Source organism: Oncorhynchus kisutch, linkage group LG2 (genome assembly GCF_002021735.2).
Source record: "Oncorhynchus kisutch isolate 150728-3 linkage group LG2, Okis_V2, whole genome shotgun sequence".
NCBI lineage: Eukaryota > Metazoa > Chordata > Actinopteri > Salmoniformes > Salmonidae > Oncorhynchus > Oncorhynchus kisutch.
In genome coordinates, this window is record NC_034175.2 from 43463582 (window position 1) to 43603421 (window position 139840).

At 42.1% G+C, this 139840-nt stretch overlaps 7 protein-coding genes across 12 annotated transcripts; 5 read left to right on the forward strand and 2 right to left on the reverse strand.

Annotated features, from left to right (window-relative positions):
* Positions 1-1248: 1248 nt before the first annotated feature.
* Positions 1249-7620, forward strand: dcaf17 (ddb1 and cul4 associated factor 17). Its single transcript, XM_020455397.2, has 14 exons — positions 1249-1980; positions 2068-2171; positions 2279-2369; positions 2743-2879; positions 3040-3118; positions 3258-3347; positions 5022-5129; positions 5265-5367; positions 5500-5642; positions 6047-6156; positions 6307-6391; positions 6546-6629; positions 6770-6925; positions 7117-7620. Exons 1-14 carry the CDS (start codon positions 1861-1863, stop codon positions 7231-7233), a joined length of 1527 nt encoding a protein of 508 aa, XP_020310986.1. The 5' UTR covers positions 1249-1860; the 3' UTR covers positions 7234-7620.
* Positions 7621-8332: 712 nt separating this feature from the next.
* Positions 8333-11448, forward strand: cybrd1 (cytochrome b reductase 1). Its single transcript, XM_020455409.2, has 4 exons — positions 8333-8997; positions 9633-9841; positions 10309-10463; positions 10574-11448. The coding sequence occupies exons 1-4, from the start codon at positions 8805-8807 to the stop codon at positions 10857-10859; spliced, it is 843 nt and encodes a 280-aa protein (XP_020310998.1). The 5' UTR covers positions 8333-8804; the 3' UTR covers positions 10860-11448.
* Positions 11449-11696: 248 nt separating this feature from the next.
* Positions 11697-33222, forward strand: LOC109866651 (cytoplasmic dynein 1 intermediate chain 2). Of its 4 annotated transcripts, none has more exons than XM_031795069.1 (17): positions 11737-11865; positions 13917-14034; positions 14352-14466; positions 15179-15269; positions 16557-16616; positions 16960-17075; positions 22131-22220; positions 22432-22594; positions 22728-22827; positions 23859-23984; positions 25056-25202; positions 25376-25489; positions 25916-26049; positions 29389-29533; positions 29829-29969; positions 30189-30314; positions 32141-33222. In XM_031795069.1, the coding sequence occupies exons 2-17, from the start codon at positions 13927-13929 to the stop codon at positions 32252-32254; spliced, it is 1890 nt and encodes a 629-aa protein (XP_031650929.1). In that variant the 5' UTR covers positions 11737-11865; positions 13917-13926; the 3' UTR covers positions 32255-33222. The 4 variants fall into 4 exon arrangements, with proteins under 4 accessions (XP_020311022.1, XP_031650929.1, XP_031650949.1 ...); XM_031795078.1 differs by lacking the exon at positions 11737-11865 and adding an exon at positions 11957-12064; XM_020455433.2 differs by lacking the exon at positions 16557-16616 and having other exon boundaries at positions 11697-11865.
* Positions 33118-53888, reverse strand: LOC109866641 (calcium-binding mitochondrial carrier protein Aralar1-like). Of its 2 annotated transcripts, XM_020455421.2 has the most exons (18): positions 53787-53888; positions 53195-53248; positions 50898-51040; positions 50117-50232; positions 48606-48745; positions 45780-45926; positions 45555-45693; positions 45048-45141; positions 44421-44505; positions 43087-43171; positions 41969-42127; positions 41029-41081; positions 40735-40815; positions 37815-37955; positions 36421-36559; positions 35980-36138; positions 35743-35833; positions 33118-33771 (listed from the first exon to the last, which is right to left on the reverse strand). In XM_020455421.2, exons 1-18 carry the CDS (start codon positions 53796-53798, stop codon positions 33558-33560), a joined length of 2052 nt encoding a protein of 683 aa, XP_020311010.1. In that variant the 5' UTR covers positions 53799-53888; the 3' UTR covers positions 33118-33557. The 2 variants fall into 2 exon arrangements, with proteins under 2 accessions (XP_020311010.1, XP_031650925.1); XM_031795065.1 differs by lacking the exons at positions 50117-50232; positions 53787-53888.
* A 738-nt stretch (positions 53889-54626) lies between these two features.
* Positions 54627-71719, forward strand: hat1 (histone acetyltransferase 1). Of its 2 annotated transcripts, none has more exons than XM_031795119.1 (11): positions 54627-54805; positions 58304-58375; positions 58581-58656; positions 58802-58922; positions 65711-65890; positions 66076-66197; positions 66730-66834; positions 67284-67390; positions 68744-68895; positions 69383-69499; positions 71165-71719. In XM_031795119.1, the coding sequence occupies exons 2-11, from the start codon at positions 58306-58308 to the stop codon at positions 71330-71332; spliced, it is 1218 nt and encodes a 405-aa protein (XP_031650979.1). In that variant the 5' UTR covers positions 54627-54805; positions 58304-58305; the 3' UTR covers positions 71333-71719. The 2 variants fall into 2 exon arrangements, with proteins under 2 accessions (XP_031650979.1, XP_020311034.1); XM_020455445.2 differs by lacking the exon at positions 54627-54805 and adding an exon at positions 57583-57697.
* A 41212-nt stretch (positions 71720-112931) lies between these two features.
* Positions 112932-115997, forward strand: dlx1a (distal-less homeobox 1a). Its single transcript, XM_031795123.1, has 3 exons — positions 112932-113572; positions 113855-114054; positions 114424-115997. The coding sequence occupies exons 1-3, from the start codon at positions 113260-113262 to the stop codon at positions 114676-114678; spliced, it is 768 nt and encodes a 255-aa protein (XP_031650983.1). The 5' UTR covers positions 112932-113259; the 3' UTR covers positions 114679-115997.
* Positions 115998-121330: 5333 nt separating this feature from the next.
* dlx2a (distal-less homeobox 2a) lies at positions 121331-123415 on the reverse strand. Its single transcript, XM_020498950.2, has 3 exons — positions 122913-123415; positions 122617-122801; positions 121331-122378 (listed from the first exon to the last, which is right to left on the reverse strand). Exons 1-3 carry the CDS (start codon positions 123226-123228, stop codon positions 122052-122054), a joined length of 828 nt encoding a protein of 275 aa, XP_020354539.1. The 5' UTR covers positions 123229-123415; the 3' UTR covers positions 121331-122051.
* Positions 123416-139840: the final 16425 nt, after the last annotated feature.

Below are 139840 nucleotides of genomic sequence, written 5' to 3' on the forward strand. Positions count from 1 at the left end.
CGTACAAGAATGCCTGCACTCCATACACTCATACACAGTCCCAGGCCAAAGGAATTGAGACATGAGCCAACTGAGGGTGAGGCTTCTACCCCACCAAGCTCTCCAGCCGTGGCCCTAATCCTACCCCTGGCAGAGCCAATACTTACTCACGGGTGGGTCGGCTGTGTAAGCCACCAGACAGGCTTACTTTGTAAGCAAGGGACCGTGTTAACCTGTCCTCTGTTAAATACAACAACAATAAAAAGAGGCAGATGACAATTGAAGTAAAAAGAAAATGTAATGTATTTTCATTTGTTATGAATTGCCTGTTAAGAACTTAATATTGTGCTGTTACGTTAGCACTTTCTATTGAAAAGGATCATGCTACGGAGTTTAGTTGATAGGTAATCAACTAGCTGGGCTGTTCCCCTGGGACTTGTACAATACTTGAACATGGCTATTGAACTTGACATGTGTGTCTGTCTTTATTCTTTAATCTAACATATCATACAGAAACAGTAACCAGGAGCGGTATGGTGTTGATATCTTGTATATATCAAAAGAGCAAAAGGAGCATGCATTGTGGCTCGCAAAGTTATCAACGCAGGAAGTGGACAGCTTTGATTGTCGGAGCAGTGCACCAGTTAAAGGTGTTATCTCTGGCGTCCCGTTGGACATTGACAATCAGGAGTAGTTGAATGTAAAATGTTGCAACTGTGACGGGGATCACATTTCCGAATTCCCTGAGTGCCCTGTTAGAGTGAAAGAGGTTGAGGTGTCAAGGATCAGGGCTGTACAGCAAATCTCCTATGTGGAGGCGGTGAAGAGAGTTCTGAATAAGATATTGTATATCTCAATCAAGTGGTCTGGATACATTTATTGTGAAGAAGGTGGATTTTGTACCATTTATAGCCACAGTTATTAATTGTACTGGCCAAATGTCCAAGAAGTCCAAGAAAGCGGACATCATTATATCTGCAGCTGAGAAGTTTTTGGGCCTCCAAGACTTGCAGAAGCACTGCAAGGACTATTGTCGCCAGGAAATGTCCAGCCATCACAGGATCCTTCTGGGCCTGTGTAGGGACCTGATTAAAACAGAAAAGCAGGCTGATTTAGTTTTTAAAAAATGGCGTTATTGATAGTTTGTATGGAATACATATATATTTTATTTAATAATTACCCCGCATTTTTTCCCTTTCGGATCTTTATTTTCCACTTGTACAGTAGGTGGCGGAATGCACACGTAATTGTCGCAAAAACTCTTACACCAAAGAAGAAGGAGGGTGGGGCGGAACGCCTACTATGTGAAGTTTCGTAATTCAAATCTCCCATGCCCTCCTAAACGATTTACATTTTTTTTTTTACTTTGGCGAAAGGTAACGTCTACAAAACGCAGTCCACTCTGTTTGTTACATATTCTAGTTTTGGAAACTGAAAACGGTATGGAGATCAAATGTTTCATCGTTGAGATAATCTGAAGAATGCCGGTCAAAATCCACCTCGCTCTATCGTCTCCCACTGCCGAATGCTGGTCTTCCTCTCATCCCCATATTTGGTAGTGAGCGGAAACGCCAACCGGATGCTTCACATTTATACATCCGGTGAAATATATGTCTCGTTCTATCTGCGATCACTGTGTATCTGATGCTAAGGACACGTCGTTTTAGCAGTCGTGATAGTTAGTTATGACTATTTAATTATCGTGTTCTAAAGGACGAGGTTTGTGTATACGTAGTATTTGGTTGTAAATTAATAATTGACATGGTTGGAAGTATCGAATACCGACGTGGATAACAGTTGAACTGCGCTTGCTTTGTTTTGGACACACTGGTGTTATTGTGTGGAGTGTTCCAGCCCCTGTGCATTGAGCGCCTCCTAGTGATGCCTCAGCTGAGAGGGAAAAATGTTGCAACCTACCTAGACCTGAGATCGAGAGGCATTTTTGATGCTGGCACTTTGTCAAAACTCAACTTGAAGATTCTTAGGGGTATTGTCCTCCAGGTATGTGAAGTGCAATGTATTAAGTAATTAAATATATTAATTCCACAAAAATAATTCTGAGTAATGACTTTTATTAATTTACTCTAGGACAGCAAAGACTTCACCAAAGTCTGGACCAAGTCCTCAAAATCCACTATATTTTATGAGAGTGGGAGGATATATTTTGAAAATTATCAGTGTTGCTTCAGTAGGTAATGTGTATATTTTATTTTTTAAACTACATTATGTGGCATTGTTATGTTTCATCACATGAGTACCCTTACTTATTTTTTTTTCATTGAAAAAATATCATTTCCAGCCTTCCATCTGAGCCACAACTTCTGTATGAATTACCCAAGCGGTCCAAAGCGGAGAAGATTGAAGATGCATTGCTATGCCAGTGCCCTCTTGTAAGTGAATTAATATTTTCCATTTTAGCCAGTTCACTGTTGCTGTATAGAAATGTAACAGGTGTCAACAGCTTAGAATTCCTAAGAGGTCAATAGATATCACTTCCAGTTTTTAGTTCTGTACATCTACATCGTCAGCATCACTGTGGACTTATGGACTATTGGACTATAGAATAGTGAATGGACTGCACTGTATTGCATTTTGTATTTATAAAAGGCATGTTTTATTGTCTATTATACCAATTTCTGAATTATTGCCCCCTTGGGGATGAATAAAGTATACTAAATGTAATTGTAAATGAGTAGAAATGCTATAAACAGAGGGCTGTATTAGTGTTATCCTAATTAACCATCATTATGTTTACCCTCATAGGACAAAGGGTTGCCAACACCGTCAGATCAAAAACCTAGCCTCTTGGCCCTGACTAGCAATAATTGGCTGTATCGCTTCTCAGCTGTGACAGGACAACAATTGGAGAAAGTTTACTTGTCCCCACATCACAAGTTCAGGTAATTGGCAGTTGTATGTGATTTAATTACAATTAAAATGTCCTCCACAAATCATGAACCCAACAGATCTCTTTTTATTATTATTATTGTGGAGCTGGGGTTCCTCTTGTTGTAGGTAACCGCTGATTTGACTTAACATGACACATTTTTTCTATATCAGATACCTTGGCTGGGATGTATCGCAGGAGACATTTTATGTCAAGTCCATTCAGAATAAAGTGACATCTTCAGCAAGACAGGTGTGGTTTCCACGAGTCTGATATGCCCATTCATCTTATAATTTGCCTTTGTAAAGTAGAACCATTCCATGTAGTTTTTCTCTTTGTGACTGGTGAAATCTGAGAAGTATTCACTTATTTCCTATCCTAACTCTCACAGGCAGGTTTCAACCAAAACACCTTGCTGTACCTCGCCGTGTTCCGCGTTTTCCCCCTGCAACTTGTGGGCGTTCTGGAGATCAACAAAAGTGTATGCAACATTTTGTTTCTTAAGGTTTCTTTAAGTAATGTATTTTTGTAATGACATTTATGTTGTACAGTGTATTCGGGAAAGTATTCAGACCCCTTCCCTTTTTAACATTTTTGTTACATTACAGCCTTATTCTAAAATTGATTAAATAAATAAAAAATATCATCAATCTACACCCAATAACCCTTAATGACAAAGCAAAAACAGGTTTGTAAAATATTTAGCAAATGTATTAAAAACAGAAATACCTTATTTACATAAGTATTCAGACCCTTTGCTATGAGACTTGAAATTGAGCTCCAGTGCATCCTGTTTACATTGATCATCATTGAGATGTTTCTACAACTTGATTGAAGTCCACCTATGGTAAATTCAATTGATTAGACATGATTTGGAAAGGCACATAGCTGTCTATATATTTGTATTTTATTTAACGAGGCAAGTCAGTTAAGAACAAATTCTTACAAGGTCCCACAGTTGGTTTTTGCTCTGACATGCACTGTCAAGCCATGAGGTCGAAGGAATTGGCCATAGAGCTCAGAAACAAGATTGTGTCGAGGCACAGATCTGGGGAAGGTTACAAAACCATTTCTACAGCATTGAAGGTCCCCAGGAACACAGTGGTCTCCATCATCATTCTTAGATGGAAGAAGTTAGGAACCACCAAGACTCTTTCTAGAGCTGGCCGCTCGGCCAAACTTAACAAGTGGGGGAGAAGGGCCTTGGTCAGGGAGGTAACCAAGAACCTGATGGTCACTCTGACAGAGCTCCAGAGTTCCTCTGTGGGGATGGGAGAACCTTCCAGAAGGACAATCCTCTCTGCAGCACTCCACCAATCAGTGAAGAGTGGCCAGACGTAGAAGTAAAAGGCACATGACAGCCAGCTTGGAGTTTTCCAAAAGGCACCTAGAGGATTCTCAGACCATGATAAATACGATTTTCCGATCTAATGAAACCAAGATTGAACTCTTTGGCCAGAATGCCAAGTGTCACGTCTGCAGGGAATCTTGCACCATCCCTATGGTGAAGCATGGTAGTGGCAGCATCATGCTGTGGGGATGTTTTTCAGTGGCAGGGACTGGGAGACTAGTCATTATCGAGGGAAAGATAAATGGAGGAAAGTACAGAGAGGTCCTTGATGAAAACCTGCTTCAGAGCGCTCAGGACTTCAGACTGGGGTGAAGGTTCACCTTCCAACAGGACAATGACCCTAAGCACACAGCTAAGACAATGCAGGAGTGGCTTCGGGACAAGTCTCTGAATATCCTTGAGTGGCCCAGCCAGAGCCCGGAATTGAACTCGACGCTCCCCATTCAACCTGACAGAGCTTTAGAGGATCTGCAGAGAAGAAGGGGAGAAACTCCCCAAATACAGGTGTGCCAAGCTTGTCGCGTCATACCCAAGTAGACTCGAGGCTGTAATCGCTGCCAAAGGTTCTTCAACAAAGTACTGAGTAAAGGGTCTGAATACTTGTGTAAACGTGATATTTCAGTTTTTATTTATACATGTCACAAAACCTGTTTTTGCGTTGTCATTATGGGGCATTGTGTGTAGATTGATGGGGGGTGACTATTTAAAACATTTTAGAGTAAGGTTGTAACGTAACAAAATGTGGAAAAAGGGAAGGGGTCTGAATACTTTCCGAATGCACTGTGTATGTCTCTGTCATTTCAGATATTTGGAAGCACCGTCATTGATGTAGTTCTGTCCCAAGGGGTCCTTGCAGTTTCTCACAGTACCAAGACTGTGAAGCTCTACAGCTTTGAAGACATTCTGAATAAGGTGTGAATTTATGATTAACAATAACATTTCAGTTGTTTTAATGCATGCTTCTTAAAATGTTCAGATTGTCTACATACTGTATGTTCCATTATTTCTAAAAACATTTATTGATTGTTCTTTCTTCTTCTTTGCCAGTACATAAGAACGGAATTGGTTCTTGGGGAGCAGTGTCATTCAGAAGGCGGTAAAACTGTGGGAGAAGCTCCATTTGGCATTCCAGTGAATATCCACATCAAAGGTAGGTGATTGTTTATCTGTCTATCCATCTTTCTGTCCCTCAGATTTTCCAACCATTCATTTGTCTATCCATCTGCAGAATTGCCTCAGGGGACTCATAGTGATTTTTTTTTTCTCTCATTTTTTTTCGCAGAATGCCCCCCAGTGCTGTTTGAGGTGTCATGCTTCGATAATGGAGTACAGATCGGAGGCCATCCATGGCACTATATCTTCACCCTACCCCATAAGAAGCACCAGGGGTCATACCGCATCTGCTCTCTCAAGGATAACACCCTGGTAATATACTAGTACATATCTATCTTTATGCACTACACATTGAATGAGTCGCAAATAAGTCTCTCCTGAATTGTGAGATTATTTAAGCATATTAAGTATCCTGCTGCTAGTGTGCCAGAGCCATTTGAGCATGTCAGTTTCGGAGCACTACAGATGTCTTTGACAGGCATTGTCTTTAACTGACACAACAAACGTATTACTCAAACACAAATTATCCTCAACCAGGACGTTTAGGTGGCTCAGCTGGTTGGAGCATGGTGCTGGCAGCACCAATGTTGTTGAGTCAATTTATGTGTGGCTCACAAATACTTTTGGGTACTAAGTTGCTTTAAATGTAAGCTTCTGCTAAGTAATTATCCAGTGTCAATATCTGTAATATTCCCACTGTACGCATTTGTAAATAGGCAAAGCATGGAATACAAGACATGAAGTGCTGTTCTCTGGAGTCTGACTGGATCTACTTCCACCCTGATGACTCAGGAAGAATCATCCATGTTGGACCTAGCACCATAAAGTGAGTTTAAAACCCCCCAACAAAGTTGTCTACGTGACCATGTTTTACACTGCAGCTTTATGGTATTTAGGTCAGTGCTATTCATCAGTCAGATTTCACACAACAATGTTTCTCTTCTGCCTTTACTGAATATTGAATACTTTCCCCCAGTGTGCTGAAGATTCTGAGTGAACTGGAGAGTGATTCACAGTTCGATATAGTGAAGGAGTTTTCCATCACAGCTCATCGAGACAATGTGAGTTAACATAGTGTTTTGGCACCTTTTTTAACCATGGGTCATAATACATTTTAAATTAGATATATCTTCTCCATCATTATGATAGAAGGCTGGAAATTGCTGCTTTTCCTGTGATGGATTCATAAAACCTCTCGTCTTCTATCCACCATAGGCTGCCTCCCAGATCAATGTCACTTCCTCAGGCCGCACAGTGAAGAGAAGATTTTATCAGCTGGATGATGACCCAGACCGAGAGGTAGATTCTAAAGGATTAGGCTTAGACTGTATCCTGACTAAATTACTTTTACTGACATTTCAGTGGCATTCTATATAGGCATATTGGTTATTGCTGGTGAGTGTTTTTGTTGATGCCTCCTGCAACATGCTACTTCAAAGACATTCCGGATGGTGGAGTATGAGGATGAGCTTGACCTTCTGGCTGTTGTGGAGGTGACCCACAGAGAGGATGAGGGGAAGGCCCACGTCAGACTCCATGACAACAACACTGGAGCGTTACTGAAGAGGGTTCCACTTGTGGAGTCATGGGATGTGGTTAGTGCTTTTAGAATATTTTGTAAATGTAGCCTGATCCGCCATCCTGACCGCTGCACTCTCATTTTGTTTAAACAGAATGTAAGCTTGCAAGATCACAATGGTCGAACGAGGCCACTGTAGAGGAAGAGAATGTGGGAAATCTCTCCTTTTCATGTTATTTATTAATGTATTGTCTTTTCTTGTTTCAGACTTACAGCCACGAGCTGTTCTTTGACAGAGATACAATTGTTCATATTGAACAGACGAAGAATAATAACTTCTGCTGCCATGTCTACAAAATCAGTCGTGGACAAGCAGATGAGTGAAGTTGAGACAATCCTTCCAATTGCTAATGATGTTAGTCAAAAAGATTCCTCAAGTAAATAGCCCTGTTGAATGTGTTTTCCTAGTTATTTTTTTATACTTTCTTTCCCAATAAGGACTACATGTTGTCATTCTGTTATTTTGAAGATGTTGTTGGTAATAAAGTGTCTGAAATAGTTTTTCCAATACAACTGTTGGCTAACTGGGATACCTCTGCATCTTATATTTTAGGACATATGAATTAAGCCACAACATTTCTAAATTAACTGATAAAACTGGTTGTACATGTTTGATCATCTAAGAAGAGCTGTGAATTTAGGTTCTCTGATCTTTTTTAACCGCATGTAAGCACATTCTCGCCACCCAAAAATAAAAAAAATTATTGTCAAGATGCATGGAAGTCAAACATTTTGTATCCTCAAAATTGAGGACATGTTTCTCCTTTGCAGAGATCCGCAGAGCAATGCTGCTGGCAAATGTGTGGCAACCTGGAATTTTTCCCCAGCACTTTTGATTCAGCTTCATAAAAAATATCTGATCAAAGTATCTGATCAAATATCTGATCAACTGTAGCCTAACCACAGCTGCAGGTAGCCTAGAGAAGCCTATGCGCTCTGATCCACTCTGGCCAAGGGAAACGAAGTGGTAACGTCATGTATTTATAGCCCAAGCTATGTATTTATAGTCTAAAATAGGCCCATTTATTTGTTTAACTTCGGGTGGCTAGGCTAGACCCATTCTATCCAAAATGATTGACTGGAATTAATCAACACAATAGCAAAGACATACTGTGTGAGTAACTCTAATTACAGATGCAAGCTCAGCCCTGTTTGTTATATTGTCTAATTGCAGTTTCTGTGTAAATAAGTACTCCTTAACAGCCCATATCAAACCATTTTAAGAGCTGATTTGACTTTTTACTATTTTTATTTTTAACACCTTGCACTGCCACCCTTTTTGTATTCTTGTGGGCATGGATTAAATTAAGTATATTATTTTTTTGCATCTTGGCCTCCATGGGTTATTCCTTTTCATGGTTTGTGTGCGAGTACCTTTTGAACTATGGGTTATTCCTTTTCATGGTTTGTGTGCGAGTACCTTTTGAACTCTGTCATACACTGGACTACAACTAGGGGCAAGAGTTTTACCTGGTTAGGTAAACCATCCCACCACCACCACTGGCTTTGGGACCTGTGGTGCCACCTCTGAAATCACCATACAATGCTACAAATGAGGAAACATATCCTTTGACCATAATCAATCTCAACATTTCGACTTAGTATCTAGAAATGTTTACTTGCATATCTCGTCATTTCGAATACATATCTCAAAATGTTTACTTGCATACCATGAAATTTCGAGTTAATATTGACATAAAAAATATTTAAAGAAATGGTGGCGGGAATGGGCTTCCACATTAACTTGTGTCTGGCGCTTTTGTAACAACCTGCGGTTACAAAACTGGTAGTTAAAAACATTCAGACCGTCTGTTATGAAGAAGAGTCATGACCCATCCCCCCTGAGTAACCTCTTGAAATTCCTCTAGTCCAGTGTTGAAGTGCGTTTGTCGGAGATGGCGATGGAGAATTTCAAGCAGTTCCTGTTCGCGCTGTCGGCCGCTGTATCCGTTGGTTTTGTGTCGATAATTTTTGTTTTGAGATGGGTCTTCTACTTCAAGGAAGGTTTAGCATGGGATGGAGGATTTGCGGAATTCAATTGGCACCCTGTTTTAATCGTTACCGGGTTCATTTTTATGCAGGGAATTGGTGAGAAGTTTGTTTTTCTCTCTTCTGTACATACATCATTCAGGAAAATCTGAAGCGATGGAGGTCTGTCAATACATACCAAAGTGAAGTTATTTCAACAAGCAGTGAAGTTTGGGAATGAATCAATCTTGGAACAGATTGCTATGCAAGGCTGTAACGGGGCTACTGTTATTGAACGAAATATACATGGTTATGAAACGTGTCAATGTTTAGTAGAAATAGCCTGTTATCGACTTTTTTTTGCAGACAAATGTTAGGTGCTCTATGGTAATTTGTTACCCTGATGCATTTCGGAGTAAAGTTACTGACTGAGGAGCCTAAATCAATAGCACCCTTTGATAATTTACAAAAGTACATTCCAGAATCATTTGCAATATTTCACGTGAAGTACCTTCTTTAGTGTAGCCTAATTAACTTGAATGACACAGCAACTTTGATTGGTATGCACTTACATGAGTTAAAAAGAAGTATAGACGTATACCTCAGCGATTCTGTCAAAACAGGATGTTGCAACATTTGGTATTCATAGCAGGAATTGCACATCCCAGAAGGTGTATTATTCCCATTAAATTACTGTGAAGTGAATGCATTTTCATGATTAATAAGTTGAATAAGTGTTTTTTTTTCTGTTTCAGCCATTGTGGTGTATAGGTTGCCATGGACCTGGAAGTGCAGCAAGTTAATGATGAAGTTTATTCATGCTGGCTTAAACATATTGGCCTTCATTTTCGCTGTCATATCTCTGGTAGCAGTATTTGACTTCCACAATGCACAAATCATCCCCAACATGTATAGCCTGCACAGCTGGGTGGGGCTAGCAGCAGTGATACTATATTCACTACAGGTAAGCACACCTCAAATATATAATGTAGCCAGTGCTTGACTTGGACTGAAATAGGTCATTGTACTCATTTTGGGTGCCGGTACTGTTTATATTTAGGGGCAGGAGATATACAATACTTTTGAGCTAATATTTTAGAAGAGGAACAGGAGCTCAAACAGTAGAATATTTGAGGTGCTGGTACTCTGCTCCGGTGAGCTCCTTCCCAAGTCAAGCACTGAATGTGAGCTAGTATTACACTATAGGACTGTCCATAATGATTGCTTCATAATATCTATTACATTGTTATAAAGCTTGGTTATAAAGCATTATTAATCTTTTTCCCTCTACTATATAACTAGAGTTCTATGCATGGATGCTTGTGAAGACTGTTTATGAAGTGCATTTTATTGCACAGTAGGTATACCACATGCCATTCTTTATTACAATGCTTGACAGAGTTTCCTGATCTTTCCTCTTTTACTGAGCAGCTTGTTCTGGGAGTGTGTATATACTTGATACCCATCACCCCGATATACCTGAGAGCAGCATTTATGCCCCTGCACGTCTACAGTGGCCTGTTCATCTTTGCCAGTGTCATAGCCACAGCACTCATGGGCATCACAGAGAAGCTCATTTTTGGCCTGTAAGTATTACAAGGCAGGAAATATGAGAGATATACAAAACTTGGGTACTTAGAGACCCCATTTCGTAAAATAACATTACAGCTATAGGTAACTCTTCTTTCTCTCTCAGGAAATATCCTAAGTACAAGGACTCTCCCCCAGAGGCCAACTTTGTGAATGTGCTGGGAGTATTGATAGTCGTTTTTGGCGCAATAATTCTCTGGATCGCTACTCGCCCCTCTTGGAAACGCCCCAGTGAGCAGGTCCTGCGCTCCCTGCCAACTTACAGAGATGGATCAGCTGGCACCAAAATGGGCACTGCCCTGTCACAACAAACTGACCCGATTGACCCCGAAGGCAATGGAGATGCCAGGAGAAGGAGTGGTAAATTGGAGGACTCAGGACAGGTCAACTGAGTAACATGAAAATCAGCTGCTGGTTCTGTCTGTTTGTTGATGCTTTAAAAAGTTGCATGGATCCACTGTTCTGGCAGTCCCAAAGCAAATGTAAACCTTTGTATTAACTATTGTTCCAAATAGCACCTTGAGGAATTGTTCCCAACCATTCCAGAGTGTTGACCTTTAATTAAGCAGTTTTTTATTTTGTAATTTTTTACAAGTAAATTACACAGCTCAATTTGATATCATTGAATAATGATTTGATAAAGGATTAAACTAGCCTATTGAAGCATAGAAAAATAATAATCAAATACATATTCTTTACATTTGTATAGCTTTTATAACGATTACATACTGTATTCTTCAGAGTTTTTATTTTCATTTAAGGGAGGAATTACAGAATCAACACATCTTTAGGGAAGGGATGTGAGAGGTGAATCCATTATAATCCAAATATATAATGTAATATTACATATAGGCCTACCTAAAGGCAATAATAGGCAAACAAAGTTCCTCATTACTTTGTTAAGTGGACTGTGTACCTGGGGTTTCATACAGTGATTAATTCTTAATTGCGGCATAAAATTAAAGCATATTTTACAAATTATTAAGTTGTAACATTACCTGAATGTTTGTAGACATGTCTCTATACATTTTTGTTGAATTATGATTAGTAGGTCTTTGTTTTTTCAAATATATTTGCTGTAGGGTAAATGGAATTGTACACCCTCTTGGATCCAAATCATAGTATTGCGCGCAGATATATTATCAGGACTTGGACATGCATCTCTCAAATGATCTCTCCACCTACACTTATCTTTATCGGCAGCCACTGGGATCTTACTACCTTGCGCAGACAGTGCTCCCCACTGGAGCAGTAAACTCATTGCAAGCAAATCGGCTGCGGATATCAATCTAGATGTCCCTCTTCGGCATTCGTAATTCCGCATTGGTTGCGTTGGCAAATTTAGGAAAGGATCCTGGGTTCCTGATTCAAGCGATTGGAAAGCTTAGGAGAAACCAGGTTTGTTACCAAACTACAAGTGAAACGTGGAGCGTACTTTTTTTACTTATTGTTTGCTAATAAAAACGTGTTGCGATTTAGTCGCCATGCCAGCCCTCCCGTTGTCTTTGAGTTGGCTGGCTAGCAGGCCGAGCTGACTCACTTGCACTTCATTGTGATATAGCTAGCTAACGTTAGTTGAGAATCTTAACTTTACAAGGTAAGCTGAAATAAAACGTTATGTTAAATGACGGTAGTTATAAAGTGTTTGCGACATATTCAGCTACCTAATCAATGCGTTCAACTTGAAGAGATCAGGATGCCAAGTCAGTCATCAATTATTTAGCTCGCTAGTTTAAAAAATGTTGTCTGTCACTACACACAGTGAGGGGATTCGATTAAGGCCCGGGTTGCCCCGGTGGTGGGAGATTGTTCGGGAAAGCCTCCTGGGCTTTCGTCAGCTTTGTCGGCGAAGTATGCTAAAAACAAACAAAAGTGACGTAGTTAGGTTAAGCACGTGGAGTAATGAGTTGGATTCTGTGTTCTCGCATGCAAAAGTGGTTACTTTTGATAAAACCGTATTGTATTCGTCACATGCTTCGTAAACAACAGGTGTAGCCATATATATTCCCAATGAAAACTAGTTTGTAAATTCGAACATATATTTTATGGAAAAGAGATGTTTATGGACGGTGCACCATGCTGCCTTGTTGACAACATGGCCGGAGTGGCGCAGATGACTGTTCGATTTGAGGATTGCGTTTCTTCCTCACAGTATTTGTCCGTTCACTTCTCACGGGCTTTAGTCCGGTGCACAGCGGCTCATGTTAATATAACTCCCTCACTGGGTCAGTGGCTGGGTGGGGCCGCAGCTAGTTTACCAACGCGATAAATTGTGTCAGTCAAAAATAACTCGTTTGTTTCGCATGTGTTGAATTTTTAGATGGTACGAGATATGTACACAATGTTGTCGCTCTAGTAGAAGTAAATGTGATGCAAGAATATGCTGCTCAATACTCATCATGGCTTGACCAGTGTCTGTGGTGGCTCGACTAGTTACTTCTCGGCTCGACTCTTGCCAGCATCGCTTATGTTGGAGCTCTAGATCACCTCTTCTGTTTTTATAAATTATTATAATAATAAATAAAAAATTAAACGAAAGACAATTTTTTTATAAGAGTTAGCTAACTGAAGTCAAATACATTTTACTTTTGCAGAAGTCTGCATTCACAATTAACACCTCCTTGAAAAAGCATATTTTATTGTCTGTTTTTGTCAGCAGAATGCAAATGTATGAGTTAAATAAACACAGCTGCATCAACCACATTGTTATCTCAAGGTTGATAACATTTCATGTGCAAAGTAGTTTCACACTGTGCAGACCATCTTAAAAGCAACGCTTTTACACATCTATTTCAATATGATAGCTCAGACCTCCATTCATTGTTTTAAATTGTGCAATTAGGACAAATGTCTTGAAGTGGTCTCTGTGTTGGATGTGGAAAGGGTCAGGTGCTGTGGAGGATGTGAGGGTTGATTAATGCTGTATGCAGAATGATAAAGCCTCTTGAAATGATCAACTTAATCTCTAAGAGTGCATTGTGAAGTTCAGTAGACAAAAGAGCCTTGAATGGGGCTTTGGACCAGGAGAGGGTTTTACAGCCCAGATGGTCAGGACCCTGTTAATGGAAGAGCATCCATCCTTTCTCTGCCTGGACAGTAGTGTGCTCTTGAACCAAATTATCTGGGCCCTGCTGAAACTTAATTCATGATAAAAACCTAGCAGTGGTCCCCCTAGTTAAATGGTTTGACCTGGTAGATCAAAGGAGCAGGTGCTATTCTCGTTGATTTGAAACGTTGAAACAAAGGAGTGATCTTATTACACTTTCAGAACAGCTCATGAAATGTGCTTCTGACCATACTATAGTCTATATTCCAATGTATAGCCTAACTTGTGGTTATTTGTGAGAGACAAAAAAAATAACACCTGTACAAATAATGGCAAATCAGACTTCTGTAAAATGTTGTAGGTCACCGATCTTGTTGTTCTGAAGCGTGTTTGTGTCCTACAGTGTTGGCATCATGTCAGACAAAAGCGAGCTAAAAGCGGAACTTGAAAGGAAGAAGCAACGCCTGGCTCAGATCAGGGAGGAGAAAAAAAGGAAGGAAGATGAGCGCAAAAAGAAAGAGGTTAGTACATGCTTATAGGGACTTTACTTACCCCCTGAACTAGACCTACCAAAATGGCAGTGCGCATTCTGCTCAGTCTCTGAGTAGGTGTAAAGAGGAACAATAGCTTTGATTCCATGGAAAATGTACAGATTCTACGGCTAGACTAATTGTTTTTATTGAACTTGCCAAAAAAATGTTGGTACATTTTTATTTCACTAGGCAAGTTAACCAGGCAACTAATTCGGACTATCAGACTCGAACGCTCCATCAAACCCTCCATTCCTCATGCTTACAGCCAGGATACTAACCGTGTATCTGCTCTGCTTCTCTCCCAGGCTGACTCGAAGAAAGATGCAGTCCCAATAGATGACTCAGACTTAGAGAAAAAGAGACGTGAGACAGATGCCCTTCTGCAGAGCATGGGCATCACGTCAGCTGATGTTCCTGTTGGTAAGAAACCATGTACCAGCAGATTTTTAACAGATCTCTGCACATTTGCTATTTACAAGGAAGTGTATTGTGCCTCTAGTGTAGACCATCTGACTCTTGACATGTGTTTTTCTAAACCGAGATTTATGTGAGAGAACATTGTCACCAAGCTAACAGAAGGGGGCAGAAGTGATCCATAGTAGATTAATTAATGTTGCCTAATGACTGGCCAATTTAATAAATCTAAGGTTTGCCAAGGTTCCTTAGAAATGTAAATACTATTTTTTTTATGACAGTGACATGATTAAATACTTGTTTGTATTTTAAAATTTGACAACTCTATTTTTGCCTCAACTTCTCTACCATGTCTCATCCATTCACTTTTGGTATGCTGATGTGTGATTAGTTTGTAATACTATTGGTATTTGTCTTACTGTTGAATTTTCACTTGCATTTTCACAGCATATGGCATGAAATATAACCATTTTTCTTTGTCTTTTCTCTTTTGTGCTGCTCATACCCACTCATTATTTGCCTTTTTGCATGCCAGATTAACGTGTGTGTGTGTGTGTGTGTGTATATATATATAATATATAATATATATATATATATATATATATATATATATTTATTACCACTGCTGGTACCCCAACACTATGTACTTTTACGCCATTGTGAACAGACCAGCCTCTGCGCATAGTAACAGGGGATACCTGTCTGTTTCACTATCTAGTCCCTCCTCCCATGTCTCCAACCTGCAAATCCGTGGGCACACCAAGCGAGGCAGGGAGCCAAGACTCGGGCGACGGCGCCGTGGGACCCAGGTACAAACACCCCCCAGTCTAATGTTTAATGACAAAATGCTTTAATTTCTCTCTGCAAAGAGCCTTCATCCTCTAAGCACAGTGCAGCGTTGCTGTAATTTAGGTTGTGATGCGTGCAGGTGCTTTTAATCGCAGGAATGAATGAGGGACTGTCTCTCCTAATGTCTGTGTCATTTTGAAAGGATTTGTGTATCACAGGTTTGAGCAGGTCTCTTCTCTATACATCCATGTCACAGCTGGAACAGTAACCTCGCATCTAGGTTTTTAGTAAGATAATGCAAATTTTCTTACAATAAAATGTAAACTATCGTTGAGTTAGTTTGACTAAATTGACACATGTGCATTTTGCCTTATAAGCTATGCCCATAAACATGTACAGTTTTTGAGATCACAGTAAGGGTGTTCTTCTCAAAGTAACACACAAATGCCCAGCAACAACGCTTTGCCATGGTTTTTCATGCAGTCTAAAACCTAGCATGACGCACTTGTAAAAGGAAACTAGTTTTTGCAGAGCACGAGGTTCCACATTGTTCTAGATTCGTATAGCACTACACAGGGTAAGCTGATGCATTGAAGAGTGTACATTAACAATATCCCATCTGAAGCATGGTGTTGCATGGTATATGCAGTACCATTAAAGATGATTACTAGCTTATGCTGAGGGTGTGCATGTTCATTTTGTTTGTGTTGCATTAGGATGGTCCTAAATGGACAATAAAACAGCAGGACTGTGCAATGCCTGGGGGACATCTTAACCCCTAATTAGAGCCCCGGCCCCCCTGCTGAAACTCTAGATCCCCCAGTGTCCCATCAGGGCCAGGGAGCTCTTCCTCCACCCCAAGGCTCTACGTGTTGACTCGTTTCCCTCAGCAGCGTGGTCATTTCCTACACACATGGAGGTCATGTTTTCCCCGCAGGGCGCTCCCTCACGTGGGAGTTCAAGCCGTTGGCGTGACACAGTTCAGGCCTCGCCAGTCCCTCAGGCTGCCTAATTACACCGTGTCATCACACTCTCAGGACCTGTGTCCACGCATTTTAAACAGATACTGTCCTTGTTTTTTTTATGTGGAAGTGCCTACTAGAGGGTTGTTGTGGTAACCTCGTTTTCCCAACCTCTATGTAAAATGATTCACGCAGTGTTTCTGAAATAAAGTCCTATGCAGTCAATTGGTTCGTAACCGGTGTTTTTCAGTGTGGGCATGTTGCGTGTATATGTTCTAACATGTATCCTCTGGGTTATGCCTACTTTCTCTCACTAATGCTGCCTTCTGCTGTGACACTAACCAGGACTCTCCACTGGGACTCTGACCCATCCACTCTTCAGCTTCACTCTGACTCTGAGCTGCGGTATTGGACACTACCTTCTTTTCGACCTCTAGTGTTGTTGCTCTTCTTGATCCGCTCAAAGCTGCCATTTTATATCAGAAGAAAAGTGTGTAGCTTGGTGGCATCTTTCTTTGACCTACATACACGCTGTTATCCTTCCTTTCCTTCTCCACGAATAAGTGATTATCAGAAGACAAAATCCCCCATCGGTCTTTAAAGGCAACTTCAGCTTTGAGGTGCTAATGAAAAGGTGGCAATATGATAGTACCGTTGTGTGCTTTGTCTGGGCTGGCCCTAGGTTTATGTTATTGTTTCAGCTCTCCTTGGCCCTTCCATGTGTCCTGAAGTTGTGCTCTGCTTTTAGGCGGGGACCTCTGAAGATGGGCATGGCCAAGATCACCCATGTTGACTTCCCTCCAAAAGAGACTGTGTCGTACACCAAGGAGACCCAGACACCTGTGATGACCCAGCAGAAAGAAGGTGAAAGCCTGACTCAACTACTCTAGACTCTTTTAGGAGTTGATATTTTCAGGACACAACTAAAGGTGTGTGTGTGTGTGTGTGTGTGTGTGTGTGTGTGTGTGTGATGTGGCCGGCTGGCCTGTGGGAGCAGGAAGTGAACACGGAGTGGAAATGATCTGGCCTTACCGAGCACAGAGATGAAAGCTGGGGGAAATTGCAGGGGCCCCCTGAGAAACATAAGAAACCAAAGGAAAGATTAAATACACACACGTATGCCCACTCCTCTCTCAACTCCCATCCTCAAAGCAATAGGGCCTTGCTACAATAAATGTGCAGGTTGAGTGGGCCAGAGCGAATGGGGAAGAAAGGCAGTAGATTGGCTAGATAGGAAGTGCTTTGTGCATGCTCGGCTAATGTATTGGAAGCATGTCAATATGTATGTTATTGTTGCACAGCAGCTTTCATGTGGTTGTCTAGGCGTATCTTCAAAAAAAAAAGCATATTTACTCAAAGTCCACATGTGCAATATTGTGATTACGCCCCTCGTTTGTCTTTGCTAAGATGCAGTTCAAACACTCTCTCGGACTGAAATCCATCTTAGTTGTTTACACTGCTTTATCAGCAAGACATGTCAGACTACCCTACTGCACTACCCTACTGCTATAAAGAGGGGCAATGTAACCTAGCTGTTTAAAAAGTGTATATATATATATATATATATATATATATATATATATATATATTTTTTTACACAGTGAGTGATTTTAAAAATGTTTTGATTGCGGATTTGTGTCCATAGAAGTTTTGGTTGATGAACAAAAGGTTTATTCCCTGCATGAGCTAGTTGTCTTTGTGCTTGTGAAGCAACTCCTGTAAGTTCCCCCTTCACACTTCAAACTGCATAGAACCAAGTTTGTTCCCTATCATTTCAATCTCCCGTGGGAAACGATGCCAGATGACTTGTGGTGATTTGTCATTGAGGATTGTGAATTGCCTGCAGTCTGGCTGTGAACAAGTTGTGTGACTCCTGGTGGGAAAAACAACCAGACCCAGTGAAGAATGAAGAGTGGAGCTCTCTCTGTCTGTTCTGTGGAGGCATAGGGACTCTCTCTCTAGGGCATTGTAACACTGTGTTAAACAAGGATGGTTTCTGCTGGCTGTTCAACACTAGACCCCCCCCCCCCCACTCTCTCTGTCACTCTGTAATCATTTCATCAACTCTCTTGCTTCCCTGTCTTTTCCCTTCACCCAATAGGCACATAACAAAACACACTCAGTGACATTGTGCGTTTTCGCGGCATCACTCCTGGCACTTGGTGAGGCGGCGTTCCCTCGCCTGTTCGCACCCTTCTGTGCATATTCCATGTTGGGGGTGGAGTCGGGTGTGTGCACTGATTTGAGCGATTCATCATGTTGTCAAGAGGAGGCGACGGCACGGCACACAAGGTCAGCGGGCGGTGGCATTGGAGGGAGGTGCTGCCGTGCCATGCTCGACAGAGAGCGCGGGGGTGGAGAGGGAGATCCCAAATGGTCCCCATAGTAGAACAACCCCTCTCCCAAAAAAGGCAAAAAAAGCTAATTTGTCATCTTTAATTTACATAGGGGGCAGTGGTCCTTCCAGCTCCCATCCTCTAGACCAGGGGTTTTAAAACCTCTCCTCAGGGGACCCCCAGGCGTTCCCTGTATTTGAACAAGTCCACAGCTATCACACCTGATTTTTAGCTTGTCAACTAATCAGCAAGGGCTTGAATAGGCGAATCAGGTGAAATAGTTCACGGCTACAACTAAATTGTGAAACTTCTGAGGGGGTCTGATGGGAGAGGTTTGAAAGGCACTGCTCGAGACTCTCTAATATAGGCTACTAGGAGTCCAGTGTAGATGCAAATGTTGTGACCTGGTGGGAAAGTATCTATTAGTTTGAGACGTTTCCCCATAAATCTTAGGCCCAACAATATTTATAAAAGTAATACTCATTGTTTATTTGGGATGGTTGTAATTCCCATCCCAGGTCATGCAAGGAAAAGCAGTGAATCAGGCCCCCCCCCCCCCCCCCCCCCCCATGTGTAGAAATCAAATGTTGTGGTAGCCTATATCAAGAACGTTAACGAGTTCAGGCTACAGCAGTAGACTTTATGCAATGTCAATAAGTGCTGCTTAACAAGAGGTTGTAATTATGGGAAGAAGATATGGGGAAATTCATTGAGTGGTCTGCCTGGAACTCTGTTTGAAAAAGGCTTCAGGCAATACAAGAGTATTTGAGTACATTTGAAATATGATTCATTTCAATTGTTTTAATCACTTGGAATTCAGGGGAAGGCCATAACTTTTAATCACTAAAGGAACTCAACAGCCTCTTGTTCGAAGTGGCACTCTTTGAACATTGTCTCATTTCATGCGCTTGGCACTTGATGATTAGTACCCCTTAACTGACTGTATTGTTGAATTAAGTTTAGGCCCAGGCTACCATTTTTAACTAGAATTTCAGCATGCTCATATCAATTCTAGTAGAGTTTATTCCAAGGTATGAATGTGAAAAAATAACCATGAAGAAAGATTTATAGGGTATATAATATTAGTTTTTTGCTGAATCACATCTTCTCAAAGGTGCTTTTTGTCTCAATCCTTTGTTTGTTGCGAGAGAAAGAGAGCCTATATAAAGGGATAGAGATGCAGAGCCAGTAACCAAGTGTGTAAACTCAACAAAAGCCTCCCATTTTAAAGCAGACTGAACCCTGATTAACCTGCTCATCAGAATAGCAGTAGGGTGACTGCTGAAATCTCCCGGTTTGTGTTGTCCCTCTAGTAAATCCGTATGTGACACTTGTAGAAAATGTGATGTAGGCATATGCTATGCACGTAAACCTATTTTGGAGCTTGACCTGCTTCTGATGGCAGCAAAATACATTTGGGGCATTATGGTGTTTTTTCTGAGATGTCAAATTATTTTGCCGTTCATTTTAGCTGGCAAATGCAAGAAATAGGAGAACAGAATTAAAAGGAACCTTGTCGTATGTGGTTTGTGAACAGTTGTTATGAGTAATTCTGTTTACTTTAGACTTGAAGGGGAAGGACATTTTTCATTTACGGATTGAAAACTAGCGGTGAATTGAATGACGCCATGGCGCGTTCTGTATTTAGCACTAAGTGGGCTCTCTCTCTCTACTGACAGACTGTGCTGTCTCCTCAGCTCATCTAGAAAGACCAGCAGATGGAAGCTGAGGTTTGTGGAACAGCCTTTAGTAAACTGACATGTGGAAGTCAGATTTGTGTTGTCCATCCTGTGGCTGTGGAGGCGACGGACACACCTGCAGTGGGGAGTAGAGGTCATTAGTTTTGTACGTGAACAACACACTGGGGCCACGTCTAGTTTGCATTAATATAGTGTCTATTGACAAAGAACTGTGATTACACCTCCCTCTCCCAGCCCCCCCCCCCCCAAAAAGCTTTTATTTCTCTGGTACAAAAGCCATAATTGGGCCTGCTTTGAGGGGAGGTGTCAGTGTGCAGGACATGGTTGATCCGTGTTGAATTCTGTTAAATGTTTCCCCCCCCCCCACCCCCGATTCTGTCCTCTTACCCCAGCAGGGTCACCAGGATCACTAGCTTTTCTCCAAATGGCCATTTTGGCTGGCAGGTGCATTATACCCTTTATTTTCAGATTGTCTTTCCGCTCCTAATGCCTGGCAGGTTGATTGCTCTGCCTGCCTCGCCGGGGGAAACGGCTGACGAGCGCGGCCGGGCCCAGCTGAAAGACAGTGATTACTGTTTTCCTTTAAGCCTGATTGAGGCCCTTGAAAGGAAAGATTTTAACCTTCTCCTTTGGGTCTCAGGGTACGGCCGTCCATTTGAAATGGCTCGTCATCAACCCTGTTCTGTAAACTTATCAGAGCACCCAACGCCCTCCCACCTAATAGGAAGGAGGGAAGAGAATCACTTTATATGGGAAAAGTGACAGATTACTTTATCATAGATCTCAGTGGAAATGGAAAGGTTGTGTGCAACGCTGCTGCCATTAAAGATGAACTATGCATACGTAGAGCTCTAAAAAGGTATGGAAGTAACACACTGTACATTTTCTCATCCACGTGAATGTGTTTGTTTAGATGGCCTATTTATGCATTGAAGAGGCGTGTATGGAGAGGGGACGGTGATGTGTTGGAGATAGCAGAGTTGTCTAGTGTGTCTGAGCCAGCGTGTGGTTTGCCAGCTGGTCCGGCCTACAAGCTGTATTTTGTGGTACGTTCTCTGAGGTTGAATAGCAGTCTGTGGACCCCCTGGTGGGGCGGTAATTGCACAGGCTTGCCGTTCAGAGAGAGACTTGTCTATGGGCGGCCAGGCGGGAAACCTCTGTGCCATCCTCATGCCACCTTGTAGTAGAACAAGACAATTCAAGCAGCGCCATCTGGTTAGCACCGTCCTGTCAGCTGGTCAGGCCATTGGGAGTGGGCCTGGGCAGCTGCTCCCCGCCCGCTGGCCCCGGACCATGGCCCCGGCCCCTGGCCTGGTTGCAAGGGGGGACTTGTTACTGGGACATGGAGGATATGGCTGCACTGACAAGTGCAAGCCCCCTGTTGAATAGCTGCGTCTCATTAACAGGAAGAGGGGGAAAGGGGGGGGGGGAGGGGGAAAGGGGGGGGGGAGGGGGAAAGGGGGGGGGACCCTAGGACCCAGACCCCTGCTGCGTCACCCCCTCCACACAAATGACAACTTTATAGAGGCGCAGGTCCTTTCAAAGAGGTGACATTGTGTCGTCAAACCAAACGAATGGGAGATGAGACACAGAATAATTTCATTCCCATACCCATGCTAGCCTGCTTAACATTCAGTGTGTTATATTGAAGAGAAAAACAACGGTGCGGCGGTAGACTAGTACTCATTAGGAATGAACCAAACATTGACACAGAATTGCAGGATCAGTTGTCACTTCAAACCATTGTAATTCAAATAAGCCATAACTTTGCTCATTTGTCACTGTCAAATTTGGCGTCACTCATTTTGTCTCAACCAAGAAATATAAAGCATTGCCAGGTTTATGTGGTGTTCAACTGGAATCATGCACCTTTGACCCAACAGAGGAAGAAGAAGAGGAGGAGGAAGTTGCTCCACCACAACAAGTGCTTGAGGCCCAAACAGAGAAACCTGTCCAGAAAGAGGAGGAGGAAGGTAGGAGTTGTGGTGTTTAAACAAATAACAATTGGATCTCTTTGACGTCCTCTTCATTGAATTATCTTGCAAACTGTTTTCTACATCATCAGTTTTGTATGATGTCCTTTTTTTTGGTTTTGGACTTTTTAAAATTTGAATGAGACAACTCAAACCTGTTAGATGATTCTGTGTCTTTTGCCATTAATGTTTACTGTCCGTTTGTCTGTAGCACCTCCACAAGAGCTGACCGAGGAGGAGAAGCTGCAGATCCTCCACTCTGAGCAGTTCATAACCTTCTTTGACCACAGCACCCGCATCGTGGAGCGGGCCCTGTCTGAACATGTGGACGTCTTCTTCGACTACAGTGGTCGCGAGATGGAGGAGAAGGAGGGGTTAGGAAAGCTCTCCGATAGACGAGTCCCATTTCTTTGATACCTTTTGAGTAGAAAAGGGCTAAATCATGTTGCTGTTTAGTAATAGGAAGGAGTGTGGTATTGTTATGACTGTGACTATGCTGTTTTCTAGTGAGATCCAGGCAGGGGCCAAGCTGTTTCTGAACAGGCAGTTTATGGACGAGCGCTGGTCCAAGCACCGTGTGGTCACCTGTCTGGACTGGTCCGCTCAGGTAAAAACATGCTCCGGGGTGAAGTGTCTCATAGGTGCAGATCTAGGATCAGCTTCCCTTTTCCAATCCTAGCCTTAATCATTGGGAAAACTGACCCAAGATCAGCATCTAGGGGGAACTTCACCATATACCATGATGCAACCTTTTCACTGACTCAGTCACTGAGTGACAATGCAAGCAATAGTTATTTATGGTTTCACTGGCCCCTGTGTCTTTGTGACTCATGTCAATCTGTCTTTGTGTGTTAGGATGCCATTGGTATTGTAAGAATGAAGTATGTAAATGTATTGTTGAGTCTTTAACTCCTTCACCACTGCCCTAATTCTGTATGATATACATGGGACTTATTTTATATATTAGACATTTAACCATGTTCCTCCTGGAGCTGGGACTGTGTCATGCACAAATTGTCACTTAGTACGAGCTCGCAATGATTTGTTTCCCCTAACGTCGCCCTTCATTTGATTCATAGTTCTGCAATGGCTTCGGTCAGTGATTGAACACCAACTCATTGTTCACCACTACGTCGTTCTCTTAGAGCAAAATCCATTCCCTGGTGTTTAATTGTGTATTCACAAACTGTAAACTTCAGTTGTTCCAATATGAGAAGCAGCAGAGGTTAATGGTTTGTTTACGTCTGGTAAGTGGTTGAGAGCAGGTCTTTAAAGCCTTTCTTTCCTCCGCTATTTCTCCTTGTGTTTTAAATGTGCACTGGGAGGGTTGAGTTGGAGTGGCCAACGACCTGGAGTGGCCAACTTTACTACCGTGGTTCACTCGGCTCTCTCAGAAGTCTAGGCTCTAGTCCTTTAACATTATGCAAAGCTGTATCATCCAAACGTTATTTACCAGACTGCGCTGTTGGGGGAAAGTTTCCCGGCCATAAATCTTGTTGAAGGAGGGGCGGTTACGCATTCTGCTAGGCATTCACCGGCACCGCGGAGGGCAGGGGAGGCTTGTTCACATGGAGCCAAGCCTGGGGGCCATGACTACTTCCTCTTGACATTCATTTGGGCTGATTTGTCTGTCACCAGTATCCTGAGCTGCTGGTTGCCTCATACAACAACAACGAGGAAGCCCCCCACGAGCCGGACGGGGTGGCCCTGGTCTGGAACATGAAGTACAAGAAGAACACGCCGGAATACGTCTTCCACTGCCAGGTACTAAAGCAACGCAGGGCCCTCCCTTTCCCTCTGCCTCATGGGTGGCTTTCTCCCTGACGAGTGTGGCACACCGCCAACTATCCCTCCCACCTCTCTCTCTCTCTCTCTCTCTCTCTCTCACCTCCACCCCCATCTCTTATCCACATTGTGATTTCACCGGGCTGGCATTCACCTCCTCCACATCTATCCACAAACACATGTTAGTGAGGCGCCGGAGAAGAGCAGTGTTGCAATAGCTGACTGGGGTCCAAGAGGCTGCAGCAGTCGTATTAAGTGTGCTGTGCAGGGCTGAAGTGGTTATCATGTGTGTCTAAACAAGGGCCCTGTGTTCAGCAGAGAGAGAGAGAGAAGCTCCTCCGCTGGCTTGCCTTAATATACTGCATGCCCTGCGGTTCGCAGACCAAGGCAGGTTGAGTAGAACCACATGTTGCTGCTGCCAGAGCGGATGTAGTCCCAGGCACATTGCGCCGACGAAATAAAACTGAGCAGAAGTGTGAACTCATTTTTCCTCATGCCTCTAAGTGGGCGGGAAAAGCAATTTTTCCTCACCAGGTGTCACCTTTTGTGTAAAAAAAAAAAAAAGGTACTTGGATGAATTAATTAATACATACGACGACATGTTTTAGGATTTACAGGGGATGTGTTTCAGGCTACGGGGAAGGTAGGGCTTGGACCAGTAACCCAGAAAGCAAGGAAGGAGATTTTACAAATAATAAACTAGCATGAATAATGTAGACCTATCCTGTCGTGAGCAGCCTCCAGCAGAAGGCTCTGTCGTGAGTGGTGAAGTGTGAGTCATGGAAACCACGGGATTGTTAGTTTTAAATGAAAATAAGCAGCCCGTTATACAGCAAGCTGGTATACTGCTGCAGGAGCCTGAATGGCTCAAGTCTGTATGTTATTTTGAGCAGGTCTGAAATGGGGACTGCACATAGCAGTTTTTGATTGGAGGTGACATTAGACGTATATTACCGGAGAGCTGTCGCCATTCCGCTGTGCTCTCCATCTCAGCAGACGCTAACATGGCATTCTCTTTTCTTTTTCACCCTCCCCCTCTCTCTCTGCCAGTCTGCAGTGATGTCGGCCGCCTTTGCCAAGTTCCACCCTAACCTGGTGGTGGGGGGCACCTACTCAGGGCAGATCGTTCTGTGGGACAACCGGAGCAACAAGAGGACCCCTGTACAGAGGACCCCCCTGTCAGCCGCAGCACACACGGTAACACTGGGATGGAATGTCAATCAACCATCACCAAAATATATATTGATCTCAAGTTGCATTTGACACGCACAATGGCAATTAGAGGCGAGTGCAGGAACATGGTTTCGTTGGCGTGTCGTGAACAGCCTCATTGTGGGGCCCTGTTCCTCTCTCTCTCTCTCTCTATGCAGCACCCAGTGTACTGTGTGAACGTGCTGGGCACCCAGAACGCCAACAACCTCATCAGCATCTCTACCGACGGCAAGATGTGTTCCTGGAGCCTGGACATGCTGTCTCAGCCGCAGGTACCACCCATCAGTCACCTACCCGCCACCACACTGACATGGGACCGTTCAGCCCGTTCTGCACACACAACACGTCGGCCCATTCATAGGGCATGTCAAACACCGGGACCTCACTAGAACCCTTTTGTTTTACGTAAAAACCTTTAATTTTGCGCTCAACTCTTTTATTTAATTTTTTCAAAGTCAAGGAAATGATCTCCGCTGGCAATGTTGTTCCGACGCCGCTGCCAAACCCACCCATGTCAAATGTTAATCATTTATAAAGTGCTAGCTGAATTTTAAATTCTGCATTAATAACCTGTCAAGTGAAATTTATAGGCTGTGGTTAGGGTAGTGTGTGTGTGTGTGTGTTAGCATGCAGGCTGCGCAGAGAGAGCTGGTTGTGAATGTTATTCTGCTCCCTCCCGCCCTCCCCCTACTCTACAGGACAGCCTGGAGCTGGTGTTGAAGCAGTCGAAGGCCGTCGCTGTCACCTCCATGTCTTTCCCCCTCGGGGATGTCAACAACTTTGCGGTGGGGAGCGAGGACGGTTCTGTCTACATGGCATGTCGTCATGGAAGGTACACCCCCCCCCCTTTGTCCCCGTCCTCGTCCCCTCTGGCTGGACAGACACCTCCAGGAAACTGAGGAGGCTTGTTAGGCCCCGGTTTAAAACATAAATATATCCCCCTCACTTCCCCAAGCAATATGAATCCAACACTTGATCTCCTGCTGTTTTGAGGTTTTCATTCCTACCCCAGTCATCCTGTTTTGCTTTAGCTTCTGTCAGTTATGTTTGTAAAGGTCGCCCAACCTAAACAGGGCACACATGGAGGGGAAACAAATCATTTTTTCCCTCTTTTCTTTTGGAGGAGTTCTCCCTCGGAGTGAGGGAGTTTGTTTAAAACTGGGTGTCCCAAAGAGACTAGAATCTGAAGTTTGTTGCACAATGCTCTCGTTTGAGGGAACAGTCAGTGTGTCCGCATGTGGGGCGACAGAGCAACATGGCTGAACTCGGAGTGCTGCCTGCGACGGAGAGCCTGGTCTCTACGGCTACGGTGTTAATGTCCTGCATTATGCCCAGAGACCGCCGAGAGGGGATAGTTGCTAGGTTCTGCGTTGCAGGTTCACCTCGGTAATTGAGGGACTGATTTTTTTCCACCTCATTTACAATGGTATGATACTCTCATCCCAGTTAATAACGCATAAGCATCACTCATGCTGGGTATTTACCTCTCTGCGTAATTATCAGGGCCACAGCTCTGCAACATTTGACTCTGGAGCTGAATGCTGTCTCGCTTTCCCCACTGGGCTAGGAAACTACAGGCATGTTAAAAGGGGAATTCTCTAAATACTATTCTCAAAGTAAATGAGACAAAAAGGAGGTCTTAACCAAACCTTGTGTACTATAAAATTCAGAAATATACTGAACGAAAAATATAAATTTTAAAGATTTTGCTGAGTTATAGTTCAATTAAGGAAATCGGTTAATTGATAAATAAATAAATTAGGCCTTAATTTATGGATTTCACATGCCTGGGAGGGCATAGGCCCACAAACCTGGGAGCCAGTTTGACCTAATAGAGAGCCAGGCCCAGCCAATCAGAATTAGTTTTTCGCCACAAAAAGGGCCTTATTACAAACAGAAATACCTCCTCCAGCCCCCCAGTTGGATGTACTGCCAAATTCTTTCAAACGATGTTGTAGGTGGCTTACGGTAGTGAAATGTAACATTCAATTCTATGGCAACAGCTCTGGTGAACATTCCTGCAGTCAGCATGCCAATTGCACGCTCCTTCAAATCTTGAGACGTCTCTGGCATTATGTTGTGGCCTTTTATTGTCCCCAGCACAAGGTGCACCTGTGTAATGGCCATGCTGTTTAATCACCTTGATATACCACACCTGTCAGGTGGATGGATTACCTTGATAACATGCTCACTAACAGATTTGTGAACAGAATTTGAGAGAAATAAGCTTTTCGTGCATATGGAACATTTCTGGGATCTTTTATTTCATCTCATGAAATATGGGACCAACACTTTACATGTTGTGTTTAGATTTTTGTTCATTGTATATGCTGGCATATTTAATGTACAGTATATTTAGTTGGTAATGATATCACAGTATACACTAGGTGTACAAAACATTAAGAACACCTTCCTAATATATTAAGTTGCCCCCAGAACAGCCTCAATTCGTAAGGGCATGGACTCTAAAAGGTGTAAAAAGCGTTCCACAGAGATGCTGGCCCATGTTGACTCCAATGCTTCCCACAGTTGTGTCAAGTTGGCTGAATGTTCTTTGGGTGGTGGACCATTCTTGATACATGCGGGAAACTTTTGTGTGGGAAACACAGCAGCATTGCAGTTCTTGGCACCAACCGGTGCACCTGGCACCTACTACCGTACCCCTTTCAAAGGCACCCCATTCTTGCACATTCACCCTCTGAATGGCACACATTGTTAGTGACCATGTCTCAATTGCCTCAAGGCTTTAAAATGCTTTAACCTTGAATCTCTCCATCTACACTGATTGGATTTAACAAGTGACATCAATAAGGGATCATAGCTGGGGCCTCCCGGGTGGCGCTGTGGTTAAGGGCGCTGTACTGCAGCGCCAGCTGTGTCACCAGAGACTCTGGGTTCGCGCCCAGGCTCTGTCGTAACCGGCTGCGACCGGGTGGTCCGTGGGGCGACGCACAATTGGCCTAGCGTCGTCCGGGTTAGGGAGATCTTTGTCTCATCGCGCACCAGCGACTCCTGTGGCGGGCCGGGCGCAGTGCGCGCTAACCAAGGTTGCCAGGTACACGGTGTTTCCTCTGACACATTGGTGCGGCTGGCTTCTGGGTTGGATGGCGCTGTGTTAAGAAGCAGTGCGGCTTGGTTGGGTTGTGTATCGGAGGACACATGACTTTCAACCTTCAGTCTCTCCTGAGCCCGTACGGGAGTTGTAGCGATGAGAAAAGACAGTAGGTACTAAACAATTGGATACCATGAAATTGGGGAGAAAAAAAGGGGTAAAATTCAAAAACATATATATATAAAAAAATAAAGGATCATAGCTTTCACCTGGTCAGTATATGTAAGTACCATGTTAAACACTTCATTTTGATGCCCTGTGGAAATCTAACATCATTTTAAAAATCCCCATAAGTCTGTCTGTTTAAGCTAGAACACATCCTGAAAATTGGTCTTCTCACAAAATCATCTGTAGCGTACGAACGGTTTGGCCTACAAACTATTATGGCCCCTCTATTGAAAATGAGACTTTCAGGAACATAATGGTGGTCTTCGTTTTGCTCTATGACCCCCACAAGCGTCTTGGGACTCATCTGAAGTCTGTACAGCTGATCTGCCAACTTATGTCTGCAGCGTCCCAACAGTTTGGGTTACACACTAATATGCGAGTGCTGAAGCGCATGGTGTGTACATTTGTTTTGAATGGGCTAATAGTACTAAGGCCAAATATTTATTTTTGATACTTCAAGGGGTCTTAAAATTATAAATTAAATAGCAAAATTATCTTCTTAAAACAATTCCATATACATAGTAGAACTCCCCCGGTTTAGACAGGGTTTAGACACATGCCAAAAGTAAGGGGTGAAATGCATGTAAAAAAAATATAATAATAATACAATGTTTCCTTATTTTTCTTATCTCTTTTTCTTATCTCTCAGATATAGGACAGACACTTCAGAACAAACTTCCTTGTGATTATTTTTTCGGGGGGGGGGGGGGCTGTTCAATGTGTTTGTATGGGCTAATAGCACTAAGGCCAATTAAAATGAGTAAACCCCCCCTGGCTCAGATAGGGTTTAGACTCTTATTGGTTAATGTATTCATCGAGGGGTTCTTTAAGAAGTGGAACGTGGTGTTTGCTAATTATTGCTTTCTTATCTGCTGTATGTCTGGGCCACAGTAAAGCAGGGATCAGTGAGATGTTTGAGGGCCACCACGGGCCTATCACAGGGATAGACTGTCACACAGCGACCGGGCCCGTCGACTTCTCCCACCTGTTTGTCACCTCCTCCTTCGACTGGACCGTCAAGCTGTGGAGCACTAAGGTACTGTACCGTCTCCATTAGAAAGCCTGCTGTTACTATTGTGCGTCCCAAATGGCACCGTATTCCCAACATAGTGCACTACTTTTGACCAGAGCCCTATAAGTAGTGCACTATATAGGGAATAGGTTGCCATTTAGGAAGCAAAATATGTGGTTGAATTTGGACCCGTTTAAGCCCACAATGCTGCATCTTTTTTTAAACATTTTTTTATTGCATTGATCCAGATAATTGTATTTGGCATGGTCAGTTCAGTGGGTCTATGTTTTCAGGTGCCACCTACGTTTCTCTCTTTCAGAACAACAAGCCGCTGTACTCGTTCGAGGACAACTCGGATTACGTCTACGACGTCATGTGGTCTCCCACTCACCCGGCGCTGTTTGCATGTGTGGATGGAGTGGGCCATCTTGACCTGTGGAACCTCAACAATGACACTGAGGTACCTGGCGCATGCCCCCTTTACCACAGGTTTTGCACCAATGCAGCATCTATACGGGCGGTTTCCCGGATGAAGCCTGGTCCTGGCAGATTCTCCATTGATAGTGCCGTTTAGTCCAGGACTAGGCTTAATCTGTGTCTGGGAAACTGGCCCATAGTGTGACAGAAATCCAGTCAGTCATCAGTATTGGCATTGACAGATGAGGTGTTTCTTTTGCAGGTTCCTACAGCCAGTACCACAGTGGAGGGGAACCCAGCCCTGAACCGCGTGCGATGGGCCCATTCCGGCAAAGAGATTGCCGTGGGAGACTCTGATGGACAGATTCTGGTCTATGATGTTGGAGAGGTGAGTGTGTTAAGAGCCTTTACTGTGCCAATAAAATACATGGCATTCTTCATAAACTCTGCAAACAAAATAAATGTCCCTTTTTCAGGACCTTGTCTTTCAAAGATAATTTGTAAAATCCAAATAACTTCACAGATCTTCATTGTAAAGGCTGTTTCCCATGCTTGTTTAATGAACCATAAACGATTAATGAACATGCACCTGTGGAACGGTCGTTAGGACACTTAACAGCTTACAGACGGTAGGCAATGGGTCCCTGCTCATCTGTGTGAACGTGCCTTAGGTATGCTGCAAGGAGGCATGAGAATGTGGCCAGGGCAATAAATTGCAATGTCAGTACTCTGAGATGCCTAAGACAGCGCTACAGGCAGACGGCTGATCGCCCTCGCAGTGGCAGACCTATGTGTAACAACACCTGCACAGGATCGGTACATCTGAACATCACACCTGCAGGACAGGTGCAGGATGGCAACAACAACTGCCCGAGTTATACCAGGAACGCACAATCCCTCCATCAGTGCTCAGACTGTCCGCAATAGGCTAAGAGAGGCTGGACTGAGGGCTTGTAGGCCTGTTGTCTGGTGAGGACCTGCCTTACATCACTGGCAACAACGTCGCCTATGGGCACAAACCCACCGTCGCTGGGCCAGACAGGACTGGCAAAAAGTGCTCTTCACTGACGAGTCGCGGTTTTGTTTCACCCGGGGGGATGGTCAGATTTGCGTTTATCGTCGAAGGAATGAGCGTTACACCGAGGCCTGTACTCTGGAGTGGGAGGGTCCATCATGGTCTGGGGTGGTGTGTCACAGTATCATCGGACTGAGCTTGTTGTCATTGCAGGCAATCTCAATGCTGTGTGTTACAGGGAAGACATCCTCCTCCCTCATGTGGTACCCTTCCTGCAGGCTCATCCTGACATGACCCTCCAGCATGACAATGCCACCAGCCATACTGCTCGTTCTGTGTGTGATTTCCTGCAAGACGGGAATGTCAGTGTTCTGCCATGGCCAGGGAAGAGCCTGGATCTCAATCCCATTGAGCATGTCTGGGACCTGTTGGATCAGAGGGTGGGTCTAGGGCCATTCCCTCCAGAAATGTCCGGGAACTTGCAGGTGCCTTGGTGGAAGAGTGGGGTAACATCTCACAGCAAGAACTGGCAAATCTGGTGCAGTCCATGAGGAGAAAATGCACTGCAGTACTTACTGCAGCTGGTGGCCACACCAGATACTGTTACTTTTGATTTTGAACCCCCCCCTTTGTTCAGGGACACATTATTCCATTTCAGTTAGTCACATGTCTGTGGAACTTCTTCAGTTTATGGCCATACAAATATTTACACATGTTAAGTTTTCTGAAAATAAACGCAGTTGACAGTGAAAGGCCGTTTTTTATATTTTTTTGTTTGGGAAGGGGGTTTTACATTGACATTTGAGCAAGAATTGAGATCTAAATCTAAAATGTTCAATGGGGTTATTCCCTATTTTCCTCCTATATCTCAAGTGGAGGTGAAGGCACTCTGGTAATACTTCATGCTCCATTTCTCCGGACAACAATTAAGCCATTGTCTTGTCAGGAGGCCAGCTATCTGGATGGAGACTGCTCCAGAGGGTCTGTCTGAGTGTGTGTCAGTCATGTCACTGAGTATTGAGCTGCAGATACAGAGAGCAGCTCTTCCCCCCAAACCCTGATCTCTGCCACTGACAGGTCAAGTCTCTTGTGACAATTAGAAGATTGTCTGTGATCCCATGCCCTCTGGAAGTGTCCCAGTTTCAACAATGTGTTAGTATTTTCACCCATATCAATGCTTTGTCTTCCTCTCCCGCCAGCAAATCGCCGTTCCACGCAACGACGAGTGGACCCGTTTCGTCCGAACCCTGGCGGAGATCAACGAGAACCGGGACGACGCAGAGGAGCTGGCCGCTCAGCGCCTCTCTGCCTGATCGCCATGGAAACTCCAGTCTAGGGACCAGCGAAAGGCTTCATATTGTCAGCCTTGTTTTGATTGGAGGAAAAGACGAGATTTGCGACAATGTTCAGGCGTGTGGACATCTTTTCTTTGGAAACATTGTAGTCAGATTTAATACACATAGCTACTTAACTGGGATAGCCTTCTCCTTCGGCTGGTTTAAGTACACCAGTCTCTGATGGGATAACTAACAGGGCTATCTATCAACCTCAGACACTACAAGAAACAAAGCCATCTTCTTACTCTGCAATACAAATCAGTTGGAACTCTTTTTCAACGACTCAAAAACCAGAATGCCTTAAAGGTACCATGTCTGAATCCATACGGTAGTGTTGTGGGTTTAGCTTAAGTTTCACAGGCCACTCGACTTGTTTGTGGTTACACCACCTCGAGCATGTGTTTGCTGTCCTCATGACTCATGATTGCTGTTCACCATCTGTGCTTCGATGCCCGTGTCCACTTCAACTGCAGTAGACCCATCACTACACACAGGAATGTAGTGGTCTCATCATACATCAGCCAGTGTTTTTCTATGTTCCTTTAACCTAGATGCACAAGATCTCCACTTGTTTTTGTACTATATGGACAATTGTAACCTTCAACTTGACTATTGCTCTTAAACTAAATTTGACACTTAAGATATCAGAACCAGAATCTTTAGAAGTTTGATCGAGGGAGAACTACCTGAAGATATTATGCTGTATTGGAAAATTGCTTAATGTGTAGTATGAATTCAGTATCCATACTTTATGGCGTGTCTAAGCAAAAGCGTTACTTTTTGTGACCTAGATATTACAGAGAATGTCTTCCACGAATCTCAATGTACTTTTTTCACAATTAAAATTAAGCCATTTTGATTTATTTCAACAAAATACAATAGATACATTTAAATGATTTCCCAAAACCCTGGTCATGATTTCAAAATAAATACTTTTGAAAACATCTGTACATCCTTTCAAGTCTCTGAAATGTGATTGACGAGATGACATCCTCACCAGCCTCGCTTTGAGGAATGCTGTAGTGACACCACTCATTTTCAATGAAAGATGCCTCTCCACAGAAATAAAAAATGTACAGTAACATTGTGCAAGCTATACAAAGACTAACCAAGGAAGCACTATTCATGCAGCATTCAAAGTAAGTATTTCAAATGCCTATGAATGAAGGAGACCATTTTCTTTACCATTTCAGAGGAATGAAGGGACAGATTTTAGGACACCTGACTCAAGGAGCATGCAGCCATTTAGCAGTTAAGTGTTGAGGGGGAGACAGACAGCCTATGAGGCTGTAGGCTCCTTTTTGGTCGGGGCTTGGGCTTGGCTAACAGACACCGCTCCAGAAGACTTGAACTTGGGTAGGTGTAGACCAAACTTGTTCTCCACGCCAGCGAATGTGGCAGCAGCTAGACGGTAGCCTCCTACGTGGTCGGCACTTATAGGGGGAAGGTCTGAGATCCTCGACTTAGGAGTTGGCTCCGAGCCGGTGGGGCGACTGGGGGCAAAAGATTTAGGAAGGATAGTTAACATACAGACAATACTTCAGTTCACTAAGGGTGAACCCAGTGGCAACCTGTAATTCAGGGCAGGTGGGGCTCTGCCACCTGGTCAGCTTGAAAAAAAGTTGTTGCCTGTTTTACATGTTATTTTGGCATTAATACGTGTCCCATATCAGTTTACAAACTTTTTTTAAATAGTTAAAGCCGCAATAGAAACGGTCTCTTTTTTTGCTTTCTTGAGTAAGGCAGCTCCAAAATGCATGTGTTTCAGCCTAGCTTAGTGCTTTCTGTGGTGGAGGGGCAGCCAGCGGAAAATACAGAGCGTAGGGGTTGGTAATCTTCTCTATTTGCGCCGTGATTGGCTCAGTGTTCTGTCACTCATGGGAGCTAGAAATGTCAAGCCCCCATGGGTGTTGCCATAGATTTACATTAGATGTACCCATCCAAGAACACTCAAGGTCATTGGCCACATAAAATTCTGTCAAATCACATATCTCCCGTATCTTTGATTGGACTCATGTCAACATAAAACTTTCTAAATCTTAGCTAGACAAGCAGTCATTACGTCAAATCTACTGGCAAATCCTTTTCAATCCTTGTCAGCTGAAGAAAAATTATAGATCAAATGTATCGGTGCTCATCGGCCATTGGACATTACACAAGTTGGAAATCGCAAATTCAACAATGAGTGGTTTGGAAGGAATCAGTGGCTAACTGCAAGTATTGAAGAGAAATCCCTATTTTGCTTCCCCTGCTATTCAGGAGAGAGAGTATGTTGTCCAAGTCTGGGTTTAAGGGTCTCTTTTCCAAGCTTAAAAGGATAAACATCCACACGCAACACCATGGGCCAGAAAAGGTTGAATACATTGACCATGCTGTCAATCCAGCATGACTTCTGCCGTGTTCAAAACAACTGGAAACTTGGAACTAGGAAATCTCAGACTTCATTGAGTTTGAACAGCCAGCCAACTCGGAATTCCAAGTCGGGAACTCAAGCCTCTTTCTGGAGCTCCGACCTGAAGATCACTGACGTCATGATTCAACCTTGTTTTTTTCTGAGTTCCCAGTTGTCTTGAAAGCACCATAAATCCAGAGAATGCCAGACTTTGTTTCATGACTAAAACAAGAAAAACGGCTGCGCCACCTTCCTGTTCAAGTGAACACAGCAGAACGGTGAGTCCAAAAATGTCTTGTATTCTGCTGCATAAATTATGTAATATGCCAGGGAGATATGTATACTGTAGCTAAGAAAGTAATACTAAGTGTATGTTGTGTAGTAAACTGTTAGTAGCCCATGTGCCTCACTCTAATAATTTGGTCCCTTCCCCCTTCATAACTTAGCCTACCGTTCTGACTTCGTGGTGCACATGTAGCCTGTTTTAGAGAATTGTAATAATTTAATATTGTAAGAGCTTTCATTGTCTGCTTATCTGCCCCCTTTTTTTATCCTACGGTTCTGACTTGTCCTGAATTCTGAAAGTGCTGAACAAATAGTTGATAGCTATGTCCGTCCTTGCTCGCTCATTAATGTCTTAATCAAAATTACGGATTGCCTCTTATGCGATCGTCGTTCCCTTATGCCATAGTTTGTACATCTAAATTGTCAGTAGAAACCACATTTGTTTAAGCAAGTCAGCCGTATCCGCTATGTTTTTTAAAAAGGCAGTAAATGAGGCTGAATGAACTGTTTCACTGCCAGAAACGTGTCTGCTGATAACCAGGTGTAGCGGTGGTAAGGATTCACTCCATGGTGCTGAAAAGAAAGCTCTGCTGTTGGGACAGATTTATGTAGGCCTTAACAGTTTGTGGGCACCATTTGTCACGGTTATAGTGCAATTAATGTATTGTTTAGTGTTGTGTTGTGTAGTGGCTTTGCTAGCATGCATCCCCCATTTGTTTGTTTTGTTTGCCCTACCAAGATTTACATACTAAAATTGCCACTGGGTGAACCAGACAGAAATACTCACTGTCCTCCAAAGTCAATGTAGAACCATCTCTGCAAGAGTTCATAAGTCACCAAGGTTACACCAAACTGTGGCGAGGACCTGCAGACACGGGCTGGTGGGAGAGACTTTGAAATTACAATGTGGGATTTCACATTTTTCTCTGATGTTTTCAAGAGAGCAATTATGGGAGCCAAGGAGTGCCTCATTTCCCGGTCATGAAACTGCTCATTTGTGGAGCGCACGCATGTGTGTGCTTACCTCCTGCTCCTTTCCACAGGGCCCTGAAGCCCTCCTCAGCAATGATCTTCCTGAAGCAGTCTATGACTCCGTTGTATGTGGTCTGGCCTGCGCGGGCTGCCACCTGGAGCCTGGTCTTGATGACATCAGCAGGGGTCACCAGGGAGGCAGCAGGTATACCTTAGGAGGTGTTGCACAACCCACATAATGAGTCATTCTCACTATGCAGGAATAGTATCACCACTGATGGCAAGCAGAGTAGTACAACGCCAGGTTTAAAATAGAAAAGGAATAGAATGTCCAGTCGTTTACTGTACATATTTTTTTAATCATATATAGAATATATATGATAAAACATTCAATTGATTGAAGCATTTATTCAGGCCTCTAGTATACTATACTATACTATGTCTATAGGTTGAGATGGTGAGGTTTGCAGCAATGGTTGTTAGTGCTAGCTACCTGCTATGGCACCAGCAGTGAGCAGCTGCAGAGGTCCAATTCTGCCCTGTTCGTCTGCAAACTCAGCCTTGGTGTGGGCGTACACAGGGAAGTAGATGGCAGAGAACGGGATGTCACGCAGAAAGCAGGCTTTCGCTCCCTAGGACACACAAACACAAAAGGATTTATTTTATATAACCCAAAATGACTACACCTGCAAAAATATCGCATTTTCAGTTTTATTTATTTCACCTTTATTTAACCAGGTAGGCTAGTTTTAGAACAAGTTCTCATTTGCAACTGTGACCTTGCCAAGATAAAGCAAAGCAGTTCGACACAACAACACCGTTACACATGAAATGTACAGTACATGAAATGTAAAATGCATTTGGACCTGCCTGAATTTCTGTAAGATATTTGCTTAGGATAATGCTTACCGAGTGCTTTAAAAAATATATTCTATACTAGTAATACTGTATAGAATATTGCACAGGTTTATTTGGAATCATCAACTACAAATGAGTTAAGTGGTGTAGACATCTGGTCTCATTAGTCCAGATTTGGACTACTGTACTGAATATTGTAATGTACTGAATATTGTAATGTACTGAATATCTTCCAAAATATGATTGACCCTGATGGTGGAGAAGGTAGGGCAGTGGTTGAGGCGGCCGCTGTGGCTTTGGGATCATCTGGCCTGGGAGCTCCAGTGGATTATTGTTGGCAGGCTGTGAGCCTCAGCCAACCCACAGAGGAACCTGGCGGTGCGGTTGATCACAGCAGGAGCCAGAAGGCCCTCAGGCAGCGCTGCTCCCCCCATGGTTCCCCCGGGGCCCCCAGAGAACTCCCTCCCTCCCAGCCCAGCACAGTCTCTCAGACACACACACACAGAGACTACATTAACATGGACCCATGGTCTACTGGGCCCATCCACAGGGAGGAAGTCAGTCACTTTTAACAAGCTCCACATTGTCTGCTACTCATTAAAATATGAACCATGAACACATTACTTGAGATGTAAGTAAACCGACTAGAACTTGGAAAGGAGCAGTAGCTAAGCATAATTTACTGTTGGTTGTTGGCAGCTGTGGTCTCTCTGCATGTTAAACACTGTTTTGGAAAGAAATAATATGATTGTAACAATCAGTAGGGAATCTAGCTAGTCATCCTACTGCAGACTGCGCCTGCTCATCAGAACTCTCATATTGCAAAAGTGTCTTATGTAATATCAGCATTGATACACAGTCATACAGTATTTATTGTTCAACACCACTGCAACATAAACTGTTAAACTACCACATAAACTACGTCACCTTGCGGGTTACATCATGCAGGGGTTATTAACTTAGGCTATAACAGAGGTTTTAAGAGGTGATGTGGTAAGTGAAGCTGCTGATGCAGAGGGGTTTACTCACTTTGTAGAGGCCAAAGAGGCCCAGGTCCCTGACCACGGTCAGGGCACCGACCCTGCGGGCCGTGGTGATCTCTCCGGCCACCTGGAGACGGATCTTGACTATCTCCAGAGGGTTGGTGAAGATCACCTGGGATCCTCCAGCCTGCAGAACACAACTCAGGTTGAGAGTGAGAAGAAACAAATGGTACATGTCACAGTGCATCCGTAACTGAAGCGTGATAAAATCGTAGGTCTCAATCTGCAGAACCAATTTTATACACTATTTTTTGTCTTTCTTTCTGTAGTACTTTGTCGCACAAACAAAATCTATAATTATAATGAAAAACAAATGTAATCACTTACAGTAAGTAAATCAAGACAATCATACATGTTTTGTTTTTACTTGTGTCCCATGATTAGGAAGGGGTTAATAGGTTTTACAACATCTCAGGGGTCAGCCTGTGGTGAGGATGATAATGTCTAAGCATTTCACCCCAATAAGCATTTTCAAATTAGCTTGGTAAACTCAAACACAAAATACACTCTTTTCAAGTGCTGATATCAAGCTGTCAGAAAGTGGCCTTGATGAGAGCAGGAGAAAGAAACAAGCAGGCATTGAGGGAGGAAACAGTGGGGTCAGGGAGGAACAGGCAGGGTGCGAGGAGAAGCCTTGCTTATGGCTGGAAGGCCCTGACCCCGGCAACAGCCCTCTGCCCCTTCCCTCTCCCCCGGGCACCTCCTGTGGAGGGGTGAGTGGCCCAGCCCAGCCTCGCCCCGCACACTTCCCCAATTCACCCCACTCCCAGGGGAGAGCGTTGAATCACACTGCTCTGCTCAGGGCCCTGGCAGGGACGCCCCAGGGTGCAGCCACTCTGACTCTGGCACATTTATCACCCTCCCCAAATCGAATCAGGCCCCTGGATGCCTGCTGGTGACATAGAGGGCAGGGGTCCTATCTGTAAACATCCGAGCGCTGTCCTAAAAAAAGCTCAGGCACATTTAGTCATTTTCAAAGTGGAAGGGGAAGATCCGCTACTCTGAAGATTTATGCATTCATCCCTCTGTCCCTATCTCCTTTATCTTTTCCACAGCCAGGAGGGATAACATTACAGTCCATCTCCACAAACTAGTAAAACATTTGCCTTCTACAATGTGAAACCACTTTACACGAAGACCACGTTCATCTGATGTGCAAGAAATTGATACTATGGGAAGAATCTAGCATTAAAAAAATATACATAGTATATTATATACGATAATATTGCTGGGTGGAGTCCTTCACCAGAACTAGGTTACCATAATCTAAAGTTCTAGATGGCATGCTATACTCCCGAGTGGATATTCACGTCATAAAAAGGAATTTCCCTCGACCACACCCACACATTGGGGAAAACCAAATTATTTCCCATTCACCCCACATTGTAAAAGTCTACTTCGTTTCTTGTTATACAAATACAATTAAAAAAATTATGCAGAAAAGCTGCTGTGTTGTTCAATGTACATGTAACCGGGTCAAAAATCCTCACTTATGAATCGCAATGCTCCCACGTAGGGAAATAGAGCCTGCAAGAAGAGCCCTGTGGCTTCAGGCTATTCGGCATGGGAGAGTGGGAAATGTGAGGACCCGGTGTCCAAGTAGGTTACACGTAGCTACAGTATGTGTGGAAAACATTTGATCACAGATAAGACATTTAACTTGTTTACTACTGTCCATTTGTAACTCCACTCACTACTTGTAGCTGAATCGTTTTTTTTTTGTTGAGTTGTTGTTCTTGGCTAGCTTAAGTTCCAGTCGGTAGCTAGCTAGCACTGTCACTCACGTGGCTGCTAGCACCGTCCTGAAGCCCTACAATATTACGTTTTTATAAGTAGTGAGAACCCTCTGGAGCAGGCAATGTTGAAAAGTACGTTTTAGACACGCACTTTTTTTAGATGTAGTTTTGTAATTGACTTAAAACAAGCCGACAAGAAAATTGCATTTGAAAAGGGTCAAGTTTTTGCTGTGAACCAATGGGGTAACCTAAAACAGGTTGTTTTCCCTACAGGCGGGCATTCTATCTAATACCGCCTGGGACTATGCTTGTTGTTGTACATGTATGGTGTATGGAACTGTGGTGCCTATGCCAGATCAGGCCTCAGGTATGTGCAGTCCTGTCAAACTCAATCACAGTGAGGTAAAGCCAGCTCCATCCAGGGCCCTCCAGGCCTTCTTCCTCCAATTACAGGCTGACAGAGGTCACAACCCTGCAGACCCTGCCCTCCGTAGGCAACCTGCAGGCTCTCTTCCCTGCCCTGTCTGTTTCGTTTCACTTAGACTCATTTAGCAGAGGTAGGGTGATGGAATTACACGCTTTAATCCACCAATGCACTCACCAAACGTTACAGCGTGCCAAATTACCACGCAGAGGTAAAAAATTGTCCATTCACAGACATAATTTCTCAAATTGTGCCCAATTAGAGAGTTCAGAGACCCAAGAGCACCTTTTTATCAAGCTCCGCCACTTATTTAGGATGTCAATACACCGGCAGGAAACTTGAATTAGAGCTTAAATTCATATACAATAATTCAATGTCCGTAATTCAAATTGAAGATGAAAAGCTTATAATTGTAGATCCAGATCAGTCAGAAATAATTAAGCTAAACCTTAAAGTTGAAGGGGTTGGAAAACCACAAAAAATGTCCCCCCTTAGCTCAATATCTGGAATCCACAATTTACACCCATGAGATGCCAAATGTTCATAAATTGAAAGAGAAAATCTTAAATCATGTTTTAGTTTCAACAAAAATCTTGTTTCAGTTCCCCCACATCGAGATCAATTAGATTTAAACGAGTCAATGTAGCAGCTGCCAACGCTTTTGCTTTGCATGAAGCACACGCCTTTTCAGCCCTCACTCTGTAGAGACAGACTGTCTACGAAGACATCCTCACACCAATACTTACAGTGGCACCAGCCAGGACTTCTGCAAACAGGGGAATGGTGTTGTCCTCTGTGGTGAATTTGTCTCTTACAAAGTCATTCATCTGTGAGAAAAGAGAATGAGGCAAGCACAACGCTTACCTTTAGAGAAAGAAATCCTCAAAGAGAATGACAATGAGTGCATCTAGTCACGCCTTGGATTTTGGAAGACATTGTATTTTCTGTGAGACTGTATTCATATTTAACATACAAATGGTACAACCTTTCCTTATTGTGCAATAAACATGAAGGCACTCTGCGGGTTTGTAATGACTTGCCGTGAGTTTGATAGCTTTCTCTGGGGCAACACCGATAAGCTGTGGTACGAGACCTGCAAAACAGTATTCATGGAGACCATTTAGATGACCTGACAGAGGAAGACACTCCGACTGGCAATGAATACTTCCATTGCCAGTTACATCAATGAAATCGGCATGATTCTTGTCCGGTTAAAATAAACCCATAAATATTTACAGATACGACTGCTACATCTGATGAACCAAACGACAATGCCTCCCATTGAAATGGACAAAAAGCTCAAATATGAAACTGGCAGTTGTATGGGCTCAACATTGTTGTGGCCTGATCCCAGTCTGGTGTGGAACAGAGAGAGCTGTGTGGCCTTGGTGGTGGGGGGGGCAGTGCTATAGCGCTGATAACCACCATACTGTTTCACCGTCCGTCCTTCAGCGAGCCAGATAAACTTCAGAAGGAGCTGCTGAGTGACTGCTTGTGGTATGCAGCCAGAAAACAGCCAACCGTGTCTGTCTCTCAGTCAATCACCCCTCTCATCAGCGTGGAAAGATAAAGAGGGAGGGGGAGAGCCAAGCAGAGAGGATAAACAAAGAGCTGCAGTGGCAGATGCAGCAGTAGATGGCAGTCTTGACTTCCTTCATCTGATAGCCCTCACTGTGGCAGTGTTATATATATATATATCACAAGCCTTCAGCAGCGTTATCACCACACTGGAAAACATAGATCTGACACTACTACAGGAGTTATTTTACCTCTGGGATGTTTTCAGCTAGCTAAGTAATGACAATGTGACCTTCCATAGACTTGGTCAATTTAGAACAGTCAAATTATTCTGTTATTATGCAAAACATGTTGATGATGATACTGGCACAAAAATGTGTTTTGCCACCATTTGCCGCCGGACCAGATGACAGTATCTAGCATTACATAATAGAAACGCATTCACCAGGCTTTAGTTTATACCTCTGTAGAATCCAAAGAATCCCTCATATCGGAGCACTTTCTTGGCACAGTCAAAGCTATTCTTGTACATGAGCTCTCCTACGAAGGAGCTGGTGGAGCGCTGGTTCTGCATACGGGTCTTCACCAGGTCAATGGGGTACACAGCTGTCGCACCCGTGGCTGCAAATCACACATGTCAATCAACACACCATCAACATACTGCATTCACACCATCAACAAACTGCATTCACACCATCAACATCCTGCATTCACACCATCAACATACTGCATTCACACCATCAACATACTGCATTCACACCATCAACATACTCTTGTTGGTGATAATATCCTATGATTTTCATATATTCAGACACAGCAAATATCTTTATCATTATTTTAACTATTTAGCCGATCGTTTTTAGGTGGGGTATATTTAAATATTGGTGTTTTAGTGTGTTGCTTCAGTGATAAATAGTGAGATGTGGGCATATAAAGAAGTTAAAAACAGTCATTAGGCCCAGACAGAGTAGTGACTATTTAGGAGTCTGCAGGAGAGCCGTAGTGTAGAGGGTGTCTACTGTCTGAGGAGGCAGCCATGCAGCAGGTTGCCCTAAATGCAGCTCTTAGCCACAGCGGCTTGTCATGTCTTGTCTCTGACATCAAAGGCCCTGTAATGACTCAGGCTCTCAAGCATGCAGAGAGCTCTCTCACCCTTCGTCAGCAAGAGAGGGTGAGAAAGGTCTCATTATCGCCATGGAGAGCCGCCGTCTTCACAATGCTTCACAAGACTTCTGACCCTCAACTGTCCATTGATCATTCAGAACTGATCACCCCCTCCTGAGCTGCTAGATCAAAGACCCACTGAGACAGTAGGCTCTTAGAATGTTGCATGTTGGTTTCACGCACGAACATCTCAATGGCTGTTATATTAGTTCCTCCCAGTGTAATTAGACAGAGATTCCAGTGCGGTTCCGGAAGATTTGTGTCATTCCAAAGCTCCGGCTCCAAAGACAGCCTGGAGCCACCAGTGGCACAGCAGCACAATGGGCAGACCGGCCCCAGGGCCTCAGTGCGCCAGTCTGACCGGCTTGGGTTACCCCTCAGTGGGCCCAGGTCTCCGTCGCAGACATGTCACTCACCTCCAGCGAGTGCGCCCAGACCGAACCTGTAAGCAGACTCTGCAGCCTGGAGCAAGACGGACCGATGAGGATCCCCATGAGCTTGCTGTGGAGGGAGAAAAGACACCGATGTGGAGAAAGACGGGGGATCAGAACACCAGGAAAGAATCGACTTCTATTAAACTGTAGTGAACCAGATACATTGTGGAAAGAAAAACGTTATGGGCCACTCAACAGAGGAGGAAAGCTATGGAATGTAGACATCTCGTCGTGGTATAAGTCTTATTCATAAGCCAGTATTGTATGTCACCGACATAGACACTCAGGCTACGGATACAGTAAATGGCTGTGTAGGAGAACTCTCCAGGGCTATCCATTGATTACGATGGAGCTAGGCAGAGGCTGGAAGCTAAGGGTTTTCCTTAAAAAAAAAAAACTAAGCATGATTTTGCATTATCTGTCTCCATCTCTGGTTTGGTTCATGATCTTGAAAGTGGAGCCTCTTTGTTTTCTCTGTGGTGCCATGTAACAGATTAGTCCCACAAGCCTTTCCCATGTAGAGATAAGCATCCACATGAATTATTACATTGGCTGAGTAACAGTTGGAGTGTGTCTGCCCTCCTTGGGGCAGTGAGCAACATCTCCCAGACCAGGCCCTTCCTCCTACCCAGCTGCTTTCACTGAAGGCAGCATGCTAATGAGATCGAGGCCTTGATCAAAAGGTTTAAGCAATTACCCTACTTCCAGAAATGGCGGACCTGAGAACGCCAACATGTTCGTGTCTTTCCCTTTTCCCAAAATCACATTCCAGACCTCCGAGCAAAAGTCCCGGAACATTGAGTGGACCTGGGCCTGACCACAGTCCGATTTACAGAGCTGTGTCGTCTGGAAAGACAGGAACTATTTCCACCTCCTCCCTCCCAGAGCCACCTCTCGCCAGCACACTCACCATGCTCCTAGCCTCCTACTCTAAACAGACCTAGCCAGAGGCTTCATACACCAGCAGACTCATGGAAAGCCACCCTGATAAAAGCATCCTATTAGATTCTCAGGTGTATGATTGCGTCTGATGTATATGTCTACACTGAATAAAATGGGACAGGCTTTTAGAAAAAGGGAACATCGCAACAATCCATTCGTCTTTTGTACCTGTAATTGGGGGGGGGGGCTTTTATCCTAGGTGGTGTAATGCACATTCACAAAGAAAGAGAAAACATCAGCACTCTGCTAATTCCATCATTGAACACTCCCTTTCCTTGCTCTTTAATAAGAAAGCATGGTGGGGGAACAGAAGGGATGCAGCAAATAAAAGGCAGCAGGTAAGCGCCATGTGGACAGTCATTCAGGCAGGGTACCTGTCTTTGGATCTCAGCCAGGTGGTATGGGAGTGCGCCTTCCTCCAACGGTGCTATCCTCTCGATGTCCGCCAAGTTGAGCTTTCTTCAGAACAGCAGGGGAGAATCACAATGTTACGCCAGGAGTAGCAAACACAGCATAGCATCCCTCACACGGAGTTGATGCACGATTTTCCACAGACATTTTATGGCCATATAACTTGAGGTTGTTGCTGGTTTAATATGAGTTTGTATACACAACAGACAAACAAAGCTGGATACATGCCCACAACTCAAGCAGTAAATGAAGCTCTCTTAATGCCAGTGAGACACAGATATTCCCTGCTGGCATCATAAAGTCCGCATGCTTAGATTTATTTTGCACATCAACCAGTAGAGCCACTATTGCTAAACTGAATAGGTAATAACTTAGAATTTACTTCTAATAAATATAGCTATAACTTTTTTTTTCCATTCACAGATTTATTGAAAATAGTTTTTCTGATTAATGTGTTAAGATATTTTGAATTCATGTGGAGGACAGTAATTCAATTTTTGGCAGGTCAAATGCCACGTTGTATGGTTGTGAGTAAAAACCACAACGCAGCGGTGATGTGTCACTGAGACTGGAGAGAGTTTGAACCTTACCCAGAATGAGCGTAAAGGCCGGAGAGCTGGTACAGGATGTCAATTTCCATTGGATTGATCTGACCAAACTTGTTGGCAGCACTAACAAACTCCTCTGTGGTACAATACGGAGCAGAGGGAGGCATGTTATGTAAGAAAAACCAGACAGGGGGTCACTTATTAAGACTAAATATTTAGAGACACAGTGGGTGGGTAGGCCTGCTGCAAGGATAACCAACCACATCAGCAGTACAGTCTAAAGGTGAAAGGGTAAACTCCTATAATACAGGTAACTAATCACCATCAGGACAGGGCAACTATTCATTCCACAGATCTAAGGGAACAGACTAAACTAATAAAACAGAATATTACAGTGTACATTTACCTTATTTACTTAGAGCTAGGGTAACATGTTCTTGTGTTTCCTGACACCATTCTGCCAAGAGAGGTGAAACTCCCATGACGGTACTGTACAGCCTCAGTTCATGTTTGAAATCACATTTCCTCACTTGAGCAGGACTAGGCTACCTTTGGTGACGAGGGTATCCTTGTATGGTCCGGCTAGTGTGCTGTAGACCTTGCGGATCAGCTCCATGTTGTTAAGGAGGGCGTTGAAGGCATTGAAGTAGGAGAAGCTCACCATGTGGGAGGTGCTGCCTCCAGCGGCCTAAAGGGGAGAGGAACAGACACTGCGGTCTCATCGTACAATCATCTCATGTTGAAACTGGGAGACCATAGCTGTCTCTAACTCACTGAGACCAGGTTCTCCTCCACAAAGGGGGTGAGCATGTGGTGGCGGATGGTGGCCATGATGTCGCTGAAGTCCATGGCAGAGATGGTACCGCTCTTGCTCTTATCCTTCTGGGCAAAGGCCTGGCGGGCATGCTCCAACTGCAGCTCCTACAATGAAAGGAAAGATAGAAAGAGCAGGCTCTTGTGACAAAAGACAAGTCAAATTACCAGGGATGAAATGGAACATTGGGGGGAAAAAACATGGTGTTGGATGATGTGGGATACTGCTTGGCACATGTGGAAGCATCAGATGAGATAGTGTTAGACCCTGGCTCTTGTAATCACAGCTGTCTCTCAGGAGTCTTGATGAAAACCATGTCCCCCTGAAGTCTGATCTCAAGTCTGTGCAGGAGAGCAGGCAGGTGTGTCCGGAGGAGCACAGGGATGATTCAATAGGACAGCCATGCAATCAGAGGGGAAGCAGGGGTACCACTGACCCAGGGTCAGCACTGCTGTCAAAGCTGATCACATACTACCAGCAGATCCCTCTCATCTACATAACTCATCAGGCCATAGCAGAGTACAGCCCATCATGACAATGGTAACATTTTATACTGTATACTTTTATTCCACATCTTGTAAGAGTTGGGGAATACTTTGGTACCCAAATCCAGGTACTGTACTAGGCTGCTGCCCTATTGAGGGCTATTGCAGCACATATGCTACAAATAGTGATGTTTTTTATTTTATTCCGGTTAGACAATTCTGAGAACTATGGAACCTCCACAAGGTGGCAGGACATATTCTGCAACAACAACAAAACACTAAACTTTCAGCAGTTTTGTTTATGACTATATTGGATTTAGCTGAATCACATTCAACAATCTATTAGCAGGAAACAATATTGCAAAACATCAGCAGTGAAATAACAGCTAAAGCAAATGTTGTTTTGAATGAAAAGGGTTGCACACAAGAATCCTTGACGCGCTAGTGGGAACCCTTAGTCAACCATGATCCACCGCAAACTGCTATGAGGGTTTACACACAGTAGAGTAGTGGAACTACAGCCAAGCCCTTCCAAGTCCCAGACCACCCAGCTGCATATAAACCCACAAACCCCATCATTCCAAACAAGCTACGTCCACAGCCATACTACTGGCTTTATGGCCCTCGCTGTTTCTGTGATTACATATGTGTTACAGCTTTAATACATTACATAATTGTGTATTTGTTATGCTATTATAATCGGCCCATGTCTATCTAAACCAGAGATGTTCAATTCCGGTCCTGGAGTGCTCGAAACACTTCTGTTTTTTGATTCTACCTGGTAGTTAATTGCACTCACCTGGTGTCCCAGGTCTGAATAAGTCCCTTAAGAGAAAGAGAGGCTTAAAACCAGAAGTGTTTCGGCACTCCAGGACCGACATTGGACAGCCCTGATCTAAACCATGATAGAAAAATAACTTCCTGCATGCAAGTGATTAAAAAAAACATTTGTAAATTATTCAGACCCTTTGACTGTTTCCACATTTTGTTATGCTACAATCTAATTCTAAAATTGATTAAATTGTTTTTTCCCCTGATCAATCTACACACAATACCCCATAACGACAAAGCAAAAACAGGTTTTTCTAAATTTTTGCACATTTATTACAAATTAAAAACCAGAAATATCACATTTACATAAGTATTCAGACCCTTTACTCAGTACTTTATTGAAGAACCTTTGTCAGTGATTACAGACTCGAGTCTTCTTGGGTATGACGCTATGAACTTGGCATACCTATATTTGGGGAGTTTCTCCCATTCTTCTCTGCAGATCCTCTCAAGCTCTGTCAGGTTGGACGGGGAGCGTCGCTGCACAGCTATTTTCAGGTCTCTCCAGAGATGTTCGATCTGGTTCAAGTCCGGACTCTGGCTGGGCCACTCAAGGACATTCAGAGACTTGTCCCGAAGCCACTCCTGCGTTGTCTTGGCTATGTGATTAGGGTCGTTGTCCTGTTGGAAGTTGAACCTTCGCCCTAGTCTGAGGTCCTGAGTGCTCTGAAGCAGATTTTCATCAAGGATCTCTCTGTGCTTTGCTCCATTCATTTTTCCCTCGATCCCGACTAGTCTCCAAGTCTCTGCCTCTGAAAAACATCCCCAGAGCATGATGCTGCCACCACCATGCTTCACCGTAGGGATGGTGCCAGGTTTCCTCCAGAAGTGACGCTTGGTATTCAGGCCAAAGAGTTCAATCTTAGTTTCATCAGACAAGAGAATCTTGTTTCTCATGGTCTGAGAGTTCTTTAGGTCCCTTTTGGCAAACTCCAAGTGGGCTGTTATGTGCCTTTTACTGAGGAGTGGCTTCCATCTGGCCAATCTATTTATTTTATGTTATTTATTAACTAGGCAAGTCAGTTAAGAACAAATTCGTATTTACAATGTTGGCCTACACAGGCCAAACCCTAACCCGGTTGACTCTGGGCCAATTGTGCGCCGCCCTATGGGACTCCCAATCACGGCCGGTTGTGATACAGCCTGGAATCAAACCAGAGTCTGTAGTGACACCTCGGCACCTGAGCTCAATTTCGAGTCTCATAGCAAAGGGTCTGAATGCTGAATACTAAATAAGGTATCTGTTTTTATTTTTACATACATTTGCAAAAATGTCTAAAAACCTGTTTTCGCTTTGTCATTATGGGGTGTTGTGTGTAGATTGATGAGGGGAAATTTATTTAATAAATTTTAGAATAAGGCTGTAATGTAACAACATGCAGAAAAGGGGAAGGGGTCTGAATACTTTCCCGAATGCACTGTATTTGTACGGTTCATAAGGTGTCTAGTAATGTCTACTCTATACTGTACCTGCAGAAACTGGGTGAACTCCAGATAGCTGAGGTTCTTCTTTCTGTCACTGCCAAAATGGAGCCTGATAAACTCACAGTCCCAGTTGAAGGGGATGTGGTGGTGCACTGTGGTCTGGCTGAAGATGTCTCGCACATTGGCTGCCAAATGAGAGATGGATGAGTAACATCAAGAGATTGAAAAAACAAAACAACCATACAATATACAGTGGGGTTTGAAATGACTGACACCCTTGTTAAAGATATGCAAAAATGACCTTATCAAGTCAATGAAAAGTGAGCTACTGTATATTGTATGCCAAAACTAATGTGAAATTATATAATTTTATTATATTCTGAATTATAGATTTTGTTTCAAAAGTATGTATTTTTTTCTCTCAAAAAGGTAGAGGTCAAAAGTATTGACACCCCTGTTTTAAATAACTTTCAATATCTTTTCTAAAATGTTTTATGAGTTGGAGAACACATTGGGAGGGATGTTAGACCATTCCTCCATACAGAATTCTTACAGATCACTGATGTCCTTCGTCTGTGCTTATGGAATGCCCTCTTCAATTCCAACCACAGGTTTTCAATGGGTTTCATGTCCGGAGACCGAGATGGCCATTGCAAAAGGTTGATTTTGTGGTCAATTAACCATTTCTTTGTGGATTTTGATGTGTGCTTGCGGTTATTGCCTTGCTGGAAGATACACTTTCTCTCAGCAATTGTATTAGTATAAAATAATAGAATTTCCACAATTTCTTGAGCATCCAATATAGCTCAGTATTTTAATTATTTATTTTATGCTTATCTTTATTAATGGTGCCAATCATTTCAGACCCCACTGTATGGCCCTATCTCATATCCTGGGAACCTGATATGCACAGAGACGGAATATGGCCTAGCTGACAATCCCAGTGCCTTCATATTGTGTGAGTTCTAAGCAGATCTAGGTCATTCTGTGTCTGAGCACTGCCTTCCATTTTCTATCGCCTTCATGGGGGCCCGCGCTGCACAATGTGTGCACAATGAGCATTGCAACAGCTCTTTTTCCCCTGTTTTTGTGACACACTGGATTCATCTCTCCCCCTGTCAGATGGGACTTGTTATGATGTGGTATTACCCACAGCTCGCTCAGAGCTGGGACAATTCTTATCTTAGAAGAGACCTCTAGAATAGAAGCAGCTGACTGACAGACCCTATACTACTCTGCAGTCTCCAGAAGTCCAGTATAGAGAGACACACTAGTGCACAAATGGAATACACATTGAGCACTAGGAGTAACATGAGACCTACATTCATTTTCTACACTGAAACAGCTATGTAGCACTTTTTTTACCAAAGGTCCTAGGTTATAAATAAGATATAGTAATCTTGTGTTATCCACTTCTTGCATAGAGATCTTGCACAATGGGAAAGTGTGTGGTTATTGCCCTAAGGTAAAAGCTCTAATGATGCTGTCCCCATTACCTATGACATGGTTATGACATGAAGCAGACACCAGGTCACCGGGCATCCCCATGTACATACCAAATGAGATGTCCCCTGTGCCAGTCTTGTCAAACAACTGAAAGGCAACTATGAAAAGGGCATCCGGGACACACAGAATCGATTCAAAGGCCAGAAACTCCTGGAAAGAGATCAGTCTGTTTGGACAAGAAAGAAAGAGTACTATCTGAAAAAAAGGACATGTCCCTACAAAGCCCAAAGAACATCAGCAACTCAAATTTTCACTTGAGCACACCAATAACTGTAGCCTACCAGATTCGTTTACATGAACGTTCACGTAAAGTTCAAGTATAAAATTGTATTTTGCCCATATTTATAACATGCTCTACAGTCTACAGTATAATGTGGATAGGAACGTGCTGTTTAGTGCTATTTCAACAAGATGCTTTCTCGAGTCTTCGGCATTATGCAAATAATATATCCGCTTATCTTATCAGGTGGATATTCAATCAAACAAGCATGGGTGTTAAACAACTGATAAAGATGGATATTCAGGCAATCTGTGAACAACCTTGTGACCAATCATTAACTTAACTTCTCCTTGCTACGGATTTCTCTTCACGACGCCAATACATGTAACATTGTGAACCCCATTGTGTGTATCAACATGGGTTACTTTGGGATCCATGTAGGTAGTGGAACTGTCATCGAAATATGTTATGATCCTTTTTTTTCCTCACAAAAAATCTAAATTCCATTTTCGCTGTATGATGTCTTGAAGGACCTCTTGTTTAAGTCCTTCTATAGTAAGGTTACTATTAGTAACGGTCATCCACCTCACCCGTAGTGGGAGCAGACTTACCCATCCTTGCTGGTGTCGGCTACTCCAGCGATCAGCTGCACAGTCTTGCGGTTGTGGTCGGGCTGGTTGTGCAGACCCAGGAAGTTCTGCACAAAGTCCCTGGGGGACATGTAACGCACCCCATTCTCAACCACACTGGCATACTGAAGGGGAGACAAAAAAAATATAGGTTAGTGTTAAATATAAATGCTCAGAAACTCAACATACAAACTTATACTCATTACAAAACTCCCTCCTTGAAGTCCCTTTCCCAAAACAGCCCGTCTTTGTATTGCATCACTGTTCCCCCAACAGCTATCTGACATTTAAAAAAAAAACGTATGACAATAAATGATTTGTTCAGACAACCTGATGCAGTGTCTGTCAAAGCAATGCATTTTGTCTCCGTAGTTATGCTTAGAGTGATTAATATTAATCCCATCATGTACTTTTCAGACATCGCATCAAAGCTAGGCAAAAATATCAGAGTTCAAAACAATCTTGTTTTTGCAATTCATCGTATTCTATTAATTTCTTTGAGTTGTTGCAGTGAGTAAACAGACTTCAAATTTGCTTTCAAAACACTTCAAGACACTTTCAAGCTTTATAATACCTTATACAGAAAAATCTGGGAGATTTGTGGTTTAACCCACAATAAGCCAGCACAAGCTGTAGTATAGTGTAGGAAACCATCAAGGCAACAAAGCTTCCCAAACCACTATCATGTTAATTGTCACAATCATGTATGCAGATAAGTGCAGTGCAGTATACTATATTTAATATACAATATGGGATGTTTAAGTATAATGTAACAGATAAGTACTATAGCAGTGTATATAATGATATGTGACATTAGGGCTTTAGCTGTGGCAACGCAAGGGACTGCCAAGTCATCTGAAAAATATATTTCTCAATTAATCCATGTGCACTACTTAGAAAGAAAAAAGGAACAGCATTGTTTTGTTTCTGCTATGCTGCAAAACATGCAACCCATGCACTTGTGTTGCTACCTCTCATCTAGGCTTAAAGAAACAAAAGGTCAGTTTCAGAGTCAGGGTTGGGTTACAAGCTGGAGCACTGCATGAACTGGCAGCATAAAGGCCAGGCTCTGGGTGTACAGCCAAGGAAAGAGTGAGAGAGAGACCGAGAGAGAGCGAGCAAGAGAGAACTTCACAAAGAATGCATTTCAGACCACATCTCACTGCACACTCTTTCGTTAATATTTTAAGTGAAAGTATTAATTCCAAGCAATTTATTAACCCATTTCTTCACTCCATAATTTGGCATCAACTCAACGTCACAGTAAGCCTCAAGTGCTTCTTGATAAGATTAGGCAGGTTGGACAAAATGGCCCATTCATCCATTAATTAACTATATGTTTATGACTAATTATTGCATGTGTGTATTAGAACAGCTATGCCTAATATAAATTGGTGTGCGTTCAAGATAAATCAGTGCAGTGTTGTATGAAGAAAGAAGAAGATCCTAAAATAGTACAAGGTCAAAATAATAAGTCCCTCCTTGGCGCTATCTGTTGCTAGAGGCACATTTTCCTCCAATCAATGGCCTTACACCCTTCAACTTGGTACCATGCACAAGAATGCATGGTCCAAATTAGTAGCAAAAACAACTGATTCACCCAGACATCTGAAAATCCTAGCCAATGTCACAGCCTAAAAGAAGTCTGGGAAGGACAAATTCCTCTGTGAAGGCAATTCAGAATTAGTACAAGCATTTGTGTGACCTTTCCTTGTAGTATTCAACAGTAGACGCAACACACTCAGTGTATCTCTCCCTGTGTGTGTGTAACTGTGTGTGTGTCTGTGAGAGAGAGAGAGAGACTGCTGGCCTGCTGGCAATATATCATATTTGTTTAACTGTAGCTTTGCCATACAATCAAGGTTATAACCTTATACCATTGACGACAACCAATGTAAAGTTACATGCTGTTTTCAAATCAAAATTCAATCAAATGTTATTTGTCCCACGCACCAAATACAACTGGTGTAAAATGTACTGTGAAATGCTTGCTCATGAGCCCTTCCCAAAAACGCAGTTAAAAATAATAATAATACAAATTAAATTGTAACAAAAGAGGAATAAAATCAAATATACAAGAATGAAACTATATACAAGGAGTACCAGATCAATCTGCAGAGGTACAGTACAAGGTATCTAAGGTAGATATGTAAATGAAGGCAGGGTAGATAATAATACGAGTTGAACTGCTGCATTCAGACTAAAATAATATAAAGAATTGTGTTTTTAGTGCCATAGCAATATTGGGTTAAAGATCCACTTGTGAATGACAGTCTTACCTTCAGAAATATAGTCCTTAGTGCATTGGAATCGCCTCTTGCGGTTGTTTCTACCTAAAACATACAGTTGGAGTCATCAAAGCTAAACCCTGATGAATCTGGTAATGCAATGAGAGTTTGAGAATGACATAGGACGCAACGACTCTGCATTGGCTACAATGTAATACTATCATTACTGCAGAGAGTAATCGGTTGCTTGTCTCTGAAGTTTCGATGTTTGAAAAAGCAACACAGAACTCGTAGTCTACAGTTGAATATCAGCCCTGCCAGCAGCAACAGTCACCTTTGCCATTATCATTACTGAACCGGCTACTCGACCTTCACAGCAATAAACGTGTTATACTATTAAAGTAGCTGAACAACTTCCATTAGATCAGCAAACGAAAATCTGTAACAACGTAAACATTACTCAATTCGCTCTCCAAGGCCGACGTGCCCACGGAAAGATGCTGAAAGAGGACCATTCTGTTCGTTTAAAAAAAGTCAATAATATATGCTTCCGCATCAATAAGCTTAAGTCCTCATCCAAAATAAATAAACAACTTAAATACAGGTAATATTCATTTCTGATAGGAAATATTGACAGAGTCACCTTGACCGCCATGCTGGGTGTGACGTCACGTTGACTAGCAGCGCAGGCGCTTGGCTACTGTAGCCTTTGATTCTGGGATAACAGCATGACACGTTTGAAGATGACCTAAAACATACAGTTGGAGTCATCAAAGCCAAACCCTTATGAATCTGGTAATGCAATGAGAGTATGAAAATGACATAGGACGCAACGACTCTGCATTGGCTACAATATAATACAATCATTACTGCAGAGGGTAATCGGTTGCTTGTCTCTGAAGTTTCGATTTTTGAAAAAGCAATAACACAGGACTCATAGTCTACAGTTGAAAATCAGCCCTGCCAGCAGCAACAGTCACCATTGCCATTATCATTACTGAACCGGCTTCTCGACCTTCACAGCAATAAACTTGTTATACTATTAAAGTAACTGAATAACTTCCATTAGATCAGTAAACGACACGTTGTAACAAGGTAAACATAACTCAATTCTCTCTCCATATATGCTTCCGCATCAATAAGCTTAAGTTCTCATCCAATAGAAATAAACAACTTAAATACAGGTAATACTAATTTCTGATAAGAAATATTGGCAGAGTCACCTTGACTGCCATGCTGGGTGTGACGTCACGTTGACTAACATGCTGACCAGACCAGACACGTCGCGTGCGCGAGCGTCGCAAAATAAATTTAGAAATCCATGTTGTTCAATTATTGCACCCACACTGCTAGCGTGCGCCAACGAGCGTCTGCGACGCCAAGGGCTAAAATAGAAGTCGTTCCTATTTCTGACGCAGATCGCGCTGAAAGTCATCTCCTCATTGGTTTATAGAAGCAGGTACCCACGCGCCATCTCCTCATTGGTCATACCCATGTGGGTGATTGAAAGACGAACTTTGTTGCGGGTTGTCTGGTAATAGAATGAAAGTTTAGATGGATCACCATATAAGTTCAAAAATGAAAAAGCCACGAAGGAGGAGAGATGACTAGAAACGATTCGGTTGGCCGAATTGTTGGAGTAGACGTCCTTGTGCATTTCAGGTAATATAACAACTCAATGTTTATATCCCAGGACAAATTAGCTAGCAACAGCAAACTAGCTAAATAGGACAAATTAACGTTAGCTAGCAAGTGCAAGCTAGCTAGCTAAATTGCCACACATGTTTAATGCTTTTCGACCTGTCCCCAAATTAATGTCATTGGTTCAGAGTTTGTTTTGATATTTTAACCTGTGTGTCGTGAGCGCGTTTGGTTTGGGGTGGGGGAAATACATTTATGCACGATAGCGCACGAGTGCAGCCGGTTTGGGTTCCAGCGCAGGCGGTTGGCTACTGTAACTTTTGATTCTGTGATAACAGCATGACAATATTGAAGACCTACATATCCATGTCTTTTAGGATGTCTTTTAAGCGTCTGCAATGTGAGTAGGCTATCTGTCAGCAGAGTCTAGCATGGTTCATGTGGTCTTGTAAGAACATGATGCACTACTGTGTGGGCTATCTGAACCTGCAGATAGTTTTTTTATAGCATGCATGCTCAACTAAAACAAATCATCAGATTACTAGGCTACACTAGCTGTGCGCAAAGTGTAACATGCTGACTAGACCGGAGCGTGAGCGTCGCAAAATAAATTTAGAAAGCCATGTTATTCAATTATTGCACTCACACTGCTCGTGCGCGCCAACGAGCGTCTGCGACGCCAAGGGCTAAAATAAAACTCAATCTCCTCATTGGTGGAGGTGGCAAAATACATTGATGCACGATAGCGCACGGTGACCACTGTGAAAACCTCTCCAATTTATGCTGTCCAAAATTATTATACGTTTTCTATCATCTTAATGAAATGTGAGCTCCAGTGAGGTGCACAAGTGTCAAATGTTGCATTACTATTCATGTCCATCCAGTATCCAGGGACTATTATAGGGGGTGAATTTAAAAAATCATTTTAAGGATTTTGTGCACTTGGAATCTGAAATGTCATGAAAAATACAATTGAGAAGGCAACTGTCTGGCTTGTTTTCTCTTTGGTTTCAATACTTGATTTCTCATAAAACTATCCACAGCTTTTTTTTTAATTGCATAAGAACATACTTTATTATCTGCTTTGTGAAGAAGCTCTGTATGATAATGTTCTGTTACCCCAATGATACAAAATCTATAAAGCTTAAACGAGAAACAGTCTACCCACAAACGTAAATAGGCCGTAACAGATCACATCAAAGTTTATTGGTTGCGTACACAGTTTAGTGGAGATGTCATAACGGGTGCAGCAAAATACTTGTGTTACTAGCGTGCAGTAAAATGTCAAATAAGTACATAAATAATAAATATTCAAAAACTAGAAAAAAACAAGTCAAGTATGTCAGAACAAATCCAATTAACAACCCAAATAGCACTGTATCAGTAATCCAAATACAATTTTTGCTAATATATACACCAACAATATATAGTAAGAAGGAAATGTACAGCAGTAGATATATTACAGTGAGCTATATCAAGAATCCGACGTATAAATAAACAGTAACAAAAATGCAATATACAGTAGTAGATATATTACAATGAGCTATGTGAAAAATACAGTATATGAATACACAGTGTGAAACTGTATAAAAGAAATGGGAAGTGTCCATTGTTTAATGCCTCTGTACATGGGACAGCAGCAGTGGCTGAGTATGGGCGTATGTATATGTGAGTACAGGAGTCGGATTGGGTGTGTGTGGGGGAGGGGGGGTGCTTGTGTGTGTGTGCGCGTGAGCTTGTGTGGGTGTTTTGTGAGTTTATATTTGTCTCTTACTATAGGTGATGGTTGTTTAACAGTCGAATGGCCTGGAGATAGGAGCTGTTTTTCAGTCTCAGTCTTTCATCAACAGACACAAACAAGTTACACATTGCACAAATTCTAGACAAAAGTTCAGGAAAGAAAATTCTGGTTCCACCAGAAATATTTCATAAAGGTCAGAGATCAAGCTGCATGTATTGCCTCCATACTGACACCCTAACACATAGCAAGAGAGTAAAAGGCGTTGTTGCAGGAAAGGGATAATCTAGTGCTGTCAGAGTAGTAGGTAGGGGTAAAATTATAGTGGCTTAAACATGACTGTGTGGGTCAGTCATTGGTGCTTCTGGAGGACAGAATTGCCATGGCAGGGATGATAGCACAGCATTACCACAGTTCAGTGTTCAGCCATGCACTCTCCCCCAGAGAGGCCATTTATTTTATTGAGCTATCACTGTACTGTAATCCACTTTTTGAAAGACAATTTTCAAGGTTCAAATTCTTCATTTAAGTCTGCGATGGACTGTCATAATGGGACATTTAAAGGGTCAATTTTGTTTACCACAACATAGTGTGCTTCCCTCTTGGAGTTCTAAGGCTATTTCGTGACAGTTCGCTTTGTTTTTTTTTCTCTTTGTGGGAGTACTATAAAAGGGAAACCACAGAGGATTTTTTAAAATCGTATTTAAACTTTGTGTGTGTGTGAGGAGGTTGGTCGTTTAGAAATCAAATAAATAACAATAGTTAATAGTTCGTGTTAAATTATGGGGGGAAATGAAGTTGTATATTTTAAAAGGATTCACATGTTCAGGCTACCAGTAGCCTATGTCAAATAAAATAAAAATAATAGAATATCATAGAACACAGGTACAGCATCAAATCCTCTCGTCAGTAAAATAATAACTTGTACACGTGTACAGAGAAGTGTTATATTTTTTCCCATCGATTGGTGATGCGCAATCGTTTGTGGTTAAAGTGTAGCACACGCTGGAAGGGTATGCTAAAAAATCGATGGAGAGCGCGATGGTAAAAGAAAGGGATTTCTTCCGCATACACCAGATGCGGCGGAAATACGTAAACAAACAGGAAGTTCTTGGTGCGTATTTTCCGCGGGCCTTTGACGACAACAGAGATGCAACAGTGTACAGAAATGGCGGGTAAGTAATAGCTACATCAATTACGTTATATAAATGATTTAAATGGACAAAACCTATCTTATGGTTTGTATTACAAGTTGTATGACAGCTGTGCTTACCTTTTTTTTTGAGTTTGAGGGCGTGGTATGTTGCTGTCACAGGCAATCCAGATGGCAAACAAGCTAGCTAGGTAGCTAACTGTTAGCCATAGCCAGAGGCTCTGGCCCTAGCTAGCCAGCTTGCTGAGTCAGTGGCTATTCACAAGCTAGCCAGATCCTGAATGTAGAACTGCATCGCATATAGAATAATATCTTTGACTGCATGTTAGCAATAGCTTGTAACTAACTGGTGTGCAAATGACGCTAGCAAGCGACTGACTGTTGTGCAATGCTTCACCATGGTGTGTTTATTGTCGCTTCAATAGCTCAATGTAGGTCGATTAACTAGCTAGCTATGCAGCGCCAGTGGCTGGCTGGCTAGCAATCTAGCTTCCTTTGTAAACAAGAATAGGGCTGCTATCTATTGTCTTGCTTTACTGCTAACTAGCAAACTTACCACTTGGTGTTCAAATCAGAATGGAGAATGATGTAAATGTAGAAGCTAGAAATGGTTTGTTTTGATCCATAGGGATGAACCCAATGGAGAAGAAGTTGGCAGAATATAAGTGTGACACCAACGAAGCAATCAGCTTAAAACTAGGTTTGTTTCATTCATCTACTTATTTAGCTTTGTGTAATCTTATACTTTTGGTTTAGGATGTTGAGAGAAAGTAGCTACTTTCGCTGGAATTTGTAGTTTGGTAGAATACACTTTGAGTGTTTCATATTCATAATGCAATATTTTATGTTGACTGACTATTGACAACACCCTCTAACTCAGAATTAACAACAACTATTTATCTCAGTCCGTTTTGCAGATGATTTGGAGGATGAAAGCACGACATTCCATCCAGAGTACAGCCACCAGCTTTATGGTGATGAGTGAGTATCAAACCTGATTCAACCCTGAGGTCTGTGTGAATGTCATCTGCATGTGATTTCTACATCTGTGTTCTGGTTGCATGACTAAACTGTTAATAACAGTATTGTGTGAATGCTAACTAATTTATTCACTTTTTTTTCTCAGTGAGGTGGCTTTTGGATACAAAGGCCTTCAGATTCAGCTGTACTACAGTGCTGGAAACCTGAGCACCCTCTTCAAAGTGAAATACTCAGCCAGAGTCACAGAAAAGTTTGATTGTGTGGAGGTAAGAGTTGTTTGAAATGATGCCCTTTGTTACTTATGCCAAGTGCGGTAACACTGACTCCGTTTACCTAAAAAAGAGCTGTCCTGTCAAACTATAGGCATTCAGAGATGGGGCCCCATCATATTGTGAATGAGGTTTTCTCGACCACATGACTTGACCAGGGAAGACTCTGGGTCTTGGTGATGATAGACTATAGTTTTTCCTGGTCAGGTGACTATCCACCCTCAGTACCCTTCTAGTATCTTCTCTTCTGAAACTTGTCTACTTTCCCAGCCTGCTTTGTTTTGAGGTGAGCTGTTTTGTGACCTTTTTCGGTGGGTTGCTTTGTGCATGTTTCTGTGGCCCGTTTCTGTGTGTGTGGGGTGGGTTGGGGGGGGGGGGTGTTGGCTCAGCCATTGATTTGAGTTGTTCTGTGATAGGCTGCAGGAAATGGAATATGTCCTGCTTGGGTGTGTTTCCCATAAGTGTGTTTTTATCAGGAGGGAGATCACTGAAGAACTTGGTGCATGGAATGAACTCCAACTACAGTTCGGAACCTCTGCCAAAGTCTTCTTGGTCATCAGCTATTCTTTATAAAGTAATGGCCAATAACGCTTCACTGGCTTTACACACAGCATTGATGTAATTGCTGCAGTAACATTGCATGAACACATTGTCATTTAGTCATTGTATGGACTTGGCTGATTTTCATTATTACACAATATCAAGAAGACAATGTTAACTTATATAATTACAGCATTTCTATATTTCTAGGCGGAATTTAAAAAAAAATTGATTTAACAAGTCAGTTAAGGACAAACTGTCACCTAACCCGGATGACCCTGGGCCAATTGTTGTGCCACCCTATGGTACTCCGGACTGTTGTGATACAGCTTGGGATCGAACCAGGGTCTGTAGTGACGCCTCTAGCACTGTGATGCAGTGCCTTAGACTGCTGCGCCACTCGGGATCCAGTTAGTAGGATAAACTAAATGTTGTGTTCCACTAAAATTGTCAGAATGGGAAGCAATTGCTGAATTGAATGTGAAATACATTGACAGTAGTAACATTCTATATAAGAAAAGCAGTGGCAATATCCTTTTTTAGACACCGATCAGTTATCAGTGCAAATGTTTTTCCTTAACTACTATGGAAAAAAAGTTGATTTCTTATTTCAGTATTTCCAAAACTGTCTATACTGTTCCAAATACTAAATAGTAGAGGTCGACCGATTAATCGGAATGGCCGATTTAATTAGGGCCGATTTCAAGTTTTCATAACAATCGGAAATCTGTATTTTTGGGCGCCGATTTATTATTAGTTTTTATTACTATTTTATATATACCTTTATTTAACTAGGCAAGTCAGTTAAGAACACATTCTTATTTTCAATGACTGCCTAGGAACGGTAGGTTAACTGCCTTGTTCAGGGGCAGAACGACAGCGTTTCACCTTGTCCGCTCGGGGGATCCAATCTTGCAACCTTACAGTTAACTAGTCCCAATGCTCTAACCACCTGCCTCTCATTGCACTCCACGGGGAGCCTGCCTGTTACGCGAATGCAGTAGAAGCCAAGGTAAGTTGCTAGTTAGCATTAAACTTGTCTTGTAAAAAAACAATCAATCAATCATAATCACTAGTTATAACTACACTTGGTTGATGATATTACTAGTTTATCTAGCGTGTTCTATGTTGCATATAATCAATGCAACACTGGGGGATGATTTAACAAAAGCGCATTTGCGAAAAAAGCCCAATCATTGGACGACTGTACCTAACCATAAACACCAATGCCTTTCTTAAAATCAATACACAGAAGTATATATTTTTAAACCTGCATATTTAGCTAAAAGAAATCCAGGTTAGCAGGCAATATTAACCAGGTGAAATTGTGTCATTTCTCTTGCGTTCATTGCACGCAGAGTCAGGGTATATGCAACAGTTTGGGCAGCCTGGCTCATTGCGAACTAATTTGCCAGAATTTTACGTAATTATTACATAACATTGAAGATTTGCAATGTAACAAGAATATTTAGACTTAAGGATACCACCCGTTAGATAAAATACAGAACGGTTCCGTATTTCACTGAAATAATAAATGTTTTGTTTTCGAAATTATAGTTTCCAGATTCAACCATTATAATGACCAAATGCTTGTATTTCTGTGTTATTATGTTATAATTAAGTCTATGATTTGATAGAGCAGTCTGACTGAGCGATGGTAGGCACCAGCAGGCTCGTAAGCATTCATTCAAACAGCATTTTCGTGCGTTTTGCCAGCAGCTCTTCGCAAGCACAGCGCTGTTTATGACTTCAAGCCTATCAGCTTAATGACTGGTGTAACCGATGTGAAATGGCTAGCTAGTTAGCTGGGTGTGCGCTAATAGCGTTTCAAACGTCACTCGCTCTGAGACTTGGAGTAGTTATTCCCCTTGCTCTGCAAGGGCCACGGCTTTTGTGGAGCGATAGTTTAACGCTGTTTCGAGTGTGGCTGTTGTCGATGTGTTCCTGCTTCGAGCCCAGGTAGGGGCGAGGAGAGGGACGGAAGCTATACTGTTACACTGTCAATACTATAGTACCTATAAGAACATCCAATAGTCAAAGGTATATGAAATACAATTGGTATAGAGGGAAATAGTCCTATAAATACTATAACTACAACTTAAAACCTCTTACCTTGGAATATTAATGTCTCATGTTAAAAGGAACCACCAACTTTCATATGTTCTCATGTTCTGAGCAAGGAACCTAAACGTTAGCTTTTTTACATGGCACATATTGCACTTTTACTTCTCCAACACTTTGTTTTTGCATTATTTAAACCAAATTGAACATGTTTCATTATTTATTTGAGGCTAAATAGATTTTTATTGATGTATTATATTAAGTTCAAATAAGTGTTAATTCAATATTGTTGTAATTGTCATTATTACAAATAAATAAATAAAAATCAGCCAATTTTAATCGGTACCGGCTTTTTTGGGCCCTCCAATAATCGGTATCGGCGGTAAAATCATAATCGGTCAACCTCTACTAAATAGTACTCGGAAGTAAAAGCATGGCTGAATAATTTCTGATGATAAAGCCAGCGTTGACCCACAAGTGTCCACCTCGTTAAGGGTTTAGTGCAGCTGGTGTGAGGTAGAGTTAGGGAGCAGTAGAGTTCAGGCTGCATCTGAAGTGCTTGTCTGTGAGTGCGTGCTCACTGTGGCTGGGTGTAGTGCAGCTGGTGGGAGTTGGAGAGGATGGGCGCTGTGGGACAGTGTTCAGCATGCAGCTGCTACTCCAATGGAAGACTTGTCAGTGATCACCTTAACCCTAAACCAGCCAAATGCTATAATGATGGACTCTACACAGTCAAAAAAAAATGTTCTCAGTCATTGTTTCATACTGGGCATCAATAGTGAAAATCTAGAGAGAAAAATAAATCAGTTGGTGTCTGTTAGCCTAGGTGTAAAATGTATAGATAACACGTACAAATGTCTGGTCAGGATTTTTATTGCCATATGTAGATTGTTTGAGGCTGACGCCATTGGCAATGATTATTTTGAGTGGAAAAGAATACAACAAAAGGTCATTTGTTAGATCTACAACTTTTCTCAAAGCTCCTCTCTAAGCAGAAAGCGAGGGGGAAAAAACGTTTTAAAGTTAGTTAGCAAAATAGTTCCCCTCTGGGCCCCGAGTGTGATCTAATTGAATGTATTTCCTGTTTAGCGACATGTATAATGGTGTCGCTGAAGTCCAAGAATTGTAATAAAAAAAAATATATATATATATACATACATACATACATACATACAGTGGGGCAAAAAAGTATTGTCAGCCACCAATTGTGCAAGTTCTCCCACTTAAAAATATGAGAGAGGCCTGTAATTTTCATCATAGGTACATTTCAACTATGACAGACAAAATGAAAAAAAAAATCCAGAAAATCACATTGTAGGATTTTTTATGAATTTGATCAATAACAGAAGTTTATCTCAATACTTTGTTATATACCCTTTGTTGGCAATGACAGAGGTCAAACATTTTCTGTAAGTCTTCACATGGTTTTCACACACTGTTGCTGATATTTTGGCCCATTCCTCCATGCAGATCTCCTAGAGCAGTGATGTTTTGGGGCTGTTGCTGGGCAACACAGACTTTCAACTCCCTCCAAAGATGTTCTATGGGGTTGAGATCTGGAGACTGGCTAGGCCACTCCAGGACCTTGAAATGCTTCTTACGAAGCCATTCCTTCATTGCCCGGGCGGTGTGTTTGGGATCATTGTCATGCTGAAAGACCCAGCCACGTTTCATCTTCAATGCCCTTGCTGATGGAAGGAGGTTTTTACTCAAAATCTCACGGTACATGGCCCCATTCATTCTTTCCTTTACACGTATCAGTCGTCCTGGTCCCTTTGCAGAATAACAGCCCCAAAGCATGATGTTTCCACCCCCATGCTTCACAGTAGGTATGGTGTTCTTTGGGTGCAACTCAGCATTCTTTGTCCACCAAACACGACGAGTTGAGTTTTTACCAAAATTTTATATTTTGGTTTCATCTGACCATATGACATTCTCCCAATCTTCTTCTGGATCATCCAAATGCTCTCTAGCAAACTTCAGACGGGCCTGGACATGTACTGGCTTAAGCAGGGGGACACGTCTGGCACTGCAGGATTTGAGTCCCTGGCAGCGTAGTGTGTTACTGATGGTAGGCTTTGTTACTTTGGTCCCAGCTCTCTGCAGGTCATTCACTAGGTCCCCCCGTGTGGTTCTGGGATTTTTGCTCACCGCTCTTGTGATCATTTTGACCCCATGGGGTGAGATCTTGCGTGGAGCCCCAAATCGAGGGAGATTATCAGTGGTCTTGTATGTGTTCCATTTCCTAATAATTGCTCCCACAGTTGATTTCTTCAAACCAAGCTGCTTACCTATTGCAGATTCAGTCTTCCCAGCCTGGTGCAGGTCTACAAATTTGTTTCTGGTGTCCTTTGACAGCTCTTTGGTCTTGGCCATAGTGGAGTTTGGAGTGTGACTGTTTGAGGTTGTGGACAGGTGTCTTTTATACTGATAACAAGTTCAAACAGGTGCCATTAATACAGGTAATGAGTGGAGGACAGAGGAGCCTCTTAAAGAAGTTGTTACAGGTCTGTAAGAGCCAGAAGTCTTGCTTGTTTGTAGGTGACCAAATACTTATTTTCCACCATAATATGCAAATAAATTCATAAAAAATCCTACAATGTGATTTTCTGGATTTTTTTTCTCATTTTGTCTGTCATAGTTGAAGTGTACCCATGATGAAAGTTACAGGCCTCTATCATTGTTTTAAGTGGGAGAACTTGCACAATTGGTGTCTGACTAAATACTTTTTTGCCCCACTGTATTATAGAACACTAAATCAGATCACGTTATCAGCCTTTTTACCTCCACATGTTGACTACTCTAAATAAGATGTGTACACATGGTCAATTATATCCCGACGATAAAAGGCTTTCAGATTAAACAAAATGTTCTAAAGGTGCATTGTTGCGTCATCTATACCAAACCATGGCTTCTTTTATGCAGGATTGTGCAATTTAATATCTAGTATATAGGAGAGAGCCTTGGACAATATGACTTGTTTGTCCATGGTCAGTTCCTTGTTCTTCAGAAATGCAGTTGAACAATTACAATGGTGAAGTGGCATTCAGCTGCAGGTGCATTACTTCCAGTTGGATATTAGCTGATGTCTGAAAGGAGAGGAATTAGCACTGTGTTCTATTTGCCTTTTGTAGTGCATTTTTTTCTGGCCTTCTTAATTTCCCTGTTTTCAATGGCGAGCAGCACGGGTCTCTCTACAGAAGTAATACCCATCACGTATGTAAATGGTGTGAAAGGGCTGCTTAGCAAGTTAATACAAGGTGTTCTCGTGTCAATCCTTGTGGAAATGGATACAATGCAAACATCACAGCTGAACCAAGCACACATTCTAGTGAGTAAAAACGTCCAGGGGGAGGGGCCCTTTGTCTGCCAGGCTCTTTGAAACGTGGGGGCAAATTCATTTGATTGAGTTCGCCAGGGTTAGAGGAAAGGCCTCTATTATGGATGCCCAAGGCTTTTTTAAGTTGAGATCAATTCATTAAATTTTATTGCCCAGTGAGAAGCAGAAATACGTTATTGTGGGGACTTCATAAAATATTCATGGTTTAACATAAGTAGTAAATTTATTCAATTAAGTGCTCTTTCACCAAGGGGTGGGGGGGGGGGGGGGTCCTTGTCTGCTCAGCCGACAGTCTTAATTGCCTAATGGTTCTCCTTTTTGTGGCACAAAATATGTATTCTTCCACTTTAATTCCTTGTGTTTCCTGTCAATCAGGGCTGGAGTATAGCCTAATTACAGAACAATAGGACCCTGGTTTTTTTTTTCTTTTTTGGTCTTGTTAGTGATTACATATGGAAGAGGAAAATGGAAAAATGTCCACACACTTCCTGATTATTGTCTAGTCTATAGTATAGTTGGTAAAAATAAAAACATGTAATAAAGACCTTGGCCATTTTTTTTGTTATCGATATGATGACACTATATTAAAGAACAAACACATTGTACTCTGGGGAAATGACTGTTAGAAAGACCTATGCTAAATGTTGAAGAAATGGGGTTATTTCAAATGTATGTTGGAAGGTGATAAGATTGTAAATGACCTCCCTAGCAAAAACGTATCTTGTTGGTAATCACACTTTTCAACAGAAATGGAACAATGCATATAAAATACCAGGCTGCTTTTCCGTGTACAAGATGCTGTGAGTTTGTGTTCTACTAAACCCTCTTTCTTTCCTTCCTGCAGCCTGATGATGTTGAAGGGAAGATCCGGGAGATCATCCCCGCTGGGTTCAGCTGCAACACGGACGACTTCACCTCATTGTTGGAGAAGGAGACCAACTTCAAACCCTTCGGCACCCTGCTTCACACATACAACGTCCACAATGTGGAGGAGGGAGAAGACTTTACCTACCAGATTCACAAGGTTCACATGCTAGTCCTTGCTCTTACAATATACAAAAACATTAGCTTGTTGTACAGGCCAACAGATGTTAGTGCTTTCCATGCCTACTGTACGACTTGCAGATTATTTCAGTGTAAGAGGGTGATCTGCTTATTCATCATGACTTTGATTGTCCTTGCACCTTCTCCATGTGTTGTGTTCCCTAGGTGGACTTGTCGTGCCCGGGATTCCGAGAGTACCACAAGCGCCTGCAGACCTTCCTCATGTGGTTCATTGAGACGGCCAGCTTCATCGACGTGGACGACGATCGTTGGGACTTCTTTCTCGTGTGAGTCTCCGCCCTCCTTAGCCAATGTCACTCTCCCCCGAACCCTTCGTTGTCTCCTTGAGAAACTAGGGGCTCCTTTTTGAGGTGCTCACCACCAATTTATCTGACCAGTTTGATTTATATTTTCCCTGGCCATTTGAGAATTCTTGATGTAAAATGTTTTGGGGCAAGAGCTGAATTGAACACTGTTGTCTTTTGAAACACTGAATGACATCTAAAACAGTAAAAAGAGCCCCTGCCAGTGTTTTCTTTAGCCAACCAACTATTAAGAGTGACAATGGGCAAATGGACTGAAATGATGTGGAGGGCCTCGATTTCCCCCGTCTAGCCCCATCTCCTCTTCTAAATTGCAGTCCTCCAATATTAAGTGCATAATGTATTCCGGTTGCAGCAGGTGTACGGATCAGGACGGCCTGGCTGCTCCAGCATGTGGACACTGAAAAAGGGCACCCGGAGAATGGAGAGGAGAAAATGGCCGCGGCCTGGGAGAGTGCCTAGAATTGACCCGCTTGTCTTTGTGTTTTATCTGCAGATTTGAGAAGTACAATAAGGATGGGGAGACGCTCTTCGCAACTGTTGGCTACATGACAGTTTATAATTACTATGTGTATCCAGACAAAACCCGACCACGTGTGAGGTAATTGCTAGGGATGCACGTGCCTTCCCATTCTTTTGTACCAAAAACCAGAGGAAAATTATACATTTCGGTCTCCCTTGTCCTACAAAAAAATCCCAAATTACTGGCTTATGTATCCAACCAAATGATCAGTGTCTTGGGGGGGGGGGGGGGGGGGGGGCTTTTGGCTGTAAATAAGCATTTGGATTGATGGACATGGTAACAATTTGTTACGTTTCTTATAATCAAGTGAAAAATTGCTCCCTCAATTTTCGCTTAATTAGTACATCATTCTGTCAAGTGTTTTTTATTTTTATTTTTTCAGTCTTTAACATTGGTCATGTTTCAATTTTAATCACGTTTACAAGGATTCCCCATGTGTATGAAGTGAAAGAGGGTTAGGTTTGCGAGGTCTGTGAAGCTGTTCTTTCATGTCTTTGTGTATGTTGACCTGGTGTCCTTCTGAACAGCCAAATGCTGATCCTTCCGCCGTTCCAAGGAGAGGGTCATGGAGCCCAGCTGCTGGAGGCAGTGCACATGTTCTACTGCAATCTGCACAAAGTACAGGACATTACAGGTGTGTGTGTTAACCTAATTGTGTTACTTACATTATCTTATGTTTCAATTTGGGGAGGAGGCTATGTGCTAGAGTTTCACACATACAATTACATGCATATAAACTCCACAATTTCAAAGATTTGACTGAGTTATATTAGGCCCTAATCTATGGATTTCATATGACTGGGAATTGAGATATGCACCTGATCAAATATACCCCCCCCCCCCCCCCCCCCTCAAAAAAAAAAGGGGGCCTCGCAATGGGCCTCAGGATCTCATCACGGTATTTCTGTGCATTCAAATTGCTATCTATAAAATGCAAATGTGTTCGTTGTCTGTCGCTTATGCCATAAACCCACCGTCACCATGGGGCACTCTGTTCACAACGTTGACATCAGCACACTGCTGGCCCCAGTGGTCTGCGGTTGTGAGGGTGGTTGAACGTACTGCCAAATTCTCTAAAACAACATTGGAAGTGGCTTATGGTAGAGAAACTAACATTCAATTATATGGCAACACCTCTGGTGGACATTCCTGCCGTCAGCATGCCAATTGCACGCTCCCTCAACTTGAGACATCTGTGGCATTGTTGTGTGACACAATTGCATTTTTTTTGTGCAATGATCATGCTTTTTAATCGACTTCTTGATATGCCACACCTGTCAGGTGGATGGATTATCTTGGCAAATGAGAAATGCTCACTAACAGGCATGTAAACACATTTGTACACAATTTGAGAGAAATACGCTTTTTAAGTGTATGGTGAATTTCTGGGATCTTTTATTTCAGCTCATGAAACATGGGACCAACACTTTACATGTTGTGTTTTGTTCAGTGTAGTTGCTTTGCATAGGCAAATGAAATTGATAACAGAAGCACCTCAGCTCCCTTGTCCAGAGGAGCACCCTGATTATTCTTGTCTATTTTTCCCTCCTATTTTGAATGGGGACATGGAGGGACAACTCCTGCTAGAAGGAGGTCTTGTTCCATGTGGCTTTAAATCCTTTCCATGTTGCTCTGCACTGAATTCTTTCAACAACAAAAAACAGTGGAAGCTGGATATATGTACATTTGAGCAGGTTTAGCAGTACTGGGCTTGTTACATGCAGCCACAATCATAGTCTGACAATGGTGTAATTATTTGACTGTGTCAGGAGTCAGTGGGACTTGAATATAAGCCCGTATTAAAAACTGTAGCCTTAGATGTGTTGGTGCGGTAATGTGAACCGTTTAAAAATGTATATATTGAATATCCCTAACATTTTGATGTAATTGTATGTGATATACACTGAACTGAAATATTAATGCAATGTGTGTGTTTAGTGTTAAATGGAATCCCAAGCTTGTTTAATTATCGTCTTGTTCTCTTCAGCTGAAGACCCCTCAGAGAACTATGTGAAGCTGAGAGACTACGTTCTGGTCAAGCTTTGCCAAACACTGCCATCATTCTCCACAGACAAGCTTCCCTTGGGCTTCAGTGACGACATGGCCACAGAGGCCAGGGAGAAATTTAAGATCAACAAGGTCAACAGCAACTTCATCCACAGAGCCCAGAGGAGGATATGTTTGATTACTGCACTTTCTGAGGATAATAAGGCTTTTTTTTAACTTTCACAAAACCATTAATGGGCAAATTCAGTCATTAACCCATGGCTCTCCAGTCCTAGAGGGGATAATGTACCATTCCATTTAAACCTGTGGGCACTCACTTCAAAAGTGGCCCCTGCTTGACTTCTCTTACTGCACCTAGTCCCAATTTATATTACTAGTTTCCTGTGTCCCTCTTGCATGTAGATGATTATCACAGCTTTCTACCCATGATGTGGAAAGACCAAATGCTTGTTTCTAACTCTGCCTCGGCTCTTGTGTGAAGCTCCAGGCACTGTTGTTGTACCAGGAGGTCCTTAATATCTCTACTAAGGAATGGTTCAGTCTTTTCTAGATGATGAGGAGACTGACTACGGTTTATTTTAAAGGCAATAATAGCCCTGTCCTGTTTTTGCGCCTACAGAAACACGCACGACGAGTGTACGAAATCCTGCGTCTGAGGGTGACGGACATGAGCGATGAGACGAAAGCAAGGGATTACCGTCTGGAGGTCAAAAAGAGGCTATTTGCCCCTACCAAGGTACGTTTTTATAAGAGAGGGCCGCAGCTTCTCCAGTGAAATGCATTCCCTCCAGGAGTGTCCGCCTTGTGCTTTAGTTTCTAGTCCAATGGAGTTAGCATTACACTGTACAGACAACCTGCTAACGGCTGTGTAATTCCCTGTGGGCTTCATCAGTGGTTAATGGCTGTTAGTCACACTATTTAACCAGGATCAATCAAGTTGATTTGATAATTGATTATACAGTGCTTCTCCAAGTGCTTAGTGTTTGACAACTTATGACTTTACATACATGGTTTCAGAAAGGGTGGAGAACGAGGTCAAGAATATGACGTGCACTTTATCCGCTTAGAGCTACTTCGGCTGTGTTTAGACAGGCACCCCAATTCTGATTTTTGTTTTGAATTAATTGGTCTTATAACCAATCAGATCGGCTTTGTAAAAGATCTGATGTGAAATGTTCTAATGTGATTGGTCAAAACACTAATTAGTGGGAAAAGATCAGAATTGGACTGCCTGTCAAGATGTAGTCTTGTTACTTATGTTGCGTGACTTTATCCAGAATCAGGAGAACGATTATTCCCCAGTTGCAGGAAAATGTCTGGAGTACCAAAAGCTTATTATAGGATATACAATGGAGCACGGCAGGCGTCCATGGTAGTGTTACCCCAGGATTCAGTTCCATTCAGGGCAGTTTCATTATGCAGGATTTGCATGTCATTGGGGGGGGGGGGTAATTTAGGTGGAAGTAGGTTGCTGACATCACACATTCAGTTAGAGAAGCTGCTTGCCAAATGGCACACGTTTCATATCAGCACTGTTACTGTGCTTTTGAAATCTGATTTTAAACAAACTGCAACTCATTTTGTATTGACAGGCTAACATTGATTTACATATTATGCATGTTCCATGACCTGTAGTTGTTGAGTGTCTTATTGAAACCCAGCATAGCAACCGTTAGAGGATTGCTGTCAGCAGTGTAACCGCACATTTTTTGGCAAAAGGCCAACGAGGAAGAAAGTGTGGCGGAAAAAGGAAGTAGAAATTCCTTTGTAGACTCTGGAGTGGAGAGATCTGGTGGCCAGATGCAGCAGGCAGTTCCTGTGGAGGTTTGGTTTGTAGCGAGCCCATCTCTCATTGAATGTGTGGAGGGTTACACGTTTCTGCTCACCTCTGCTTCTCTTATCCCCCATTCCCCAGAGAGAGAGGGTGTGTGCCCGCCCATGTGTGAACACATGCTTCTTTTTAGCATTGTCCCCAAAATACACAAGTGAGGAATCTTGGTCCATGTCCAGAATCTGTCAGCACTCATGCAGACTTGATTACAGAATCATTTTCCTCCCTCCCCTCTGACTATTTGGCTTTAAGACGCTGAGATGCTGTCAGGTCTGCAAAATGAGGACCCACAGGAGGAATAATACTCAATATAAACTTGCTCTTGTCTGTTAAATGTGCATTATGTAAGATAAGCTGCTGCTAACTGCATCCCACTTCTAAAATACACCCCTCTTAACAGAAGCATTTGCATAATACCATATAGCATTTAATAGCCTCAAAAAATAAATAAAAACATGGTTAACACAAGCTAATTATACAAAGGCTTGGGGGGGGGGGCAATGGATTTCAAACACAGGATGTGCATTAACTGGTGGATTTTTTTGTTGTTGTATGTGTGTGTGTACTTAGAAGAACCAGCGGGAGATGACCAAGATGATGAAGTGTCTGCGGCCAGAGGAGCTGGCATCCCACATCAGTCAGATGGACACGGCGCTTCAGCAGGAGGAGCTGGAGAAGAGCTACCAGGAACTGCTGGCCGAGTACAGGAGAGTCATCGAGAGGCTAGCACAGGCCTGATCCAGGGGGCCTAATGTCAGCCTGCCTACCCACTGTAACACCCCCCCCCCCCCCCCCCCCACCCTGGCCCCTTCTCCTACCCTTCCTCCTTTCCACTGGTGGTCCTAGATGTACAATAGAGGTGGTTTGCTGCCTGGGGAAGGTCCACTCTGTGTCCCATGTGTGTAATCACGCTGTGTGAGCTTTAGTGATTTGGCAATCATTCACAGGTGATAGGAACACCATCCGTACGGTCTGGCTGGGCAGAACATGCCACCTTTTCATATAGAGAATAAGGGAGAAAGGTATTTTTTTTTTTTTTTTTTCAATATCTGTCTAGCTTTTTCCTGAAGACATGTTGGTTTTGAAGCACTTCATACTGAAATAAATGTTTTTTTTGTACATTGATCAAACTGATTTGTCCTCTTTATTGACTCTATTCTAAAGTGTAATTTCAGATTCACATGTTTTATAGTTGTTGGGGTAATGTATTACATGGAATAATTATTGCTCTGTGATCAGTTTCCCGGTAGCTACTATTGTACTGTTAAGATAATTAATGTTGAGAAGAATGTGTAAACTACAGTATTCTATTTAATGCCTTCCTACTGTTAACTGTGTCCTGATTGTACCAGAAATTGTACTTTTAAGCACAGTAGATTTCAACTGGACTGAATATGCATTTATACAATATCAGTTACTCTATTTAGTCTAATCAATTTACAGATGTAATTTTGTTCAGGCACCCTCTTGTGGCTAATGCAACTTCTGATTGCCCTTTATGCTGAGTGTTGGTCTAATGAGCGTTATGGTTTTCAATTTAAAACCTCTTTGCCTCTGCATTGCCCACTTGTCCAAAGCGCTGTGATGAATAGCCATCTATGCATACTTTCACACATTGTTGCTGAATCAAGGTCTCCAGGTTCATTTTCCTTTTTTTTTCTCCACTTCAGTTGTAGGAAGTAAAACCTCGTAATACTTGACCAGCTCTGATTTAAATTGATCCACTTGTGGCCACCAGGGGTGTCATTTCACTATTGGAGACCAGAGCATGTTTTTTCCTGTAATGTGACTATACAGTGTACAAAATATTAAGAACACCTTCCTAGAATGGACTCTACAAGGTGTCAAATGTTCCACAGGGATACTGGCACATGTTGACTCCAATGTGTCCCATAGTTGTCAAGTTGGCTTGATGTTCTTTGGGTGGTGGATCATTCTTAATACACACGGGGAAACTATAGTGTGTGAAACCCAGCAACGTTGCAGTTCTTAACACAAACCGATGCACCTACTACCATACCCTGTTCAAAGGCACTTCAATCTTTTGTCTTGCCCATTCACCCTCTGAATGGCACACATACACTAACCCTGTCTCAAGTCTAAAAGGTCCTCCTTTAACCCATCTTTCATCGATACTGGTTAAAGTGGATTTAACAGGTGACAATAAGGGATCGTAGCTTTCACCTGGTCAGTGTCATGGAAAGAGGTGTTTAATGTTTTTTATAATTAGTATATAGCTACAGATGCTGAGCTGACGGGTAAGAAGTTTTTGGGCTTCATTGTATTGGGAATAGTGGTTGCTGTCATCTGAGTTCTGACTTAGTGTTGGGACCTGGCTGGATAGGGCTCCATGCTGTTGGACAGTTTACAGGCCTTAGTGATGTCAGAGTGAGGGGCTGTGGGACTGGAACCCTATGCCACCTTCCAGACCAGACCATACTAGTGATGTGTACAGAAACAGCACAATTATTCCCCTAGAGTTCTGCCATACAAATCAGAGGGCGACCTCAGCCCCTTCACTGAAACCTGTGAAGAGCTGTGACGGTCCTGGAATTTTGGATGACTGTTATTGGTCAGCTAAATGACCGCAGTCTCCGTTATCGTTTGAAAAGCAAAAGAATTTTAGGTTTTTATTTTTGTTTCTAGCAGGGGTGAAAGGCCGGTGTCCCGGCAAGATAGATAGTGGGGGTACACTACTGGTAAAACATGAGCCTATCACAAAAGTTAAAACAAAATGTCAAGGAAACTTTAGGCTTATACAACATTATCATTACCACATGTCAGCCGCATGAAATATGTAAAGAATGGACTTGAAAACAGGTGTATACCGTACATGCTCCAAAATTTTCTGTCGTTCTATGAGAACACTGACATTTTTCCAAGGCAGAGATGACTGGCTGAGACTGATGCACTGACAGTAGTAGATGCATACATCCAGGCAGTGGTGGACATGGAGAAGTGGGTGTACAGTAATTTTGTCAAACAAATTCTGTGACAAAACAGTGACATTTTTAATGACCAAAAATTATAAATCACATGTTGGTCTTTCACAGTCAGGCCAACCCAAGTCGTACTGTGGAAGTAGACTAATAGTAGGCCTACTGTTGAAATAGATCAATTAGGCTGTCAACTGAGTCAATTGCACAAGTTTCTGATCTTTTCCCAAAAACATTTAGTCACACTTTCTTTAAATAGAAAATCAAAAAAAATGGATGTTCTAAGTTCACAACAATGCTTAAACCACTTTAGGAGAACGCTTTTGAGGTCTGGGAAAAATCTAAGACATTTGGGGTTTTGAGTGTAGTTACCCTTTAATTCAACTGTGCAGGCACCTAGCACTGTCGATCGGTTAGCAGTGTTTCTGTAGCACATATGAGATGGAGTTGGAAAAACAAATGACCAATGTATTGATGCAAATAGTCATATCATTCTGCCAAGTAGGCATAGGCTACTTTGTAGTTAGCCAACATTAAATTAAGGTTTTTGGGAAGGCCTTTCCATCTACCAGAAGACATTAGGCCTTTCATTAGCTTCACTATATTGTTCCTTTTCCTTAGGCCTACTTGTTTAAAACCTGGACATTTTACTTCATATTATGAGGCATGTCTTACTTTGCTTCAAATTAGCCTATAGCTGAAAGTCCCCGCATAGAAACGTGGAGGCAATTATTTTATTAAAACTTCCTCAAATGCACTCTGCTGTTCTATCGGTTTTCAAATCAACCATTTTTCATTGTCTCGCAGCCAAAGGCATTATCCTAGTTATATTAGCAACCCATGATAGTCATTGCATTTTAAGATCAATTTGCATGTAGGCCTACCACCGTGTACAGATTGCTGCACTTAAATGTGAAGAAATAATAGTTTATCAACCTTTTAAGCTAAACATTCTGATCTGTGCCGTCAGCATTATTAATTGATAAGGCCGCGGCATACACCTCCACTACACTACTTTGATAGGCCTATGCATCGTGGTCAGTGGCGACCTGTCATCCAGGGCAGGTGGGGGTGAGCCCCACCTGTTTTTTGTTGCCTGATTTGCATGTTATTTTGGCATTAATACGTGTCACATATCAGTTTGCAAAACAATGTAAAAAATAAATAAATAATGGAGTTGATAAAGCTGCATACTAACATGGTCTCTTTTTTGCTTTCTTGAGTAAGGCAGCTCCAAAATACAGGTGTTTCAGCCAAGCTCAATGCTTTCTGTGGTGGTGGGGCGGCCAGCGGAAAATACGGAGCGGAGGGGTTGGTAATATTCTCTAGTTGTGCCGTGATTGTCTCAGTGTTCTGTCACTGATGGGGACACTATGTCCCCCCAACATGTATGGGGAGAGCTCGAAAATTCAAGCCTCTTGGGTGCTGCAATAGAGTTACATTAGAAGTGCCCATCCAAGAAAGTTGAAGGTCATTGACCACAGATAAAATGACGTCAAATCACTTTATATCTACTGTAGCTTTGATTGGACTGATCATGTCAACATCATACTTTCAATATATTAGCTTACGAGCTAGACAAGCAGTCATCCATAAGTCGGAAATCTACTGGCAAATCCTTTTCAATCGTTGTCATATGAAGAGAAATTATAGATAAAACGTATCAGTGCCCATCGGCCATCGGACATGAACATTACACAAGTTGGAAATCGCAAATTCAGTAATGAGTGGTTTGGAAGGAATCAGTGGCTAACCTCAAGTGTTGCAAAGCAATCACTAGCCTGCTATTCATTGGAGTGGATCTGGGGTTCAAGTCTGAGTTTAAGGGTCTCTTTTCGAAGCTTAAAGGGATAAACATTCAACATTGGCTATGCTGTTAATACAGCATGACTTCTCCCGCGTTCAAAACAACTGGAAACTCTGGAAAATCTCAGACTTCAGTGAGTTCAAGACATCTGGGAACTCTGAAAAAAAACGAGCTCCGACTGTAAAAATACGTTTTGAATGGTCATTCAACTCGGAATTCTAAGTCGGGAACTTGGTCCTCTTTCTAGAGCTCCAACTTGAAGATCACTAACGTCATGATTCAACGTTTTATTTTTTTCAGAGTTCCCAGTTGTCTTGAAAGCACCTTAAATCCAGAGAATGCCAGACTTTGATGACAAAATTTGCCCATGAAGGACCACCGCGTCACCTTCCTGTTCAAGTGAGCACAAGACAACAAGGTGAGTCCAAAAATGTCTTGTATGCTGCTGCATAAATGATGTAATATGATGTAATATGTCAGGTAGATATGTATACTGCAGCTAATAAAATAATACTAAGGGTATGTTTTGTAGTAAGCTGATAGTAGCCCATGTCCCTCACCCTAATAATTTGGTCCCTTTTCCCCCCCATAATTTAGCCTACTGTTCTGACTTGAGGGTGCACATATAGCCTATAGCCTGTTTTAGAGAAATATCATCATCGAATATTGTAAGAGCTTTCATTGTCTGCTTACAGTGGGGCAAAAAAGTATTTAGTCAGCCACCAATTGTGCAAGTTCTCCCACTTAAAAAGATGAGAGACGCCTGTAATTTTCATCATAGGTACACTTCAACTATGACAGACAAAATGGGGGGAAAAAATCCAGAAAATCACATTGTAGGAGTTTTTATGAATTTATTTGCAAATTATGGTGGAAAATAAGTATTTGGTCACCTACAAACAAGCCAGATTTCTGGCTCTCACAGACCTGTAACTTCTTCTTTAAGAGGCTCCTCTGTCCTCCACTCGTTACCTGTATTAATGGCACCTGTTTGAACTTGTTATCAGTATAAAAGACACCTGTCCACAACCTTAAACAGTCACACTCCAAACTCCACTATGGCCAAGACCAAAGAGCTGTCAAAGGGCACCAGAAACAAAATTGTAGACTTGCACCAAGCTGGGAAGACTGAATCTGCGATAGGTAAGCAGCTTGGTTTGAAGAAATCATCTGTGGGAGCAATTATTAGGAAATGGAAGACATACAAGACCACTGATAATCTCCCTCGATCTGGGGCTCCACGCAAGTTCTCACCCCATGGGGTCAAAATTATCACAAGAACGGTGAGCAAAAATCCCAGAACCACACGGGGGGACCTAGTGAATGACCTGCAGAGAGCTGGGACCAAAGTAACAAAGCCTACCATCAGTAACACACTACGCTGCCAGGGACTCAAATCCTGCAGTGCCAGACGTGTCCCCCTGCTTAAGCCAGTACATGTCCAGGCCCGTCAGAAGTTTGCTAGAGAGCATTTGGATGATCCAGAAGAAGATTGGGAGAATGTCATATGGTCAGATGAAACCAAAATATAACGTTTTGGTAAAAACTCAACTCGTCGTGTTTGGAGGACAAAGAATGCTGAGTTGCATCCAAAGAACACCATACCTACTGTGAAGCATGGGGGTGGAAACATCATGCTTTGGGGCTGTTTTTCTGCAAAGGGACCAGGACGACTGATACGTATAAAGGAAAGAATGAATGGGGCCATGTATCGTGAGATTTTGAGTGAAAACCTCCTTCCATCAGCAAGGGCATTGAAGATGAAACGTGGCTGGGTCTTTCAGCATGACAATGATCCCAAACACACCGCCCGGGCAATGAAGGAGTGGCTTCGTAAGAAGCATTTCAAGGTCCTGGAGTGGCCTAGCCAGTCTCCAGATCTCAACCCCATAGAACATTTTTGGAGGGAGTTGAAAGTCCGTGTTGCCCAGCAACAGCCCCAAAACATCACTGCTCTAGAGGAGATCTGCATGGAGGAATAGGCCAAAATACCAGCAACAGTGTGTGAAAACCTTGTGAACTTACAGAAAACATTTGATCTGTGTCATTGCCAACAAAGGGTATATAACGGTGGACGGTGTTGGAACTGATGTTGGGACTCTGCTGTTTGGACAGCTTTATGTAGGCCCGAACAGTTTGTGTGCACCGTTTGTCACTGTTATAGTCCAATTAATGTATTGTTTAGTGTTGTGTTGTGTAGTGGCTTTGCTGGCATGCCATGCAATGGTTTGCCCCACCAAGATTTACATGCTAAAAATCACCACTGATCGGGGTGATTAAAACTTGATTATACACAATCCCCACTACACCACCGAATTCAGGCTACAAGTTTAGGCATAACGGCAACCGGCGAACGTCATTCAACCTTTTGGTGTTTTAACAGATGTTTCTTTCCGTTCATCAATGGACAGAGCACTGTTTGGCTGTTGAAATGATTGAGTGGAGGAGCGTGCACGGGCAGTTTAATACATGAGCCTTTGAAGTGACTGACTATCAACAGATGAAAACATCATGACTGGTTGTGTTTATACAATGCCACATTAATAGGTAATACATTTAGTGAAGTTAAATGACAAATCGTTACTAGTAGACCCACAGAGATCGTATTCAATTAGTAGGTAGACCTTTAGGCGTTATGTAATTCTATGATTAGGCCTATAAAAAAAATTGTGCAAGAGCATGCAGACATTGGGGGTCCACTACAGGGAAGAAATTAAATCTACTTTCACCCCTTTTTAAAAGACACATTTTTAAAAATCTCCTCCACTCTTGACTGCATGTACTGCTGCTGCTGCAGGGAGGGGGTGTTGCCTAGTCAGCCAAAGACTTGCTTTCTACAACATCTTGCTTGTTTCAGCAAGGAGCAACAAAGTTTCCTCATTGTAAAGCAGGGATGGACAACTTTGTTGGGGGTGGGGGCCACAATTTTACAAATTTTGCCATGGGGCATAGAGAAAACGTTTGCAATTCGACACCTTTTGCCATGGGCGGAGAGAAGATTTTGCAGTTTTATAACTCATTTCATGCAATTCTACTAATTCTGCCATGGGGGAGAGTTGTTTTTTTGCAGTTCTACAGCTAATTTCCTGCAGTTCTACACATATTGCCATAGGGTGGATAGAAATGTTAGCAGTTTTTAATATGATACTTAAGTGAGAGTGACTAACAAAATCAATGGGGGCCCTGCGGTCAGTAATTCTACCATGATTTCTAGTTTAGATAGGTGGCTAGACTAACTTACCATTCATTTTAGCTGACATGGACTAATTGATGGTCAGTGACTGAAATAACAAGAGAAAATCTGCTGATGCACAAACGCATTTAGAAATTGCACCTTGCGTATTCTACTATTCTACAGTAGGTTGAGACACCGACTGCCCCCCCCCCCCCCCCCCCAAAAAATCATATCACATGCCAATCCCGGTTCTAAAGAGTCTATTTTACAGCAGAAAAGGACTCAGCCGCACAAATTCCTGGCAGTCTTCAGTTAGCTGTTTGTTCCGTAAAAAAATACAATAATAATTATTAAAACGATTATGACAGTCATTTCATTTTCATTGACGGTCCTCATCCATAATCTTTGGTTACACGATACGGTAAATGTGCCAGCCTTACGTAGTAGGCTATAGTCTTTGGGAGTTTAGGAGAGAATGTGGCTAAGATTGATGCAATGCTGATGACAGCAACCCACATCTAGCCAGCAAGGAGCATACAAATATATTTCAAAAGGCTTGCTTGATAACCTGGTATAAGGATATAAGTGTTGCTTAATTGCACTCAAATAACTGTCTCAAAACAGTTGACTACACTTTCGAAAGAGATGACAGAAGAACAGACTTTCTATTGAACAGTAAGCATGTTTTTGTATTTGGGTGGGGTAGAGACGAGAGACAAAGTGGAGCTATGTTCTGACCAGGATCTATTGTATTACATACAGTTAGTAATCAGATGTTCTCCCTTGCACTGTGTTCAAATGGACCTCTTGTGGTAGCCGTGATAGAAAATAACCATGTTTAGCAAAAGACACATCCAGACTCCCTGTAAAGTGTAATATTTTTGGGCATCTCTATTGCAGGTTATTCTCCCTCTGCAGTCAATCAACCATTCAGGCGCAGTGAATTGAAATGTAAATAGGACATACGCGGTTCTCCCAGCCCATTCCAGGCTACTACAGAGGAGCCAGCCCTGCCCATTATTTTGGCGCTACCATGGTTAGAAGAAGAGATTTTCAAGGAGGGTTCTCAAAGGAGCATATGGGGTTTAAAGTGTGTTTGTCTCAGTCACCAGATCTCAAACCAATTTAACACTTAGGGGAGATTCTGGAGCGGCACCTGAGACAGTGTTTTCCACCACCTTCAGCAAAACACCAAATAATGGAATTTCTTGTGGAAGAATGGTGTCACATCCTTCCAATAGAGTTCCAGATTCACTTGAAGAATCTATGCCAAGGCGCGTTGAAGCTGTTCTGGTGGCTTGAGGTGGTCCAACTCCCTATTAAGACACTTTATGTTGGTGTTTCCTTTATTTTGGCAGTTACCTGTATATACACTGCTTTTTCCATGACATAGACTGACCAGAGGAATCCAGGTGAAGCTATGGTCCCTTATTGATGTCACTTGGTAAATCAGTGTAAATTAAGGTTAGGAAACAGGTTTAAGAAGGATTTTTAAGCCTTGAGACAATTGAATGGATTGTGTATGGATTGTGTATGTGTGCCAATCAGTGGGTGAGTCAGCAATGCAATATATTTAAGTGCCTTTGAACAGGGTATGTAGGTGCCAGGCACATCGGTTTGAGTGTGTCAAGAACGGCAACGCTGCTGGGTGTTTCACTCGCAACAATTTCCTGTGTGTATCAAAAAGGGTCCACCACCCAAAAGACATTCAGCCAACTTGACACAACTGTGGGAAGCATTGGAGTCAACGTGGGCCAGCATCCCTGTGGAATGTTTGCGTCACCTTGCCCAACGAACTAAGGCTGTTCTGAGGGCAAAAGTTGGTGCAACTCAATATTAGGAAGGTGTTCCTAATGTTTTATACACTCAGTGTATAGTGTATTTATGTATGCATTATAGTGGATGCATTTTATTTGTGGGGTACTTTATTGAAATTCAGTATATGCTTATCATTGATGTTGTGTTATTACCAAAAACGGACTAAGTGTGTGCACTGTGCATGGGCCTTGGGTCTCAAGAAAAATACAATTTCAACCAGAAATGGGGCTTATTATTGATGACTATTGTGCAGTAGGAAGCTAGACTTTAAGTCTCTGATTTCACCTGTTGGCATGCAGGTTGTCTGCTGCTCTTACCCGATGGCGCCTCCCTATCCCTCCACTGAGACAGACAGGGAGTTTGGACACCGGCCCAGCTGTACTGAAGGACCTGATGAATATGATACCTGTGTTGAGGAACCCCAACGTCTAAGCGATGTCTTAGCCTCTGGATTCCCAGGAGAGTGAAAAGGAGGCACGTTGGTGCCTCCCCTCCCTCCCTTGTCCTCCTTATCGTGTTCCCAGTTCTATTGTGCACCTCGGTTACCCACATACCCCTGGGCCAATGGGCCCCCTCGCCGTCATTGAACCTGGCCAGTGGCTTTCTCTGCTTAAATGAGGCCTCTTTAAGATAATGTTTGATGCGCTGACAAGCAGAACCAAAACACTGTAAAATAAACCAGGTTTGACATATTTTAATTGTGTGTCAGAAAAGAAGGATTGCGGCTCTTCGACCGGTTGAGATCATGCTGCTGATATGGTAATTTTCTAAAGTAAAGGATGTGATGAAAGTGGAGACCACTTTGCTTGTGGCTCGCTTGAAATGATCCATAAACATGTCAAGATGGTTCAGGCAGTGCACCTATTTACTGGCCTTTGCTTCAGCAAATGACATGCAGTTTGTGTCAGCCGAAATAGAAACATTCATAAATACATTTATTTGAACAGAATTGAATGACTGAAACAGGTGGCAGACACATAGCCAGGTCCCAAGTGATTGGCACCTTTGATAGAGATCAGCAAAAAAAGGCTATCATATAAATCATATAATAATTATACTAATATAATTCAGATTTTTTTTTAACAAGTAATACAAAAAAAAACTCAAGGATAAGGGTCAGAATTATTGGCACCCCTGTTTTTAATACCTTTCAAAACCTCAAATTGCGAGGATAACGACACTGAGCCTTTTCTAAAATGCTTTATGAGATTGGAGAACATATTGTAAGGGATCTTAGAACATTGCTCTAGACACAATCTTTCCAGATCCTTGATGTCCTTCATCTGTGCTTATGGACGGCCCTCATCAATTCAAACCACAGGTTTTCAATGGGGTTCAAGTCCAGAGACTGAAATGGCCATTGCAAAATGTTGGTTTGGTGGTCAATTAACCATTTCTTTGTGGATTTTGATTAGTGCTTGGGGTTATTGTCTTGCTGGAAGATCCACTTGCTGCCAAGTTTTAGCCTCCTGGCAGAGGCAACAATGTTTTGGGCTAAAATGTCCTGGTACTAGGTAAAGTTCATGTTGCCATTGAAGCCTGTGGTTTGAATTGAAGACTGCAGTCCATAAGCACAGACAAAGGATATCAAGGACCTGGAAAGATTTTGTATGGAGGAATGGTCTAAGATCACCCCCAATGTGTTTTCCAATCTCGTAAAACATTTTCCTAGAAGGTGATGTATTGAAAGGTATTGAACACCCCTGCCAATATTTTTGACTCGTACTTGTTAAACCAAATATCTTTCTTTGAGCAATAGTATTAGTATAAAATAATATAATTGCATACGCTGTAGCTCAATATTTGTATTATTTATATTTTACAGTATTTTTTGCTAATTTTTCTCAAGGGCGGCAATCATTTTTTAACCTGTGCAATAACTGAAAAAGATCAAGAGAAATCTGCAAATGTGTTGCTCATTTTGATGGATTGTGAACCGTACTGTCAGGATTTGTTTGTGTATTCTAAACGTGTTCATCCTTGCATCATTTTGTGATTACATCTGCATCGACAATGTTATTGTGATTTTTTTTTTTTTTTTGCAAAAAACTGCCAAGTCTACATTCCCATACTAAGGGAATTAGAATAGGAGAAAATGGATTCATATTTGAACGACAATGCAGGAAATCAGTGGTGTTCAATGGATTTCGTTATAGTGATTGACAGTGATTGAACAGTTCCAGGGAAGAGCTTGTTATTTTTTGTCCAAGTGATGTATGTTGGTAGTGCTGAAAATATAAACAAGCCTTTCCTGTATCACAGCTCAATAAAGATCCAGTTTCAAACTCCAAAGACGACTTCGTCTTGGCCTGCCAGTATGGCTTGGTGAAATATTTGAGGGTTTTTGTCGTCCTCATCCGATGTGCCTCTTATTATGCCTCTTTTTTTGCTTTTTCCTCTTGTATAATGTTCCACTTTTTAAATTGACTTGAACAAATGCAAACGACCAGATGCTATTAGACTGAACATGTGTGCCATAAATGATGTGAACCTGTGTGGTGACATTTGGCTTTCATTTACTTTATGCGTGGGTACATGTTGCCATGTGGCGTGATAAAATCATCCGGGAAGTGGGCTAGAAATATCTGAAATTGTGTTTGGGTCTGGGGAGGAGCAGCTTCCTTGACATAAAGGTTATTCATCAGGACTAACTGTACTGCCATCCAGGGCTGGGTAGCATTCATCTCTTCAATGAGACATGTTGTGGAGGCTGAGGAAAAGCACATACTTGCTCAATGTCGTTTTCTAATTAAAACTGTCCCATTAGGCGGTAATTGGTGCAGCACTATCTGGACTTGTGATGGAGGCGTAAGGAAGGGAGGGGAGCTAGGAGTCAGACTAAGATGGTATCAGGTCTAGGAGACAGGAAGCCTCTCTGTAATCTTGTCAGGTTTGGGGATCAGTGCGCTGCATAGGACAGGGCACCTCCTCTCAACTCCTGTCTTATCGCACAATTTTACTATGAGGCTTTCTCAACGGAGCCTGGCATAAATTCAACCTGGTAGATGTTTATGGTAAAAAAGTGTTGTCATGCAAGACTGCATGTTCATTATTAATTGGTAACAAACATTTACGGAAGTGTGCCATTTAATGGTCATAGACGGTTCCCTGAAGGCATAGCCCACTTATTCATTTTGATCCTGTGTATTTAGTGAGACACAGTAAACCGTTTTAGGAGTGCAACATATCAGAACGATCATAACTACTGACAACTGTGGTGCAATAAAAAGGACTTTCTCAATAGCAGAAGCGAGACCTATCTCGGGAGACAGATTGTTCATTCAAAAACATAGTATCCAGATTGATATGTAAATACCCAGGTCATTGGCAACACCATAGGCTGTAGAGGGAAGACTGTTTGCAAAGTTCAAATGCTGTTTTTTTCTCAGTTTGAACCAGCAGCCTGAACCAGAAGATGTGATTAAGATATTGGGTTTGGCTGGAGGGAAGTGTCACTCTATGGGGATATAATCTTTTCCGTGTTTATCTGCAGAACTACATAGAGTGTCAAGTTTGGTGTGTTGGGAAAGGTGTCTGTGAAGGTGCCATTTCTTTCATGCTCTGACGGTACACTTTAACCTGGCAAACAGAAAGCTATAGAGTGGTGGGAGTCCAACCTGAATCAACAGACATCTAAAAATCCATGTTAATAAAACCAGGGGAAAGTGAGATGAGTGCCATTCCATTCTATATGTCACTTTCATTCTATATGTCACTCCGGTTTTCTCTGTCTGAAACATTCTGAAGCTCCCGGTGTATTTTCGAGCCGAACCCAAGCTTAGTAAGTAAATAGGAATGTTGCATATGCCGCGAGGAGACACGCTGACATTTTCCAGATGCTCAGTTCTAATTAGGGCCAAGCATTCCCTCTTTTATGGAGTGTGTGAGGATCATATGTGCACTGCTGCCCAACTTACAGTATCAGACCTGATTTGAGTGAAACTTCAGTGTTTAGACTCCAAACATTTGAATATAACAAACACTGCTTTGTTATTCGTTTGTAAACCAGAAGTGTTATTCTAGAGGAGGAATTTGTCATTTCATCGTTCGTAGACATGAGAACTGTCATACGATCCAACCCTCCTACACTTTAGCTATCTGGTTCCCCTTACGTCTTTAATGGTTTCAGAGCTCTGTATTTGGAGTCGCTAGAGACGACCACCACGTAGGGTTTCAGTGGTTACTGTTGTAGTAGCAGCTCATCGACAGGCACATTGTGTGTGTAAGTGGCCTGGGTCTGTTTTCCTGGTGGGTCCAGAGCCCTGGAGCATGGAGACCAGCTCCAGCAGGAGGGACGGCTCGATCATTGTTGGAGATATTAGTACAGTCCTTTTGACAGAATGCCTCCTGCCGAAGGTGCAGCCAGACTCTTGAGAGGAACACTGTAATTAAGGATCCACTGGCTCTTCAAAAGCCAGAGGCAGCAGGTTTCAGCATGTCTTTACTGCTGTGCCTTTGTGTGTGCCTCAAATACAGTACCTTCGGAAAGTATTCACACCTTTGACATTTTCCACATTTTGTTGTGTTACAGCCTGAATTTAAAATGGATTCAATTTACATTTTTTCTCACTGGCTTCAAAGTGGAATGACGTTTTTTTGATTTTTATGTTTGCTAATTAATTAAACTGAAAAGCTGAAATGTCTTGCATCAATAAGTATTCAACCCCTTTGTTATGGCAAGCCTAAATAAGTTCAGGCGTAAAAATGTGCTTAACAAGTCACATAATACGTTTTTGAATGACTACCTCATCTCTGTACCCCACACATACAATTATCTGGAAGGTCCCTCAGATGAGCAGTGAATTTCAAACACAGATTAAATCAAAAAGACCAAGGAGCTTTTCCAATGCCTCGCAAAGAAAGGCACATATTGGCAGATATGGAAACAAATCTGACATTGAATATCCCTAAGAACATGGTAAAGTTATTAATTGCACTTTGGAAGGTGTATCAATACACCCAGTCACTACAACGATACAGGCGTCCTTCCTAACTCAGTTGCCGGAGAGGAAGGAAACCACTCAGGGATTTCACCATGAGGCCAATGGTGACTTTAATCCAGTTACAGAGCTCAATGGCTGTGATAGGAGAAAACTGAGGATGAATCAACAACATTGTAGTTACTCCACAATTCTAACCTAACTGACAGAGTGAAAAGAAGGAAGCCTGTACTGAATAAAAATATTCCAAAACATGCTTCCTGTTTGCAACAAGACACTACAGTAATACTGCAAAAAATTTGCCAAAGTAACTGATTTTGGAGAAAATCCAATACAACACATTAATGAGTACCACTATCCATATCTTTAAGCATAGTGGTGCATCATGTTATGGGTACGCTTGTAATCGTTAAGGACAGGAGAGTTTTTCAGGATAAAAAATAAACAGAATGGAGATAAGCACTGTTAAAATGATAGAGGAAAACCTGGTTCAGTCTGCTTTCCTCCAGACACTGGATGATGAATTCACCTTTCAGCATGACAATAACCTAAAACACAAGGCCAAGTCTATGCTAGAGTTTCTTACCAAGAAGACACTGAATGTTCTTTAGTGGCCGAGTTACAGTTTTGACTTAAATCTACTTGAAAATCTATGGCAAGACCTAAAAATGGTTGTCTAGCAATGATCAACAACCAATTTGACAGAGCTTGAAGAATTTCACACAATTCCAGGTGTGGAAAGGTCTTAGAGACTTACCCCAAAAGTCTCACAGCTATAATCATTGCCAAAGGTGCTTCTACAAATTGTGAATACTTATGTGAATGAGATATTTCTCTATTTCATTTGAAGTACATTTGCAAATATTTCAAAAAATATATTTTTTAAGTTGTCATTATTGGGTATTGTGTGTAGATGGGTGAGAAATAAAATAAATGGAATCCATTTTGATTTCAGGCTGCAACACAACAAAATGCGGAATAAGGCAAGGGGCATGAATACTTTCTGAAGGCACTGTACAGAAGCAGTCAGCCATTACTCCACAACTGAGTTGAGCTTGTCTTTCACAGCCTCCATCTCTCCAGTGTGAAATCATGTATTTTCCTACCTCATCTGCAGGTGTTCACGTGTCCAAGTAATTTTATTTTACCATGACGATTAGTGGCCGTTTAAACTGGAATTACAATTTCAAAAACAATCGATACAAATAAATATTTACACTGAGTGTACATAACAATAAGAACTTCTGCTCTTTCCATGACATAGACTGACCAGGTGAATCCAGGTGAAAGCTATGATCCCTTGTTGACGTCACTTGTTACATCCGCTTCAATTAGTGTAGATGAAGGGGAGGAGATAGGTTAAAGAAGGATTTTTAAGCCTTGAGACAATTGATACATGGATTGTGTATGTGTGCCATTCAGAGGGTGAGTGGGCAAGACAAAAGACTTATGTGCCTTTGAACTGGGTGTGGTAGTAGGTGCCAGGCGCACCAGTTTGGATCAAGATCTGCAACGCTGATGGATTTTTCACGCTCAACAGTTTCCCATGTGTATCAAGAATAGTCCACCACCCAAATGACATCCAGCCAACTTGACACAATTGTGGGAAGCATTGGAGTCAACATGGGCCAGCATCCCTGTGGAATGCTATCGACGCCTTGTGGAGTCCATGCCCCAGTGTATTGAGGCTGTTCTGAGGGCAAAACTGGGGGGCGCAACTCAATATTAGGAAGGTGTTCTTAATGTTTTGTACACTCAGTGTATATTCTCCCTGAAGTCTGTGAATTTGTTGGAGATTGACCTGGAACACTGTTGGGGGAAGGAAATAGCACAGAGCAGGAAGTCAAAGGAGACCTCTGAGCTGTAGCCACCCACAGACCCCATCCCTGCCCTCCCTTCCTCTCCCTCTTACCCCTCCCTGCCTGGCTCTCCTGGGCTGCAGCATGGGGCTGTGGCCTGGCTCCTGTCCAGTTTCCAGCACTGTGATGGGGAGGGTCATGGAGTGCCTGACCCGGGCTCTGCATGTTGGATGTTGTTATTATTAGTACTCGATGCCCCCCCAGGCCGGCGGTCTCCATTGCAGGGGGAAGAGGTGGGCTCTGGAGAGGCTCTGGACCTGGTGAACAGCTGTGCTTGGTCGAGGCTGCAGGGGCCCCCAGCACTCCTGGCTCCCCTGGGGCCTCTGCACGGACCAGGCAGGAGGTAGAGCTCCACACTGCTATTTATACACTCTCAGTCCCATTGCACAACCTCATCCTCACACTACAGCAGACCAGAGCCAGAGCCAGAGCCAGAGCCAGAGCCAGAGCCAGAGCCAGAGCCAGAGCCAGAGCCAGAGCCAGAGCCAGAGCCAGAGCCAGAGCCAGAGCCAGAGCCAGAGCCAGAGCCAGAGCCAGAGCCAGAGCCAGAGCCAGCATAGCAACAACACCTTACACCTCACAACCATCCATCTCTGCTGGGTAGTTGAATATGAGTGTTCACTTTTATGTTCTTGGAGGATGCATGATAGACTCATTTGAACAAATAACACCAGCTCTTGACAACACCCGAAAATTGAAACATTATTCAGGCTGAAGCTATCATGGCTTACATACTTTATAATTTTGCATAAAAGCCCCTGGTTGTTTTTGAAACACACAGTACACATGTCATGTGATCTAAAATGACGTCTAATTTGAGGACAGCCAATGTCCTGCTTCGTAAATTACAGTAGGCATATTTAATGGAGACCAACTTACCATATTACTGTCTTGATTTTGTATATTCATATTAATGAAAACTAAAACGTAACCTTAATTTAAGGTTGGGGTTACCAGTGTTTTAAGGGTTAAGGTTAGGGTTAGGTTTAAAATCAGATTGTGTGACTTTTTGGCTGTGCTAGCTAGTGACCGTTCTGCAGAGCTGCCTCTAGAACAAGATTCATAACGAAAAACGCTAACATGCATCTCGAGGGGGCCTTCTCAACTGTGTAAATAGCTCTGGAAATTGCGCATGCCCTTTGACTGCCTGTGTAATTATGAGCCTCTTGCAGTATTTTGCTTGGCAGCCTGAGAGGTTAACCCCTGAGGGCTGGAGGCCTGGGGCTCCCTGTCTGACTGGCAGAGGTCTCCTCAAAGCACTGCTTGTTCCCCTGTTAGCTGGGCTGCCTAGGCAGCTCTAAGCACGACTGATCCTCTGGTGGCTGGGCCCTGGGGGGGAGGCTGTCACATCAGGCCACAGCAGAGGCACCGCTGACTGGGTGAGGGCTGCAACATTACATGCCCACACAGACACCGTGCCTGGGTCTTTAGGAGCCCATTGCATTGCTACAGGGGTCAACAGCGCTTGTCCCTTTATTGTCTCCATGAGAGTGTTCCGTACCACCACTCAGCCTATAATAGGACAGGCTCTCACCTTCTTATCTGCGCCATAATCAGACTGTATCCATCGTTATGTAGAAAATTACAACCTCCTCTGACAGGCGTTTTAGCCATAATCCCATTGAATTCAGAAGGTGGAATTGATAATGTAGTGGTTGGTGATAATGTACAGGTGGACTCATGTAATATTAGATGTTTTTATTCTGGGCTCAGGCATTATTAACACCAGCTCAGAATTGTAATCATTTCTGTCTGTGGAGGTTACATGACTACTTCTTTAAATGAGCTTGAGTACATTACTGAGCTGAAAGTAATGGGACATTTTTCCAACTTAAATATGCCTTCTCAGTGCACCAGTCCACATAGAACGGTGTGTTTATACATACAAAAAGTATACAGTTTGGTTACCCTTTTGACTGTCACGCAATGGCCAAAATACAATATTTTTTTAGGTTTGTATTGTGCAAGAACACTTTTTGATTTGGTCTGTCTTCATCTGAGCAGTATTTGGGGTCATGTAAGGGAAGGGTTGGGGCAGAAGGTACAGTCTGGCCTGTCTGATGTGATTGATGATGTTGCTGTATGAAATAGCCTGTGAAGATACAGCCTCTTCTTGGAGTCACAGCAGGGACTGTAAAAAAGGGAATGTGTGGGTTCTTCTCTGGATTCCCACATTGTTCACCCTCCCACGCTCCTCTCCCATGGGCCATAGAGTTCTTCTAAAGCCCCAGACAAAAGTACACTGAGGGAAAGTATCTCTTGTGAGAATGGCACTTTATGTAATTCTGCCGAGTGGTATAGATTTTCCTCTGCTTTGATTGACAGACTAAAATCATTACTGGATGTTGTGGCCAGCTGGGCCTGAGACTGAGGCATAATGGAGGCACGAGCATTCATCTCTGTGGTATTCGCCTTCAGAACAATCCTCTACCTCTGGATCTCTCTTCCTCACCTATCTCTGTTAGGGAGGTGTTGTTGAAGGCAGTGTGTGTCTCTGGCCCTTGTCCTCTCAGCAACAGCAGGGCCAGGGCTGGGGATGGATGGATGGGGGATACAGGGTCCTTCCGTCTCAGGGCTCTGTGCTGGGGAAGATCAGCAGCTGTGTAATCAGGGCCTGGCTCTGACCCTACCTGGGTGGAAGGGCCTCTCCATCATGTCCTCCTGTCACGCAGCACGAGCAGAGCGGGCTCCTGATGAACTGGTCGCGTGCAACCTCTGAGGAGCTTTGACCTGATGCTTGATTTACTGAGAGGCTACAGGTGTCAGTGGGCCTAAAATCAGAGGGACTAGGAACACCCCAGCAAGTAGCCTGCTCTTGTTATTTTCTTCAATCATTGCTGAACAGTATAATCATTGCTATACATTATTACAGTATAATGACTGTAATTCACAGTTCCGGGGACTCAAATGCTAGCACTTGCATATTAAATATAATGAAAATGAATGTTCTATATCTGTCATGGAAATGCTTGCAATATATCCATATTCCCTTCTCTGTGTTTCTGATCGTAGCCATACTGTTGAGATGACAGAAGAGCCTCCTCGGTGTGGTTGTATGCGGATCCTCTTGCTGTCACTGCTGAGAACACTAAGCTCCATATTTGCACTCCTCTTGGTGGAGGATAAAAGCCTCTCCAGCCCAGGCTGGGAGTGGAGCTCCCCGTCGCTGCTACGTCTGAGGCTGATTGGTGTGGTGATGAGCGAATGAGCGGCGTGAGCCCGGGCCAGGGGAGCCCCCACACTCTGAAAGGGTTAAGCTGGCGGTCAGGGAGGAGACATGCTCTGTGTCCAGGACGTTGAGTGGTGCGCTGGTGTGCTGTTAAGCCATATGAGGCCTCGGCGGGCTCCACTCGGGCCCTGATTGGGCTTGTAAGATCACAAGCCCCTCTATGCCCTCCCCTCAGGGCTTCTCTCCCCACATCCTCCCTGATGATTATCACCACTGCCAGCACTGCCTCTCGCACTCCAGCTGCTGTCCACACTTGCTCTGGGGCTTGGGCTAATTTAAACAGGCCACATGGAGGGAGAGTACTTTGTCACATGGCCCAGAGAGAGCTACACACTACGCTACACAGCTCATATCAGGCTGTGGCCGTCTGCCCTCCCCAACACCACTATTCCTCCTGCTGCTGCTGTTCAATACAGAGCTGGTTCACATAAATGGGTTGTTTTGTAAGTGATATAACAGTCATGATGATACTTATCTGGTCTCCTAAGGTCCATTCAAAACAGCGTCCAAAGCTTTTCTAGACGAAGGTCATCGTCTTTCACTACCAGAGAAACAGACCGAACATCTCCAACATCTGGTCTGTGCAGGTGTTTCCTCCAGCGGGGCTGGGGATCAGTTCCTCCAGCGTTGTTAGAGTATAGTAGTGCTGTGGTCTATCCACCCAGTGCCAAAGGGGAATATCAACAGTGTCTTCTAAGGCCAACCTAAACAACAGCCATAATGGCACTCCCCCATCTACACATTTTCAACTGTATTTGGAATGTGCTGGAATTGAAGGTGTTCTGTACTTCTGTATTTTAACATGCAACTCCTGAGAGATATAGTTTTGGACAGTATTTGTTATTGGATTATTCTCGAGGACTGAAAGGAGGTTCAAGTCAGAGGTGCCATTGCTTTGTAAACCAAATTGCCACCTCTTGCCATTCTGTTGCGTTTCAAGTTTCATATTGACATTTACAATGTTCTTTAAAAAATAAAGTTATTTTGGGGGGGGTCATAAGTTGGAGAGGTGAAAATATATATATTTACACTGTGAGGGATGGAGGCATCGGCATCAACAGGGATGGAGGCATTAGCAAGGGTCGGGTGTCCCGGGGGCCCTAGGAGAGTGCTTAGGTGCACCCCCCCCATGAAGTACGTGAGGTTTGCGGAAGCCAAATCATTTGGAATTTCTCAAACACCTGAAACGGCTTTTCCCTGCAATCTAGACCCCACTCTATACCCACTCCTTACCCCACAACAACTATAAACACATGGACTGGATGCATTTTCCCCACAAGATAAGTACTCTGTCTTTATTGTTGCACTGTGCTCTTCATAACTTGGCATGCTAGATCTGCTTACACATGGTATTGGGTGTGTTCATTTATTTTAGAGGCTAGCTAGAAATTGATTGACAACTAGTTCGCTAATAGCTAGCTAGTTGCATGGATTGAGGACAGGACAGGACACACTCATCACTCAACTCAACAGGTGAAAATAAATAGTTACCAGTTGTAACGTACCTCTACCTTGCACCTTCTTGTCCTCCTCTTTCCACCTCTTCTCTGCACCCGATGTGTCTGACCTTTTATTAGATGCCTTGACAGATGCATACCCTAGCCTAGCCACCTCCTCCTCCTCGCTCTCTCATCAGCAGCACTGCTTCTGTGCAACTTGCACCCGTCCCCCACTACGTAAAACCACATCTGTAACTCTCCACAGGTTTGTGCGAGGGCCTCTTGAACTTGCCTGACCAAAAAAAAGATAATGTAATATTTGGTTGGGGCCTTTGACATTGTGGGGCACTAGATTTGGGGGGCCCTTTGACATTCTAGGGCCCTATGCGTCCTCATATTCAGCCAATTGGCTGGGCCGACCCTGGGCATCAGAGTAATTGCAGTGTGGGAACATGACAAAATATGTAGGTGCATAAACTTGGATTGAAATGTATAGTTTTCTTTCCTTACAGACATTATTTGTAGCAAATCAGTTTTAGGAAAGGGTGTATGAAATTAATATGCACCTACATTGAGATTGAACTCCACAAATCATTGTTATTATACCAGTATACGAAAGTATTGCGAAAGTAATAATTTTGCACGCCCAATTTTTCAGTTTTTGATTTGTTAAAAAAGTTTGAAATATCCAATAAATGTCGTTCCACTTCATGATTGTGTCCCACTTGTTGTTGATTCTTCACAAAAAAATACAGTTTTATATCTTTATGTTTGAAGCCTGAAATGTGGCAAAAGGTCGCAAAGTTCAAGGGCGCCGAATACTTTCGCAAGGCACTGTATATATACACTGCTCAAAAAAATAAAGGGAACACTAAAATAACACATCCTAGATCTGAATGAATGAAATATTCTTATTAAATACTTTTTTCTTTACATAGTTGAATGTGCTGACAACAAAATCACACAAAAATTATCAATGGAAATCAAATTTATCAACCCATGGAGTCTGGATTTGGAGTCACACTCAAAATTAAAGTGGAAAACCACACTACAGGCTGATCCAAATTTGATGTAATGTCCTTAAAACAAGTCAAAATGAGGCTCAGTAGTGTGTGTGGCCTCCACGTGCCTGTATGACCTCCCTACAACGCCTGGGCATGCTCCTGATGAGGTGACGGATGGTCTCCTGAGGGATCTCCTCCCAGACCTGGACTAAAGCATCCGCCAACTCCTGGACAGTCTGTGGTGCAACGTGGCGTTGGTGGATGGAGCGAGACATGATGTCCCAGATGTGCTCAATTGGATTCAGGTCTGGGGAACGGGCGGGCCAGTCCATAGCATCAATGACCTTCCTCTTGCAGGAACTGCTGACACACTCCAGCCACATGAGGTCTAGCATTGTCTTGCATTAGGAGGAACCCAGAGCCAACCGCACCAGCATATGGTCTCACAAGGGGTCTGAGGATCTCATCTCGGTACCTAATGGCATTCAGGCTACCTCTGGCTGGCACATAGAGGGCTGTGCGGCCCCCAAAAGAAATGCCACCCCACACCATGACTGACCCACCGCCAAACCGGTCATGCTGGAGGATGTTGCAGGCAGCAGAACATTCTCCACGGCGTCTCCAGACTCTGTCACGTCTGTCACATGTGCTCAGTGTGAACCTGCTTTCATCTGTAAAGGCACAGGGCGCCAGTGGCGAATTTGCCAATCTTGGTGTTCTCTGGCAAATGCCAAACGTCCTGCACGGTGTTGGGCTGTCAGCACAACCCCTACCTGTGGACATCGGGCCCTCATACCACCCTCATGGAGTCTGTTTCTGTCCGTTTGAGCAGACACATGCACATTTGTGTCCTGCTGGAGGTCATTTTGCAGGGCTCTGGCAGTGCTCTTCCTGCTCCTCCTTGCACAAAGGCGGAGGTAGCGGTCCTGCTGCTGGGTTGTTGCCCTCCTACGGCCTCCTCCACGTCTCCTGATGTACTGGCCTGTCTCCTGGTAGCGCCTCCATGCTCTGGACACCACGCTGACAGACACAGCAAATCTTCTTGCCACAGCTCGCATTGGTGTTCCATCCTGGATGAGCTGCACTACCTGAGCCACTTGTGTGGGTTGTAGACTCCGTCTCATGCTACCACTAGAGTGAAAGCACCTCCAGCATTCAAAAGTGACCAAAATATCAGCCAGGAAGCATAGGAACTGAGAAGTGGTCTGTGGTCACCACCTGCAGAACCACTCCTTTATTGGGGGTGTCTTGCTAATTGCCTATAATTTCCACCTGTTGTCTATTCCATTTGCACAACAGCATGTGAAATGTATTGTCAATCAGTGTTGCTTCCTAAGTGGACAGTTTGATTTCACAGAAGTGTGATTGACTTGGAGTTACATTGTGTTGTTCAAGGGTTCCCTTTATTTTTTTGAGCAGTGTATAAAAAACATATATAGTTTTTTTTACTGCTATAAAGCACTATTCTATTGAGATGAAATGCATATAATTTATATCTGATTGGGATTTGATGTGAAAGTCAACAATTGAACCAGCATGGCATGCAGGTAATAAGCATCGAGTCAATGTCCATCGACATCAACTCTTCACTGGTAGATATCCATACCGCCAGATGGAGGATTGCCAACAAGCTCCAGAGTTAAGCCCAGTCTTACTTGTGATTGTGTGCCAGACAAACATTATACTGTATGAGGGGCTGGGAGTGTTGAGGTGGATTGAGTCCCCTGTCAGTCCCCAGGGCTCTGGAATCTTTCTGTTGGAGCTACCCTGGGTCGGCCTGGAACATGGAGGGCAGGCTGCTGTTGATCCATACACCCCCATCATGCTAAATGGCTGCATTGTGACTGCAGATCGGCTCTCATTTTCATGCACAGTCTCTTTTTCCCCTGCTGCCTCCCAGCATATAATGACCCCAGACTATGTGACGACGGGTATTGTATCCAACTGGGGCGACCACAGAGAAATTAAAGATGAAGATCCGATTCAGGGGCTGCCTTTAGTTGGCGTGCTGTATCCTGCCACTGGTTCGAATGATTGTAAGGTCTGTGTGTGTGTGCGTTTGTTTGTTGTTTCCTACACATGTAATAGTTAACTTCAGATCAGCTGCCCAGAGCAAGAAATCAATATTAGGTTTAGCCCTGTAATTTGATGCATATCTTGGTTAACAGGCAGGCCTGACATAAAAGTCCTATTGTGATATGCAACATTATACAATGATTCCCAATAATGACACAATCCCTGTAATTTCAGTTATTTATTCATGTTAGCTCAGAGGGTACCTTGTCAACATCAAAGATTTGTAAGGAAGGAGCAGAGATCATACATGCCACTCTTCTCTACAAATGGACAGATAATTGTCCGTGTTACCATTAGCATCTCGATGTCAAAAGTGCGTTCAGCATGCATAGACCACCTACATTCACCATAATGAGTTCTGCAAACCTATTTGGCCTACTTATATATATAGTCTTGTGTGCATGGCCGAGTAATTGTTCATTACTCATGATTGGAGTTGAGCTGCAATCTGTATTCTGTACTTATTTAACCTTTATTTTATCAGGGAGTCATATCTACTGCAGACAGAAAGAGAGCGAGAGATAGAGGGGGAAACTGTTTTTTTATCCTGTTTTTAAATCTGCAGGTTGGCATGACAACTGAAGAAACAGACTTTATTGTTCAGCAAAAAGCAATCAGACACAATAGCCATCTGGCTCCACAGAAGCTTCCCAAAATCAATCTTTATCCAAGTGAACAATGTGGTATGTCACGGTATACCTGACAGGTATTCACTTCCTTTTAGCTGTACAGTCTGGCTCTGGCTCTAGCCCAGGCTCTGGCTCTAGCCCAGGCTCTGGCTGGGAAACCCCCCCTCTCCATTATGGCAGCCCAATTTAGGATCAACCCCAGGAACAGTGATGTCTGGCAGCGGAGTTATGCGATCTTTTTTTCGTTTAAATAAAGCGATGTGCCTATAGGAACAAGGGAACACAGTCTATTGGGTTGCATTGATATACAGATAAGTCTTGGAAAGGATCCCTGTATGGTCATAGATAGGCTTGTCTTTTGCTATGAAAAAAAAGCTCATTGATGTCCCATCCTGCCAACACAAGAGAAACAAATGACATGCAGTTAATGATTTGTATGGCATATTGAAAATGAAAATCCATTGAAAGGAAAAATACGCATGAGTATGTATGGAAGACATAGACATGGAGCAACGATGGACTAGAAAAAATATAATAGCTCATATTCCTTTAACATGTCCTGAGTTCCTGATATAAAGTACAGTGCCTTCAGAAAGTATTCATACCCCTTGACCTATTCCATATTTTTTCTGTGTAACAGCATGAATTCAAAATGGATTAAATTCATTTTTTTCCCATCTCACCCATCTGCACACAATACACCATAATGACAAAGGTGAACGTATGTTTTTAGTATTTTTAACAAATCTATAGAAAAATTAAATACAAAAATATAAAATGTACGTAAGTGGTCACACCCCTGAGTCAATACATGTGAGAATCACCTTTGGCAACTGTGAGTCTTTCTGTACAAGTCACCTGGATTGTACAATATTTTTCAAAATTCTTCAAGCTCTGTCAAATTGGTTGTTGATCATTGCTAGATAACCATTTTCAAATCTTTACATAGATTTTCAAGCAGATTGAAGGCCAAGTGGAACATTCAGCCACACAGGAACATTCACTATCTTCTTGATAAGCAACTCCAGTGTAGATTTGTCCTTTTAGTTTTAGGTTATTGTCCTGCTGAAAGGTGAATTTATCTCCCAGCCTCTGGTGGAAAGCAGACTGAACCAGGTTTTCCTCTATGATTTTGCCTCTGCTTAGCTCCATTTCGTTTATTTTTTATCCTGAAAATCTCCACAGTCCTTAGCAATTACAAGCGTACCCATAACATGATGGAGCCACCACTATGCTTGAAGATATGGATAGTGGTACTCAGTAATGTGTTATATTGGATTTGCACTAAACATAACACTTTGTATTCAGGACAAAAAAGTGAATTGCTTTGCCACATTTTTGGTAGTATTACTTTAGTGCCTTGTTGCAAACAGGATGCATGTTTTGGAATATTTTTATTCAGTACAGGCTTCCTTCTTTTAACTCTGTCAGTTAGGTTAGTATTGTTGAGTAACTACAATGTTGTTGATCCATCCTCAGGTTTCTACTATCACTGCCATTAAACTTTGTAACTTTTTAATGTCACCATTGGCCTCATGCTGAAATCCCTGAGTGGATTCCTTACTCTTTGGCAACTGAGTTAGGAAGGATGCCTGTATCTTTGTAGTGACTGGGTGTATTGATACACCATCCAAAATGTAATTAATAACACTGTGCTCAAAGGGATATTCAAGGTCTGCTTTTTTTTACCCATCTACCAATAGGTGCCCTTCTTTGCGAGGCATTGGAAAATCTCCCTGGTCTTTGTGGTTGAATTTGTGTTTGAAATTCACTGCTCGACTGAGGGACCTTACAGATAATTGTATGTATAGTGTAAAGAGATGAGGTAGTAATTCAAAAATCATGTTGAACACTATTATTGCACACAGAGTCCATTAAAAATGTATTATGTGACTTGTTAAGCACATTTTTACTTAGGCTTGCCATAACAAAGCAGTTTAATACTTATTGACTCAAGACTTTTCATTTTTAATCCATTTGTAAACATTTTGAAAAACATAATTCCACATTGACATTATGGGGTATTGTGCGTAGGCCAGTGACATAATATCTCAATTTAATCCATTTTAAATTCAGGCTGTAACACAAGAAAATGTGGACAAATTCAAGGGGTGTGACTACTTTCTGAAGGCACTGTTTATGTAAATAAATACTTTAAATGGTTCATATGAAGGTCTTATTTAATGCAGTGATTCAAGTCAGTATTCGACAACCATCCATGGCTGAGGACTTGGGTGATGACGTGGAAACCAGCCACTAGGGGCAACAGTGAGCACTGTTACCTTCAAGTAGGTTGTTGTAAAAGTAAAATGTTGCATATTCGATTCAAAATGTTGCATATTCGATTCAAAATGTTGCATATTCGATTCAAAATGTTGCATATTCGAATCCAAGATACAAAGTAATTTTTTATATTTTTATTTTAAGCTTATCCCAAACTTCAACCCTTACCTTAACCATTTGTAGTTAATGTCTAACCTTAAGAATTTGTAGTTAATGCCTAAACATAACCCTAACCTTAAAAATGTGGAGTTAATGCCCAAGCTTAATCTTAAACACTTTGAAATGTGACGTTTGGAACAACTTTGAAATTTGACATTTGAGAAACATGGACGAACATCTAATTCTGACTGTGAGACTGTGAGAACTTGTAGCTTACTTTTTGCATCACTTCCACCTCTGTTTTACATGATAACACTTCAAGAGCAGACCGACCCGGGAGATAACGTCTTGTGTCTCTAAGGACGATTTAAAAGAAATTAGCCTAAATTGCTTCTAATTTGATGTTGTCTGCTTTTTCTGTATGTTTATCTTGTGAAAGGTTTCTCAGAAACTCCCACTTTTTTAATTGCTCCAAATGTTTTTGTTTTTTATGCCTCTGGATTTCCAGACGGCCACTTCAAGCTAGAGATGTTATCGACAATGATGTCAATGTGACTATTTATCTCTCTCATACACGTTCATGCATATACAGTGTTTGCATATGTATACTCCATATAACATAGCCTATATAACATAGCCTACACAGGTCAGGCTTTGATCCAGTTCTTGAATTGCCAGTAGCTGCAGGAAAAACAGTAGATTGAAAACGAGGAATGCACAGAGGGGTGTGCTGTTTACTTGTACACCGGCAGCTGGTTAGCTACTCTCTCTGCCATTTTACACTCCCACCCCCTCGCTTTTCAATTCCAGCCAGACCCCAGGCTCAGGCACAAACTGGAGGCTGGAATACTGTGTGCTGGGATCAATGCAGTCCTGAGTGAAATGTCAAGCGTGTCCCTGCTATGTGTCAGGCTGTGGAGGAGTCGTAATGGTTATTGATCCACTGTGTACTTAATGCAGAGCTCCCTCGCCACTGTGTGGGCCAGCTGCAGCAGATAGATATGTATGAGATGAGCTAGAACGGAGAAAAATAGAAAAGAAAGAGCCTACCGTTTTCCCCCTTCCATCCCTCCCTCCCTCGCTGCAGATTGATCTTCCTCTTCCTGCTGATTCTGACTGGGGTCTGTCATTATCTTACTCTATCATTAGGGGCTCCATTGACAGCCTTGGCCTGTCTGTGTCACTCTATTGAGACAGCAACACTTTTCCCTCGCAGTGTTCCCTACATTTATTACAATCCCTGACAGCCTTGCTGGCCACAGAGTGCATTAGGGACACCTTAAAAACCCTTGCTGTTGTTGAGCTTTCACTGGGTAGATGCTCGTGCTCAAAGGAAACCGTGGAATGACTAGTAAACACACTAACCTCAGGAATAGGTTTTAATAGTAGGCCATCTGTCCGCGTGACAGTGCTAAGGTATAGATGGTCTGGTTTGCATTGCCCAACGGGGTATGATGACCAATCATGGTAGGTTAAAGTCAAGCCCCCTGTTTCATAAGGTCTGTCATGTCTGTCTGGAGTCATACGTGAGGGTCACTGATAGGATGATGCAGTGGTGGTTGGTTGATCTTGCTCCTTACACCCATTTAGGAATTACATGTGTGCATGAGTTTGTGTGTAAAGCCAGTTTTGACATATGAAAATCCCTCCACAAAATGACAAATGCTGATTTTGTCATACAGGGACAATTCCTTTGTTTCCTTCACTGTGAGTCAACCATTTATCTCAATCATCAATTAATGTCAGGCAAGCCGAATGGAACCCCTTGAAATGTTTGTTTTCTGTTCATGTGTTAGACAAATAAACCATGCTAGAGGTAGCAGGTAGTGTTACAAGTTAGCAGAGAGACTTACAGTAGGGAAGACCGGATACAGTTGTAACACTATTCACCTTTTTGTCCATTTTTCAGAGATTGTTTGAGCTACTACAGTCAAATGTGACACAAAACAACTTCCATCTGTCTGCTACAAATAGGTACAGGTATTATATTTCTAAATCAAACAGACAAGGTGTGACTTGGTCTCATGTACAAGGAGTAAAATGTTACAATTTACCCCACCTCCAGGGTCAGTTGCAACACTGCTTGGGGTGAAATGGAACATTTTCAGGAAATGCATAAATCATAACTTGCAACTTAGCAATAAATGTGTTCATTGAGCATTTGAACAAATATCAGAAAAGCATTGCAATTGATGACACGTCATGTGGCACAGAAATGACTTAAAACTCACAAACCTTATGGCACTTTTTTTCAGTTGAATGTCTTACGCAAACAGCTGAACTAAACCAATCACTGTTATATTGTTTGTGTGTTTTCACACTTGACTTCGCAAGTTTGTGTGTGTGCGTGTGTGTACACCCATTGGAAGCCTCTTCCCTCAGATTTACAGTTGTGAAACATGTACACTTGTCCTCAAGGAGTGCATCCTTTGTGGGCCAACAACTTTGTGTGCTTCAAAGCACTGCACCCACATCTCACTTGGGATACTTGCAGTGTCGATTTTAGCTTGGAAATCTTGGTGGGGCAAACAAACAAAATTTGGGATGCATGCCAGCAAAGCCACTACACAACACAACACTAAACAATACATGAATTGTACTACAACAGTGACAAACGGTGCCCACAAACTGTTAGGGCCTACATAAAGCTGTCCCAACACCTTACCACTGCTACACCTGGCTATCAGCAGAGCCTTGTCTGGCAGCAAAACAGTTCATTCAGCCTCATTTACTGCCTTTTAAAAAAACATATCTGATATGGCTGACTTGCTTAAACAAATGTGGGTTCTACTGACAATTGAGATGTATAAACTATGGCATAAGGATAAGTGGATAAGAGGCAATCCGTAATTTCGATTAAGACATTAATGAGCGAGCTAAGACACACGTCATCAATATAACTATTTGTTCAGCACTTTTGAAATCTACAGCAACATAATTCAGAACATGGGCCATTCTTACAGTATTCTCCCTGTACACCAAGTCAGAACCGTAGTATAAATAAAGCGGGCATATAAGCAGACAATGAAAGCTCTTACACTATTTGAAGATTACATTTCTCAATATCAGGTTATAGGTTACATGCGCACCACCAAGTCAGAACAGTAGGTGAAATTAAGAGGGGAAAATAGACCAAATGATTAGAGTGAGGCACATGGGCTACTAACAGCTTACTACACAACATACACTTAGTATTACTTTCTTAGAAACAGTATAATTATCTCCTTGGCATATTACAAGATGACGTCAGTGATCTTCTGGTCGTAGCTCTGGAAAGATGCCAGAGTTCCCGACTGACAATTCCGAGTTGGATGATCGTTCAAAACTTTTATTCCCAGTCGGAGCTTGTTTTTTCCCCAAGTTCCAAGTTGTCTTAAACTCACTGAAGTGAGATTTTCCATTTCCGAGTTAACAGTTGTTTTGAGCACGGCAGAAATCATGCTGGATTGACAGCATGGCCAATGTTGAATGTTCCTCATTTTAAGCTTGGAAAAGAGACCCTTGAACCCAGACTTGGGACCACACAGCCACTCTATTAAATAGCAGGCTCAGCTTTGCAATGCTTGCAGATGGCCACTGATTCTTTCCAAACCACTCATTGTTGAATTTGCGATTTGTGTAACGTTTATGTCCAATGGCCAATGAGCACCGATACATTTCATCTATAATTTATCTTCATTATTTCTCTTCATATGACAAGGATTAAAATTGATTTGCCTGTAGATTGTTGACTTGATTCATGATGATGACTGCTAGCTATGATTTTGAAAGTATGATGTTGATATGATCAGTCGAATCAAAGCTACTGTAGATATAAAGTGATTTCACGTCATTTTATCTGTGGCCAATGACCTTGAGCCTTCTTGGATGGGCACTTCTAATGTAGCTCTATGGCAGCACCCAAGGTGCACCCAATATTCAAACTCTACCCTTAAATTTGGCAGTGAGGTAGAACACTGAGCCAATCACGGCGCAACTAGAGAATATTACCAACCCCTATGCTCCGTATTTTCCGCTGGCTGCCCCACCACCACAGAAAGCACTGAGCTTGGCTGAAACACCTGTATTTGGAGCTGCCTTACTCAAGAAAGCAAAAAAAGAGACCATGTTTGTATGCGGCTTTGTTAACGCAATTATTTGTATTTCTATTTTACATTGTTTGCAAACTGATATGTGACACGTATTAATGCAAAAATAACAAGCAAAACAGGCAATCCCCCCCCAAAAAGAAAAATTATTATAATTTTTTGGTTAAAAATCTGGGGCTCAAAACAGGTGGGGCAGAATGACGGATCACCAAATCAAATCAAATCAAATCAAATCCACTGGATAGTTGTAACATTTTGTGTTACAACTCACCCCAACCTTAGCAGCCATGACATTGCTCCACATTTTAGCTTAATGCTCCAACTTTAGCATGGACATCTAGCATCAAATATATTTACAAAGACTGGTGACACACAAGATGGAAGTGCTTGCAGATGGAAGTGCTTCCCTGCTTGCATGTGGGTTTGGGACAGATAGGCCCAAGTGTGCACAGTCAGTCAAATGAATCTAGCTTGTTCCCAATTGGAGATATTGAGAGTGTTACATTATATAGGGTAGATCAGGGATAGTTGTATGACAGTTTTCAATTTAAACATAAAAGTCAACAATGGCAACAAAAAAAATTGATACAAGCTTTTCGCAGCCCATAGGTGAAATACTGTATGGCTTCAAGGCTCTCTATTTCTTCAAACTGTGAACATTTTGAACGTCAGTGTTCTCATAGACTTTTCATTCCTGCATTCCTGCATGAGTATGCCCAGCCTTTGTGCTATTCTCTGTTTCTGGACTATTACCATGGCGACTTGACAAGTTGGAGACATTTCTGGTGGCTGTCAGGAGAGGCGCTGCGGGAGGCTGCTGGGGGATGCTGGGAGCTGAGTGTTGGTGGCGGGACGCGGCTATTGGCGCCTGTGAGCTGGACACCCCTCTACATGTCATCAGAGGCACAATCAGGTGGGACCAGGGGGTCTCTGACTGGCTGGCCAAGAAGCACACAGGCTGCTCAATGGGACAGAAGTTATTGGGGGTTTGGGATGAAGCTGATGACATGGTTGGTGACAGAGACTCATCATTTGAGTGTGATACAAGCATTTGAGCTGCCAGGCTGTAATGTTTCTCGCCTTGCCTGGAAAGATTTATCCCAGATTACAGGGCCTAAGGGGTCAGCAGCCATACACGTGGGAACAGTTTAAGGTTTGTCTGAATAAATTGCAGTTTTGTGGGGTCTACTAACATCCCAATATGGACAACATCCAGGTGTCAGCTAGTCAGAAAAAATAATAAGAAACAATAATCAACCATTGATAGCAATGGGGTAGTTATTGCTCAATCACTCAATGTGTTATAACAGTTGGTTTGAACAGTTTAACATTTACAGAATAGTAGGGTAGTAGGGTACACTGGCAAGACATGCAAACATTGTATTTATTGTTTAGTTGTTCAGTCTGGACAGGGCAATGTGATTCTGAGGAGAGCATGCATTTATTTATTTTGCTGAATAATTTTCTCTAAATTGTTTCAATTTGCTTTGTGGATCATGCATTTGTTGCAAGCATTTTTCCAAAGAACAAAGGTGCACTGTATGAAATGATGATCCCTGAATTCAGAAGGTCTCCTGTTGTCAAGATGTATGTTGGCCATTTACTGTAGCACAATGAACTTTTTTTCTCCACAGAGACTGAAATTATAGGCTGGCTCCTGCTTGCCAAGAATCTTTTCTATCTTTTCTGTGGGGAGGAAATGTTTAATCCGACCCCCACTGGGAAACAAAAAGTAATGCATATTTCACTGTCTCTCCTGTCTGCTAGTGTGATGAAATCGACATTTTAATGCATATCAGAGTTTTTCGAAAAGGCAGAGTTGATAGGAAAGGGAACATCATATTTATGAACACCCTGGGTTTAATGCACTCTACAACACTGCTATTCCTGTGTTCCATTGAACAAAACATGTTCTGCAATATAAAGAAAAGCCAAAGTACTCAATTATTCCTCAGGCTTTCTATCAGGCCTCCTGCATTCGTGGCAAAGGCTAAAGGTCATGTCAGTCGTCCTGCATCTCAGAGAGGTAATTATCCTTTTCCTGTCACAAAACAACAAATGATAGCCAACTACTAGCCTGCATTTGCAGGAGCTGAAATTTTGTCAATAGGAAGGAGAGAGAGGTATAATTTTCAGGCAGCTGCATATCTACTTTTTAAAATCTTATTATTCAATGGTCATTTGTCTACATATGTATTTGTGTATGTCTGTGCGTGTGAGGGAGAGAGTGTGTGTGTTTATTTATGTCTTTGTTTGGTAGCTTTCGAGGGGTGTATTTATATGGTCCTACTTAACATATTTATTTATAGTCCTAGACTTTCTTACAGTCATCTTTTTTGTCGTAGCCATTTCACACTCTATATTGTCCAAGTAATTTCCCTTTCAGCGTCTGTTTTTTACCTTTCAGAAAAAGCCATGAATGGAGGGGAAATTATCACAATTACTCATATAATTGAGCAGTCTTTGTAGCAAGTGCAGCTTCAGTAGCCTTTTTCCATCAGCCAAAATGGTTTCATTATAAGGGTTTTTCATATTCCCTGACTCCGGGCTCCACTGAGGGCCTGGCACGTGGATGAAATGCAGGGGGAACAGTGCGAATCATTAAGGTCACAGTAGGAATAATTATCCCAGCTATGGAAAGAGCATCTAGGGTCTTTTTTCTTCCCCAGCACAAATGCACTGTCCACGGCTTTTAGTCACAAAGAACTTTGTAACAAATAGAGCTTCCACCTACTACTTATACAAAGAAGAGAGAGGGAGAGTAAGAGACTTGTATCAACATGACAATTTTCCATCATTAAGACTAATGACAGGCACGGACTGTGGGGATCAAGGGGAACACAAAAAAGGGAGCATGTTCAGGTGTTGGCTGAGTGCTGACCTCCTTCCTGTCTTTGTTGGAGACTTAACTCTTAACAAAAACTAGAAAGAGGTGCCAGATGAAGGCACCGAGGCAGCTGAACTCCAGGCAGCAGCCTAGTCCTCCATGGCAAATGACTTAATTAGGACATTTGCATGATTCCCATTTGTGAGGAAATACATTCAATGAGACATACATTTGCATCCATATAATTAAGCATTGTTTTCACATGGGTCACAGAAAATTCGACAGATAGTTTACCCTGTCACATTATCCTGTGTATGATTTGCCCCTCTACTAAAATAAAATATATTTTGCTTTCATTTATTACATTAAGATCATGAAGACCCCACAGTTAATCACATTTCACTCCCAATGGCTCTCTTTACTGTTAACTCATGGATGTATTTCCTGATCATGGCCGTAACTACATATGAGAACATCGACGTCTGGACCTCTGTAATAAAAAATATATATAAATAAAAAACATGTAAATAATAGGCCTAATACAAATATGTTGTACATAAAGAAATGAAATGACGAGTCAACATCTAAATGTTGCTCCCAACATTGATCTAAGCTCAGAACGCTTGGGCTATTCTTGATCTGGTCGAGTTCTTGATCTGATCGAGCCTGCCTCTGCGAACGAGTGGAATCATGAACAGCGGTTTGTTGGTTATGTTCGCCTGCGTCCTCCGGATTTGACTTTTTAGCAACACATTCACCTCTCTCTCAAATGGCTAGCTCCGCACTCTCGCAGCACAGGCCGAGGGCCTTAGACATGAAACAAACTACCCCAGCTCGGAGGCAGCTTAAGTAGGCTACTAGAGTTGCCGCAACCAAGATGATAATGGCTGGGGTCATATTTGCTTGTTTTTGCTGTTCTCCAAATAGCATTTTTAAAGTTATTAACTGTAAGCCTATACAAATGCAGGGCCTCACTAAAACTCAAACGCTGGTGACAGCCCTGTTTCTGATTAGTCTAAAGATGTGGATTCCCAGTTATTTTCAACTTTAAGCCAACAGCTAGAACTGTAAAACATCAAAAGTGTCAAGACTGTTTTTTTTTTTTTACCGAATTAAGTAACAGACATATTTTTCGAAATCCACTTTTTTTCAGCTATACTTTTAGGTAATTGGTCATTTTGTGGCCAATTTCAGGCGGGTTGGAGGCTTGCCACCACCCACTGACCCCTGCTGCTGCAGTAATGGGGAGCAGCGTTTTACCCAGAGTCCATTGTGGGTTGCCACAGTGTGACCCTTGGCTTTTCAGATTCTCAGGTGAGGGAGCTGGACTGATCATCAGAGGCGAGAGGGCAGAGGGACTTCCAATTTATAATTTCTCATGTCAGAGAATATCATAATATTTTAAGAAAATATGTAGCTAGCTGTATTCATTTAACTTATTTTGCTCCAACATAATATGTCCAAGGACTTCAGTGGTTTAGTGTGGGACAGGGCTTCAGACAACTCCAATATGATGCATAAATGAGCCTTCTCTTCTTCGCTCTAAGAAAACCCCTTGAAAAAGATGGCAAATGGGAAGTCAGTCTGTCTATGTAATATTTCTCAGTGTGCAGGTGTCAGTTACTTGCAGTGTCTGGAGACAATTATGTCTGGCTGATCTTCCAAGACTGATGTGGTACTCTGCTAAAATTCCACCATCCAAGCCTGGCAAATACTCAACCTTGACATAACAATGAAAATATTGTTTAAAAGTCATATTATATGCTTGGGAAAGCTAAAAATCAAATCTTTGAAAAACCTGGATGAAAAACCTGCATATTTATTCAACCTTTGACAGATGATATTTTGTGTATGATTTTCACCCCCAAAAAAGCACACACAAAAATAACCCAACAACATGATCAGATGTTGAGATACTGACTATTTCAAATACAGATTTATAGAGACAGTATTACTGCTTTGAGATTTTAAGAGCCATGCAGTGCTTGTTTGGTGTAATTTAATTCTTGATTGGAGTTTTTCCAACTACATCAGGAAGTGCCTTTGACAGATGTAAGAGCAGAGACTCAGACTGACCCACAGCCTGATTGCTAGGTCTTTCTTGATTCACCCAGGAGAAACAAGTCCATCTTGTCTCTATGTCCTTCTGGAGAACTGGCTCAATATAGCCAACAACTCATCCAGTCCAACAAATGGCTATCAAAGAGTAGGAGTTTGAGTTTATTTAGCTGCGTTTAGACAGGCAGCCCAATTCAGATAATTTTTCCCACTAATTGGTCGTTTGAACCGATCAGATCTTTTCACATCAGATATTTTTCAGAGCTGATCTGATTGGTCAAAAGACCATTTAGTGAAACAATTATCAGAATTGGGCTGCCTGTCTAAACGCAGCCTAAGAAATATAAAGGAAACATGCATAATATGATAAATATCACTCATTACCACAGTTTCATTAACCACTTGGACTGAATCAAAAACCCAGAATTGATTGTTAAGGGTACAAGGCTATCTGGATGTGCTCTGCAGTTCAGGTGTGACTCACTGACATTGCAGATCAGAGAAGGTAAACTGCTCTGAATCCTCACTCTTTATTTTGTAATGCAATTGTGATATACATATATACACAGTTTGATACTTGAGAAAATGTAAATAATGTATCATGCCTTCTGTTTTAAATAACTGATAATAGTTGGCACATTTGTTAAATTTATGATTAAAAAAATATTTCAAACACAGAATATCTTGTTATAGAAATGATAAGATTTCATAACAAATAAGCATTTTTATAAAGAAATCATGACTTCTCATCCTAATAGTTCAAGCACTTCCTGAATTGTATTGCTTTTGAATATCCTTTACATCCTAATTCAGTATCTGTTTACAACATAACATTCAGTAAATCCAAAGCAATTCACTTTTTGATGGTAAATTGAACAGGAAAATACATCTCTAAAGTTGGCTTAATTCGTCTAGTTGGTGCCCAGCGAAGCAGCAAATTACAAAAAGGCAAGGACCTCCAAGGGCAGAGAAGGAACTGGGGGAAATACCATCCCGAGGATCTGTTCACATTGGATTGATCATATTTTGTTAAGTCACCATTTTGTTTTATCAGCAGCATGCTTTAGACATCAGACAGATCTTGATCACGGGTCAATAGTATTGGAACTCTGATAAAACAATGCGTTATTGCAGATTTTAGAGAAATATACAGTCATTTTGTCTTGCTATTATTGGCAAATGGGTCATGATGTTGCAGTTCAGTAATGTAAATATAGGTCACTGTTCAGTTAATCTTTTTTTAAATGCTGCATAAAGACAGCATCAGTACAAATAATGAATGCAGTATTCATTGATGACAAAGTATATCAAATACATGCACAGCAAATTATGTTTTCAATTTTCTCATACATTTGATTAACAAAGTGGTCTTTAAGAGCAGTCTCTAGTATTCCTGGCTTGTTAGAAATGTACAGTGTGGATATGTTTGCAGAAACTACATCTTCATATAAACGGAAAGATTATGTCCAGAACACAGATAACTATGTACTACACATCAAGAGACTCACATGCATTGAAACAAGAAGCAGGAAATGCAGTACACAGGGAAGAAGAAAAAGGAACTTGGAAGGGATATACGTCACGATCCCTTCAACTACTGTGAGATTGATCGTGCAATCTTTAAGAAAACACGGAACAAATTTCGTGAATGTTTTGAAATGGGACATAATTATCTCCTCTTCCTATTTGACATAAGTAAGTATTCTGCAGATATCCATAAAGTATCACTCTGTCCAGCATGAGATGGCAATGTTGCTAATACATTATTTATTCAAACTGAACAAAAACAAGTAAGCATTATATTGTCTGCATTTGACAACATTGTTCAGATATTCTTCACAATAAACGGTCACCTCGTGAAAACAACACTAGCATCTGCAATAGATGGTCATCTTAGAGAGTTAAGTTATTCCGCATATCAGCTGTTCAAATCATGGGTCAGATTTGCCGTGGATAGCGTGTCTCCCTCCCTTCAACAGAGGAAATGAAATGAAAAGGATTATCCTGTGCCACCAACAACAGTAATTAATCATTGACATTTACTCCCATTTACCCTGGACCTTGTAAAGTCTGAAGCAAAATAAGTGAATTAGTTTAGCAAGCCCCATAGGTACTGAAGATTCATTTGAAAAACGAATTTCTTCCAGAGCCACAACATGCATATTTGGCGACTGTTCAAATGTAGGTTGGAAGGGGTAGTTAGAGAGGGCTTTCCGTCAGAGGGCTGAAATGAAGTAGGGGACACTTCAGGCCCTGCTCCCTCCACCCTTCACCCACATCGCTGGCTGCTAACCCTCAGGTGGAGTGCAGCAGGTGTTAAAACACACTCTGCCATAGAGCTACTCACTGCTAATGAGTCCTGTCTCCTTAAACTCTCTCTCTCACTGATGCTTCCATGCACATAGGGCTTTGTATTTAGTGTAGGCCAGTTAGAGCCATGCCATGATTCCATCCGAAGATGAAGAAATCCTGTAAGACTGGCCATTACAAGGTACTTCCATCTGCAGGAGCCAAGAATGCAAAGGCTGAGGCATGTTATTAAATGCTTCTCCAAGTCAGCAGTGTTTCTGAAAGCTGTCATATTTTACTTTGGAGTTGCAGTTAGTTTGATTGTTACAATAGTATTTAGTTTAAAAAAAATGTCCTGTATTGTTCTTTGTTATTCCTAATCAAAATATAGGTTGAAAATAATGAAAGAGTTAGTCACATGAAATGCAAAGAAATATGTACCCTTTTTGAGTGGGCTATTGTGGATTTTGTCAAATGAAATATTATTGTATACAAAGGTAATTACAATGACATTTGAGAAAGGCAATATGAATGGTAAAGAATTATGTATGTTATTATATGTAAATATCAATATGTTTAAGATTTGGCCTACTTGGCATTTTCGTCAGTGAAATGCATCTGTGATTATTTCTCTTTTTCATGCTTTTTTCCTTAGAATTAAGTCTATGTTCCATCTGTTAATGGTCTGAAATGTAGGCCTATTGCTAAGAACACGCATGTTCATCTTCAGAATTCCAGTTTGCAGATACTATAATCGGGGGAAAATAATGACAGTTATCAGTCGCACCCACCAAGTGCCCATAAAAATCTGTCCTCTGTTCTGGAAGATGATAATTATTGGTTGTACTACTATTATCATTTTCACTGTTGATAGAGGAACCCTTTAAGTATTTTTCGAACGTAATTCCAGAAATAGATTGCTTTAAATTGGGCAATTTAAAGGAGAGAAGCCCAGTTATCCTTATAAGCGTTAATATTTTATAGAATTCTTCAAATCCAGAGATCCACTGTTAGATGCACATCGCAGACTAGACATTGCTCACCATGATGTCAGCGCTCGCATTTTCAAAACACATTCGTAAGTTGCTTGATCTGCTTTGAGTTCAATTATGTAATTAGGTTGATAATCACAGTGACGGAATTTAACTGCCTTTAATGTGTTATTCAGGTGAGGAGTTTGAGCTGCCGGGGGAACAGGCTAGTGGTGTTTTTGCTTTCGGCTCATCCACAGCAGAAGGACTCAACATAGGCCACATTGAAAAATAAAATGAAGATCAGGATGGTTGCTGCATCTTCGTCACCCTCAGTGAGTGGTGCGCAATGGAGTATTTCTGATCTCCGATATTGGGGATACTTTTTCTTCTTTTTCATCACATGATTGTCGATATTAAGTAAGTGAAAATGATGACTAATCGTCGTTAACACTTCATCTCAATGCTGAATGAAATGTGGATCTCCTGAATTCTTACTGTAACCATAAATGTTCAATGTGCCTGTTATAGCCTAAGGATCAGCGTGTTTTTATTAACAAAATGTTCTTCGAAAACTGAGCCAATAACAAAGGGAAACGGCCTAATCTTTAGTCAGTCGTTAGTTTCGGGTAAATCAAACGTCCTCTGGAAAGCATTGTTCATGTCTACATAGGCTGCAGTCGTAATGGGAAACTGGCCGCACCCCCACCAACCTCGCTGAGAATTATGTTAATTGATTGAGACTATGTTTAATATTCGGCTGTTTTACGATTAAACTAGCCTATATTATTATGTTACAGAGTAAATCGAAAATGTTAATTGTAAAATTATTTGTTTGAATTTCACGACAAATCCTGATCTTCTAGGCCATTTGGATTTACCCACTGCTGGGCCAATTAATAGGCACTAATAGATACAGAGGAGGTGCGGGCAGCATGACTAACAGCATGGGTCTGCATGCTCGCGCCATATTTAATACGGTATTATAAAACGATTTACTTCCCATTAATGGCAACTGATGGTGCATCATTTAGTATATTGTGAGAGCTGGGCAATACATTTATGGCAGCCAAGGACACCCAATATGTATTATATCAAAGCTATAGCATAATGCACTCCTATTTAACATGTACTGGACAAGAATTTGGAAATGGGTGATATTTAATTTGAAATTAAGGTATAAATAATAAATATAATCACATCATTGTCCACTCTCAACACAACCTGTTCAAATGTTGTTGTTGTTTTGTTTGTTTTTGTTTTACATTGCTTTACCATGCTTTCAATAACAGCCGCAAATGAATTCTATGTTTAACCCCCAAATGGAACATTTGGAGATTTGCCAGCGATACAATTAATGTTTTGTAGGTTGATAACGCACGTTATATAGGCTACTACAAGCATTTTGTTTCTGGTCATGAAATTATTTCACATGTGGAGAATAGAGCAATAAAAGGCGTATAGCCAGTGATGGAAAAAGTACCCAATTGTCATACTTTAGTAAAAGTAAATATACCTTAATAGAAAATGGCTCAAATAAAAGTGAAAGTAACCCAGTAAATTAATAATTGAGTAAAAGTCTAAAAGTCTTTGGTTTTAAATATACTTAAGTATCAAAAGTAAATGTAATTACTCAAATATACTTAAGTATCAAAAGTAAAAGTAAGAGTATATACGATGTTTTTTTTTTCTTCAATTTAGGAATAGCTAGGGGTACGCTCCAACACACATCATTTACAAATAAATCATGTGTTTAGTGAGTCCGCCAGATCAGAGACAGTAGGGATGACCAGGGATGTGAATTGGACCATTTTCCTGTCCTGCTAAACATTCAAAAAGTAACGAGTACTTTTGCATGTTAGGGAAAAATGTATGGAGTAAAAAGTACATTATTTTCTTTATGAATGCAGTGAGGTAAAAGTAAAAGTAGTCAAAAAAATATAAATAGTAAAGTAAAGTACAGATTCCCCTCAAAACTACTTAAGTAATACTTTCAAGTGTTTTCTACTTAGCTGGCTATAGCCTATATGGATAAATGTTGCAGAGAAACAGCCCAATGGTTTTACAAATATCAAGGTTAAGAAAGTGTTTCTTTTCACAACAATATTTTAAGCATGAAACATAGGTTAGTCATTGCTTGAATTTATCAATTCAACCAGGACTCCGATATTTGAGACCATGAGCCATTGCGAGTGTTAAATATATGTTTAATTATGCGTATGAAAATTAAACATTAGTGTTATGCTAATTCATCTTGCTTCAGCTGTGGCTCAGAGCACTTGAGACTGGCATTTGATCAAATAGACCTGTAAGTAATATATATGTGCATGTGAACACCAAAAGACTCTGTCAATAATTTGTAAATTTATTACAGTTTGTTTTGAGATATCGAAACAATATCTAATGAGAAATAAAACATAACTTTTCTGTTCAATAGGCCTATAACGCCTCAAAGTTACACTTCAATGTATTCATACTGCTATCTCTGAACATTATTATGTAGTGTGATTCATTTGTATGAAACAGTTCTTAAATGAGAATAATAATAATAATAACACAGGCTGTTTCTTAATGTTTAAGTGAACAACAGGCCTATCGATACAACAGGATCTAACCATAGCCTACTTGTGATTGACAATAAAATAGGCTATTTCTTTATAAGAAACAATTAAATTATTATTATTATTGTTATTATTATAAAATAGGCTGGATTTAATTGTGTGTTGTTTATTTTAAAGCAGATATTTAGGATTTCAGTGTCTATTTTGCTAATACCTTTCTCTGCTACCTAAGCAATATTTTTTTTATTGACATCTCCGGGCTGAATCTCAGGTTTTGTTGTTTTTCTTGAGTTTATCAGGTCCAAAGGACCCAACCTCAGGATCGCCAATCGGCATCATTCTTGGATAGAGTGGACCAATCAGCGACCGTCTTTGATGAATATTCATGATCCCTGATTCAAACCTTTGAGCGAGTTTGTCTAGACCCAGTGCATCATACCTAGACTTTTCACAGAGACAAACTACATTTTCTTATGAATGGAAAGAGAAAAAATCAGTACAGCTTAAATTGGGATCCATCCTTCACTGAGATCATAGAAGAAAACAAAAAAGGAAGAGGAGAGATCCGCCAGAAGAGATGACAATGACTACAATACCAGAAAGTCTTAATAGCCCTGTCACAGGAAAACCCGTTTTCATGGAATTTGGGCCACCGAGTCAACAAATGTCGCCTTCCTCAATGTCTCACGGACACTATTCCATGCACTGTTTACATTCTGCTGGTCATACTCAACACGAGAGCTCGTACAGTCCAGCCTCATCTTTTCCTAGATCTTTAGGTTATCCATACGTTAACTCCGTCGGCAGCCATTCCTCAAGTCCATATCTCAGTACAGTGCAGTCGTACCAAAACAGCTCGGCACTAACACAGACACAGTTAGAAGATACAGGTAAGCTTTCAACTTCATCCTTTTTGTCTCTATAAAGTTCTTGGAGCCATTTGGTTTCTGTTTTCGGTCCAGCAAGCAAACGTTGGATTGGTAAAGCAACCCAGATGTTGGGGTATTACGCTCGGTAATTATTTATTGCGTAATGCTATAAACAATGTACGCAATTAAGGGTAATTATACCTAAACTACAGCCTGTAAAACTTGCACTGTGATGCGCATTGCTGTGCAGCGACGTTGGCGAGCTGTCTCCTGAGTAATTCTGCTATTTTCTCCCCTTCTCAGCACCAGAGACAGAGAAGAATACAGTTGTAGAAGGCGGAGAGGTACGGTTCAATGGGAAAGGGAAAAAGATTCGCAAACCAAGGACTATCTATTCCAGTTTGCAGCTACAGACTCTAAACAGAAGATTTCAACAAACTCAATATTTGGCACTGCCAGAGAGAGCCGAGCTGGCAGCTTCAATGGGACTCACGCAAACACAGGCAAGTTAACGTTTGCTATCTTTACTTTCATTTAACGCTTGTATTTCAATGTACCTTTGAACACGTTAAACAATTGTAGGCCAATTGGTTACATTGGCTATTTATTCTCTTTCTGGTTGTGTTATAGACCGCTGTCTTCGTGTTTTGAATAAAGTTGGGTTTTATCAAATGTTTCATATTGATTATCATCATGTTGATATTCTATGAAAATTGTACAAATATTTCGAGGCTGGGAAGAAATCGAGGCTTTTACCAAAACATTATTTCGACATTCCAAATCAAAATGGTGCCTTACTGTCCCCTGGTATAGTTTCTTGAAATTGCCCAACTAGACAATCTTAATGACGTTGATTGTCTCTTTCTTCGCAGGTAAAGATTTGGTTTCAAAATAAGCGATCGAAGTTCAAGAAGCTGATGAAGCAAGGTGGTGGAACAATTGACAACAACACTTTAGCCCAGTTTAATGGTCGCATATCTTCGACTGGCTCTCCGGTAGCACCGGTTTGGAGCTCACCGACCACGGTGAAAACATCCGTGGGTACACCAGGGTCTTACATTCCAAGTTACACCTCATGGTATCCAACTGCACACCAAGAGTCTATGCAGCAACCGCAACTCATGTGAACATAACAGTGAGCTAAAAGACCTGCCCCGCCCTCTATACTATCATGGCCCATATCAGGAGATTTTGGGTCAACCACCCAGCGTGGCCTTGCACTGTCCCGCTGCAGCCATGCACAGATGTAATCCGGAGTTTGCTCCCAAAGTTGCCAGCTGACATGTCGGCCTCCTCATGCCGACCGACGGGACAGAGAACAAGAGCCCTGTGAGCCGAGGGACTGAAAAGGCACCGTTCGCGCCCGAGGGCAACAAGTCCTTTCATGTCACCGACAGACACCGGAAATTGTTATGAAAAATGGGTCCTCAAGCTGCTCTTATTATCTTTTGTGACATTTTAATAGGCTATGTGTTAAAGTAAATATATTGAGCTGTAACAAGTCAGTGAGAGTAGGCTATATTTATGTATCCTATGTTTGATTTTAAGATTTGCTTAACTTCTTATCCCAATTATGATTTAAAAAAAAAATGGCGTATGAAGCCGCACGTTTCCAAGTATCAGATGTAGGTCATGCATCTCCAACGAAGGTCAACATAGTGATTTGACCATGACCTTAAAACCTTGCTTTCAAACAGACAAAACTACCACTGGTCTACAATGTAACTTTGACCAACGAATGTAGGCCAATCCAATTAATAGTCTTATCATTTTGATGGGCATGGAATCGAATATCGAGTCCGTCCCTTAGTTCTTTCCTGCGCCATTGCGCTAGCCACATGTTGCTACCATGCTGTTTTGTGTGTTAATTTAAGTTAAATTATTTAGTTTTTTCAAAGTCTGTGTGTTTATTTAATATGCAGGTGTGTTTGACTTATGAAACGACAACAAAGTGTTGTAAATGCTGCTCTAATGCAAGCAAAACTCCTCTTCTACGACGGAGCCCCAAACATTATGTGAAAAAAGTTTAAATGGCTAGTGGCTGCTTGAGAAGAGCTCTAAATTGATCCCGAAGATGAAAATATGGTTTGTCATTGTTTGTTATGTGTTGCGCGGGTGGATGTACATAAGGACAAGATATAATATGATTTTTTTCCAGCTTTGGTTTGTGCTGTAGCCTAATGATACATTGTGAAATAGGGTTTTTGTGTGTTCATTAAGATTAATGTGTTAAGCAGTCTATAGAAATATTTAGTTTTGTATTGATCACTTTAATTTATTGCTTTGTTTTATTGAAGTTATGTACATATTGTTGAAAACAGTAAAAAAAGTATGATTTAAAAGGACAGTATAACGGTGTCAGTAATATTGTGTTTATAGGCATGGTGCTGGCCTGGCCAGTGGGGTGGTGGTAACGATTAGAAAGTAAAGTGAAACCCTAAAACAAGTCCATGTAGGCTTGCGATGTGACAGCTATTTCTTCAGGACGTTATATTTAAAACGAAATCGGTGGTAAGATACAATGTAATAAAATACAGCCTCTATGGTTACTCATTTCATTTTCATTCGTCTACAATGTGCAGCATTGGCCGTATAGCCTACATGGGATTAGGAATAGGCTTTTAGCCAGGAATATTGTTCATAGCCGAAGCCCAAGGGGCCTAATGGATATATATAGGCCTATCCGTTTTTCATAATCTCTTTCTGTGTGCTGGATATCGCCATGCTGGAGACATGTCAATTCAGACTGGACACGATTAATCATGTGTCGGTTTCTATAACATTGTAATTCCTTCAACAATATAGTGCTTGTTTCTTTTCAGTTTCATTTAGCCGCTATAAGCTCCTTTCTCGCTTCTGTGGTTCCAACAAACCCCGTTTTCATCGATGAATAGAGGAGAGAGCAATGGTGTGTGTTAAGTGAATAATTGGGCGAGAGGCAGGTGCTGCAAACAGACTGGTTGGTCGAGGAGGTGGGGGTGGGGTTTAAATGTAGATAAGTAAAAGTGAAAAGTTCAAAGGGCCTCTTGTTTGGGGTTGATGGTTTAACTGCGCTTTTACAGAAAATTCTGAAGCACCCGATGAGCTGAGGAAAGGACCAATTGAGTGAAAACGTTACAGTTCTACGGTAGACAATAGACTGCAAATATCATTCCGTGCATGCACCCTGCAGTTTGCACCCAGTTGTCCATTTCATAAACGTTAGGCCTACACGTCCAGTTCAAATATTTAGAAATATAAATGTGGCTATTATGTGGTGCCTGGAAAAACATATACTGCAGACAAAACTGCGTGTTATGTCCCTCAAGTTGTTTATGACAAAACAAAACGTTTCTGCTTATTTACCATAATACAAAAATCCAATAGATGTCTGTGCTAGACGATGTGTGTATGCACAAACGTGCGTGTGTAGTTTTCATGAATATTAAACTGTTAGTGTTTAGTAATTAAGCTAACACATTTGACATGATTTGTGTGACCTGCAGGGATGTTCTCTTGTTAACCGGCTTGGCCTGCGCAGAAAAGGCTCCAGCCATCCCCTGAGAAAACCACAGAAATCATGGTGCAAACTGGTGAAAACACGGCCACAAATTGCCCTTACAGTTCACACATGCACAGATCATCCATGTGCACGCCTTTATTTCTTGTTTGATTTAGTCTAACAACCTGATCACATTGCTGTTATTGTAACGTTTGCCATTTACTGTATGATTTTACTATTATTATTGTTCAGGAAAGGGAGCAGAAATATGTGTTTTTGTTTCATTTGTCAACAGTTAAATCAACTATTGGGCCTAATACGCATAACAAATCATTTAATTTTTTTGTCAATCAACAATATTATCGGCTAGCGTGTGCCTTTTTTTTACTCTGTTTTCCATTCACCTGGTATTAGTCGGCCTATTTTTTTTTAGGAGGAGTAGCTATATAGCCGTGAAATAATAAACCTTAAGAAGTGTAAGGTGTCTGCACTTATCTCCTCTCCCTCCAAAAGACTAGGCGCAGCTGCACATCCAAGAGGGTCAGTGCTATTTCACTGTATTCTCCTCTTGATTACGAGCCGAGCCCATCAAACCCAACATAATTACAGTAATTTCGCCCTTATTTATTCTAATGCAGTTTCCCATCTCTGGTGTAATTATGAGCAATTTTTTTCGCATAGTGAATCTTTCAGCGTTAACAAAAGAGTGCACTGAAAGAAATTTGCTGCGCAATGAAAAAAGTTAAATAGGTGAGCTGCCATCTCGCTGCTGTTCCCTGACATGTATGGCTGGTAAATTGCTTGCAGGTGTATAGTGCGGATTTGTCTATGCGAAGAAGGTTCAAAATTAGCAAAGCACAATGTAAGAGTAATGAAGGCTGCGGGTAAATTACAGAACGAGAGGAGGCTTAGCCTATTCTATGCCCCGTCCATTTCCAATCCATAGACTATTGAGCACCCATTTCCTGATGTAGAATCAGTCTTAACATAACATGGTAAGTGTTGTCTTGTCTCTGGAATAATAATCGAGAATCGTTGGTTTTTCAACACATTTGTAATAATCAGAAACCCCACTACAGGCTTGAGACGTTTATGACAAAACGTGTTACATTATGGTCACATAAGTACCTTGTTTAAAATTACTCAAATGTCTATGTTTTCATGTTGCCTAGAATAGGCAAATTACAGTTTGATATGCGTGCATCATTTTGGCATTTCCAAAAATGAAATGCATAAGAAATATGCTGTCCAATTAAATAGAAAATAGATTTGTAATATTTTAATGAATAGGCATAATTCATTAACTAACCTACTACCGGTATATCCGTTTGATTGTTATAGCCTAAAAATTGTGATATATTTATTAAACCATCAATTAATGAAATATTGGTGCATAATAAATAGCCCGTCGACCCCCAAAAACTTTTACAATTTTAAAAATAAACTGTAAAAATATATGAAATAACGCTCCATACATACTTACCTAAATCTCTAAAAAGGAATCACGCGGACTCTTTCTTTGTCAGGATTCAAAGATTCCCTGATTTAGAGAGAGGCAGATAAATTAGACTAGCATCCTGAAGCATGGCCATAGGTTGAGCGCTTGAATCCCATAAACTGTTGACCATGCAGTGTTGCGTGCTATAACAGCACAGCTATAACAGCACGGAATATGACTGAACATTTCTGCTTTATTTCCCCTTTTTATAGCGGATGGAAAAAATTGTAGATTATTAGCATAAATGTTTACTCCTCATTACGCTGATGACATTGTGCACTCGAGATCTTGGTAATCTTTGGGAAAATGATGAGTAATTTTTTAAAATTTAAAGCAGCAGTTACCATGCAATTCAGGCTAATCTGCGTAGGCTCCACACAGATATAATTATCGTCGAGTCAAGATGGTATGCTAAAAACTATGCATTGATATTTTTATTTATTTTATACATACAACTTTGACAATGTTGATGCTTAAAATAGCTGGAAATGATCTTGCGCAAAAATTACAGACCATATTAGGACATCTAAAATTGCGAAGGATTAAATACTAATTGCAGGCTTTCAGATCGGAAAGCCAAGAATTCTCAAACTAGAGCAAATGTGGAAGAAATAACAGATCAGGGTATTAACTAGGATAGGAATATGTCATTTTCAAATTGTCTACAGGATTCCGGAAGTATAAAGCCACATCATTGCTAATCCGTATGAGAGAGACATGGGTGCAGGGCCAATGAGCGAAAGACATATCATGCACTCTTTGAAGAAAATGTTCTGGAAAGAACCAAAAAGGGTTCTATGCTTGCTTCATATATGGCACGCCTTTATGTTCTATATAGAACCGACATTGGTTCCATGTATAACCCTATATGGAAACAATGTTGGTTCAGTGATGAAGAACCCATGGGGTTCCAATCAAAGAACACTACAAAATAGTTATATATAGAACCATTAGGGGTGCCATATATGAGGCAAGCAACGTAACCCTTTTTGGTTCTATACAGAACCTTTATTTCTAAGAGTGTGGTAGTGATTTTCATTAACCACTGTGTGTTCGATACTTTTTTACTTGACAGACATACACTAGGTCTATATTCAACAAAGATACAATGCTATTAAATCAGTCATATTTAATTTATTTGATCCCGTGCGTAATGGCTACAAATATGTTTCCATAAATTAACGTTATTATTGTTGTGTGGACACAGAAAAGACTCGAAATGATGCAATTCAGCTAAGGGCATATGGACACAAGACCTATCCGAAGCAGGTGAATTAGTGCATGTTTTTTAAGGAAATTCTTGTTCCATCAAAATGTCTCCATGGGAAAAGCGTCAAAGCGAATGAGTACTTTTACGCATATTACGCATGCACTTGCTCAACGCAAGCCTAATGTGTGAATCTTACTAAATGTAAAGCACCGCTTATTAAGCATATATATAAGCATATATATATATATATATATATCCAAGCAATCATATATTCACCGTAGTCCACAACCAAATGTGTGTTATATTGCTTTTTTGCTCCACGGGCTCACTCAACATGTGGTAGGCCTGCTATCCCGAGGGACTCCTCATATCAAGATAAAGCAACGACAGCCCCAGGGAGAATGTTCCATCTTGTAATGTGACAATCACTGACAAGGTACATCCTTATTATGCAAAACGATTCCACTTTATGTGGCTTATGATCACTCAACCATAAAAAGCAACGGGTTGACATGATTATCAAACCTAGCAAACGCTCGTCTATTGGGCTATGTCTTGTATATCACTTAAGAGAACACGGCGAATATATGCTACTGTTTTAGGGAATAAAATAGAAATAAACATGATAAAATATTTATTTAGCATCTAAGAAAATCCTGATTTTATCCTTACATTTCAAAACAGAGGCTAGACCTAACCTACTATCTGGAATGCATTTACAAACTTGGCTAGGAGATAAAGTAGATACCATTTTTGCAAACAATAAGATCTCATAAGCATATGGCTAATTATATATACAAAAAAATGGTATTGACTATTTATAATGTTGCCTTGTCTACGATGGACAAATCGACTGTAGGTCAATTCGCTCATGAGAACCGATGAGAAGAAGGGCTTTGTGTTGTGTGAGTGAACAAGATGTGAGAAATGTTTCCATGTTGCTCAGCTTCAGGCGGTCTTGGGTATAGTTTTTTGGTTGGGCTGTGTTCATAAAATGTCTGGAGAGCGGCACTCTGACTCCAAAGAGTCTGAGGGGTTGAGCTCAGTCATACGCCCTCATCTTCCCTTTCGCATGCCAAGGCGTGTTGTGTTGCGTGCCTTCGAATACTCCAGCGCTCTCGGCGCCCTGGGCACTGTGTCTCGGCTCTGTTAATCATCTTGTCTGTATCAGGTTCCCCGAACCATATACCCAGCTAGATTTAACGTGTCTATAAAACACGAGTTAAGAAGAGGAAACAATTTGCAACCAATAATGAATACAAATGCATTCTCAAATAATGGTATTTTAAAGTGCATCTTCCAAAAGCTTGTCGAGCCCATAGCCTACCTGTGGCGTTAATCACATTTTGTGAGCTACGTTGAAAGATTTACAAGGGTTAGAAACATGTCTTTTGACAGAACCAGAACTCTTCTGGCGCCGTAGTACTGAATGGAAGTGGAGTATAGGTTTCTTCTCTCTATAGGCTAAATAAGAACGCGCAATATAGTTTATTGACAGGCTATTAAGAATCGGGCTAAGCTTGAATCAAAAACTAAATCCACTTCTTACTCCGTATGCCAATTTCTTAAAATGGAGAAAAACTCATTGTGAACAGAAAACATAATTTTATTTAAATAACGTCTGATCATATAAAGAAAACACTGCTAACCATACAATAAATTAAAGACAATACACCATAGAAATGTTATACAAGTTAATTGGAATAGGGGACAATCAGTAGTTTATGAAGGATAAAACAACCGTAAAGAATAGGTACAGTATTGGTCCCCAATATTAAAATAAAAATGGATGCCAGGATGGCATGTCAAAATAATGTTGTGAAATATTTCTCAAAGCCGAATTCTGACCTACAAAAGGAAACCAACCGTAAAGAATAGGCCATATATAAATATGTGTACATGTAGGCTAATACATGGATCTCGTACAACAAAATGAGGACATTTTCAAAATGCACGACGCAGTTGAAAATTGTGCTACATATGTGTCAGTTGTTCACGTCCTGCAATCAACTTTGGACTCGCGCTGATTCAAAAGTAACACACGTTCGTAAAAGCATCTTACTACGTGGTTGTTTTGGCTATTAGTGGTTCATAAATCTCATCCATTAAAATAAACACAATAAATAAATACAAAAATAACTGTAAAAATATGTAGTCTGCCATTTTACCGGTGCGAGCACGGTGTCATTCTGAATGACCCTAGCAGCTATAGGCCAAAGTTGCGCGTAAAGTTCGCTTGGTGAGGTCTGTAAAAATGTATAATGACATTTTGTCTGTTTCACCAGTATTCTCCGAGTAAGAGTCAGTTGTATTAAAATATTGTCCCAGCGCTCAAGGCGGAGTTGTGGTGGTGCTGGACAAGCGGGCCAGGCTGAAGATGCGTTGCAGAGTTCGTTGATGAGTACCAAGAATAGTTTGCCAAGAAAGAAGGCTCAGTCGTATTTGGAGGGCTGCTGCTCTGAGATAAACTAGAGTTTACATTGTTCATTCTTTGATTCTGTGGAAAGTCCCAGGCAGTGGCGGGTGGAGAGTTACATGGGGGAGACTCGCTGGAGGTCACATGTTGCTCATGGGGGATTTCTCCATTTTTCCACAACTTCTTGAACTTGGAGCGTCGGTTCTGGAACCAAATTTTCACCTGAAAAGGAACACATTGTTATTATTGTTCTGAAGTTTATTTTAAAACGTATTCTAACGAAGATTAATAGTGAGAGACTAACTATGTATACACAACAAATGCTGGATAAAGTTAAATAGCAGTCTAAAGCGAAATGTCAAGCCTATATAAAATAAGTAGCCAGCCTGAGCCTGATTATATTATTCACAGATTGATGCGGGATTTGACAGCTACGGGACGCATTAAGAGTTGCACTAACCTGGGTTTGTGTAAGGCCCATTGAGGCTGCCAGCTCGGCTCGCTCTGGTAAAGCCAAGTACTGTGTTTTTTGGAATCTCCGTTGAAGGGCGGCCAGTTGGAAGCTTGAATAAATAGTTCGAGGTTTCCTGACCTTCTTTGGTTTCCCGTTAACCATTCGGATTTCAGGTTCACTTTCTTCTTTCTCTGATAAATACATGTAAGAACAATAACTAAAACACATCACGGCTGATCTTAGTATAACTTACACATAATAGAATACGAATGTGAATAGGAAAGCATTGACATGTTATTTACCTGCATCCGTTGGAGTCGGTGAAGAACTGGAACCGTAGGAGCCGTAGGTGCCATAAGAGTTGAAACCAAGGTCGTATGATTTAGTATTGTATTGAACGTTGCTCATACCACTGTTGTGGTACTGGTAAGTTCCGAGTTGGCCATATGGAGACCCTGCGCAGTATCCAGGCTGTTGGCTATTGTAAAAGCTGCTGTCCGTTGCAGTCGATACTGGTAGAGTTGGGGACTCCTGCGATTTATGCAAGCTGTGGTAACTGTTCGAGGTAATCTGGTTCGAATGCATATCTGTACTGAGACTGTCAAAAACTCCAGTCATCTTGTAGGTAAAGTTGCACAGCTAAATGTGCTTGAAGCAATGCAATTGAAAAAGTCAATTTGCAATGAATGCTTATATCTCGTGGATTAAATTCGTTTCGAGTTTAAAATGGCATCCCCATGAACTTTACCAAAAAACGACGAAGGTGTGTCCCTATCACAGTGGTCTGTGATTGTCTGTTACCTAGGATGCTAGCGGGCGGGCATTTATCCAGTATCACGTGGGAGGCAGAGCTGGTATATTTGAGGCAGCCAATGAGTACAGGATGCATGTCTGACAACTCCGCAGATTTTCAGAGTCCACTAATTGAGTTATCCCGCTTGATTGCCTTGCACCGATTGAAAAGTAAAAAAATATTTAACAATACACTTGTAAAGCCTAGGCTATTAAAAGGCAGAGTTATATAAAATATTCAAAAAATATAATCTTTAGCTTTTATGTATCTGTTAGAGAGAAATGTGCTGTTTGAAAAACATTCTGCCTCCACCTTACCTCTAAAATCAATTCCAAACTTCACATACCCGTGCGTAAATGTAACTTTTGCACAAATGTTCCACTAACATGACTTTATGCGCGCATCTACGTTAGAATTCGACCCTAAGTGAATTCCATTTTTATTTATATGGATCAAGATTGTATTTGTTTTAAGAGATGTCAAAGACAACTATAGTTTTACTTGACACGGGATCATATTTCAACGATAGCCATAGGGAATCATGGCATCTGTGCGCCACCTGTCTGTGCCAAATAGAAACAAGCAAAAAAAAGTCCATCGCACGCGCGCGCACACATACACACACACATACGCTCACACACACACACACACACACACACACACACACACACACACACACACACACACACACACACACACACACACACACACACACACACACACACACACACACACACACACACACTGCCTTGTAAACATTTTAGGCTAGTCACCAGATTAAGGTGTAGACCTAAACAGCACAGCAATGGAAATATGATGATGGGAGATAGCGAGAATGTTCCCTTCACCTTTTGCTTTTGGCGTGGAGTTTATGATCGACAGGGAGCCTGACATTTAGGACCCCTGGGCTCTCATCATCGATATACTATCTGTAGCCCCCTGAAGACGGCCATGGTAGGCTGGCGTCCTCTTGTGGTGGCAGAATATAAATTGTGAAGTTTTTCTCGTTGAAAGGGGGATGATGCCTGAGAGATTATGTGGGCTACTGCAGGCCTACTGAACTACCAGCCGAGCGCCCTCAAAAAACAGCATGCACTTCGATTTTAGAGGACAGGGATACGAGTGCCCTACACGGAGAAAAACTATAGGGGAGACAATTAAGGACGTTGGGGGTAAAACATTAGAAGCAGCTGGCCCGTGGTGCAACCTGGCTTCAGAGAATTTCATATTATTCTGTACGTAAATCCGAGACACTCCGTTTAGGATGATATGTTACATTTAGTTTGGTATGTATTAATTTGTGGATGTCCATCACAACAGCAACATCATACAACAGCATACAAGACATTTTTGGTTGTTCTGTGCTCACTTGAACAGGAAGGTGGCGTAGTGATCCTTCTTGTGGGGAAATTTTGTCATGAAACTTTGTCATCAAAGTCTGTCATTCTCTGGATTAATAGTGCTTTCAAGACAACTGGGAACTCTGAAAAAAAAACAATGTTGAATCATGATGTCAATGATCTTCAGGTCGGAGCTCTAGAAAGAGGCCAGAGTTCCTGACTTGGAATTCCGAGTTCAAAACGTATTTTCCCAGTCGGAGCAAATTTTTTCCAAGTTCCCAGTTGTCTTGAACTCACTGAAGTCTGAGATTTCCCAGTTCCGAGTTTCCAGTTATGCTGGTTTAATATCATGGCCAATGTATTCAACTTTTTCCTGGGCCATGGTGTAGTCTGTCAATGTATTAAACTTTTTCCTGGCTCATGGTGTAGTCTGTCAATGTATTCAACCTTTTCTGGCCCATGGTGTTGTATGTGAATGTTTATCCTTTTAAGCTTGGAAAAAAGACCCTTAAACTCAGACTCGGATCACACACCCACTCCACTGAAAAGCAGGCTAGTAATCGCTTTGAGGGCTCCTGAGTGCTGCAGCGGTCTAAGGAACTGCATTTCAGTGCTAGAGGTGTCACTACAGACACTCTGGTTCAAATCCAGTTCACAACCAGCTGTGATTGGGAGTCCGCATAAGTGGCCCAGCGTTGTCCGGGTTTTGCTGGTGTATGCTCTCATTGTAAATAAGAATTTGTTCTTAACTTACTTGCCTAGTAAAATAAAAACGTTTGCAGTTAGCCACTGATTCCTTCCAAACCACTCATTGTTGAATTTGTGATTTCCAATATGTTGTGTAAGGTTTATGGCTGATGAGTACCGGTATGATTTATATTCATATGACAAGGATGAAAAGGATTTGCCAGTAGATTGTCAACTTGATTCATAATGATGACTGCTTGCTAGCTAAGATTTTGAAAGTATGATATTGACCTGATCAGTCCAATCAAAGTTACGGCAGATATAACGTGATTTACATTTGAAGTGCCCATCCAAGAAGGCGCAAGGTCATTGGACACAGATATAATTACGTCAAATCTATGGCAGCACCCAGGGGGCTTGAATTTAAGAGCTCTCCCATTAGATTTTGAGTCACAGAACACTGAGCAAGTCACTGTGCAACTAGAGAACATTACCAACCCCTACGCTCCGTATTTTCCGCTGGCTGCCCCACCACCACAGAAAGCACTGAGCTAGGCTGAAACACATGCATTTTGGAGCTGCCTTACTCAAGAAGCAAGAAAAAGACAACATGTTATTTGACATTGTTTGCAAACTGATATGTGACACGTATTAGGGTTAGAGGTTAGGGTTAAGGTTAAGTTTAGGAGCTAGGTTAAAGGGGTAAAGTTAGGGTTAAGGTTAGGGAAAGGGTTAGCTAAAAGGGTTATGGTTAGGGTTAGTAGTTGATAAGTGGTTGCAAAGTAGTAAGTATTTGAAAAGTTGCTAATTCGCTAAAATTATCGTTGATGTTATTTGAACTTGTAACCTTTTGGTTGCTGGACTTTGTGTTACACACCCATCCTTCCACCCAGACTAACCATCCTACTTTCTTGTTTTGTTTAAAAAACCATATCAAACATAGCATTCTGTATCATGCTAATTTGAGTGCCTCGAATTTACTGACAAAGCTTAGTGGATTAAAGTAACTAAGTAAAAATACTTTGAAGTACTACTTAAGTATTTTGGGGGGGTATCTGTACTTTACCATTGATATTTTTGACAACTTTATCTTTTACTCCGCTATATTCCTAAAGAAAATATGTTATTTTTACTCCCATACATTTTCCTTGACACCCAAAACTATTCGTTACATTTCGAATGCTCAGACAGGACAGCAATATGGTTAAAATCACGCACATATCAATAAAACGCGTTGTCGTTCCTACTGCCTCTGATCTGTCAGACCCACTTAACACAGCTACTGCTTTTGTTAAGGAAGTCTGAGTGTTGGAGTGTGCCCCTGGCTGTCCATAAATTAGAAAAACAAGAAACTTGTGCCATCTGGTTTGCTTAATATAAGGAATTTGATGGCATCTACCTTTACTTTTTAGTTTTACTCAAGTATGACAATTGAGTACTTTTCCCACCACTGTACTAAAGTACGTTTTAAACCAGATACTTTTAGACTTTTACTCAAGTGGTATTTTACTCGGTGACTAACGCAAGTTGGTCAGTGCCTAGCTCCACTCTTATTCCCAGGCGCTCTCTTTTGATGACTTCTGTAACGGTAATAGCCTTAGTTTCATGCATGTTAACATTAGAAGCCTCCTCCCTAAGTTTGTTTAATTCACTGCTTTAGCATACTCTGCCAACCCGGATGTCCTAGCCGTGTCTGAATCCTGGCTTAGGAAGACCACCAAAACCTCTGAAATCTACATCCCTAACTACAACATTTTCAGACAAGATAGAACGGCCAAAGGGGGCGGTGTTGCAATCTACTGCAGAGATCTGTCCTACTATCCAGGTCTGTACCCAAACAATTTGAAATTCTACTTTTAAAAACCCACCTCTCTAAAAACAAGTCTCTCACCGTTGCCGCCTACTATAGACCACCCTCTGCCCCCAGCTGTGCTCTGGACACCATATGTGAACTGATTGCCCCCATCTATCTTCAGAGCTCGTGCTGCTAGGTGACCTAACCTGGGACATGCTTAACACCCCAGCCATCCTATAATCTAAGCTTGATGCCCTCAATCTCAAACAAATTATCAATGAACCTACCAGGTACCACCCCAAAGCCATAAATACGGGCACCCTCATAGATATCATCCTAACCAACTTGCCCTCTAAATACACCTCTGCTGTTTTCAACCAAGATCTCAGCGATCACTGCCTCATTGCCTGCATCCGTAATGGGTCAGCGGTCAAACGACCTCCACTCATCCCTGTCAAACGCTCCCTGAAACACTTCAGCGAGCATGCCTTTCTAATTGATCCTGGAAGGATTTTGACCTCATTTCGTCAGTAGAGGATGCCTGGTTATTTAAAAAAAAAGCCTTCCTCACCATCTTAAATAAGCATGCCCCATTCAAGAAATTTAGAACCAGGAACAGATATAGCCATTGGTTCTCTCCAGACCTGACTGCCCTTAACCAACACAAAAACACCCTATGGCGTTCTGCATTAGCATCGAACAGCCCCCGTGATATGCAACTTTACAGGCAGTTAGAAAAGCCAAGGCTAGCTTTTTCAAGCAGAAATTTGCTTCCTGCAACACAAACTCAAAAAAGTTCTGGGACACTGAAGTCCATGGAGAATAAGAACACCTCCTCCCAGCTGCTCACTGCACTGAGGATAGGAAACTCTGTCACCACCGATAAATCCACTTTATTTATTATTTATTTATATATATATATTTTAATTTGACCCCAATTTCGTGGTATCCAATTGTTTTTAGTAGCTACTATCTTGTCTCATCGCTACAACTCCCGTACGGGCTCGGGAGAGACGAAGGTTGAAAGTTATGCGTCCTCCGATACACAACCCAACCAAGCCGCATTGCTTCTTAACACAGCGCGCATCCAACCCGGAAGCCAGCCGCACCAGTGTGTCGCAGGAAACACTGTGCACTTGGCAACCTTGGTTAGCGTGCACTGTGCCCGGCCCACCACAGGAGTCGCTGGTGCGCGATGAGTCAAGGATATCCCTACCGGCCAAGCCCTCCCTAACCCGGACGACGCTGGGACAATTGTGCTTCGCCCCACGGACCTCCCGGTCGCGGCCGGTTGCGACAGAGTCTCTGGTGGCACAGTCAGCGCTGCAGTTCAGCACCCTTAACCACTGCGCCACCTGGGAGGCCGATAAATCCACTTTAATTGAGAATTTCAATAAGCATTTTTCTACGGCTGGCCAGGCTTTCTACCTGGCTACCCCTACCCCGGTCAACAGCACTGCACCAACCACAGCAACTCGCCCAAGCCTTCCCCATTTCTCCTTCTCCCAAATCCAGTCAGCTGATGTTCTGAAAGAGCTGCAAAATCTGGACCCCTACAAATCAGCCGGGCTAGACAATCTGGACCCTTTCTTTCTAAAATTATCTGCCGAAATTGTTGCAACCCCTATTACTAGCCTGTTCAAACTCTCTTTCGTGTCGTCTGAGATTCCCAAAGATTGGAAAGCAGCTGCGGTCATCCCCCTCTTCAAAAGGGGGGACACTCTTGACCCAAACTGCTATAGACCCATATCCATCTTACCCTGCCTTTCTAAGGTCTTCGAAAGCCAAGTCAACAAACAGATTACCGAATCCCACCGCACCTTCTCCGCTATGCAATCTGGTTTCAGAGCTGGTCAAGGGTGCACCTCAGCCACGCTCAAGGTCCTAAACGATATCTTAACCGCCATCGATAAGAAACAATACTGTGCATCCGTATTCATTGACCTGGCCAAGGCTTTCGACTCTGTCAATCACCACATCCTCATCGGAAGACTTGATAGCCTTGGTTTCTCAAATAATTGCCTCGCCTGGTTCACCAACTACTTCTCTGATATAGTTCAGTGTGTCAAATCGGAGGGCCTGTTGTCCGGGCCTCTGGCAGTCTCTATGGGGGTGCCACAGGGTTAAATTCTTGGGCCGACTCTCTTCTCTGTATACATCAATGATGTCTCTCTTGCTGCTGGTGAGTTTCTGATCCACCTCTACGCAGACGACACAATTCTGTATACTTCTGGCCCTTCTTTGGACACTGTGTTAACAACCCTCCAGACGAGCTTCAATGCCATACAACTCTCCTTCCGTGGCCTCCAACTGCTCTTAAATACAAGTCAAACTAAATGCATGCTCTTCAACCGATCACTGCCTGCACCTGCGCGCCCGTCCAGCATCACTACTCTGGACGGTTCTGACTTAGAATATGTGGACAACTACAAATACCTAGGTGTCTGGTTAGACTGTAAACTCTCCTCCCAGACTCACATCAAACATCTCCAATCCAAAGTTAAATCTAGAATTGGCTTGCTATTTCGCAATAAAGCATCCTTCACTCATGCTGCCAAACATACCCTCGTAAAACTGACCATCATACCGATCCTTGACTTTGGCGATGTCATTTACAAAATAGCCTACAATACCCTACTCAATAAATTTCTTGCATCACTTGCAGTTCCCTTTTCTACCGCAACATGACAGCATGTTCAACCTGATGGTTCACGGACATTTACTGCATTTAAGAAGTATTTTAGTCTTTTTCAGTCATGTTTTATCGAATGTAACATTATATGTAGGCTATTTTTACTTAGAGGGAGAGGTTATCTCTGTGTTTGAGAGATTTGTCAAGATGTGATCCCAGTAATGGAAAAATATGTCTTGTTTCCCAGAGAATATAACTGAAGTATTTGCCACTTCCTCTATTTGAAGTGATACATATTCGGTCCTGTAAAACTTACAAGAATGTATCTTCTACCCCTTCCAGATAGACTATTTAGACTATTATAAAGACTTTTCACCCGGCAATATGACATGATCATGAGTGACATTTTACATACCAGGCAAGCACAGCCTTGGGAAGATTGTGATCTGTTGCCACACCTGCATTCACCTTGATCGTGGTATAATAAATATACCACAGCGATGTTGTGGGTGGGTGGTACAGTACAACAATAAATGTTCTTTTGATGAGGGCACTCCACACCTCTATTACGAAATCATCTTGGATGATTGTCCTTTAAAAACACCTGACATGGTTGTTGTGGCAGGCAACTCATATTGCTATACCATGTACTTCCTACCTGAGAACTCATGCAAGAGGACATGAAGACGTCAATAAGACAACACATTATATTGTCAATTATTTGAGTGCATTATTTTGGTTGTTCAGAGTGGCCCAGGTATGCCCTCTAGGGGTCAGTATCATCTCATTTAGCCAACATATTCTTGAAATAATGTGATACACATTCCAATGGTTTTTGATACAAAATTCATTCATCACAGCATTTAATATTGATATGAGACTATGTGCATATGATCATAAAAATAAGCTTATGGTTATGTACAGTACATTTTATGAGGTTCAGTAACACTCCTACTCTTTTTGCCCTTACTGCTGTATAGAAACAGGGAGATATGGTAATGAAGATGAAGCCCTGGTGCATACAGTAATAGTCAGTACACATTCGTTTTGGGGGTATGGGCAAGGATAAATACATGGCTCACTCTACACCTGTACCAACAGGTCGCCTACACAATGGACCTCTGTCTTAATTCATTCTCACGTAGGTTTCACTTTCTCTCTCTCTCAATCTTTTTTTTGGGATGGTCGATTCCAACACCGTTTATCAGTGTGTAGGGCAAATGTTGAATTACAAAATTAAAAGAGGAAACTGACATAGAAAGGGACTACAATCCACTGAATGACCCGATCAATCAATTTGTCAACTTTACCCTTTCACCAGTGACGTGTATTCATGGATGCCAAGGGAAGCCAGGCTTCTTCATCATTGGACCAATAAAAAAATAAATATTATAAAATGATTTATCTTTCGTCTCTCTGTGTTTTTATAATTTCCCGTAAATTCGCAAGTGTCTGAATCTCACCGGAGAAATCATCAGAGCGAGAGAAACAGCGCCCCTCTGTCTCAGCATGGTTATCCCATGTATCTGATGCTGCCTGGAACAAAAGAATATGACATTTTGCTGCTGTAGCGTTTGACTGATTGATGTCAGCAAGCATTTGGCCTCCCTTGATACATTTTTGAAATAAAACAATTATCTAATCAGTGTTGAGCTGTGCTCAACTGTGGATTGTCCTGGCTCAGCAAAACACATCCCAAGGAAGGCCAGTTTGGATTTGGCTTCACACCAATCAAATCGCATCCTAAGCAAAATGTCATCATTGTCAGACAAACGTGTCTGTTTTTGGTCTGTTTGTGTTGATGTCCTGCAGTAGCTAGCTTGCTAAATCGGCCCTTTTCCTATGTCATGGATGGAGATATGGATTTGGACTCGTGGTTTTCACTTAATTCTCTGTACAGGCCAATGATTATGATGGCGATTCTGATGTAATCATAAATTCATATATTGTGCCACAGGCCTGAGACGATTGAAGTTCAATATGTAGCCTAGATGTAGCCTAGTAGGCTCACGCTAACTAGCTAGCTAACTTAGCTGGTTCATTTTTGCCCATGTGAGGAAGTCAGGCTAGCAAGCCTTTTAGCTAGTTAGCCTATGAAAACAAAAACTAAAAGCATACTGTTTTACAGAGCCATAGACCATTTGCCAACATAAAAGAGAGGAGGATGACATTGGCGTTCAACTAGTCTACAAGTAGGGTGAGTCAACATTTATTTTTATTTTGTACTTGCGTGCGCACACGCAAGCATGCACACACTGACAGAAACGAGTCCCATGAACAACCACATGATGGTTTATTTATCAACACTGATTGGACTAAATAGTTTTTGGATACATGTAAGAAAGCCTGTCCCTTTAAGAACTCAGTGATGATTTGACAGCTATCACAAGTTCAGTGGCGACCGGTCATTCAGGACAGGTGGGGCAGAGACCCATGTTTTTATCTAAAAATAAATATATACAGTACCAGTCAAAGGTCTGGACACACTTATTCATTCCAGGGTTTTTCTTAATTTTTTTATATTTTCTACATTGTAGAATAATATTGAAGACATCAAAACCATGAAATAACACATATAGAACGATGTAGTAACCAAAAAAGTGTTATGCAAATCAAGATAAATAATTTTCTTCAGCAGCTAAATGTCATATTCTTTTGTTCCAGGCAGCATCAGATACATGGGATAACCATGCTGAGACAGAGGGGCGCTGTTTCTCTCGCTCTGATGATTTCTCCGGTGAGATTCAGACACTTGCGAATTTACGGGAAATTATAAAAACACAGAGAGACGAAAGATAAATCATTTTATCTTAATTTCTTCTTAATGTCTTAATTTCTTCTTAATGTGTTTGAGCCGATCAGTTGTGTTGTGATAAGGAATACAGAAGATAGCCCTATTTGGTAAAAGATCAAGTCCATATTATGGCAATAACAGCTCAAAAAAGGGAAGAGAAATTACATTTCATAATTACTTTAAAGACATGAAGGAAAGAAAATGTCAAGAACTTGAAAGTTTCTTCAAGCGCAGTCGCAAAAACCATCAAGTACTATGATGAAACTGGCTCTCATGAGGACTGCCACAGGAAAGGAAGACTCAGAGTTACCAGACTCAGAAATTGCAGCCCAAATAAATGCTTCACAGAGTTCAAGCAACAGACACATCTGACCATTAACTGTTCAGTGGAGATTGCGTGAATCAGGCCTTCATGGTCAAATTGCTGCAAAGAAACCACTACTAAAGGACACCAATAATAAGAAGAGACTCGCTTGGGCCAAGATACACAAGCAATGGACATTAGACCAGTGGAAATATGTCCTTTAGTCTGATGAGTCCACATTTGAGATTTTTGGTACCAACCGCCGTGTCTTTGTGAGACGCAGAGTAGGTGAACAGATGATCTCTGCATGTGTGGTTCCCACCATGAAGCATGGAGGAGGTGTGATTGTGTGGGGGTGCTTTGCTAATGACACTGTCAGTGATTTATTTAGAATTCAAGACACAATTAACCAGCATGGCTATCACAGCATTCTGCAGTGATATGCTGCATCAGATGACCTGGCCTCCACAATCACCCAACCTCAACCCAATTGAGATGGTTAGGGATGAGTTGGACCGCAGAGTGAAGGAAAAGCAGCCAACAAGGGCTCAGCATATGAGGGAACTCCTTCAAGACTGTTAGATAAGCATTCCAGGTGAAGTAGGTTGAGAGAATGCCAAGAGTGTGCAAATCTGTCATCAAGACAAAGGGAGGACTACTTTAAAGAATCTCAAATCTCAAATATATTTAGATTTGTTTACCACTTTTTTGGTTACTACACGATTCCATATGTGTTATTTCTTATTGTAGACAGAGACTAAAACAAGAAGCTCCCGCGCTCAGGTCTGTTCAACGCTGGTCCGACCAATCTGATTCCATGCTTCAAGACTGCTGCGATCACGTGGATTGAGATATGTTCCGCATTGCGTCCAACAACAACATTGACGAATAAGCTGATTCGGTGAGCGAGTTCATTAGAAAGTGCATTGACGATGTTATACCCACAGTAACGATTAAAACATTCCCAAACCAGAAACCGTGGATTGATGGCAGCATTCCTGCGAAACTGAAAACGAGAACCACTGCTTTTAACCAGGGCAAGGTGACCGGAAACATGCCCGAATATAAACAGTGTAGCTATTCCCTCCTCAAGGCAATCAAACAAGCTAAACGTCAGTATAGGGACAAAGTAGAGTCGCAATTCAACGGCTCAGACACAAGAGGTATGTGGCAGGGTCTACAGTCAATCACAGATTACAAAAAGAAAACCAGCCCCGTCGCAGACCAGGATGTCTTGCTCCCAGACAGACTAAATTACTTTTTTGCTCGCTTTGAGGACAATACAGTGCCACTGACATGGCCCGCTAGCAAAACCTGTGGACTGTCCTTCACTGCAGCCGACCTGAGTAAAACATTTAAACATGTTAACCCTCGCAAGGCCCAGACGGCATCCCCAGCCGCGCCTTCAGAGCATGCGCAGACCAGCTGGCTGGTGTGTTTACGGACATATTCAATCAATCCTTATCCCAGTCTGCTGTTCCCACATGCTTCAAGAGGGCCACCATTGTTCCTGTTCCCAAGAAAGCTAAGATAACTGAGCTAAACGACTACCGCCCCGTAGCACTCACTTCCGTCATCATGAAGTGCTTTGAGAGACTAGTCAAGGACCATATCACCTCCACCCTACCTGACACCCTAGACCCACTCCAATTTGCTTACCGCCCCAATAAGTCCACAGACGACGCAATCGCAACCACACTGCACACTGCCCTAACCCATCTGGACAAGAGGAATATCTATGTGAGAATTCTGTTCATCGACTACAGCTCAGCATTTAACACCATAGTACCCTCCAAACTCGTCATCAAGCTCAAGACCCTGGGTCTCGACCCCGCCCTATGCAACTGGGTACTGGACTTCCTGACGGGCCACCCCCAGGCGGTGAGGGTAGGTATCAACATCTCCACCCCGCTGATCCTCAACACTGGGGCCCCACAAGGGTGCGTTCTGAGCCCTCTCCTGTACTCCCTGTTCACCCACGACTGCGTGGCCATGCACGCCTCTAACTCAATCATCAAGTTTGCGGACGACACCACAGTGGTAGGCTTGATTACCAACAACGACAAGACGGCCTACAGGGAGGAGGTGAGGGCCCTCTGAGTGTGGTGTCAGGAAAATAACCTCACACTCAACGTCAACAAAACAAAGGAGATGATTGTGGACTTCAGGAAACAGCAGAGGGAGCACCCCCCTATCCACATCGACGGGACAGTAGTGGAGAGGGTAATAAGTTTTAAGTTCCTCGGCTTACACATCATGGAAAAACTGAATTTGTCCACCCACACAGACAGCGTTGTGAAGAAGGCGCAGCAGCGCCTGTTAAACCTCAGGAGGCTGAAGAAATTCGGCTTGTCACCAAAAGCACTCACAAACTTCTACAGATACTCAATCGAGAGCATCCAGGCTGTATCATCGCCTGGTACGGCAACTGCTTCGCCCACAACCGTAAGGCTCTCCAGAGGGTAGTGAGGTCTGCACAACGCATCACAGGGGGCAAACTACCTGCCCTCCAGGACACCTACACCAACCGATGTCACAGGAAGGCCATAAAGATCATCAAGGACAACAACCACCCGAGCCACTGCCTGTTCACCCCGCTATCATCCAGAAGGCGAGGTCAGTACAGGTGCATCAAAGCAGGGACCGAGAAACTGAAAAACAGCTTCTATCTCAAGGCCATCAGACTGTTAAACAGCCACCACTAACATTGAGTGGCTGCTGCCATTATACTGACTCAACTCCAGCCACTTTAATAATGGAAATTGGTGTAAAAATGTTTCACTAGCCACTTTAAACAATGCCACTTAATATAATGTTTACATACCCTACATGACCCATCCCATATGTATATGTATATACTGTACTCTATATCATCTACTGCATCTTTATGTAATACATGTATCACTAGCCACTTTAAACTATGCCACTTTGTTTACATACCCTACGTACCCTACATTACTCATCTCATATACTGTACTCGATACCATCTACTGCATCTTGCCTATGCCGTTCTGTACCATCACTCATTCATATATCTTTATGTACATATTCTTTATCCCTTTGTGTGTATAAGGTAGTAGTTGTGGAATTGTTATTTTAGATTACTCGTTGGTTATTACTGCATTGTCGGAACTAGAAGCACAAGCATTTCGCTACACTCGCATGAACATCTGCTAACCATGTGTATGTGACAAATAAAATGTGATTTGTTTTGTACAATGTAGAAAATAGTAAATAGTTTTTAAAAATAAGAAAAACCTTTAAATCAGTGCTTTCTGTGGTGGTGGTGCATTCAGTGGAAAATATGGACGGAAAGGCTCTAGAGCAACGAATCGCCCTTGCTGTCTCTGCCTGGCCGGTTCCCCTCTCTCCACTGGGATTCTCTGCCTCTAATCCTATTACAGGGGCTGAGTCACTGGCTTACTGGTGCTCTTGACGTCTGGGTTGCCCCCCCCCTTGGGTTGTGCCGTGGCGGAGATCTTTGTGGGCTATACTCGGCCTTGTCTCAGGATGGTAAGTTGGTGGTTGAAGATATCCCTCTAGTGGTGTGGGGGCTGTGCTTTGGCAAAGTGGGTGGGGTTATATCCTGCCTGTTTGGTCCTGTCCGTGGGTATCATCGGATGAGGCCACAGTGTCTCCTGACCCCTCCTGTCTCAGCCTCCAGTATTTATGCTGCAGTAGTTTATGTGTCGGGGGGCTAGGGTCAGTCTGTAATATCTGGAGTACTTCTCTTGTCTTATGCGGTGTCCTGTGTGAATTTAACTATGCTCTCTCTAATTCTCTCTTTCTCTCTTTCTTTCTCTCTCTCGGAGGACCTGAGCCCTAGGACCATGCCTCAGGACTACCTTGCATGATGACTCCTTGCTGTCCCCAGTTCACCTGGCCGTGCTGCTGCTCCAGTTTCAACTGTTCTGCCTGCGGCTATGGAACCCTGACCTGTTCACTGGACGTGCTACCTGCGCCAGACCTGCTGTTTTAAACTCTCTAGAGACAGCAGGAGCGGTAGAGATACTCTTAATGATCGGCTATGAAAAGCCAACTGACATTTATTCCTGAGGTGCTGACTTGCTGCACCCTTGACAACTACTGTGATTATTATTATTTAACCATGCTGGTAATTTATGAACATTTGAACATCTTGGCCATGTTCTGTTATAATCTCCACCCTGCACAGCCAGAAGAGGACTGGCCACCCCTCATAGCCTGGTTCCTCTCTAGGTTTCTTCCTAGGTTTTGGCCTTTCCAGGGAGTTTTTCCTAGCCACCGTGCTTCTAAACCTGCATTGCTTGCTGTTTGGGGTTTTAGGCTGGGTTTCTGTACAGCACTTTGAGATATCAGCTGATGTAAGAAGGGCTATATAAATACATTTGATTTGATTGCCTCATCATATGGCATGCAGAAGTTGTCGTTGCCCTACTTAGAGAGCGGTAGAGAGAGTGACTTTGCCCTCCTCAAGATGGCCCTAGATAACCTGATGAGCAGTCACAGACACCTAAACGAGCGATATAAGTATCAAGTTCTGAAACTACAGAGTGCAATCCAGCTTACATGCATGACCCGAGACCTTACACCTTACAATCGCTGCAGGGCAAGTACGGTCAGCCCCGCCAACTTGTCCAGTGTGAGCTAGCCACCATCTTCAACTCCCCCACCGTCAAGTTTGGAGATGCAGAAGCCTTCGACACCTTTGCCCTGTCTATCCACTCACTGGTAGGCATGCTCAGGACCCTTGAGGGGCAGAACGGCTATGAGCTCAGATGCGGATCCTATGTTGACCAAGATGCCACAGAGCTACCGGGATAAATTCGTTGAGTATTGATTTGATCGCGTCATCCTCAGGACTGGCACGGACCAGATGTACACCCTACATGACTTGGCAGCCTGGTTTCAGAAGAAAACTGGGTGCTACCGTCCTGCTATCGTCCTCCATCAGCACCAGCCTGTACCCTACCTGCCCTAAACTCTCTCCTGGCCCCTTACACTAAGTCTGAATTTGTCCTGCTAGGTGACCTAAACTTAAACCACCTGACCAAGTCCTAAAGCAATGGGACTCCCCAAATCTTTCTCAGATTATTACCAATCCCACAAGGTATGACTCCAACCACCCAGAAAAGGCTACTCTTCTTGATGTTATCCTCACAAATAATCCTGATAGGTATCATCTGGTGTTTTCTGTAATGACCTAAGTGATCACTGTTTTACAGCCTGTGTTTGTAAAGGCTGCTCAGTGAAACAATCTGTCCTGATTTGTCATAGACGCTTGCTAAAAAACTTTAACGAGCAAGCCTTCCTCCATGAACTGGCCTCTGTTAAATGGTATAGAATCAGCTTGATCCCCTCTGTTAAAGTCGCTTAGATCTTCTTTTTGGATATTTTTTAGTGGTATTGTTAACAAACACGCCCCCATAAAGAAAATGAGAATTAAAAACAGGTTCAGCCCCTGGTTCGACCATGATCTTGCAGGTCCACTCCACCTCAAGAATTGCATTTGGCGAAAGGCTCGGCACACGCATACTCAGGCTGACTGGCTCTCGTTCAGGCAAATGAGAAATAAGTGCACTCAGGCTATCCGGAAGGCCAAAGTTAGTTACTTTAAGGAGCAGTTCTCACTCTGAGGGTCTAACCCCAAGAAGTTCTGGAAAATGGACCTGGAGAATAAACCATCCTCCTCAGAGTTGCCCATGTCCTTTAAAGTTGATGATGTGGTTGTTACTGACAAGAAGCACATGGCTGAGCTCTATAATCACCACTTCATTAAGTCAGGATTCATATTTGACTCAGCTATGCCTCCTTGCCCGTCCAACATTTCCTCATCTCCCACTCCTTCTAATGCAACTATCCCTGAAGCTTCTCCATCTTTTTCCTCTGCCCCGCTACAAAGTTTCTCCCTGCAGGCAGTCACTGAGTCCGAGGTGCTAAAGGAGCTCCTTAACCCCCAAAAAACATCTGGATCAGATGGTTTAGACCCTTTCTTCTTTAAGGTTGCTACCCCTATCTTCGCCAAGCCTATCTCCAACCTTTTTAACCTGTCTCTCCTTTCTGGGGAGGTTCCCATTGCTTGGAAGGCAGCCACGGTTCATATTTTATTTAAAGGGGGAGATCAAGCTGATTCTAACTGTAATAGGCCTATTTCTATTTTGCCCCGTTTATCAAAAGTGTTGGAAAAAGTATTCTCTCTGGTATGCAATCTGGTTTCCGCTCAGGTTAAGGATGTCACTGCAAACTTAAAGGTCCTCAATGATGTCACCATTGCCCTTGATTCAAAGCAATGTTGTGCTGCTATATTTATTGACTTGGCCAAAGCTTTTGATACGGTAGACCATTCCATTCTTGTGGGCCGGCTAAGGAGTATTGGTGTCTATGAGGGGTCTTTGGCCTGGTTTGCTATTTCTCTTTCAAAGAGTGCAGTGTATTAAGTCAGTAGGAAGCTCTCTCATCCATTTATATGCAGATGATAGAGCATTTAACACAAAATCCAGGCCACCTGAGTATTAGACTACTCAGGTGGCCTGGATTTTGTGTTAAATGCTCTACAACAAAGCTTTGTTAGTGTCCAACAAGCTTTCTCTGCCCTTCAGAACACATCCAAAACAAAGGTCATGTGGTTTGGTAAGAAGAATGCCCCTCTCCCCACAGGTGTGATTACTACGTCTGAGGGTTTAGAGCTTGAGGTAGTCACCTCATACCAGTACTTGGGAGTATGGCTAGACGGTACACTGTCCTTCTGCAGGCTAAAGTTAAATCTAGACTTGTTTTCCTCTATCATAATCGCTCCTCTTTCACCCCAGCTGCCAAACTAACCCTGATTCAGATGACCATCCTACCCATGCTATATTAGAGAGACATTGTTTATAGATCGGCAAGTAAGGGTGCTCTCGAGCTAGA

What these genes read in the sequence shown, in the direction of transcription:
- dcaf17 (XM_020455397.2), top strand. Translation starts at nt 1,861, where the DNA reads ATGCCTCAGCTGAGAGGGAAAAATGTTGCAACCTACCTAGACCTGAGA. An exon ending in TCACAGCTCATCGAGACAAT is followed by an intron (nt 6,392 to 6,545) that starts GTGAGTTAACAT and finishes TATCCACCATAG; the next exon opens with GCTGCCTCCCAGATCAATGT. An exon ending in TTGTGGAGTCATGGGATGTG is followed by an intron (nt 6,926 to 7,116) that starts GTTAGTGCTTTT and finishes TTCTTGTTTCAG; the next exon opens with ACTTACAGCCACGAGCTGTT.
- cybrd1 (XM_020455409.2), top strand. Translation starts at nt 8,805, where the DNA reads ATGGCGATGGAGAATTTCAAGCAGTTCCTGTTCGCGCTGTCGGCCGCT. An exon ending in TGATACTATATTCACTACAG is followed by an intron (nt 9,842 to 10,308) that starts GTAAGCACACCT and finishes TTTACTGAGCAG; the next exon opens with CTTGTTCTGGGAGTGTGTAT. An exon ending in GAGAAGCTCATTTTTGGCCT is followed by an intron (nt 10,464 to 10,573) that starts GTAAGTATTACA and finishes TTTCTCTCTCAG; the next exon opens with GAAATATCCTAAGTACAAGG.
- LOC109866651 (XM_031795069.1), top strand. Translation starts at nt 13,927, where the DNA reads ATGTCAGACAAAAGCGAGCTAAAAGCGGAACTTGAAAGGAAGAAGCAA. An exon ending in ATGAGCGCAAAAAGAAAGAG is followed by an intron (nt 14,035 to 14,351) that starts GTTAGTACATGC and finishes CTTCTCTCCCAG; the next exon opens with GCTGACTCGAAGAAAGATGC. An exon ending in ACATGCTGTCTCAGCCGCAG is followed by an intron (nt 25,490 to 25,915) that starts GTACCACCCATC and finishes CCTACTCTACAG; the next exon opens with GACAGCCTGGAGCTGGTGTT.
- LOC109866641 (XM_020455421.2), bottom strand. An exon ending in AAGTCCTGGCTGGTGCCACT is followed by an intron (nt 37,956 to 40,734) that starts GTAAGTATTGGT and finishes TGTGTTCTGCAG; the next exon opens with GCTGGAGGATCCCAGGTGAT. An exon ending in GCCTCTTTGGCCTCTACAAA is followed by an intron (nt 36,560 to 37,814) that starts GTGAGTAAACCC and finishes TGTGTGTCCTAG; the next exon opens with GGAGCGAAAGCCTGCTTTCT.
- hat1 (XM_020455445.2), top strand. Translation starts at nt 57,673, where the DNA reads ATGCAACAGTGTACAGAAATGGCGG. An exon ending in AAAAGTTTGATTGTGTGGAG is followed by an intron (nt 58,923 to 65,710) that starts GTAAGAGTTGTT and finishes TCCTTCCTGCAG; the next exon opens with CCTGATGATGTTGAAGGGAA. An exon ending in GGCTATTTGCCCCTACCAAG is followed by an intron (nt 69,500 to 71,164) that starts GTACGTTTTTAT and finishes GTGTGTACTTAG; the next exon opens with AAGAACCAGCGGGAGATGAC.
- dlx1a (XM_031795123.1), top strand. Translation starts at nt 113,260, where the DNA reads ATGACAATGACTACAATACCAGAAAGTCTTAATAGCCCTGTCACAGGA. An exon ending in GACACAGTTAGAAGATACAG is followed by an intron (nt 113,573 to 113,854) that starts GTAAGCTTTCAA and finishes TCCCCTTCTCAG; the next exon opens with CACCAGAGACAGAGAAGAAT. An exon ending in TGGGACTCACGCAAACACAG is followed by an intron (nt 114,055 to 114,423) that starts GCAAGTTAACGT and finishes CTTTCTTCGCAG; the next exon opens with GTAAAGATTTGGTTTCAAAA.
- dlx2a (XM_020498950.2), bottom strand. Translation starts at nt 123,228, where the DNA reads ATGACTGGAGTTTTTGACAGTCTCAGTACAGATATGCATTCGAACCAG. An exon ending in ACCGACTCCAACGGATGCAG is followed by an intron (nt 122,802 to 122,912) that starts GTAAATAACATG and finishes TGTATTTATCAG; the next exon opens with AGAAAGAAGAAAGTGAACCT. An exon ending in TGGGCCTTACACAAACCCAG is followed by an intron (nt 122,379 to 122,616) that starts GTTAGTGCAACT and finishes GTTCCTTTTCAG; the next exon opens with GTGAAAATTTGGTTCCAGAA.